The sequence below is a fragment of the Topomyia yanbarensis genome, chromosome 3, assembly GCF_030247195.1.
Source record: "Topomyia yanbarensis strain Yona2022 chromosome 3, ASM3024719v1, whole genome shotgun sequence".
Lineage (NCBI taxonomy): Eukaryota > Metazoa > Arthropoda > Insecta > Diptera > Culicidae > Topomyia > Topomyia yanbarensis.
The window spans coordinates 288,167,820-288,304,986 of NC_080672.1; the positions used below are offsets into that span (position 1 = coordinate 288,167,820).

At 38.0% G+C, this 137,167-nt stretch overlaps 5 protein-coding genes across 10 annotated transcripts; 3 read left to right on the forward strand and 2 right to left on the reverse strand.

The window, feature by feature from the left end:
* The first annotated feature begins 5,545 nt into the window (after window positions 1-5,545).
* Window positions 5,546-84,589, forward strand: LOC131693979 (proton-coupled zinc antiporter SLC30A1-like). Of its 4 annotated transcripts, none has more exons than XM_058982298.1 (11): window positions 5,550-5,680; window positions 6,507-6,550; window positions 31,079-31,399; window positions 31,469-31,593; window positions 31,870-31,967; window positions 32,036-32,163; window positions 34,949-35,080; window positions 35,145-35,532; window positions 35,604-35,731; window positions 80,259-80,337; window positions 80,420-84,589. In XM_058982298.1, the coding sequence occupies exons 3-11, from the start codon at window positions 31,223-31,225 to the stop codon at window positions 80,497-80,499; spliced, it is 1,335 nt and encodes a 444-aa protein (XP_058838281.1). In that variant the 5' UTR covers window positions 5,550-5,680; window positions 6,507-6,550; window positions 31,079-31,222; the 3' UTR covers window positions 80,500-84,589. The 4 variants fall into 4 exon arrangements, with proteins under 4 accessions (XP_058838280.1, XP_058838281.1, XP_058838278.1 ...); XM_058982296.1 differs by having other exon boundaries at window positions 5,553-5,680; window positions 6,126-6,550; XM_058982297.1 differs by lacking the exon at window positions 6,507-6,550 and having other exon boundaries at window positions 5,546-5,680.
* A 5,358-nt stretch (window positions 84,590-89,947) lies between these two features.
* On the reverse strand, window positions 89,948-90,948 carry LOC131693984 (phosphatidylinositol N-acetylglucosaminyltransferase subunit C-like). Its single transcript, XM_058982304.1, has one exon. The coding sequence runs from the start codon at window positions 90,834-90,836 to the stop codon at window positions 90,003-90,005; it is 834 nt and encodes a 277-aa protein (XP_058838287.1). The 5' UTR covers window positions 90,837-90,948; the 3' UTR covers window positions 89,948-90,002.
* Window positions 90,949-98,971: 8,023 nt separating this feature from the next.
* On the forward strand, window positions 98,972-101,266 carry LOC131690000 (DNA-directed RNA polymerase III subunit RPC5-like). The gene is made up of 4 exons (XM_058975433.1): window positions 98,972-99,143; window positions 99,200-99,328; window positions 99,403-100,093; window positions 100,647-101,266. The coding sequence occupies exons 1-4, from the start codon at window positions 99,111-99,113 to the stop codon at window positions 101,159-101,161; spliced, it is 1,368 nt and encodes a 455-aa protein (XP_058831416.1). The 5' UTR covers window positions 98,972-99,110; the 3' UTR covers window positions 101,162-101,266.
* LOC131690001 (histone chaperone asf1-like) lies at window positions 101,259-112,870 on the reverse strand. Of its 3 annotated transcripts, none has more exons than XM_058975436.1 (4): window positions 112,611-112,870; window positions 111,068-111,140; window positions 101,696-101,861; window positions 101,259-101,641 (listed from the first exon to the last, which is right to left on the reverse strand). In XM_058975436.1, exons 2-4 carry the CDS (start codon window positions 111,096-111,098, stop codon window positions 101,275-101,277), a joined length of 564 nt encoding a protein of 187 aa, XP_058831419.1. In that variant the 5' UTR covers window positions 111,099-111,140; window positions 112,611-112,870; the 3' UTR covers window positions 101,259-101,274. The 3 variants fall into 3 exon arrangements, with proteins under 3 accessions (XP_058831419.1, XP_058831418.1, XP_058831417.1); XM_058975435.1 differs by lacking the exon at window positions 112,611-112,870 and adding an exon at window positions 111,206-111,617; XM_058975434.1 differs by lacking the exons at window positions 101,259-101,641; window positions 101,696-101,861; window positions 111,068-111,140 and adding an exon at window positions 111,279-112,298.
* A 10,122-nt stretch (window positions 112,871-122,992) lies between these two features.
* On the forward strand, window positions 122,993-125,096 carry LOC131691340 (uncharacterized). Its single transcript, XM_058977654.1, has 3 exons — window positions 122,993-123,417; window positions 123,501-123,636; window positions 123,696-125,096. The coding sequence occupies exons 1-3, from the start codon at window positions 123,051-123,053 to the stop codon at window positions 125,026-125,028; spliced, it is 1,836 nt and encodes a 611-aa protein (XP_058833637.1). The 5' UTR covers window positions 122,993-123,050; the 3' UTR covers window positions 125,029-125,096.
* The last annotated feature ends 12,071 nt before the right edge of the window (window positions 125,097-137,167 follow it).

Genomic DNA, 137,167 nt, shown 5'->3' on the forward strand with positions numbered 1-137,167 from the left:
ACTTCCGGAATCGTCGATAGTTGACAATATATCCAAAGAATGTTTGTTTGGCAATCAGCGATCTAGACGTGCGAATCGAAGTAATTTGGTGACCATTTCAATAGTTTTTAGCCTCTGCGGTGTTACGATTGTACCGATTTATATGGGAAATTCCAGTGTAACCTTACTAATCAACCTGTAACTCCGGAACCAAGAATCAGAACCGAATGAAATTCAGCAGCAGTCAACGGCATTACTGTATCTTTTATTTGAAATCAAGTTTGTAAAAATTGGTAGTGAATTAGGTGGGTGGGTAATAGGTGTGATATTAGCTTAGGAACTTGGCGAGTTTCCCGGAGGCATCATGAACCGTCATAGGTGGCCAATGTGGTTAAAGCTCAAGGTCTGGTTAAGTGATCCAGACCTGCAAATCGAAATAATGTTGCACCCATTTTAATATGTATTACATAATTTAGACATCATGCCAATTTATATGGGAATTTGCTGTGTGACCGAACTCTCCAACCCGTAACTCTGGAACCGAAAGTCGGTTGAACTAATAATTCAATAGCAGCTTATGGGACCGCTATAGCTTTCATTTCAAACTAAGTTTGTGTAAATTGGTTCTGCCATTTCTGAGAAAATTGTGCAAGTTTAATGACACACATACATTTCCGGTATGCGGGATTAGTGAAGAGAATGCGAGTGTGAGGGTGGTCCAAAGGGAGGTGATGAAGAGGTGAGGTGTAATGGTAAGGGGGAGGGGTGGGGCAAACAAAGCCACACTAAACTGCATAATATACCTTCCATTCGAGACTTGGTGTGAGAAAATCGGTTCAGTCATCATCGATGTTACTTAAATTGTGGAATATGTCCGGATACCGGGACTTCCGGAATTGTCGATAGTGGACAATATATTCAAAGAATGTTTGATTTGCATTCAGTGATGTAGACCTGCGAATGGAATTAATTTGGTGACCATTCCAATAGATTTTTAGTCTCTGTTGCGAAAGTAACGATTTATATGGGAAATTCCAATGTAACCTTACTAACCAATCTGTAACTCCGGAACCAAGAGTCAGAACCGAATGAAATTCAGCTGCAGTCAATATCATTGCTGTATCTTTCATTTGAAATCAAGTTTGCAAAAATTGGTTGATAATTCGCTGGGGAATAGGTGTAATATTAGCTTAGGAACTAGGCGAGTTCCACGAAGGCATCATGAACCATCATAGGTGGCCAATGTGGCCAAAGCTGTTTTGATTAGTGATCCAGACCCGCCAACTAGAGTAATGTTCAACCCATTTTAATATGTTTTACGTACTTTGGACATCATGGTTGTACCAGTTTATATAGGAATTTGCTGTGTGGCCGCACTCTTCAACCAGATCAACTAAAAATTCAATAGCAGCTTATGGGAGCTTTATACCTTTCAGATGGAACTAAGTTTGTGAAAATCGGTTCAGCCATATCTGAGAAAATTGTGTGAGTTTAAATGACACACACATACATACACACAGACATTCGCCGATCTCGACGAACTGAATCGAATGGTATATGACACTCAGCCCTCGGCTGAAAAGTCGATTTTTTCAGTGATTGCATAGTCTTTCTTTATATGAGAAAGGGAAAATTGAAAATGATAACTTCAAGACAACGTTTATGATGATTCATTTGACGATAGTTTACTAAGGTAGTTAGTAAAGGCAAACGATAGAAGGGAAGGTTCTGCAAAAATATGTTTTCCGTAACAATTTTTATAAAATCTGCCAAACTCTGTACGCTATTTTGAAAAGCTATAGTAAATCTGTATTCTATGAGGTCTATATTTACGCTTATAAATATAAATAATGATAAATTTGTACCAATGGTAGCTCGCAATATAAACAACATGTACATCTCCCCATAGCCACCTGTTCTATCCATAATCGCAAGTCAGTCCCATGTTCTATTGGATCCGTTATCTATATGAGACTGACTTGCGATTACAGGCAGTGTTGTGCCGAAACAGAACAAGAGACACAAACAGCAGTGGATTGCAACGTTCAAGTTAAATCATGTTGTATAGGAATAGTGACGGATCACAGGTAGAACAGCAAAAAAATGAGCTGTTCGCAATTTCGCATATACAGCCAATGTATAGAGTTCTATGCAAATTATTTTACACACACTACCCGGGGGGTTTGTTTTGCTCCAGCTGTAAAACTGTCAACCAAATTAAACGTTTCAAAAAGCTCGTTTTAAGTATTCACAATGGTGTTAGAATACTCTACGTCGCTGAAAAACTTATTCCGAACGCGTACATTACCGATTGGTCAGGTTCCATCGTGAAAATAATCCGACCGAAAAGTTATTTCCGATTTGTTTTCCTCGGCCTGTTATCATTGAACCTACTAATACAGTTACAGATTATCAAGTACTCTATATTATACACTTAGAATAATGGAATGCGTATAAATTGAGACCATCAAATTTCTTCACCCTGGCATAATTTTAAGGTTGGAGAGAGAATCGGCAAAAATCGAAAACGAAAAAACTATTTTTTTCAAACCGAGCGTTAGATCTTCATAAAAATCAATAAGCTTATGTAAAATGGTGTTATAGCACTGCTGATTGATTTTTATGAAGATCTAACACTCGGTGTGGAAAAAACTGCTTTTTTCGTTTTTGAATTTTGCCGATTCTCTCTCCAACCTTAAAACCAGGTTTAACGCACCGGTATTGCGAATCTTTTCTAAAATCCACATCGAGACATTTCAGCCATGCGCCACCAAGCCGTGCGCTGAATTACGCGCTAGGGGCAGATCACTCTAAGAATGTATAACAAATTTGCATCAAATTAGAAAAAATGCATTTAATTTCCATTTTTGCATCAGCTTGGCACTCCCTCGCAGAAAAGTTTGTTTAACAAACGTCATACGCTGATCCACTTTGTTCGACGTTTTGTTAAATGTAGGGCTAGTTTTTCTGTAGGGTTTTGACGTCTTACACGCAACGCAAACCACATTGCAGGCAACGCAAAAACATTGCACGCAGCGCAAAATACATTATGAATTTCTATTTTGATGGAAATAATGTTCACTTCGCACTAGTTTATTTTTTTTTTCGTTCGCACTCAATTGTGTCACATATAGCAACAAATCAACGAAACGCTAGTTTATCTCGGGATAGGCAATACATCTGGTTTAAAAGTTGAATGAGGGTGAAGAAAGCGGTTTTTAGTTTGATTAGAATTCGTTGGAGCAGCGTTGCCAGAGAATATTTTAGTTACCGATGAGAAATGAAATTTTGTTATAAACTACAATTACAGACAACGCAATAAGACCCCTGCGGCGTTCGCTTTTTTCTTGCGCCACTAACACCCAAGCTATGATTATGTAATCTATCAGCGGACACGAATAACGATGCGTAAATAAGCGCTACCAACTTTGTGGCATGAACAGTTCTGGTATGCAAATAGATTTGACATTTTAACGAAGATGTCATGAAAACTACTCGACATAAACATAGGATTCGTCATCTGATCAGAATTTAGTTATTTCTCATCATTTTGGCAGTTTAAATGGCGCCCAGAAGAGGCTTGTGAAGCATTAACTTGTTTGGTAGGAGCCCCAGGCAAGTTCTACCAATACCTGGAGATTACACAGTGGTTCGCCAAAGAACAACTAAATTGGGTTAGTTCCAAAAATTCAAAAAATTGCAAAACATCTTCCAATGAGAAAAAAGGTGTTAAATGGTTGGATTTAATGGGCAACGATTGGTTCGAGGTTCAGAAATTTCTGAATGTTAGTCACAATACATTCAAACATGGAGGAGAGAATATTATGGTTAAGGGTTATTTCTCTTGGTCCGGATTAAAGCTATTATGGACCAATGGCTGGACACTCAAATTTGAGTTTTTATGAATGAGCGTGTACAAACGCTTTGACATTGTGCATTTATGTCATTTGACGGTATTTTATGAGTCAAAATTCGGTCATTCACATCAAGATGGCAAAGGTGACCACATTTTTATGTGTAAGTGCGGTTTGTGATTACGAACTCTACACACAGAATTTTATTTATGCATCGATAGTATACATTTCTATCTGTCTCTCGTTTCTTCAGCTGTAAATTTTATGCATTTGGCATATTCGGTCTATCCACTCATTGAATGCTTATTAGAAGTTTCTGCATGAAAATGCATAAAAATCACAACAGAAGAAAACAGACGGGAATATAAAGTATGCTAACTATGCATATTTTTGTTCCTCAGTGTACACGCAAACGAAAAACTACCTAAAATTGAGTACTTTCAACTCAAATTCGGGGTATCCTGCAGGAAGGTAAAATTAGGTAAACCGTGTTGAAGGTAGTTTCCATTTAACGACGGCAAAAATCATAACTCAACCTTGAGTTCAATTTACTTAAATTTAAGTTGAATTTACCCAATTTTGAGTATACGCCAAACAACTCAAAAGTACCTTTCTGCACGGAAGACCTCAACCGAGTCGAATCTCTCGTTTTGTTTTAGACAACACTAATAAGTGCGAAAGCGACGCACAACTCAAAAATACCTTAATTTATGTTAAACGAACTTATTCTGTAGGTTGTTTTATTTTTGCGTGTATACAGACTTGCGAAGAGAAAACAGTAAAAATAGTAACCATGAATACAAACTGGCATCACAGACACAGACTATCTCATAAGCTTAGCATTGGAAAGCGATTTTGACCGTCAAATGGGATAGAGCATTTTCCAATTATGATTGCAAGATCCGCTGCCCTGTAATACGAAAATAGTTTTACCAACGTATGTGTGCGATCAGAAATTCTAAAATTTGTCAGCTTTTTAATATATTACCTGGTTTGAAGGATTATTGTTCTCGAAGTTAAATAGTTTAGCTATCTATTTAAACATCAATTAATATAAAAAAATTGCAGCTTGAGGCTTTATCGAACTGCAATCTACTCCGGAATGGTATATGATTTTTTGCTGTTACTGAACTGTCAGACAGTAATCAATCAAGCAGGCTGACATAAATGTACGTTGGAAAGTAGTTCCCATCTTAAATTAATTAATCCCTTTTGTGAATTGAGAGCAATCCTGAGGAGTTATGAGTAACTCTGTGTAAAACGAGTACCTTAGATTAAAGCTGTCTTGCCCCTCTGTTCACGACTAGTGTCCTAAAAAGATTTTATCGTTTGGATTGTTTTCTGTGTAGATTAGTTCTGTCACAAAGTTTGTGACGGATTCTGATGAAATTTTATAACTAATTTAGTTATTTTCCTTTTTTTATTAATTAGTTTTTTCCTTTTTTATGTTGGACCGACATTTAATTTTGTTCTTTAATTTTCAATGTTATCGATTTGAATGTTTGGATCGATTTTCATACAAATTTTGTTCTAGCTTAAATGTCTGTTACCTGTGATAAAGCTAACACACTCAAACAAATGTCAACACCAGCATTTCTATTCATCTTGATTCACACGGCACCGATTAATATTTCTCATATTCTCATCCGATCCGACAGAGTGAGTCATTCAGAACAACAGCAATAACAATAAAAGAGCTCACTGTCGAGGATGAGAAATTACTACAATCCTGACAGTACTGTGTTCAACGTCGACCTTATCGAGTCGTCTTTTTATAATTTGTTGGTTCAACGCTGCACACGTCCTACCTGGTGCGATGACGGAGTGATTTTTCCTTCAGGATAAAGGTAGTTTTTCACATGTGATCTGGAAAAAGAAAATATCCCTAGGATATGGTTTTGTAATGTAGTGCTAATTTACATCTTATGAACATTACATTATGAATAAATAGAACATTCTTAAAGTGCACGGAGATTGGAAAAGATTGGATCTTAACACAAATAATTGTTTGTAGTGGGGTGTCAGAAGGAAGTTCCTGTATCAGAATTTGATCCATCCCAAGGACAAACGACGCAGTCGAAATATCGAGATGAGTGTTCGATAACAAGGGAACGATACTTTTTTTTCTTGTACCTATCTATGGAGCTTGAAATGGCTGGAGCTGGGTGATGAGTAATTTGATTAATAATTGGTACCATGATGTAAAATGGAAATGATCACGAAAAAAATAGTTTTCATGCAGATGAAATGCCTTGGCGAATCACACTTTTTTCACTGATATTTTTGTGCCAGATTTTAGTAGAAAACTTCGCCTTGAAATCAGCTGGATTGGTGTAGCTAGCAACGATAACCGCAATATTGATCAGAGAAAAATCCCGGAAATTGCAGAAGAAACAAAGTGAGTGTGCTGTTAATGATTGTGTGCCTGGGGAATTTTGCTCGTGATATTAAGTTCCATTGAATAGTTCAAAATTACGTCAGATAGCATAGAAGTATATCTGGTAAGCGGAGTATGTAAAAATACGTACTGGAATTAGTCGTATCTGGCCATTTGTATAGTTTATCTAGTGTGCTACGTTAGAAGTCATTCAATCGTTTAAATCATTGCCTGTGGAGGACAAAGGCAGTGATTTTGTGTGTCTTTATTATAAATGTTTTCAACACGTCTTCCAGAGAAATTATTCACGGACCAAACATGTTCATCATTGTGTTTTAAGGTAAGCATTGTTTATAGTGCTTTGTTCATGTTTCTTGATGGCATCCGACGGGAAGGTCATTATGTCTATACATCCCCAAAAAAGTGGAGTATGCCATTCGGCAAGAGCGAGAGCGGACACAAAGAGTAAATTAGGGCGAATGGGTGTATAAACGTGTGTCGAATAGTGAGACGATACGCAACGACATGTTAGGGGAGCTGCGCGTAAGATGGACATCTTAAGGTTAAACAGTTAATTCGACTCATCCAATGACGCATTGCTCGCAAATTGTGCGTAAACCGTTTGAGATCATATTCCATCAAAATAGTAACTTACAAGCATAAAATTTCTTACAAAAATATATATATAAAATGGATATGAAAAACAGGCACAAAATATGTAGTCATTCCAAAACTGGGATAGGAAAGCTGGACATCTGGCATTGATAAGATGGACATGTGGCATTGGTGAAGATGAACATTTGACAAGGGCAGAGCGCACGCCCAAGGGATTGCAATTTAACGACATTCTACTTTGCATTCGCATAGGAAATAATATTATAATAATTAATATATTATGTCCATTTTCCCCTACCATACTGTTAGACCACATTTAAACCATGTAACAATATTAGGAACGAATTTTTTTGTTTTTACAACAGTCAAGTACTGAATAACCAGTACGCTATAATGCTGAATCTAAATTGAGGTAAACCCCTGTATTTATGCATAGGTAACCTAACTCAAATTTAGTCATATTTTTTGTGCTTCGGATTCACTTCGTCAGTAGCTAACAGCGGACTGGGCCGCTAGCTAAACACTAGATCCAAAAAAAAATACACAACTTATGTAAACTGTAACTTATGTAGGGCAAACGACTGATCGCGACTGATGTCCCGGTTAGCACAGAAGTTTTTTTCTTACTAACGAGGACCAAATTGAACCGAAACTGTTTGCGGCTTACACGCTAATGTATAGTAGTTCGCATGGCAGGTTCTACTGAATACTATAAAACTGGACCAACAAGTCATAACATGGATTTATAGCAACTTGTGGAAAGTACATGAAACCATAAGGTAGGCATGGACGGTTTTAAATATTAGTTTTATTAAACTCTATAAAACTTCAATATAACCAAAATTGTTACTTGGGTTCTGTATCTATGTGAAGAGTGACAGGTTTTATGTTGGGATTAATCACTGCCTGTTGGTTTTGACTATTTTGACAGCGACTTTGGCCAAGATGGTAGAAGTTTTTTCTATGTAACGGTGCTGTTGTCAAATGGTAGAAGTTTTTTCTATGTAACGGTGCTGTTGTCAAATTTGAGCAGCAAAATAGAAAACAAGACGGAAAAAAAATCAAATATTTTATTTTTCTAAAGGATGATTTAATATATGTGAAATGTTCTAGTTATCATACAATGGATATACATTACCAGAACATTTAACACTTGTGGCAAACGCACAAAAACAACAATTGCATGCTAAATAATGCGATGCACTACTGAAACATTATTAGTAGACTATAAGATTAGAGCAAAAGTCAGCTATGTACTTTTAGATAATGTCAGAACACGATAAATTTGATGTAGCCAATCGAATAGAGTATCTCCTTCTGGGATTTCGTTTGGGAAGTATTGTGGTAACCGACTTTGAAAATATCCACATTTTCCTACAGTGCATCAAGGGACTGATAAAAACGGTTCTTCACTGTATTGTCCGCAGCGCGCAATTCCTAAGTTGTGTAAATGTTAGCTTACTGTTCAGATAACAGCACTCTCCTATCTGTTCTGTACATATATACACATACATGGGACTGAATGAACTAGTTGAAAATCACACGGCCAGTAAACCGAAGTTGCTCAGGTCATGAGCGTACAACTGGTAGGGATGAAATGGGGTTATTAGAAATATCCAGGGTACACGTGATTAACGATTTCAACCATTCGTGTAATCGGAGCTAAACAAAGTTTTCTTATTTTACTACTGTTGTTCATTGTGATGCACGAAACTTCGAAACATTGATATCCTCAGGTGAGCTTGAAAGAGGAACAATTTTCAATTCGTGTCCTGATGCGTTTAAAATCATCTTTTAGTTGTTTCCTTCAACATTGATTTGTTCAATGCAGCGCATTTATTCAATTATGTTCGGTTCACATTCAATTTTGATTGCAAGCTTTCCAGGCTTGCTCTGAGTAAGATTATCGAGCAAGCATTTTTGGTATCATAACATGTGATATTCATTGCGCAAATCTTCCTAAGTAACATTTGAAGTTTTATAGCACGCTACAAGTGCAGTCTAAGTTTTATTAGTGGCTATAAAACTACCATATAACCTCAATTTTAACTAGGGTTAAGTTAGAATGGCAAATAAAGAATTTTTCTGCGCAATACGAAATTTTTGAAAATATATAATGCACTTTATTGAATAAAAAACTATAAGCAATGTCCTAGAAACTTGTCTATCACATAAATACGAGCATTTTGTTACCATAGCATCATATTCATTGTGTAAATTTTACGTTACAATGAAAAATAAATAATCATTCTGTGTAGTACGTAATTTTGTGAAGTGCATTGAATTAAAAGCTAGAAATAATGTTCTAGGAACATGTCTATTATATTACATAAATACGAATATTTTTGTATCATAACATGCAATATTTATTAATCACATTTCTAGTTACAATGGGAAATAAAAAAAGTTCTTTAAGTTACGCAATTTGGTGAAGATATCGCAGGTCATTGAATGAAGCTATGAAATACGAAATATTTCCAAAAATTGCAGTTTTCTGTATTGTATTCATTTTTGTAAAGATATTGTAGTTCCTTCTATCGGAAATTATCAATAATGTGCTAGTAGTTGGTTGCTCACATCAATAAAAAGAATTTAACATAATAAAACACATAGATCATCGCGCTAGATTCCGATATTTTCACACATATTTTCAATTTCCCGTTTTTGTAGTACTCGCTCCAACTTTGTTAGTCGTAGAAAGTTCAATTTAGGTAGGTTCCAAAATCATTTACGCGTAAATAAAAACCGTGTAAATTTCAAAATCCGCGTAAATGAAAATTTATGTAAAAATGTCAAAATCCGCATAAAAAATTACCGCTAAAAAAAACCGTGTAAAAAAACCTGAGTGTACCGTACCGACTTTTTAAGGCATGGTTGTTCGTATACGTAAAACTGGCATGGTTTGGAGGAGTGTTAATGATCCAATATCATTGATGAATACAACAAATATCAGTAGTCATTATTATGCACTTGCTCAACAGCGAACAAATTTTCATCGGAAAATACAGTTGCGTTATCCAGTCCAGAGTTGCGGTTCGCTTTTAATTTTTTAATTATTTTCTTTTTTATAGTTTTAAATTTATTTTATTCAATAAATAAAAGCTGAAACATTGCACAACAAAACTCAAAGCATTTGCAGGCATAATCCATGAAACATGGTTTCTTGCATGTTTCCAAAATCATTTTAAAAATCTTACTTACCTTACCTTGCCATTCAGGCTAGAGCCTTGTTGTCTCTTGCTGTATGCAGAAGCCGTCTCCACTCCGCACGGTTCATTGCTGCTTGTCGCCAGCCTCGCAGTCTTCGAAGGGACCGCAGGTCGTCCTCTATCTGGTCGTTCCACCGTGCTCGCTGTGCGCCGCGTCTTCTTGTTCCTGTAGGGTCGCCCCCAAGAACCATCTTCACCGGGTCGTCGTCCGACATTGTTACGGCGTGTCCAGTCCACCGCGAACGTCCTATTTTTGCGGTATGCGCGATGGATGGTTCTTCCAGCAGCTGATGCAGCTCATGGTTCATTCACCTGCCGCACGTTCCGTCTTCCATCTGCACACCACCATAGATGGTACGCAACACCTTTAGTTCGAAAACTCCAAGGGCGGTCCTCCACGAGCATAGTCCAGGTCTCGCGACCGCAGAGGACCACCGGTCTAATCAGCGTCTTGTAGATAATCAACTTCGTGCGACGGCGAATTCTGTTCGACCGCCTGATCGACTCCTGAATCCAAAGTAGGCACGATTTCCCGTCTCTGAATTTCTCTGCTGGTATCCTTGTCGGCGGTTACCAGTGAGCCCAAATACACGAATTTGTCGAGCATCTCGATTTCGTCACCGTCAATCGGAACTCGGGATGAGAGGTTCACATTGTCGTCTCTAGAACCTCTTTCTTTCATGTATTTTATCTTCGAAACGTTGATGGCAAGTCCAATCCTGCTGGATTCAGCTTTCAGTCTGATGTACGTTTCCAACATCTCCTCAAAGTTCCTTGCCATTATGTCAATGTCGTCGGCGAAGCCAAAAAGCTGGACGGACTTCCGGAAGATCGTGCCACTCGTGTCTATCCCCGGTCTCCTTATTACATCTTCTAACGCAACGTTGAACAGCAGGCACGATAGACCTTGCCGTAACCCTCTTTGAGATTCAAAGAGACTCGAGAGTGTCCCTGATACTCGAACAACGCACATCACCCGATCCTTTGGTGATGCTTTGGTGATAATCGACGGCAGGAAATTTGGGAGAGGACCTTGTAGGCGGCGCTAAGTAGTGCAGCAATCCAATTTGTCACCTTTTTGTAGATTGGGTAAACGACACCCTCCATCCACTCCTCCGGAAGAATCTCCTCCTTCTTCGCCACCGTGGTTTAAAAACTCGCTGGTTAGTCGATCTACACCGGCAACTTTATTGTTTTTCAGCCTTGACTTATTAGAGATCAGGGGGGGGGGCGCCTATCGTCTTCTGCGCGTGCTCCAAGACCCGTTGCCATGCCGCCTTCGTCCTATGCCGCTTCACCGTTGAGGTGCTCGTCATACTACTGCTTCCACCTCTCAATCACCTCACACTCGTTCGTAAGAAAGTTGCCGTCTAAGTTCCAGCACATATCGGCATGCGGAATGTAGCCTTTGCGCGAACTGTTCAGCTTCTCGTATAACTTCCGTGTGTCGTTTAGGCGGTACAGTTGTTCCATCACTTCGCGATCTCGTTTCTCCTGTTGGCGCTTGGTTCTCCGGAGGACCGAGGTTTGCCTGTCCCGTGCTTGTTTGTATCGCTCCACATTCTGTCTCGTTCCGTGCTGCAGCGTCCTCGCCCGTACTGCATTCTTCTTCTCTATTAACTGTTTACATTCGTCATCGAACCAGGTGTTTCCTCGATTCGGAATCGCTGTACCTAGTGCCACTATAGCAGTACTTCCTACGGCAGAACGGATCTCGCTCCAGCGATCTTTAAGAGTTCATCCATGGGAAGTGCTACTTCCAGTCGCTGTGCGTAGCCTTGGGTAACCCCGGCGTCCCGAAGTTGCGACATGTTGAGCCTTTGCGTCCGACTGCGACGAGCATTGTACACCGTCGAGAGTTTTGAGCGCATGCATACTGCAACTAACTAATAGTCCGAATCTACATTCGCTCTGCGGTAGGTGCGAACGTTGGTCATATCAGAGAAGAATTGCCCGTCGATTAGATCGTGATCGATTTGATTTTCGGTGCGTTGGTCAGGTAATCTCCAGGTGGTTTGTGGATATCTTTGCGGGGGAAGAAGGTACTTCGGACTTCCATTCCATTTCATATCACCGATGATGATTTTCACGTCCCGTTACGGACCCGTCGTGCACCTCCTCCAGCTTCGTATAGAACGCTTCCTTCTCGTCGTCGGGTCTCACATCGTGTGGGCAGTGTACGCTGATGATGTAGTTGATGAAACGGCCTTTGATCCTCAACTTACACATCCTTGCGTTAATCGGAGTCCATCCAATCACGCGTTGACGCATCCTACTCAGCACTACAAAGCTAATTCTCAGTTCGTTGGTGGTGCCACAGCTCTGGTAGAAAGTAGCCGCCTGATGCCCGCTTTTCCATACCTTTTGTCCTGTCAGGCAAAGTTTCTGCAGTGCTACTACTTTAATGTTGCGTGGTTGTAGTTCGTCATAGATTACCCTGTCGAAAGCTAGCACGGCAAAAGAAAATGATTCGGCAATAGCATTTATCACTAACTTGCACGGAATCAACATATTATTCCGATGCGGCTTCTCAATGGGCGGCACACCTACCCTGCACGTGCGTTCTGCTCTGTGTCTGATACCCGTCTGGCTTTGAAAAAAGCTGTAGCACATATGAATGGCTGGCGTCCAAACCTACATCCACATCTAACTAACCTAACCTAGGCTAGTTAGATAAGAGGCTAACCCACATTTTTTTGACATTAAAAATGTCTTACTCCACTATCTGGGGCTAGGTGTCATTCTAAAATCTAAACTATCTCCCATGTAACGAAACTATGTAAGGTTTGCACGCTTATAACTCTGATATTACTAGATGGATTTTAATCATTCATACACCAACCGATTCAGAAGAATCTAACTTAAATATTGGTAATAATTTAATATCTCCCCAATAAAAGTAGACTTTTGGAAATTGGTAAAATTAAAAAGTTCACGAAAAACGGGAAAATTACCATTCATGAGGCAGATTTCTCAGACACAACCGTCAAGAGAGGGCAGCCTAGTTGCTCAATGAAACACGAAAAGTCATAAATAGAAGCAACGCATGTCCGTTTAAATCAGTTGTTGCTCTTATCCCATACGAGCAACATCGTCTCCGGGCGATGCAATAAGCGCTATCGATTTTCGGTAACGTTGGCATTTGCACACAATCGCATCTAAGTGACTAAACCATATACGGTTAGTTTATAAATAGAGGTGACGCGTACCCGTTTGAATCAGTTTTTGTTCTTATGTCGAACGGGTAAGATCATGGTTGCAGCGTCTGGGCACTACAATAAGCGGTAGACGCTATGCATTTTCGGCAGCGGTGGCCGTGTGCGGATTTTTCGGGTACCAGCACGGTGTCACAGAATGATTTGCAAAGTGGGTGGGCGGGGTGGTTTGGATTTAATTCAATACGGTGTGTGCTGCTTAAGAGTGTTGCGTTTGAAAAAAAATATATTTTTATGCATGCGTGTGCGTTGTAACTTGTTAATCCATGTTTACGGCGCTTTGTAGCTGCGTAGGGTAAAGAGCCTATTGGTTTTCATGTTTCATATTTCGGTTATATGTTTTTTATCAGTAAGGCATCTGACAACGTGCTTCTGTAGTTATTGCACTGTTCAGCAGCGTAGTATTTTATATAGGAGAGTACACTCAGGTTTTTTTACGCGGATTTTGAAATTTACGCGGTTTTCATTAACGCGTTTTTTTTTTTAATTTACGCGGTTTTCATTTACACGGCCTGTATCCCCTGCGTGAAAAATCTGAGTGTAATTGCATCGGAAACAATCACTATCCCAGCAGAACTTTTTGTTTTCTAATTTCAAACACTTTTTTTTTTCGTACTGCACACAACGGAAAATTTTAAAACAGAACTTACCGTCCCAGCATCAGTTTAATCGGGTGTTCTTCTTCGATTCAAATTCAAGCCATGTCTTAAGCTTTACTTAAGCGGACTGGACTGGAATTGTTTTCCAAGTTTATCCAGTCAGAATATCTGTCCTACCCTATGTATTTAAAACACAGTTCTAATTGCGTTTTAAAGTATACAACAAATAGAACGGTTGGGTATACTAATTTAAATTTTAAAATAAATCTTTTTTAAATTATGAAACAAACCGCTGTACTGAAGATATAATTATGTCAGTCCTATTACCACATAAAACACCTATATAACATAAAACGCTGCAGAATTGGTTTAATAATACAATGTTTGCACTACAGAGTTATAACACGTTTTAATAATTAGCAACAAGAAAAATGTCACTAAGATAGCATAAAAACCCGTTTTAACTGGTAGTGCGAACGTTGCATAACAATGTAATTTATCAAATAACTTCATTTTTTCCACCACTAATCGATCAAGAAATACTTAAACTTAAGATTGTTTACTTAAGTTCATTAGTACATTTCATGGAGAATCTGTATATTTCCGTTGGCGGGCGTGGGCTTCCTCATCACAGCTCTCAATATGGATCTTTTCTTTTGAATATATTTTCTGGACAGACCAGCCTATTTTTACTAGATGGATCAGCCAAATAATGCCAATCACCTAGTGAGATACTTGATTAATTGTAATAATAGATTACCTTTAAATGGCCTTAAATAAATTATGTCTTAATGGGGATAGCAAATTGATATAGCAAATTGTAACATATGAAAACAGGCGAGTGAACAAGAACGTGAGTCGATATGTGTGACAGATAAAATTCATTTGCACGCTCTTGAAAAAAGCTACATTTTTAATGTCACCGTGGTCGTGTCCTGTACACAACCCTTTAATTTTTTTCCGAAATCGACATTTTTGCATATTTTGATAGTAATCCAAGTGTACTGCCATTTAAGAATTTTGACAATAATTTTCAGATTTTTTGCTATTAGCAATCAACGTTGACCATGGAGGTAATCCCAGTACTAGCTCGTCGCTGTTGTGCTATCTTATGACAAGCGCCATTTTGCACATTTCGAGAAAAACGATTTTTAAAGTTTGAGATTGAATATCTTGAATCTTATAAATGGAATAAACAATTCAAAGAAGACAATTGATGCTTTTATCTATTCTGTATTAATATCTCAAATATTTCGAAGATCGGTTGACTATGTTGTGAGTTTTTACTATGAATGTAAACAAAAGTCGCACTCACACGTGTCATAGGTGTGTATTGATGACAAAATTTGTATGGCGTGTCATATTCGTGCATGGAAAATTTTTCATAGAAAAAAATCATCAATTATTAACATTTATTCAAATCTTTGGCTTAAGGTTGGACAGAGAATGCGCAAAATTCGCAAACTAAAATAGCAGTTTTTTCCACACCGTATGTCAGATCTTCATAAAAATCAATCAGCGTATGTAGAATGTTGTTACAGTACTGCTGATTGATTTTCATGAAGATCTGACATACGGTGTGGAAAAAACTGCTTTTTTCGTTTGCGAATTATACCCTTTCTCTGTCCAACCTTAATTTGGTCTATAAACAAACGGTGAGATGCATTTTGAAGGAAATGAGTCAGGGAATCTAGAAAAAATAATTAGTTTTGGTTATAGTGTTGCCAAATATGATATATTTCCAGTTTAAAACTAAAATTGCATTTTTCTCACAATTCGAGCATTTTGGTTTTGAAAATGATTATGCCATTGTGTTTCTCAGATAGTTTTACATATAAAAACATCTTATACGTCAAGATAATTTTAGCCAATCCTCAGACACAGTCATTTGAAGCAAAAAAATAAAAATTCCTCAGCACGTTTCTCGCTATATCACAGTAACCAAGCAGAATTTTTTAGAGATTTTTTAGACAAGTAATGTGGCATATCTAACTCAATTTACCCCAAAATGACGTTTGTCCTAAGATAGCATAACAGCGACGAGCTGGCGTCCAGAAGAGGGTAGCCCCACATTGAGTCTTATGGAAATTCAATCGTTTTCCGAGGTTTTAAGAAAAAGTAGTCAATCAGTAAATTTTGTGTTGTAGCTCGCATATCGGTGAACTCGATATAAAACTGTTTTTAGTAGGATTGCATTGTGCGTTGACGTTTCGGCCCAAACAGTCGTTCCTGAAGGTAAGGACCGCTCACTTGCACTTACAATGTATGGCTAGTTTCTATCTAATATCAACGGTTTTTTGTGAAAAGGGCGATACTTACAAATGTAAATCGTATGGTATCGCCTTTTTCACAAAAAAGCGATGATATATATTTCTTGCACAAATGTATATTATTGAGCATATTTAATCGAAAATTTCATTGAAAGTTCATCGAACAATAAGGGATTAAGAGAAAAACGATACATTGTGGTCGGAATGTTAAAAACCTGTTTTAATCCACCTGGTGGTGCAATTGTGCCTATCTCATCATTCAAACAATGATTTAATGCCTGTTTCCGTTCAATATACCATTGTGGAAATGTCTATTACTTTCTTATTACCTTTGATAAGCATATATATAAGTGCACGACTATCACAAACCTGATAAGCAACATGTCGACGCTGACACACTTGAAATAGACAAAAATGTAATATTTTATTAGCTTAATCAGCGTGAGTTCAATGTTGTGTTCATGTTAACATATTTTGAAATGCGGGGTGGTGGGGGTCCAACAACCAACTGCATTTTATACCTTCCATTGGAGATTAGGTTAGTTAAAATTGGTTCAGTCATCATCGAAGTGGCTTTAGTTCTAAAATATGCCCGGAACCCGGGACTTCCGAAATTATCGATAGTGGACAATGTATTCCAATAATCTTTGATTCGCCATCAGTGATCTAGGCCTGCAAATCGAAGTAATTTGATGTGCATTTCAATAGATTTTTAACCTATGAACCTATGAGGTATTACGATTGTACCGGTTTATATGAGAAATTCCTATGTGACCGCAATAACCAAACTGTAACTCCGGAGCCAGAAGTCCGAACCGAATGAAATTCAATAGCAGTCAATGGGAGTATTATACCTTTCATTTGAACTCAAGTTTGTAAAAATCGGTTATGAGTTTGCGGGAAAATATGTGTGACATTTGTTTAGGAACTTGGCGAGTTCCCCGGGGGCATCAAGAACCCTTATAGGTGGCCAGTGTGGTCAAAGCTACTTTGATTGGTCATTTATGGTCTAGAGCCGAAAATCCAAATTATGTTGAACGTATTTGAATACGTATAACATAATTTGGACATCATAGTGTTACCAGTTTATATGGGAAATTGCTGTGTGACCGTACTCTTCAACACGTAACTCCGGAATTGGAGCATTATACCCTTCATTTGAAACTAAGTTTGTGCAAATCGGCTCAGCCGTCTCTGAGAAAATTGAGTGACTTTATTTGACACACACATACATACGCACACACAGATATTTTGCGATCTCGACGAACTGAATCGAATGGTATATGACACTCGGTCCTCCGGGCCTCGGTTGAAAGATCGATTTTTGGAGTGGTTGCATAGCCTTACTTTATAAGAGAAAGGCAAAAACGTGGAATCAATTATTATCTTTCGTTATAGAGTTATGGTGTCTTAGGAATTCAAGTTTTGGTATCCCATCAACCCAAATCTCATTTCACTAAAATGCGAAAGGAAAAGGGAAATCCCTACAGTCAGAAAAAATCAACCAAAGGTTCTAAGTATTGATGCTCCCATCATGATTACCTAAGAATAAAAGTACTTTATAGGAGAACAATCATTATAGTGAGGGAAAAATCAAATTTTGACAAGATAACTGGAAGAATGATGCTTTGAAAGAAAACTGATCTTAGAATAGTAGCCTGCCTAACAATTCTAGAATAGTAGCCTAACTCAACCATCAAAAATTTTGCAAGTCGATGACCCGATCCATATAAAAGCATTCCGTCTCGTTGGAAAGGCCGTCCATGCACGACAACCTTCGCTTCAATAAACAATCGATTACATTAGCTAACAATTCACAGCCCGATATCAAACGTGATCGTTTTTCTGTTCGTGTCAGTTTGGCACATCGGATACTGCTTTACCATTGCCAAGTTGCACGAGGAAACACAGTAGGTACACGTCATACCCGCATCGCAGACAGAGACACAAATACCAAATATATTTGTGTTTGATTAGTTAGAATCGCAGTAGGAGTTTCAGTTAACTTCAGCTTATCATGAATGTACGTACCTACGTCCCCTACGAGTAGCCTTAACAACCACACTGTTGATCGGCTGCCGCACCGAGTTTATCGTTTGTTTGTGAGCCCCTCCACTCGGTAGTCAGACAACACGAGCGGAATATTAGTGGGGTACGTTTTGTTTTATTATTTATGACAAATTGCTCGCGAGATATTATCGGATTCTACCACGTGAAGCAAGTGGCGCTTGTGGTTCGGTTTCCATGACCGATTGTTATCTCGATAGTCAAACGATTCTTGCAACTGGACTGAGGTTGGTTTTGGATAGTGGAAGCATATTGGGACCCAACTTTGTTGAGGGATACGACAAAAACTAAAGGCTTTACGATACTTCATATTTATTTCCGTACTCAAATATCGGGTCAATTGTAAAATAGTCTAGTCTAGTCTACATATTACAAAAGTTTCACGAGCAATGTGCCAAGCGTATAGATTCTATAAAATAATTTAAACCTATTTTGAATTTCAACGATTCTTTACTAATACTTAAATCAAACAGATGATAAATGCTGTTGAAGAGCTAACAACCAACATGCAGTGGATTATTCTGGTCGTACTTTTTGAATATAATAATTGTCTTCCGAACATATATTTAAAATATCAAAACAAACAACTTTTCTAACGAAAATGTTTTTCTGGAACGCTAAAATCCTTTCATGAAAAGATAGAGAAGATTTAATTATCATTTTTCATTGAACCGGGGACTTGGCGGTGAACTCCACACTACAATTTTTTATGCTTGGAGATTTGTAGCTTGGACACCTTGGATTCTGGTCGTTCTTAGAATCTAGTAGCAACACGGCGCATGCTTCAGGTGGTGGATAGAAGCAAAGGGATACCTTTTACTGTCAATTCAACTGGATCCAGACCGATGCAGTATCCTATGGTTGTTGGTTCATTACATATAATCGAAATTAAATATTCAATTTTCTCAATGTTTTAAAACTTAAGTGAATTAGCCAAAGTATTGGGATTATACCAATTCAAACCCAAATCTAAAGTAAACATCATTCAATTGCACAATGTATTAAATTTAAGTGCGCTTTCCAAAGTATTGGGATCATATCATATCATAATTCAAATGTTCAAAATCTGCCTAGTAATCTTGAAGAACCACCTACGCGAACCAAACCATTTCGATTGTTTTTCTATTCTTTTAGTCGGCATGTTATTTTTCCTTTATTACTATATCCTAAGTTAGATTCATACTAACACTCACTAACACAATCAATTGTGTATTCTTTCATATACACTCACAATTTCTCATCTAACACGTACAAACGCCCCTATCCTTCGCGATAACATTAACCTGGTCACAAACGCGAACACGCAATTGCAATCATCCACACATTCCCGCGATCTCGCCAGCATTAGAACAGGCCTGTAGCCAGGATTTTGTTTCGGGAGGGGCTTGAAAATTATTGCATAAATGTATAAATTCTGATGACGAGATAGTCACAGTAAACTGAATGTAATTATGAAATGTTCTTAGTGAAAACAATTCCATAACTAAGACAATAGACACTAAAAAACCCTAAAAATATGATGTCTGTTACAAGAAAAGCTATAGTGCATCGACGAATTAAATTTGATTATTATTAGTTTATAAGTTAGAAATTTCTCTCAAGATTCTTCAAGAGATCAAAGTATTTAGGGCTGATTGAAAATGCTACGCATTCTAGACTACACGTTTACAAGGTGTAGAAGACGCTAAATTGGAATGAGTACTAAAATATCCAAAAACCCGCCTAACGAAACTTTACCCGCATTTGCTAAACAGGAGAACGAAACCAACGTCAAGGTTGTCTCCATGGATAGGAATATATCAGTGTGAAATCCAAGTTTATCGTTGCAAAGAATGTCCGAACAAAGTGAACTTCAACTCCTATTTTCATGATCAGGCTACTATTACTAGTTCTGTGACTTCATCCGAAGTATACGTTAACTCAACTTTATGAAATTTTCTGTTTAAATGATACTGAGCATGTCGTAATTATAACAATCCTGAGAAAAACACATGTTTTTTCATTTGACTCACGTGGAGAATGGGTTAAACATTATCTTCGACAATATTATCAGGCAACTGAGAATAACTATCTATTTATTTATTTAAGTAGATTCTTTTTAGATACTTTTATATCATTGGACTTTCGAATTAAAAATATCGTAGACTGATTTTCCTAGATCCCTGAAACTATAGTAAAAGTCAAAATGTAAAGTGAGTACAAAAAACTACTAATTCCACTACAATGCAAGAATAAGATCATTAGCTCATTGACACTCAGAATTTTGGAAAACCGTTGGAACTTGAGAAGATTACCTAGATTAAGTAAATATTATATTTGAACATTTGAAGGTATTATTTCGGATTTCATGGGTTTTCGGACAATGTAAAATATATATTTCTATGATTTAATCTACTAATGAAAACTACCCAGAATTTAATCTACTGAGCGAAACTGCTCAGAACTTGTTCACTAATCGAAAGAAAATTACTTAGCACTGATTAGTGAATGCTTCTAATTTACGTAAAATTAGGTAAATATATCATTGACACCACCAAAATAACATCGCACTTACATATAATTTTCAAAAGAGGATTACTTTTAGAGTTGTCTGTTTTCAAATCACAGCAAATTATCCGTTTCCTGTGAAACTTTTGCAAAACTTTATGTCAATTCGTCAATTTTGCCTTTATGTTTGCGAATATCTGATTTCTTCCTTGCTTCTCGCTCTCAATAATTATCCTTCCGAATGGATTCCATTTCTCCCAAATGTTACATTAATCTGCGAGTAAGCGATATCCGATCTTGTAGCGGAACATTGATGTTCTCATCGTCCATATATAGGAGGATCTTAATTATAGCATTGTCACACTCAACCATGTGTTTTAAGTTGTTCGAAATGAATGGTTTCGTCTGGGCCAATTTGTTGAGCGCTAAATGCCTGACATGGTAGAACTCGCTTCCGAAAGTCCAACCTCCATTTACACGTTCAGGAAATGTTCCACATTATCAATACTCGGTCCTAAGCGAATCATCAATAATTTTATAATCACCGTATTTAGCTGGAGCACCACTTCTTGCTTCTCGACAGATTACTACAGCAACAATTATAGTAACAGTTTCTTTTATTCTTTAGGCAAATTTTGTTAAAAGTCGGCGGTTTTTTAAATTCATTTTTAAAAAATTTCGGGAGGGGCTTTAGCCCCCTAGCCCCCCCTCTGGCTACGTGCCTGCATTAGAACACCCCGGTAATTAAATAAACGTTTTAGCATTTATAAATTGATAAACGCGGTCTCAAGCATCAACCCACCGCTCGCGCGTTCATGAATCGGTCACGTCCGGTATTCCCTGTCGTCGTTCTTAGCAGCCTAGATTCATGCCTTCAGTTAAACCAACCAATAAATGACGCTCATATATCTGAAACGCACACCAAAAATTAAGTACCATATTCACGGGCCGCGCGATTATTCTAGAACACACAAATATGATATTGACCACACGGTCGGCGTGTAAAAACACGCGAAATAACATTCGCGCTAGGACCCGTGACAAACACGTTACCATACGGATGACTGACAGATTGACATACAAGATGACGACACTACGATCGAATAACCTTTCAAATACTCCCCCGCCCACCCATCTTCCTTTCCAATGGAGTGCATGTAGTCCGCATGGACCTGCTCAGCTATTACCCAAACTATCCACCTGACCCGTACGAGGATTGACTTAACTGTTCCACCTGGTTTCGATGAAAAACAAAGTTTTAAAAATAAGGCTTAGTTTTATCCGAGATAATTTACCAAAAACTTAAAACCTGTAAGATTGCATAATGCATACCCATGTCACTAAAGGTTCAGCTCCTCAAAAGTAGCTTTATGTCGCACTCTGCGACGTGAACTGATTTATGATTCGTTACATCTGAATCACGATATGGTTTTTCATAGTTGTGAAATTAATAACACTCATATATTTGTTCGTGAACTATTTCACAAAATTCAGATTTCCGGTCATGGAGCAATTACCGCGTCGCGAACTGGGTCCAGATTCATAGTACAATGCTCACGATTCATTATTAAGAGCCGGTATTTCAAAAATAGGCATCCCTTTGCGCTATTAGTGTTATATTGGTGTGCTCCGATGTTGAAACATTCAGCCTTTTATGTTTATTTTTTTTAATTCGATTCCAGATGTAATTGACCTCTTTTTTCGCGTCAGAAAAATTTATTCAGAAAAGCCTCTAACCCTATGCGAGGGGTTAGAAATTGAATCCAGTTGGGCTGCGTACAAGGTAACCGAATTTCCAACTGCGTTACGCAGAGTTTTTTTTCCCAAAACCGTGAATTAAGTGCCACGAATTCTGGAACAATCACGTTTTTGCGTTCATAAACATAAACAAAAATTGTGTGTTTTATAATTAGGCTCAGCTTCCCTTCGGTAACGCCTGCGTAACGCTTTTATTTGTGGAGATATTTGTTTATATAGTTCACAAAATCATAACATTTTGAAGAATACGTCAACTAATTCACAAATCATGCCCGTGAAATAGTTCACAAAATCATGCAATGTTATTCATTTATTTGTTAACTGGTGCATGGTTCCTAGTATAATAGTTAAGACTGCCCATTCGTGCTCTGGATTACAAAATCATGAAATATTATTCATGGATTTTTGAACTGGTTTATTCCTTGTACATGATTCGTGTGCTTGTGATATTTCGAAGATATCCTTAATCATTTTCAATGTCATGGAACTCTGCATAGGGTCATGAAATTTTCACGTGAAATATTTCATTTTTTTTTCCTGAAATATCTTACAGTTGGCTGTTGAAGCTGCAAAACTTTAGTTTAACCAGGAGATATCATGTTTTATGACCGGATCAAACTGATGTTAAAACCGGACTGTCTGGTGTCTCACTGATTTAGTTGATTACCCATCGGACTTCGGATTTTTTTTTGAATTGGCCTAAAATGAAGCTGTCGAATTGCACAAAAAGTTTTTTGTGTGGCAAGCGCTCTGTAGATGTGTCAAAATAAGCCAGTTTTTTAACCCCATGGCACTCGCGCCGTTGTATTTTGTGCAACACCTTCAGAAACTCTGGCGAAATCTTCTTTCAGCACCAGCGGCTGCTCATTCGGGGAGCCATTCGCGCGTGTGCCGGAGGAATCTGAAACTGTCTACCGATAAATTTCCATTGATGAATACCTCCGAAAGTGACTTCTTGAGGTCTTATGAAGGCTTCACTTGTACTACTTTTGTTTTTCTAAACAGTGGTAAACATTTTAACACTCCAGAACTTCACCTTGTCAGAAAATGTAGGGCCATCGTAATAACATCGTAAAATCACAGTGCAGTACTCTGCCTCACTCTTTCGAGTTTGAACCGCTCATATGGTAGTAGGTATTTGCCATCCATCTTCTTCTGGGCCGCCGATGGGTCAAAAGGCGCCTTGTCGTTGTGTTTATTATATTTATTACGCATAATAAACGTGTCGTTTGCAATTTGTCATTTAACATTGATAGGGGAAGTGGAGATTCCAAGTTGTCATTAACATTTCGCAGAACTTCACATGCTTTTTGTGCGCTTGCTTTGGAAATGATCATTGAAGTGTTAAGTGTTATGAAGCAATACTCCCGATTGCCGGCTGTTCGGAGTTCAAATTACTCGTTTCGAATTATCGGATATTGATCGCGAGCGACTTTCTTACATATTGCTAAGATCATATTGTCTATAGATGAATACCTCTTATATATTCCACGCGTCTTTATCCTTTTATGTAACGCCCCGCGGAAGAATAATTATTAAAATGCCTATTCGAATGGCATTTATATTTCTACTGGAGGTTGCACACCTGAAAACTTTGATCTAAAATGAAAAGACGGAGCGCGTGAGTACTTAGCTAAATCACTATATCTAACAGGATATATCCTGATTCATTTCCCAATCCTATCCTGCGACACTTGTGGATGATGCAGAGAATTCCTCGGTCATAATAGTCACAGTAGTTGAACTAACATTCCTTCCCATCCCAAAATTGACCTACATGAGCGTGGCCATCTACGTTATCGTTTCACGTTGATGATATGATGTACTACTCCCAAGTATCATACAATAGATTCAATATGCAATTTCAACATGCTAAATAATCACAGGAAACTCACGGGCGGTCAAGGAAACTAAGCTAAGCTAAGCTTTTTGTGAGACAAGTAAGTTCATACGAGATGTCAGTCTCGTGGTGACTGATATCAGCCTTTGAGATAACCGCAGGAATTTCCAGATATTTTTGAGTCATGTTGCACGTTTCCTGCGATTACCATCTCTTGGCGCTACATATTGGAGCATAGAATGTGTGCAAGATGCACACGAACCACCAAACGCTGGTAATCATAAACGATTCGACCGATTAGCGTCAAATCAGACAACCAGCGATATGGGACTATCTCAGCTCACATGGATGATTACTTCATTGCCCAAGTTCTCATTTCTGATGGAGACGATAGGATCGTTGTTAGTCATTTACTGCTTGATTCCTTAGGCTTACGGTGTGTCCAAAACCGCTATGAAAATATTCCGTCGAGGAAATTACAAGAGGAATTGAAGATTTGAGTCGATATGTGGGGTCCAGATGGTGAAGTAATTTTTCCGGCGCACAGAGGAGTATTTGACCGAAAAGCTGGCTGAAATTCACCACTACTACTGTATCTACTAAAATTTGGCAACACCGTCAATGTATCAGTTTGATGTATCAGTATAAAACATCTTACTGCAGTCGACCTCTCAGAATTTGTTATGAAAATGTTAAGGGCGTATGTGGTTCGGTATTCCACGCATCTCATCTTTCATGGATATTTCGAAGAAAACGTGACATGTCTAAAATATGAGCACAATTGGTATTGCGTGAAGAACGGGTAATATTATACGGCACGTAGTCAAAGTAAAAGAATATAAAACGGGTTTGAAAATTGCGCTCGATGAGCCTTGTGAATAATGGTTAATTTGATTGAAAAGACCCTTTTTTTTAAATTGGGTTGGGGACACAGAGAAGAATAATACATTAATAAAATACTGAGAATTGAGTGAGTAGTAGTGAATTTCCGGAGACACCTCGAAAGAAAATGGTTTTACCGTGTACCTAACTCTTAATCTACTGGGTTAAAATTTTGAAATTTTGATCTGTATTTGCCCACATAATTCTTCAGGTAACGCTTTCTTCCATCTTTTAATTTTTAATGCCAAAAATTCGAATTGTAAGTTTCTGTATTGCCAAAAAAATAAATTGTTTTTTATTCACCGTGAAAACATTCCCTACCCCTACGCTCTTGAGTTTACTATATGGAGCAATCTTTGATAACAACGAGCAGCGCTACAGTGTTGCAATATCGCATCGAAAGAAGATTGAAATTGGATGCCTTCGGATGATTATTGTAAATTAAGCTTCAGCAAGGCAAGGTAACAGAGCAGTGAATACTCAAGCAGCAGATAAGCCACAAGCAATTGTAACCACAACGATTGTTATAAATGATAAAGTTCCAGTCCAATTTATGGTTTTTAACAGCCTTTCGTAAAAACTTAAGGAATCAGATGCACGTTCCTATATAATCTATAGTGACGATAACTGTAGGGTCTTATCTGTAGAAGCCACCTACCAGAATGGAATCAGGTAGATCTCTGTCAGAGTCGTGGTACCAATAGTACCGATACCGAAATTGCAGGGAATACCGACCCATTTTTGGTTTCGAAATACCAATATTGAATAAAAATAAGTACCTGTATTTTTGGTAGTATTCAAAACTTTTGATAAAGACTAAAATATAAAGTGTGTGTGGAACAAGAAAACAAATTTTAAACGATAGCAATCTCCCATCCTGAGCATACAAAAGCCCATAAATCTCCTATGTTAATGGTCCAATTTAACCCATATGCACAGTGATGCAAAACTGGCTAAAACCTTAATAATGAAATCCAATATTCCTCATCAAAAATATTTTTTCTTCGGTTCCAAATAGCTGATCTAATAGCCTACAAAAATTTTGGTGTTTGAAAATCTCTAAGTATTTTTTGGATGTTAAGATCTGATTAGGAATGAGGTATTTTCAGGATTCGATCTGTTTTAAAACGCCTAACTCATAATTGAATTTAGAACATGTTCATCCAAAGTTAATTTCAAATATTTTTATAATTCATGCACGTTAAACCATTATGAAACAAAAATAAACATTGGATCAAGGAAAAAAGCTAAAATGTTTGATAGAGAATTTTCTCCAACCATAATATTGCAATTTTTCCATGAAAGTTATGAAAATTACTCAACATTCTTCTAAAGAAGCATTCAATTACGCATCCAAAGAATGATCGGTGATCAAAATCGGTTCAAAAATGATTAATTTTTAACTTGCTTAACTTTAACTTTTAACTTTTTAAAATTTCAAGCTCAAAAATCACACGCATACTTTTGAGTGCATACGTAATCGAGCAAAAAAGAATCTATTTTTTTGAAAATTTTATATGAGACTGTCCCCTTAAAAGTTCATGCGAGCAAGTTTCTAATTTGGGAAAAAAATAATAACTGTGACATTGTGCAAATTCCCGAATGGGAAAATTTTGGTCTATTCCAATTTTTTTGTGCATAAGGACACAAGACCTTACATAAAGTATGGTTATTATTTTGGTGTTTCGGATTCTCCTCGTCAGTAACTAGCACTAACTGGGTGTCTAGTTAGACGATGTATCTAAACTAGTACCAAAATTAGCACTACCCGAATAGAAATGCACAACAGTATTACAGCATATTCTATTGTTACATTACAACGAAAAACTATGTTATTCTGAAAAATTTACAATGGAAATATAATATCATTTGTTGTTTCTACATCCAATTTCATTGTAAACCCGATTTTTACATCGAAAAAGGGGGGTCGTTAAGGGATGTAACAATGAAAAAATTTGTCTTCCAACACATTCTGAAATCAAAAACATCGATTTACATAGTTTTTCCGTTGTAGGCAGGGTTTTTCCGTTTTGGAGGCATGAAGGACTGCATCATAAGGGCATGTTCAGGAGCGTTTTATTTTATATAGGAGTTTCAAAGTAGAACTGGAACTGAAACATTCACATCCCCAGCAGAGCGTTTTGTTTTATTATTTCGACCAGTTTTGTTTCAAAATTTAAAACTGTTATACGACGCCGTTCTATTTGTTGCTGATTTTAAAACACGTTTAGAACTGTGTTTTAAATACATGCAAAGTTTTCAGCAGAGACACTTAGAACCGATAGGCTGGGGAAAAATAAATTTGAATGCAGTAACGCTGAAGCCATGGCTAGACATGAATTTTAAACTGAATAGAACACCCGCCAAAATTGCTGCTGGGGACAGAAAGTTCCAGTTTTAAAATTTTCCGTTTTATTTTATAGAACTGTCAAAATTATAAATCTAAAACTGAAATTCTCCTGAACATGCTCTAAGTACATTGATGTTACAAGAAAAGTTTTTGTTAACAAATAAAACTTGTAAATTTAACGTTTCTACGATCAATTTTGATATTACTTTCTGTTCGGGTAGTTAGACACTAAAATCCAAAAAGTCACACGTCTTGTGTGAACACTAAACAACTGGCTTATACCATACTTTATGTAAGGTCTTGTGTCCTTATGCACAAAAAATTTGGCATGGACCAAAATTTTCCCATTCGGGAATTTGCATAGTTCCAGGCGTTTGGTTCTTCAAACCAAAAGACAGTTTCGGTTCGTATTCCTCGTCGGCAAACAGAACTTCTGTGCTTACTATCGAGACATCACTCGGTATAAGCCAGTTGTTTAGTGTTCACGCAAGACGTGTGACTTTTTGGATTTTAGTGTCTAACTAGTGCTAATTTGGGTACTAGTTTAGATATATCGTCTAACTAGACACCCAGTTGGTGTTAGTTACTGACAAGGAGAATCCGAAACACTAAAATAAAAACCAAACTCAGACATTTTCCAACCGATTTTGATCATAAATAGGTCGTTGGATGTAGCATTACATGTTCTCCCTGATTCTCTATTTAAACATAGACGCTTTCTTATAAAAATGTAGGGTAATTTTCATATTTTTAATGAAAAAAAATCGCAAAATATTGGGTACTCGCACATTTTTGACTCAAAACCTCACAGTTCTTTTAATAAAAGTACATGACACTGCATACCGTTGGTCAAGTAATTTATTCTTCTTTCCAAAACACTTAGAGAATTTAAAATATAATGAAAAAGGACCGCGTAGAAAAAAATTTCGTGCTGAAAATCCTGAAAAATGGATTTTTTGCTATAAATCAAGATTTTGAGGGTATATTGAATTGATCAAACGTGGTTTTGTGTTGTATTTGAAGAGATCTACAACCTTTATCATACCACTTTAAAAGAACATTCATTTTTTTATTTTGTGCAACCGTGTTATTTGTGAAATGCTATGCTACTTTTTTCTCATATTTATTTTAGACGTGTACGCCAAAATCATTGATGTTAAACAATCAATAATATGTTGCTATGTTGACCATGGAAAACTCTAACAACGTTTGTCATAATACTGATAGTAGCCACAGGTTGTTACATTTTTGATATATACTAGAGTGAATTCCTGTTATATTTTTTGTTATGTTAACTCTTCAGAAGACCAGAGTTATTATTCAGCTTGTAATGAAAAATTTTTATAACAAAGTAACGCATTCTGTAATAATTTTGTTTTTACCTTCTGATCAGATCATTGTACTGAACGGAATTATAATTTTGCGTTAATCAGTAAATTATGTTTGATTTTTTTGTGTTTCGAATTAATATCGTCAGTCACTAGCACCCACCGGATACTATCCAAAATTTCCAAACGGGGAAATTTTGGGTAAGACCAATTTTTTTTCTGTGCATAAGGACAGAAGACCTAACATAAAGTATATTTTTTTTTTTAGTATTTCGAATTCTCTTCATCAGTAACTAACACCAACTTAATGCTAGTTAGATAAGTCTAAACCAGCACCAAATTGGCGCTAGTTAGACACTAAAATCCCAAAAGTCACACGTCTTGCGTGAACGCTAAACAGCTGGCTTATATCAAGTGATGTCTCGATAGCAAGCACAGAGGTTCTGTGCTGGGTGTCTAGTTAGACTGATTAGAACAATTTGTGTTTAACTAGGGTATGATTTGTAAATTTTAATAATGCCCAAGCAATATGAGTATCAAAACCCTTCAAATTGTCTCGGAAGTCTGTTTTTGATTGTTACGGGATCCTATGGAAATTTGAAAAATGGAATTGGAATGGAATGGCCACTCACGGCCCCACGGGAACCTGCTCCGGAATGTCCGTTCCGGGGTCAAATCACCAAATGGTTCCAAAACCACGCAATACAGCCTACTGATACAATTCCAAGAATTTTGATACCCATATTGCTAGTACTCCATTGAAGTTCGCAAATAGTACCCCAGCACTGGAACCTGCTTCCGGAAATCCGGATTCCCGGGAACCGAATGAAGTAACCCGACTTATTTTTACCATAAGTCCAAAAGTGGATGAGTTCTTGAATCCAAAACCCAAAAGTATCGAAATCGGTTGTATATTACCTTAGTAGTATATTACCTGCATTTGTTTTGCACATTGCCTGAATGATTGCAATAATCATGAATTAACAAACACTACGGTTAATACATGATCCTCTTCCCATGTCGAGATTATTCTGGGTGTCCTGAACGAATGCTGATACGGTGACAAATCACTTAGCTGCGCAAGCAAATTACGTATTAACAGTGAATAGCCAAATCATGAAAACAATAGGGATAGCCAGTATATCCTACTGGGAATGTAATATAATCCAATATATAATATAATGAAATTTTATATTAGACAAAAATTATTTATTGTTCATAATGAATTTCTCTTTTTGTTCCCCGTAGCCTTTCGTTTTCTATAAAAACTAATTAGGTGACGTTTATTCTTGTTTGGCATCTTCGTCCGATTAGACATGTAGGTTTGTGTGCGATCGCAACTTTTGAAAATGCTACCCAAACATAAACTTCATTAATGAATGCAACATACGTTAATGAGGTGTGAACATCCCTCCTATTTGTGTGCTAAAATACCTACCTGTTGTTTGGTCTAGATTACCATTAAATTTATCAATAATCGTATGGAACTGCCCCGAAATCTCGAAGCCGAGTGAAAACACAATCCATAATATTCCATGTCTCGTCTTCGCCCCATAACGTTATGCTGATACAATTTGTTGCATATAAGCTTGTGCATACGCTATGCCTATATGTATGCTAGAACGACTCATCTTTTTGCCTTTCTCATATTTTTCGTAAACAGCTACTGAAGTTCATTTCACTGATGGAACTACAAAAGATATCGCTTATTAGCATCGATATATGGATAACGAAGAGTTGCCGATTGTACACTAAATTAGACTAGCACAGTCATTACAAGCGCGATCAAAGTGCTCGAACTTACGTCGAAACGGTTGCGTGTCTTTAGTGCACTTATCCATTTTTATCACACTTTTGAGGAGTTTGAACACTTCTTAATAGTATATGATTTCCGTTTCACATATAGGAGATGATGTATGTATACTGTAATTTGAAACAACCTAACATACATGCAATCGGTTGTTACCTTTAGCTTTGGCATTCCCGCAACGCTCTGATCAAGCTATACTCATTGGAATATGACAAAAAAACTGCTAACACAGTCTTTTGAGTAAATTTGATTTTGCCTGTGATCAAGGTTGCATTGCAATGGTTTCGAAAAAAATGTGACGCTGATTTCAGTTTTTGGACCCGGATCACATACATTCCAAATATCTTTCTTTAGATGCTTTAACAATTATGCATTATCGTATACATATTATAACCAGTTTGCAAACTTTTCAAACATAGTTATTTCTTTTATTTGCAGAGTATCATCTTAGTAGCAACGGACAACAACCCCTAGCGTTACTTCAATATTGCTTCACACTTTTGAGGACAAGTATACCCACCAGGGTATAGACGTAGTTGCTAAGTAGACGAAATACAATAAGTAGTACACAAAGGCAATAAAATGGCCAAATTTAGCGGAAAAAAGTGCCGCCTGCTGACGGTGATGACTTTGACGGTGTTTTTCTTCTTCGTGGAGATAGTCGTCGGTTATCTGACCAATTCGATGGCCCTAGTGGCAGACAGTTTCCACATGCTGGGCGACATTGCTGCATTAGTAATCTCGTTTCTATCAATTAAGGTAATAAATTGGTTTTTGGCGGTTTTATGAGGTTGCTATAAGTACCATTTCTCTAATCTATTCGACCAGATGTCACCAAAGAAATGGTCCAAAAATACGTTCGGTTGGGCCCGAGCGGAAGTTCTTGGCGCGCTGGTGAATGCTGTGTTCTTGGTAGCGCTTTGCTTTAGCATAACGATAGAGGCCTGTAAAAGGTGAGTAAGAACGACGCGCGTTAACACGGAATCAAACGTTAGGATTCTTTATAGATTTTGATGCTACCTTTGAAAGCAAATCATCTTAGCTTAAATTTGCAGTGTTATTATTTTTATAATTTTCATAAATGTATACCGGATGATTCCGTAATAAATTCCGTCTGTTTCTTGTCTTATTGTAGAAGATAATTTCAAAGTTTGCGTTTGATCATAAAAGAGTGTCTAGATTCAAAATGATGCCTCTGAATAGCAATGATTTATATTTTCTTTCCGCAGATTTATTGAAGTGGAGCATATACACGAACCGGAATTGCTGATTTGGGTTGGTGTCATTGGACTTATAGTCAATTTGCTTGGAATGTGTCTCCTGCACAGTAAGTATTAATCGTATACTTCGTTGTTGTTATTCGGATAATTCCTACACTTTCTTTCCTGTTCACAGAACACGGAGGTGGTCATATGCATTCGCATGGGGGATTGACACACCAGCACGGACTTGGAGGATCTCACGGCAATCTCACGCATGTGACTAATTCAGACGACAATGAGAATAAATCGTTTATGTATCAGGTTTGTATAGTTGCCATCCAAAGGCAATGTTTACTATTATTTTGAACGTTGAGTTATAGGTATGAGCGACCGAAAATAAAGGTAGGAAGAAAAGAATGTGCTTTGTGAACCCTGCATTACATACATGTAATGGTCGGATATAAACTTCACGCGTAAGAATCTGGATTCTTCGGTTAAACGTAGAAAAAATATCCTTTTGACCTACGTTTAATCCTGGCATTAGTCATGGAATTTGCGTTTCGACCTTCTCATCAGAATCCGACAATAACTTAGTGACGGGACGAAGCTAGCGTCGGATTGACGCTAGCTCCAAAAAAACGAAAGAGTTCAGATTAAAATGATTAGATAATGAAATTGAAACTTGGTTTGGCTTAGCAAACCAATGCAATATGCTCTATTTCTTTTTGGTGGAGAAAAATTCAGATAGAAACTACTTGTTCTCCATTAAGGAGAAAATTGTTTAAAACAACTAAATTGATTGTGGAATTTTTGTTTCGACTTCGTCTCATCAGAATCCGGTACTTAGTGGCAGTATTTAGCTAGCGCTGGATTGACGCTAGTTCCAAAAACCCAATCCGGCGCTAGCTTAGTCCTGTTTACTAAGTTAGTGTCAGATTCTAATGAGACGAAGTCGAAACGCACATTCCATAACTAAATAAGGTTTTATGCTCTTCACGCGCAAAGCTTGCTTTAAATAATTTTCTCCTCAATGGAGAAAAAATAATTTTGACCTAAACCTTTCTCCACTAAGGAGCAATATCTTTTTCGGGTGAGAACTTTATAAAACAAATACTATGCAGAATGACTTTCGCCGATTTTTTTTTTGCTTGAAGTTTATATCCGACCATAGACTTTTCTACTGCTTATGTACGTACGCGTCACATGAAACAAATACTACTAGCTGGTGGAAATTGATGAACAAAGACGGCAAAAGCAAATAGGACCAAGAAACTGTATATCAATAGTTCGTTTTCGCTTTCTCAGCAAACTAGAGCCGTAGTGAATGCACATTAATTCATTAATTACTCGAATTACTTTCAATGGCTTATACATAACTGTTTAGGGAGGGCATCTGGTAGTGCTCAAACCGAAGATAATTTTATTTTGCGATTTTAAAGGCAAGGCAACAATGGACCTCTTGTGTAATGTTAAGGTTTATTTTTACATTCATTATACACGAGAAAAAATTTCAGTCGCGCAGAGCCATTCATTTGAGCGTTCCAAGCGTAGATGTCCAACCGTTTCCACGTCGAGGAGCGCCAATTTTATTGACAAAAATTCTATTAGACGTGTGCCCTACAGAAGACCCATGTAGCTTAATCTCAACGTTGACGAATCGCTATGTGAGAAGTATATGTGCTTTTCGGACAACAGAAAATCATTTCAATCGGGCGATACGAGTTGTGATCGGAGGCTGGGTTTCCTAGTTTTTGGATGGCGATTATACACACCTGTCATCAACCGTGTGAGGCCAAGAAAGTTATTAAATAAATTCAACAAGCGTCTTTCGCCAGAGTCTGGCAGATTCTACAACAAGTTGAATTTTATTCTGTTTGGTCATGGGGCTTTATTGTTTCATGATAAGGGAGCAAACGAGAACTCCATAATCGAAAAACATGTTTTGTTAGAGGTATCAGAAGGGGACGGAGAGCGGGAGGTTTTCTGTGTTGGGTCGGAATCTGGACAAACCTTGGCGAAATCGAATATCCAATGGTTTGAATATTCCACGCTCTCGTTAGTACTGTTTCGGTTACCCACGACTCACCATTCGTGCTCGTGAAATGGCCTGCGTTAAGCCGAACCCAATTAATCGCCATATTTTTTTTTATACCAAAATTCATTTTTCGATAATTAATCAATAAGTTAATGAACACTTATTTCCTTTCATTTGCTATTTCAGTTCACAAAATAAATAGATGGATGTTTCTAGTGCTTCATTAGATGCAATAATGTTTTAAAGCATGTATCACAAAATGGCGCTTGGTCCTCGTTGGCTTAAGGGGTTACATACCTTTTTGTGCGAAAAATGTCCAGAAAGTTTAAATTTACGTAAAGGCACAACGTAATGATTTCATTACATCAAACTTATGGTATTTTGGTAGTACATTTTTCAGTGAAATAAACAAGCATAAGTTTAAAAAAAAAAATTATAATTGGCGGAGTTATGGCTTTTTTCCCAGAAACAGTTTTTTTATTTAAAAGGCTTGCGGTTATCACGATTGTATGCCAACAGATCAACTAAAATCCCAAAACTCAAGAAATTCCATTAGTATTTGTATTCCTCGTACCTCGCACCTTAACGATTAGTTGAATAATTTTTCCTGTATTCGGGAACGTTTTTCCTAATAAATCGCTTTTTTAAACTTTAAAAATTGTATTAAAAAATTCTCATCTTCAAAACAAAAATTTATGCATGAAAAAGGAATCGTTAAGGTAGGAGCAAAATTATTTACGATCAAATTGAAAAAAAAATTGAAGAAAATCGGTTGAGTGATTTTTCGCCAACCGTAATCACGGCAAGACTAATTTTGGAAAAACGACATTTTGAGATAATCGAGTTTAAAATTTCAAGTTACCGCTGCTCTTGGTAGACGAAGCGCGCTTGGAAGCGCTGTAACATTTCATCTATTTGTCGGATCTCTATAAAAAATTGGGAAAATATTCTCTAGGAGTTGTACTTTCAGATAAAGCATTAAGTTCAAAAGAGTTGGAAGATTTGATTGAACCATTGGCAAAAAAATCGACTGCATCATGTATACAATTTACTGCTTTCGAACCTTTCTAGAATGGCAATTCCATAGAGAAAAGGACATCCCATCACGGACACTCTCACGATTCCCAGATGAACATGCATGGCGCGTTCCTACATGTGATGAGCGACGCTCTCGGCAGTGTGATTGTGATAATTAGTGCACTTGTAAGTACTGGTAAATGCGTGCAGTAAACACAGAATCTCACAACTTCTCCTTCCATCCAACCAGGTCGTCCGTTTTACCGATTGGGAGTACAAACTGTACATGGATCCAGCCCTGTCGATTCTTCTGGTCGTATTGATTTTGAATTCAGTGTGGCCTTTGCTACGTGATTCAGCGTTGATTTTACTGCAGACGGTTCCCACCCACATACAGGTTGATGCAATCCAGCGCCGTCTGCTGGAGAAGGTGGACGGTGTTTTAGCTGTGCACGAGTTTCACGTCTGGCAACTGGCTGGTGATCGGATCATCGCTTCGGCTCACATTCGCTGTAGGAATCTGTCCGAGTATATGAAGATTGCCGAAAAAGTGAAGGAGTTTTTCCACAATGAAGGCATCCACTCGACGACGATTCAACCGGAGTTTGTGGAAATTGAGACCATTAAAAGCTATTCGGGTGAGTGTTTGGGCGAACGTTTCATACTTCTTGATGTTCGATAATTTGAAATATGCATTTTATTTATGTAGGTTCTGACGGTTTTTCAAACAGCCTGAATGGCAGTGCCACGCAAGATTGTTGTGCGCTAGATTGCCCAACTACCGACGAAGCTAGCTGCATTAAAGCAACGTGTTGCCAAAATAATAATACGATTAAGGTAAGTACCAGTAATATTTGCAAAAATGTCCTTAATTTTACAAAAAAAGACTTCGGATGCTGTCTCTGTTAAATAACATTTAGCTGCCTTGTCGTAAAATGTGTCCATAGGGTCAATCGAATAACTTGCTTTTGTACAACTAAATCTAAAGCGAAAAGCAAAAAGTGTATTGTAATTGCCCGATGGAGAACTTCTCAATGAAAACGTTTTTATAACGATCTTTATACATGTTTTTTTTTTTAAATTTCATACTAATTGTCAGATAACACTGTAGTTTTATTACAGAATATAATTCTAAATGTCATTTCAAATCAAAATGCATTTAACAAAAAATCTTCCAAAATGCGATAGTGGTCGATATATTTGGAATTTTACTCCACAAAAAAAATAATTCGTGAAATTGTGCCCTATTTAAGGTTCAAGAAACCTTTTTTGGGCATTTTTTTATTGAATATGATTCTAAATTCCATTCCAAATCAAAATGTTCAAAAAATCAAAGTGCTTTTCGAAATCCATTTTTTCTTTTCTCTAGATTTTTGTTGACAAAATATAAAAAAATAAAAAAATGTTTTTTTCGGGTGCCCTACTGGACCTGTAGAGCTAGGTTCTCGGAAGGGCTCCTCGTCAGAATCACTCACTACAAGTGCAGACGGGGAAATGTCACCGACTAAAACACATAAGGCCAATTGCAGCGGGCCGTGATTCTGAATGTGAAATTCATTTTATTGTTCAGATATGTGCGGGTGTAGGGACTTTGTGATCGCGAAGGGCTGAGAGAATTTAATCCGGGGTAGTATTCGACCTCGGTTAGCGAAATGGTTATCGACTACTGATAACAATAATTTACTCGTTTAACAGAATTCTGACAGCGTATTCCTCATATATTATGAAGCAAGCCATAGGAAAAATTAGAATCGAAACGGTTCAATAAATTGACCCAGAGAAACCTAAAAAATCCCATTCTACAAAAAAATTTAATAACTTTCACACAATTTTCATCCGATTTAAATTAATAATAGTTTAATTTCATCGGTCATGAGCTGGCTTTCATTCGCCATAAAAATATAGTTGCTTTATCTTGCCCAAAATGTAGACTAAACGCTCATTTTTCTTAAAAAATAAGGAAAAATTAAGAAAAAGTTCAATAAACTCGTAAATTACGTCAAAACCAGTAGTAAACAAAATGTTCAAACGACCGAAAGTGCATTCAATTACCTTTAATTCAACATAATAGTATTTCATTTCGATGCACTACAACTGAAAATATTTGGATTTTACTAAACGTACTTTTTATTTTAAAGGTGAAATTCATTTTTTACTGTAATTCGAAAACTGTTTTTCGTAATTTTTAGACTTCATTTTCGGATTCATCACACGATTTTACATTGAAAATGACCACCAGCTTATTGAGTTCAGAAATGCTGTAAACTAGTGTTATTAACGTAACAAGCATTTCCTTGTGATACTGAATGTCTAATAATTCATCCCCCTAAAAGTGAGATATCTTTAGAGAACTATTCATTGAAACTTCAAAAATAATCATCAAAATGTTAAAGAAATATTCTAGACCCCCCATGAAACATTTCAAATTTGGTCTCAGATGAAAGAGGAGTATCTAAGCATGCGATTGTTGAGTATTTCAGCGATACTGATTTTTTTTGTTTAAATATTGTTCTACTAAAGACACCGTGTCGGGGTGTTATAAAGTTGGCGCGATCGTAAGCGTAGATGTGCGTGGATAAGCGTTCGTATGTAACGTTTCTGTCGCATGTGCTTGAGCGCATATGACTTCCCATGTATAAATTCGATGTTGTTACTGTGTGGCCGTTCACATAATCGCGTGTGGTCTTGGATGGTCACGCGGGCCGTCATTCTGATATTAAGTTTTCGGTTTACGGTTCAGATTCTGACAGGGAGTGAATTACCCTATATCGCTAGAGTTCCCGGTCAAGTCGCCATGGAATGTTTTGTCAGATGGATTTAAAAGCGCTATTTTTAATTGGTCCAATTGAAGGCATGGACCTAGACTTCTGGTACGGAGGATGGAGTTTGTAGGTTTACGCTTGAGACCAGGGTTGTTAACCCGATGGATTCAACGTTATCGTTTTAACGCGATATCGTTGAATCGATATTTTTTCCGTTAAATTCAATGGCGTTGATTTTTGCGTTGATTTCATCGATCATCGTCAACGTACATCGATGAATGTAACGTTAACGTTATCGGAAATTTTGCGTTGATTTCTCTTTTAATCCTCCGAAAGTCGCGAAAAAGGCTTCGGAACAAATTGTTTTTCTCCTATTTCGTTGAAAGTTGCAGCAACGCGCGATGGGTATTAGCTAGTATTCTATAAAACATGCAATATATACACTCCAAAAAGTTGTTACTACAAGCTCATAAAATAGTCAAGTAAAACAAGAGTTAGAGAAATTTAGAAATTGACGAATTTCGCGCCAACTCGACCAAATGTTGGAGGCACCCCCTCAGATTTGAATGAAACTTTCTGTACATGAGAACTTTGTCACAAAAAACCACTTTGCATACTTTGTTTTACCAAAAATGATCTAGATTGTCTTTTGGAAAGGGTCAAACTGTTTTTACCATTTTTCTTCAAATGGTTATGTCTAAAATTGACAAATCCTATGAAAAATGTTGTAGGAGTGATTTTCACAAAATTAGTCAAATTTTTGAATAAAAATATTGAAACAAATTCTTAATCGACTCCTACACTGAAAAAAATCGATTATAAAAATTTAAAGTCGATTAAAAAACCCGTCTTTGATTTGGATGAAAGTTTGTTCTCTACGTCAAAAATTCAAGTTGGGCACTTTGAAGAAAAAAAGGCATTTGAAAAAAGTTTTCCTTGTCCAAACTAATTTTTTGCAGTGTATTTTTATCTAAAACTAAACCAATGAAAGTCATAATCAGAACAGAATCCGATTTCCCAATTGCTAGTTGCCTGATACATGCAAAAGGTATCAGTAACGAATTTGGTATAAATTCATAACAAACTTGAATGAAGTCTGGAAGACTGAAATACTGGTAGACTGGAAGACTTTTCATCTCAAAAATGATAAATTTCATGAAACGATTGACAAACTTTTCTAAAATTTATGTTTTGTCTGATGGAGCAGCAGTACAATACAAAAATAAGAAAAACTTCGCAAGCTTGTGTAGATTCTAGTCAAGGTATGAATTAAGCGCAGAATGCAATTTTTGCAACATCTCATGGAAAAGGATCCTGTGGTGCCATTGGTGGCACTCTCAATCGAAAGTCAAAAAGAGCCAGTCTTGCTCGCGACTATGGAAATACCATAACTTCCCGAGAGTTATATAACTGGGCGGTGGAACAAACGGATAAAAATATCACAAAATTAAATTTCTGCTACATATCCACTGAACAGTACAACAAATGAAGTAATAATATAATATTTGTTTAATAACATGAACTATTTTCAATGGAATTCTTGAATAATAAAAATATATATTTTTATTAATCGAGAATCCCATTGAAAAGAGTTCATGTCATTAAACAAATATTCCATTATTACTTCTTAGTATATACTTAGCTGCTAAATTAGACAATATCTTCTCGCAAACTGAGTTTTATTGGATTCTGAGAAGATTATGACTTTCATTGGTTTAGTTTTCGATAAAAATACATGAGCATGACCATGAGCATGATGACCGCACAATTCGTAGTTGCTACTCCGTGATTGGCCCGAACAGGCTAAATTGCACAGTGAATCAACGAATGGAGCCTGGGAGTAGCTATCCATCCTCAATGTGCACGTTTCGAGAGTTCTATACTTTGAAATGCCAATAACAGCGCCGGCCACGTCCTTACAGTCATCGGGGAAGGAAAGGAATGTTAGTGTAACAAACGTTGTTATGGAGACCGTGTATACCTCTGCATCTCCACTTTTGTCACGGGAAGGAGTTTTTGTTAGTGGGATGGGGTAAAAAGTTGCATAAATTTGGATTCACCTTGATAAGTGATACAATCTATGCAACTCTCAGAAGTATTATCATGTGTTTATTGCTCTGGGCAGCCGGCTGCCGAGAATTTATAATAGATTTATCGTTTGTTGAATTAATTCAGAAATGCTTGGTTTGTTAGAAATGCAACTTCAACTCCGGACTGCCGGCCGTCGAGAGTGTTGCTTATGTTTATTTGAATAAAACGGTACGTGAACGATGTAATTATTGCTTGTTTCTTTACTCCCTCGAAACGCGTCATCCGAATAATACAATATAATACAAAGCGATTACTTTTATCATCTTGAGCCATTTGTTGATATCGAAAACATATGTAATTGATTATTGCGCACTATAAATATTATTTATAGCGTTAAAACTTTGGTTTTATTATATGCAACGAGACGATAACTATGTATTGTTTTCTTTCTCGACGAAGACGTCACGCAATAGCCATTGGCACGCGTTGTTATGCTAACTGGAGTGCATCATGAGCAAAATATAAGCATCGCCTAAGTACCAGAAACAACCGACTTTGCACGGCGAACATACAACCGACGACAATCGCGCGTAGTTTTTATGATAACTAATAGAAATAAAGCAAGAATGCAGACAAGAAGAACGATAAGAATAGCACTTATTTAATACAACAACGTGCAAATACTAGAAAATGCAAGTAGTGAAGTAAGTTTTCATCAAAACTATCTATCATTCTCAAATCAAACCCATTAATCTTTCCAATGATGTTCCAGTACATATTGAAAGTTTTATAATTTCGACTAGCATATTGTGCAAAGAGCTAAGCAGCAAACGCAAATGCGACCGTTTTATTAGCGGAAGAGAAAGTAAACAAAGAGAGGCTCTCATTCGCACATGGGACCCTTTCAATAAGTTTGAGTTAATGGGTACCCATGTAGTTACGCGCACTGGTTTTGTACTTCTTGTGCACTTTTGAGCAGAAGTGAATAACACTACAGTTTCCATTGGCAAACTACTCCGGTGCACAGCCATCGAAAATGACATTATAATATGCAAAGATAAGCAAAGCCTTGGTACTATCAGATGAGCTAAAAAAATTCAATTCGTTAGCTAGTCCACAATACCGCGCATTACTGACTTTATCGTCAACTCTAGACTGATGATAAAGAATAATCATCTTTTACGGAAGGAGGGTAAGATCAAAGTCCATAAGGAAGCGATAAACTAAAGAGAGCAAAATTAGAATCGTTCCTTCAACAATATAGGAAAAAATACACGCATGCTATGTTAACGATAGACACTGAATAGGTATAAGGTATTCTCTCCTTGCTTCAAGTGGAAAACGTTGCTTATCCTCTCCACGTGAGGATAAATGTAATGCCTGAATATAATCTAATATAATATAATACAATATAATACAATATAATATAATATAACATAATATAATATAATATAACATAATATAATATAATATAATATAATACAATATAACATAATATAATATAATATAATATAATATAATATAATATAATATAATATAATATAATATAATATAATATAATATAATATAATATAATATAATATAATATAATATAATATAATATAATATAATATAATATAATATAATATAATATAATATAATATAATATAATATAATATAATATAATATAATATAATATAATATAATATAATATAATATAATATAATATAATATAATATAATATAATATAATATAATATAATATAATATAATATAATATAATATAATATAATATAATATAATATAATATAATATAATATAATATAATATAATATAATATAATATAATATAATATAATATAATATAATATAATATAATATAATATAATATAATATAATATAATATAATATAATATAATATAATATAATATAATATAATATAATATAATATAATATACAGCTGAAACAGGTAAATCAGGGAGCTATAAAATAAATTACTCCATTACTCGCATTAAAAGAAGAAATGTAAAGGCAATGTCAGGGCAACAAGAAAAGACTTCTATCATCTAGCGAGTGGGAAAATATCGATCAGTGCCTACGAAAATGTTAAATAATAAAAATGATAATATTAGCTGTACACATTTCGAACATCGTGAAACAAGCGCCAATCGTAACAAACCCAGTTTGTGCTATGTAAGCTCACAATCATCAATGTACTATATTAAACACGTGTGGGCGAACGTCACATTTGAATGCACCAGTAACTGAAAAGTCGAAGAAAGTATATGGGAATTCGGAATTATTACGTCATAATTTTACACAAATCGAGCAAGAGAGCAAACAGCATTGCCACACCTGTATAGAATCTAATACATTGCCCTACACTAACTGTTAGTATGTATGGGTAAACCGAATTAAATAGTTCACACTCTTTACATTAGTTGGTGTAACAGTAGCTGGATTTTGTAAAACCACGAGCGAACGACACTAATATATATGTTTGTTCGGAGGAAAATCCACCAAAGTTATTGATACACTTGTCGATTGCAAAGCAAATTATAAAAGAATAATTAAAAACATTTACATGGTAGAATAATAAATCAATTAATAAAGTTATAATAAAGGAATGAAATCACCGTAATTCTCCAGTACGACGTAGCCTAGCCATTTTTCTTCTTTCCGACTCTGGTTTAGTTTTCGATAAAAATACACTGCAAAAAATCAGTTTGGACAAGGAAAAGTTTTTTTTCAAATAACTTTTTTTCCTTCAAAATCACTCCTGCAACATTTTTTTGTAGGATTTGTAATTTTTAGACTATAGCCATTCGAAAAAAAATTGGTAAAAAAAAGTTTGACCCTTTTCAAAAAAAAGAGTCTAGATCATTTATGGAAAAACTAAATATGCAAAGTGGCTTTTCGTGATAAAGTCTTCATGTACAGAGGTTTCATTAAAATCTGAGAGGGTGCTGCCAACTCTGTATACGATTTAGTGCGAAATTCGTCAAATGCTTCAGAAACTAACCTCAGAATTTTTATTTCAAATATAATTATATCTTTTTCTATAAACACTGCTGAATATAAAATTAAACTTCTTATGAATACACTATATAATATCTCTGACGAAAAAGGACGAAAACAGAAATCAACGCGAAAATTTACGATAACGCTAAAGTTGAATTCAACGCAGTGCGTTGACGATGACAATAAAATCAACGCCAAATTCAACGCCGATAATGGCGCTGAATTCATCTTTATCGGCGGTAAAGTTGAATTCAACGTTAACAACCCTGCTTGAGACCGAGTTTGAAAATTTATAATGGCCGAGACGATCATATGTTATCATATTTGCGAGATCGCGAGTGTAAGTTGCGTGGATGATCGCGAAAGGCTTAAGCATTTGTATGTGTTTGTCGCGTGTATGTGACTTCGCGTGTAAAAAATCGATTTTTGTTTAATGGATATGAGATTGCGATTATATGTGCTAGAACGTTCACTTAGTCACTGGGGTGTTAACCTGTACTCGAGATCGCCAGCGCCGGTGTCCGTGGCTTATTACGAAGGACTCGAACGTTTGTATATTAAAGTTTTTGTCGCATGTGCTAGCGTGTATTATAATTTTTTATAAACGTGTGGCCATTCGCGTATTATTAAATGATCGCGCGCGGACCGTGAGTCTGGTGCTTAATTTTAAATGTATGGTTCAAATGCTAGAAGAGCTAGAGATCTCCCATTTCATTAGAGTTTCCAGTCATGTCGCCATGGGACGTGTTGTCTAGGAATATGAGCGTCATTTTTTTATTGGTTCAACTGATGCCATGCGTCCAGGCTGCTAGGATCGAGGGTAGAGACTTCCGGACGTGACCGATTCATGAGATTGCGTTTGTAAATCTATAAGCGCTAAAACGTTCGCCTAATTACCGGGGTGTTTTAGTGTTGGCGAGATCGCGGGCGTAAGTATGTGTGAATGATTGCAATTGCATGTTTGCATTTGTGACCAGGTGTGTGTTATCGCGAAGCTCGAAATGAGAGAGAATAAGCAATTTCTTGTATTAGTATTAGTGCTGACCGGGAATTGATGATTCACGTGCGTCGGTAAATTAATCGTACCATAATTAATCCAATCCGATCTTACCGAATGAATAGAATAAAATGCACGAATTAAACATTGGTAAAAAGTGACCAACGAATCCTAGGAAGGGTTGCCCACTAATCTATTATAGACACCAGTTTTGCGTCCATTCCCTGACCCAGTTGTCACAAATACTCAGACGAACACATGCATATGTAGACATAAGACTAGCACATAACAATTGCATACTGATACTAAAACGTACAATAGGGATCTTTAATTTGGAAAAAATATGTCGGTTTTTTCATATGTATTGATAGTGGGTGTCCTTATGAATACACTCATATTATTTTTAAACCTTAATTATTCTTTTCTGTGCTTTAAATTTAAAAAAAGCAAATTAAATTCAGCCAACAATCTGACAGTTGTCCTACTAAATGACGTATCTGCAAATATCTCGTTCGCCTTATTGTTAGCCAGGACAGTACCCCACACAGCATGATCTAGCACTTTTGCAATCTGCTAGTGGCTTGCAATCTCAAGTTTCGTGTGTAAACTATGGTAGATCTGATAAGGGAACCTATAGAGTCGTGCGATTCGCATGGGTTTGGATGTGTTATTGTCCTAAAAGGAGACAATCTAAAACTGTTTTTTTAATCGTTTCGGTCTTAGAAATAAAAAAAAAAGAATTGAGATATAACTCACAGTACTAATCTACATTAGTAAATGCCATAACCCGCAGTCAACATTTAATCTAAACTGGCCTCTACAGAGCAGATGACATCATTGATTGGTGAATGAAAAAGCATCAATGATTTAATCAATAAAATGAAGATGCACGGTATAGCCATGAACATCCCGTCAACTTGAAAGTGAATGATTAGGGGAGGCTTTGAATTTGAGTCACGGTTGAAGTGAATTGAACTGAAAGTTGGCATTTGAAAATGAAAATTTGCATCACTGACCCGCACACCCCTAAAGATCCCTATTATTATAACACAACCGCTAATAGGCTTCTACTATTACATTTTTTTTAATTAGTCTGTGCACGGTGACCGTAAATCGACACACAAAGACTCTCATTGCGAGCTGTATCCTCAATTACTGCTATTAACCTATTAAACAATATCTGCAAACACAGCCCACAGAAAAAGGCAATACACGGTGATCCGTTAGGCAGCGAAGCCAGCGTGCACAGGTTAATGGTTGACCCGTGTAGTTTGGGCTGGCGCAGAGTATTAAGAAACACAAAACATAAAAAGGCCCATAACCGCTCTCGGTTTCCTTGATGCAGCACTATCAAGGTGCAATGCAATAACCATCTTAAAGCACTTGTCTGTCAGAGGTTCTTTAAAACTGCTGCATAAATATGCCTGATGATGTTTGCAATACCGTCAAACCCGTCAACCTAGGGGAGGGTAAAAAAATGTTTTGTTATGCAATTTATATTTTTAACATGCTTTTTTGTTTTTGTAGAATAAGATAAATATAACAAGTAAAAAAGTCTCGTAGACTGCGAAACGATCATTAGCTTGTAGAAAAAGTTTGTTCTTTCGCCTCGAAAAAAATAAAACATGAAGGCTTATCAAGAAAAAATACAAAAAAAGAGATTTGTAGTTTCGTTATTGATCTAAGACAAGCTCAAATTTCATAAAGAATCAATAGATTGTAATGCCTGTGAGTAACGAATCATCCTTCAATGTACAACTTTTGATGATCCCCAAATTATTTTGTGATCAACACCAGCGCCAGTCAGACACGACCATAGATCGCAGCAGGTTTCAGCTTCGTGGGATTCGGTAAATAAGAAATTTCCTGAGAAATCCCAGACATAAAAGAAAATAAAAGTGGATTTTTTTGCTTAGAAAACAAAAAAAAATAATCGAAAAGTTTCCAAACTCGATTGAGTGCATGATCCGTTCTAAAACATTTGTCAGAAGATATTCATTTGGTAAACAACACTTTATTGAACCATTTGATAACTCGTCACTAAGTTTAAATGACATCAACTTCTTCAAGATAATGTTTCAAAGATTTTCTTCCATTTAATTCCACTATGTGTTTATAGTTAGATGCACTTGCACTTCACTATTTAACAGATACCGGTATTTCGATTACTACTTGTAATCTTCTTCAGTGTTTGTATAGACTGATACAAACACTGAAGAAGATTACTAGTAGTAATCGAAATACCGGTATCTGTTAAATAGTGAAGTGCAAGTGCATCTAACTATAAAAACGTAGTGGAATTAAATGGAAGAAAATCTTTGAAACATTACATACATTCCACTAAGACCTCCGTTCGCGTATATATTGTTCTTCAAGATAATTTTGGTATATATATATATATATATATATATATATATATATATATATATATATATATATATATATATATATATATATATATATATATATATATATATATATATATATATATATATATATATATATATATATATATATATATATATATATATATATATATATATATATATATATATATATATATATATATATATATATATATATATATATATATATATATATATATATATATATATATATATATATATATATATATATATATATATATATATATATATATATATATATATATATATATATATATATATATATATATATATATATATATATATATATATATATATATATATATATATATATATATATATCTTGAATAAAATGATTCAATTGTTCCGGCATGCGAAATTGTATGCATAATTCATTACAAAATTGATATTACAGCTCCAGTACAATACATTAGATAAATATGGATTCGATGAACCAACCAAATATTTCCGAGGACGCTCTAGCAACTTTCCTTATTTTGAATAGCATTTAGATCAGGCACGATATCTCTACAAACCATCCAAATTTTTGAAACAAGAACTAATCGATTTTTTTAAGAAATCAACTCCATTTTTATAACTAAATTTTGTTTGCAAACCTTTCCCTCCCTAAGGTTTACGGGTTTGACGGTATTGCAAACATCATCAAGCATCAATTACTTTAAGATGGGTATTGCATTACGCCTCGACAGTGGTGCATCGAGGAGACCGAGAGGGCTTATGCGTCTTTTTTATGTTATATGTCTTTTCATACTCTGCACCAGCGCATTCCAACGCTAAACCACTGGTCTATGCGCGGTGGCGTGGCCGACTGGCGGATCGACGTAGATTGACTTTTGCTGTGTGCCATGTTTGCAAATATTGTTCTATTGGTGGTATTCGTGGACGGGGCTCACGGAGGGAGTCATTATGTGTCCATTTATCGGTCGACTTCGTCATCGTGCATATACTAATTAAACTAATTTAATAATTGAATTAAATTGAATTATTTTAATAATTAAATTAATTTAATAAAGTAGAATAAGTAGAAACCTATTAGTTGTAGCTTTGTGATAATCGCAGTTTTTCGTACTAGTGTACAACTGTTATGTGCTAGTCGTATGTGTATCTATGTATGTATTCGTCTGAGTATTTGTGACAGTTAGGTCAGGGAATGGATGCAGAACTGACGTATATGATAGAATAGTGGCTAATACTTCTTTTGATCAATCTGAGCATTTGGCTCTATTCATTGGGGAAAGTCGGACTGGATAAATTAGGGTAAAATAAATTTACCGACGCACGTGAGTCATTCATTCCCGGTCAGCATAGCATGATGAAAGTCTAACAGCATGCAATTGTCGTTAATGATAAATATACATACAACATTTGCTGCATTTAGACGAGTTTGATTGCATGTTACATGTGTTTTTCTATTCTACTTCATTGGCCTGTTTCTTTTGTGCATCTATTAGTTTGCTTTTTTCATTATTTATGTATACCAAAATAGTATTGTTCAATTTATACACTTCTAGTCAAGCTCTTTGCATCTTTTTTCTTTATTCGGCATGTCATGATTCCTTTTATTAGTATATCTTTACTATATGCTATCTGTACTCATATAGGTACAAACGCTCGTGGCCTACGCGATAACACAGGCCTGGCCACGGGTGCGACCATGCAGTTGCAGTAATCCACATATACGCCCGCGATTTCACCTACATGAAAACACCCCGTTAGTTAAGTAAACGTAGCATCTTTAAACTTCCAAACGCGGTCTCAAACATTAACCCACCACTCGCGCGATCATGAAACGGTCACGTCCGAAAGCTTTACCAGTCTGGACTAATGCCTTCAGTTGAACCAATCAAAAAAGTGACGCTCATATTCACTAAACACGTTCCATGGTGACATGGCCTGGAACTCAAGTTTCTCCATAGGGAAACAGACTACCATCTGTACCATACACTAAAAATTAAGCGTAAGATTCACGGTCCGCGCGCGATCAAACAAGAATACACGCTACATCATTATAAAATCAAAATTATACCACGTTACATGGCGACATGACCGAGGACTCTAGTGATATGGGGTAACTTACTCCCTGTCAGAACGTGAATTGTGCACCAAAAACTGTCAGAATGAAGGTCCGCGTGACCATCCAAGAACGCACGCGTACATAGGAAATGCCACACGGTTACAAAATCCAGTCTTGTACACGCGAAGTCACATGAACGCGAGCACACGTGACAAACACGTTAGCATACGAACACCTACGTTCGCGATCTCGCAAACTTGGTAACATCCCGGTAATAAGGAGAACGTATTAGCACTCACGAAGTTTCAAACGCCGTCTCAAACACGAACCTACAAACGTCCGTTTTCGCGCGCTCATGAATCTGTCACGTCCTGAAACCATTATTACCAATCAAAAAATAAAGCAAATATCCACTAGACAACGCGTTCCATGGCGACGTCACCGGGCACTCTAGTGATATGCAGGATCTCACACTCTTTTAGCATCTTAACAGTACACCAAAAAATAAAGTATTAGATTCACGGTCCGCGCGCGATTATCCAAGAACACACGCGAATATGCGAAAGGCACACGGTTATAGAATGGAATACATACACGCGAAGTTTGATACACGTTAGCACACGCGACATACAAACGCACACGCGATCGAACACGTTAACGTACAAATGCTCGAGCTCTTCGCGATTATACACGCGATCGCGAGTCCCTACGCCCGCACATACCTGAACCGTACAATGAATATCACATTCAGAATCACGGCTCGCTACAATTGGCCTAATGCAGTGTTTTAGTGGGCGACATTGCCTGTCTAGTCTGCAAATTGTAGTATGTGATTCTGACGGGGAGCCCTTCCGAGAATCTAGCTCTGCAGCTCCAGTAGGACAACTCTCGAAAAAAAAATTGTTTGCAAACCTTTCTATAGAAGATCTAGCTATAGTAATGAAAAAGTGCTGTTAAATGATCAGATCAAATGCTACTAAGGAAATGGGGCAACGGTCGGCGAAATCATCCATTTTGGCATGAAAACATGAACATTCGGTAATCCTGGGAAATCCGAAAATCCCAGGATTTCTTGGAAACAAATTCCTAGGATGGAAGCTCTATTTCCCACCGTATTTTTCCGTTCGTAACGATTTGAAGCCTAGCCTAGTAACAATTGAGGTTTTATGGTAGTATTATAGCTACTCATAAAACTTAGATTGCACTTGTAGCATGGTATAAAACTTCAATTGTTACGTGGGTTCTGCACTTTGTACGGTCCTTGGCTCTCTGAATAAAAAACTTGGACAGATTCATCTTTTTGGTCACATTTCTGATCGAAGCATTGGGATTTAGCTTAAACGCTTTCTTTACACACTTGTGATCCTGATCACTAATAGAACATCCATTCTGACCTCATTTTTTCCTTCCATGCGATGCTCAGAGTTTGGTAGTAACTTTTAAGCCTAATTTAAATGCTAGCATTCACACTTGTGCGGGACGGTGCCGTGCCGGACAAGTGCAAATGTTCGTATTGCATGAAAGAATATTGGTACTGAACCGGCACTGAAACGAACCGGATATGTGTAAGTAGTACTTTAATTACACGGCTCGCCGTTGACTGCACGATTCCGAGTTGTTTTCAGATGTCCCGATGAGAGAGTTGAGGATATTCCAGGTGCTTGCACAAAATCAATTCGCGACGTTGCTTTTCTAGTGACGCCCTTTTTCCAGTTTTCGAAAAACTGACAGCGATAAAAAATACACTCCAAACTACTTCTACCCAAATTTTCAAGAGAAAATACCTAATGGGTTATTTTCTATAAATGATGTGGGACACCCTTTATTGCATTCAGGTATCTGCAAAGTCGCCATGATTTCAAAGTCAGAACCTAATCTACAAAGGACAAAATCGCTTCCATGCGTCTGTTTTGTCATTTATCGGCATGTCGAAAACAACACACTTTTTTAAGTTGCTGTCCATTTTTTTCAATTTTATTATCAAATTTAACCCCTTTCCGTAAATATCTGATTGAGATAAGCTTGCTTTTCCCATTTTCCATACAAAACTTCGTCCCATAAGTGAGTGTGTATCGAGTTAACGGGACTATTAATAGATTTTGAATTGGAAATTAGTCATAAACGGGGAAACATTTATCACTTTTTGTGATATTACTCGACCGGTTTTGAAGTCTTTTTGTTGTAAATCTTCTTGTTAAATTTTGGGGGAATTATGATCAGTAATCTTTGATCCGGAAAGAGAATTATTGCGATTTCACAATTAAACTTTACGACATCCAGAAAGAAAGACGAGTGCATGAGTAAGATATATGCGACTTTTACCGATTTTTTGGGGAAAATAGTCGAAATTAACCATCAAATAAATCGACACTGATCTTTCATTAGGGCCTATGTCGCAATGTACTCAAATGGAAATGAGTTTCAATATTCGACGATGCATTTCTAAATGCAGCTTTTATTGTAGTTATAATTTACTTTATGACCATGTATTTTTTCATAAAGCATCTTTGGTTAAATCTTATAACAATATAACAAAGAATTTGATGGCTATGTGTTTTTAGTGGGTAGAAACTAAAAGAATGGTTACGCCCAATTTGCATTCCCGTCGTGATTTCGCCCTTCAGCAATCGCCATTTGCGAGAGGGCTAAACCGTGAACATGATTTTCAGAAGGGTGCGGTAAATGGGCTAAACTGACTCTCTTGCTGGGTAGGGCTGGGTAAATAGGCGAGCTTGACAGGATATTTTTTAATAGGGCTCAGCAAATAGGCGCATAGAAACCCAATGCAAATGAAAGCGCCCGCCTTTTTTTGTTTCAAATTTCATGAAAATATCGAAATTTTTTAATATTTATGTGCAAGAACCACGAAGTAGACAAGATCACAGTGGATATTAAGTATCGTTTATATAATATAACCACCGTTTACAGAATAATTTTGTGAATAATAAGCATTCGCCTCTGGTTTGTCAAAAATGTTAGATTAGCCTTTATATTCCATATGAGAAGAAGGGCCTTAATCGAAATCTCGAAGAAAATGTATGTTTCGCCGTTTTGTTTTCTTTAATTAAAAATAGATCTATAAACCATTTTTAATAGTTTTCACCTAAATCTTGTAGTATTTTAGTCGCATAATGCCATAATAGCGAAAACGCAGTTTGTTTACATTTGCGATTTAAGCCGTAATGAAAGATCTATGTCGAAATAATCTAGATTTTTGTGGCTTTATTGACCAAAATGTTTGCAGTTACCAAAAAAATTATTGATCAGTTTGATTAAAGAGAATTTTTATCATGTATATATGTACACGGGATTATTTAAAAAATAATAAATTATATTTTTAAATTTAGAAAAATTGTACCACATGAATGCCTAAGTAATAATTGAGGTTTTAAGGCGCCTCTTTGAGAGCTTCTTAAAACTCAGATTGCACTTGTAGCGTGCTATTAAACTTTATTTGCTACGTCGGTAAAGATTTATACCGAAAGCTAAACTAATATTATGATAGCCCGGGGCTAGTGAGTAGTAGGGGTGCGTTGGTGGTGTCCCCTTTTCTCCATTTTATTTGACAAATGCGCTGTGTCTTGTTTTTTATCTCATGTAGTGCGAAATACATGCTCGAATGTTGCATCACTTTTTGTAAACTAACAAGCACTTTGTAGAAGTTATAACGTGTTTTGGAACGTAATAAATGATTTTGTGTTATTTACGTTGTTATAATCTATTACAATCACGGTTATATTTTTGGAAAGTGCACGATAGTCAAAGAGATCAATAATGAGTACATTACCAACTAGCTTCGGGCTCTCCTACTATTCAGGGCCAAATCCATATCCACTTTTGAATAGGGCTAATAAGATTTATAAAATAAGTTTTGTTTTGCTGATTTCTCTAAATTTGTTATATTTTCTACCCAGAAAATATTTGAAATTGATTCTACTAAGGGTAAAGATGTTGATTCAAGTGTATTTTTCGTGAAATTCAACTCGGCAGCGTAATAATGAGCTAAATAAATTTGTTTACAAAAATCTCTTTAGCACATTTGAAGAATTAATATAAAAATACGGTTGAATTTCTTTGTTGAAAATCGGGTTTGGGCGGGTACGTACTACCTGGTGAAATTATGAACCCCTTTTTAGAATAACAATGTAACATTGTGTATCGCGTATGTTTCCACTTATTTGCCAATCTTGGATCTGGTTCACGTTAATCCGGCATTTCCACGTGTCTTTCTCGTCGCCTTATTGTAGTGCTGACAGTTATCTAGTCCTGCAATAGCGGATTAAAAAGGATATACTGTGTTCGAATAGCAGAGCGCGGAAATAACTACTAGACAGTATCCGTCGGCTCCCCAAAGAACATGCGCCGAATACCGGCTGTAACATGTGCGCATGCCTATACCAGAACCAGGAAAGAGGAAAGTTCGTTTTTTTGTTTACATTCTATTGTTGTTGTTGCAGTCTGAGATACATCAATACACAGACTTCTTTCCTGTAACATGGTACATGATTTTCTTTGGAAACTTCTGCTGGCTGCTGGCACTATGATACGGGACATTTAGCGTCCACCGAAGGCAGGTGGGTTTGATACCGACTCAGTCGAAGATTTTTTAGGATGGTAAAATTTCCTCTATTGAGATAGGTGGATATATCTTCATGGTCGCTGGTTGAATTAATGCGTGTAAAACTACGTTAAGATGACCATTGACCATTTGCTTATTTATTTAAAAAATTGAACAATGATCGAAAAGGTACAATATATTGTATTGAAAAGTATTTCCATAGGATTATTGAAACTGACATATGAATGGTAGGTAGCCAGCAATAAAAATTAACATGATATTATGTATTTATGTAGCTAGAACGAATATTGGATTTTATCGGAGCTACTTTCAACAATTGCTTCCACAAATGTTATGAGTTTGTTTCGTTGCTTCATAAGAGATGTATGTTGAAGTTGTTGTTAAAGTTTCAATTATATAATTATGTTACATTATGCTCACTGTTACGTCCACTGGGTGACGTTAAGAAAATTTACACAATGGCACTTGGTAAGGTGACTGTGGGAATAGGTCCCCAGAATAGGACTCTTCGAATAAGTTGAATAATCATCAATAGAACAAATGAGCTGAACTGTTCGTAATAATTGCAGATTACAAATTTGAAACGAATTGTATGACAGTGTTCGATTAATCGCTTTATGTCTACTCAGGTACAGCTTCTATACATCTTCTACCACATTGTTTATTTATTTGCTCGCAGTCAGGGAAGTCTGTTGATATTTATTTAAACATCGATCTATCTCTACAATAACTTGTTGGACACTCGAAAAAATAAGAATCGACATTTATTTTTTTTTGTCAAATATTTGATGAGCCTACTACCGGCTTTAGTACTGCAAGAGGGATGACTGTAATATATGTATGCACCACAAGGGTGGGTTTTTGGGAAGTTGCGCATGGGATGGTGGACGCAGCAAATTCCGGCACGGAAAAGCTTTCTTTTTCTACAGCTCGTCATTGTGTGCAATAGCTTCTCACTGCCTGCATCGTTCAGAAAAGAAAATTTTCATTTTCCCAGAGCTGATAGAGTTTTAAAGACTGGTTAAGCATAGGACAGAGGTTAATCGTTTGAGCAATATATTATAGAATTTAAGAATATAAGCGTGCAGTTCAGTGTTTTCAAAAGAAAGAGTGCCAGCAAAAACTTTGAAAAGTGGGGATCCATGGCTGTGAATTTAGTCTCGTCGCCGTCAGTTAGTGCGACTGCAGTGCAGACAGTGCAAAAAACAGGAAACCGTACCCGGGCCGGCAATGCAAATTTCCCACCTAGTCGGTTGGAGGAATGCGACGACCGTCTGCTAAAGGATTTTGTAGCGGTACTGGTATCCTCGAGTACGCAGCAGAAAACAAGCAATTCTAAATTATCACCAAGCGCCATTTGCAGCAGTCATAATTTGTTGGAAAAATGCGACCCAGACGGAATGCACCAGGCAGTTGCATCACTCAATACTGCAACGCAGGAGTTTTCCACTATGGCCGAAAAGCTGATTACGATAGCGCTAGCAGAGACTGGTCCGCAAAACGATGATCACACTAACAGCAATAACACTTTTGTTAACGAGAAAGAAAAGACTGAAAGCTGTATTTACAATGAAAACGATGATATAACATTAGATGATAGTAAAACGCCTAGTCCACTGCAGCAATCATCGTCTGCCCGGCATGATGGGGTTAGGGTGGAAGACGAAAACAGGGAGGTTTCTATTGACAACAACGATGTCGCCGTCACAGCAGTCTGTCTCCCTCTGACTGCTACTGTTAATGCTTCCAGGGAGGCGACCGCACAAAATGAGCCCGTAATGAAATTTTGCAACAATTCACGTGGTCCATTGTTGGAGGAAAAGTTAGACAAACTGTTGGATAGCGTAGTAAAGATTAAAGCCGACATGCATCAGAAGATTGATAGGCTGAGCAGGCGTGTCGATCAGATCCGGCTCGACGTGCAGCTGAACATCGACACGACGGACCGTGCAGTTTGCAACAATGTTTTGGAACTGGCGGGCGTTCCGTACCGAAAAGGTGAAAACCTGAAGATATATTTTCGCCAAATATGCTTGGTGTTAGGTTATGAAGAGGCCAATATTCCTCTGGTGGATGTACGTCGCAAACGAACCGACCGCACACATGATAAGACTGAATCAACGCACAACACTGTCACTAGCACCATCAGTAATAATAACAACAACAAGAACAGTAACGAAACAGGATCTAATAGTAAACGGCAGGAAGAGGCCGACAACGGCCAAGAGCATCCCATTATCATTATCGAATTTATCTTCAAGACTATAAGGGATACGTTCTATCGGGCATACCTGAAGAAGCGTACCATCCGCATGTCCGATCTAGGCCTACCAACGGATCGGCGAATCTACATCAACGAATCGCTGACCAAGTTGAACCAGAAGCTGAAAAGTGCAGCGTTGAAGAAAAAACGAGATGGCTTGCTGCACGCTGTTTACACAGTAGATGGAGCGGTTTACGTGCAACAGCATCCGGGCCAGAAAGGACGCCGTGTGAGTAGTGTTGCCGAACTAGAGTGACATCAGAAAGCGCCTACGAATACTAGCGAATCTGTATCATCCACTAGTAGACAGCTTCTACGTTGAGTTGTCCGAATCTTTATGAAGCAGTTGCCAGAAAAAAAAATCAAATGTAGACTATGTGGTTTGTGAATTATTTCGTTTTGCGTATTTAAGGCAATTTTGTGTAAAACACAGCCAGGTGACAATGAATCAGTTTCTGTTCGCAGTTAGGTTAGAGCTATGAAGGGAAAAAAAACTGCAGGCCTTTCGATATTTATTTATATTTGCGGGAGGTTTCAAATCTGAAATGTTTGCAAAATCGATTGTCTTGGGAGAAATAGTACATTTCAAGTCATGAAAATCAGATCGGATCCCATTCGTAATTGTTTTTCAACATAACATGTTCCAATTTAGACGTCTCGTTTTTTTTTTTGAACAACAAAATCTGAATTAGCACAATTGATCTCTGATGTGCAGTTTCCCGACTGAACCGTGGTAGCACAGATGCAGGCTGATAAAGTATGAAGCATATCAATAATCACCATGTTTTTAGCCGCAGCTTTATTCGAACAAAATCTGTATCTAAAACTTCAGGATAACGACATTCCCCTTTCATTTGTGTTCAAAAGTAATGCAATCGGTCGGGGGTCTGTTTTTAGTTAATTGGTTTTTGTATGAAATATTACTAAATGTGTGAATCTAGCAAACAATTTTGCTGTCTAAAACTTTGTCTAATGCTAGGAATTGATCGAAAATTATTCAGGGGAATTTATTAAAATTGTAGAAAGCAGTTTGCTTGTCATTCAAAAGGCAAATGCGTTGCAGTGCACTGATAAAAATGATACCAAGATCGGTTTTAACTTCAAACACTTGATCATATTGGTGTCAAAAGAGGGCAAACAGTGATGTTTGATTCTGCGTTTTACCGCTATTGCTCGGCCTAACCCAACAAATCAGTACAATGGATGAATTAAAAACTCTTCGTTAATATTACCAACAGAAACTGTTTTCTATCATGTATTCGTTTCTTTTTTTTCAATTTCTTCGACTTTTCTAGAGGATGGCGGATGTAATCTTGAATTACCTTCCTTCCTCGTCAGCTCGCACCTTGTTTAATTGAAATTAACTATTTCACCACTAGGCCCTACACGAAACTAAAAACATTCATGAAATCTTAATAACTTCTTCGCAAGATTTTAAATCGGATTGTAGTTTTTGAGAAAGTTTTAGACAATAAAATTGTCTCTCAAATTCTTATTTCAGTACTATTTGAAAATCTAAAATACTATATCAAGTGGAACATATGTGCACAAGTTTTCATTAAAAAACAACTTTTAAATAAAAAGTTGCTCTGAACCCCTCGACCAATTATTTTACTTTTTTTTCAGAATAAACTTTGAGCTTTTTATTGAATGACGTCTGTCTAAGAACATTCTCGCCAGATATTTTGGACTTTCTATATTTATTGCTTTCAAAATACGTCTACACCATCGGTGCATGTGATCACTAAGCCATGTTCTCGAGAGCAACAGACGATTTCCTTTAATAGTTTACATTCTTGAAACCAAATTTCCAAAAATTTAATCCTGGAAACAATGAATCAGTCGCTTTTTGCAGTTAGGTTTAAGCTCTGAAAATTTGCTAGTATCGTGAAAATTGAAAGGCTTCAGATAAAAGTCATTCAGAGCGTAGGAATGATGCATACAACGAGAGAAAGAGGTTTAGGGAACTAATAAATTAATTGTTCCGAGAATAATGTTTAAAATGACTGACTAACGCATGAAAAAGAAACACAGGTTTTGTATCTATTGTTAAACATAAGGATATAAACAAGTTGATCGAATGTTCCAAATCTCTGTTTTCAGTAAGGTCTTATTGGAATATATGAATTTTTGTTTTCAGTCTACGTTGCTGAACTCGACCTTCTATTTCGACAGACTCTGCTATCATTATATGGCGTACAGGATAATTACAGGCTTGCTTTGCTTTTTGGTAAAAACGTGGGGAATGATCACGTCCAAACAGAAAGTTTAAATATTCCACGAGCATGATACCAACGTTTCAAGCCTTTTCCCGCAGTGGCGTAGCCAGAAATTTGGTTTGGAGGGGGTTTTGATGAAAATCGCAAATTTTTTGAAAAAATGCTAAAATTTAATATGAGTTTGATAAATTATTGAAAACTCAAAAACATAAGTAGTCTAACAGATGTCATTCCAGTCTACAAACAAGAAGGATCAACATGGAACAGTTTTCAAACCTCTATACATTATTTTCTTGTATAATATGTCAATGAAGTCAAAAATTGCGATCTTTTAAAGTGGGATATATGATCTAAAAAATTTTCAACGTTCAAGATCACCTAATATAATAATCCTTGACTTTGAAGGTTTGACAACTTCGGGAAGTTATCAACATAAAACAGCGCCTGCTTTGATATAGAAATTTTAGTGATTAGCTCTCATAGAGGTAATTATGGTGAATTAATTTTTCAAAAATATTAAGAGACATGGGCCTTCAGCAAAGTTTTTGATAATGTCATTTCAAACAATTTTGTTGAAAATATGAAGGCTACATGAATTCAACATATAGGGATTTAAATGGACTGGGCCTGCTATATTTCTTCTTAGTTAAGAAAAATTTAGGTGAGAACTATTTTTTTCTGCGCTACGGATAAAATTGTTTGAAACAATCATTGCGAGTTGAGAACACAAAACCTATAACTAAATTATGGATGGATGGAACTGAAACTTGCGTTTCGACTTCATCTCATCAGAATCCGACACTAACTTGGTGGGCGGACTAAGCTAGCGCCGAAAATGGAATCACTCTTCGTGTTTTTGAGTCCTTTTAATATCTGGGAATTATTTGTTTTAAATCCAGTTCCCTTATTTTTTTGTAAGCTTCAAAGGCACCTTGAACGCAATGTGAATTTATTATTTAATTACCGCAGAAGAGATTTATCAAATACAGTAATTTCAGAATAGCTTGTTGTAAAGGTTTTCTACTACTATATTTCGATACTCTAAATATGTGGGATATTTATGTCTTTGACAATGTTGTTTGAAATAGCACTTTCGAAAACTTTGCTGGAGATATTAAGTCTCGACCCAAATTTGGTTGAAGAGTAATTCTTGTCTATAATTACTTCTAGGAGGATTAACCGTCAAAATTATTCTATCAGCAGATGAACAGTTTTACGTTTTGAAATTCTTCAATGTTACTTATGTTACAATGTATGAATGTGATCGTGACCGTTAAAAATTTATCGAGCATTAATTTTACTTTTCTTCATTAGTCAACCTCACAACTTGCAGTACTAGTACGTAGCACAGAAAATTTTAGTACGCCATTCATTGCATCCTGCTAAGAGGCTATTCATATAGTTGATAATACAACAAAAATCCAATGCTCACAAAACCGATCCTGACCTGCTAGAAACAAAATTACATCAGCTTTCAACTAGTTTCTGAAATGTTATTCTTGTTGTTAACCATATTGAATTGTTGTCCAAACTCTACACAATCTAAAAAAATATATTTTCAGCAAATGTTGAAATGTATGTAAGTTTTCGGTAAACAAGCTTATGTTTTATATGCAATCAACCTATTCAAATTTAGATTCCCATTTGAAAAATTGTCTCCAATCCATATTTTGAAGCATCTTTCCAAAAATGAGCTCATGATAATTCAGACAGTTATTTTATTTTACATTGAAGTAATTTGACAACTATGGGATTTTGGCTAAGAGATAAGTTACAAGATCCCCTTCCCACAATTTTCCAAAAGTTCTCATGATGCTTTAAACACAGTTCTCAATGTAGTGATCAGAGAATATTTTTCCAAAAATATTTTGTGGAATATTAAATTAAATTCGTCAGCATCAATTTTTTTTCAATCCAATTAATTTTGGTTTGGGGGGGGGGGGTTTAACCCCCAAAACCCCCCCTGGCTACGCCACTGTTTTCCAGTGATTTATTTCTACAATGTTGTAGATCACCTAATATTGTCATAAGCAATGGTTAAAGAGCATGCCTTTGCAATCAACTTGATTGAAGATGTTAAATCTATATATTCAATAATTTCGTAGTTGAATAACTCATTGTTCGTAGATGGTCTCAAAAACTATGTTTTAATGCCTATAGTTTGTTAAATTTCGTGCATACATGTAGAAAATGTGAAAAATTATTTGTAATAACAAGTACAACTTTTTGAAGGGGGAACATAACGCTTCATTGTCACTTGAACGGTCAACAAATGAACAGCCAGTTTTCGATGAAAATACAATTACGATTACGTTAGCCCATTCCATTTGTTAGACAATTGTTACCAGAAATACTAATATGAGGGATATTAATCACTAAACTAAAGTTTCATAACAAAGGGCTATGAAACGTCATTAAATGTACTAAAGATACTATTGACAACACTCTTTGGCTGTGACTAATTAATCACTGCTTTCAGCATTAAATCTAATTTGATAATGCGAATATATTTCCTGTATATACCAACTTCTAGGAATGACTTTTAAAAGGTTTTAGTTAAGAACAGACCTTAAAGCGATCCGCTACTAACCTCAAATTGTAACAGTAAAAGTATTGAAGCGGAGGGCTAGGCGTCTTCAGCAAAGTTGTTTTCAACAGTAATCTCCTAACCTTTGCCGCAAACACCATCGCATGCCATCAGCGGGTGAGGCACAACGGTTCTACTGACAATTCTTTGTTCTCGGGTCTCGATCGTACGACAGTTGGTGTCGTACCTCCTGTACCACTGGACTAGGGTCTTTAGGTGCACCTATTTCAAACAGGACATTCAATCAACTTGTTTATAGTAGCTAAACTGGTTTAACGGCAGTAAACTTAAGAGGATAGAAGCATGTAAAAGAAGAAGAGACAGGCCAGATGTGAGTACTGATTTAATCATAACCGCCAATAACGTAGTTTAAGAGTCCGTTGGTATGCTATGGTTTTAAATAGGAGTTTTTAGATTGCTATTTCAATTATATTATAATGCAATGACTAAACAATTAATTTGAAATAGCGGTATACTTATTCGTTATAACTTTATAGGAAACTCACAGTAACATACATAGCAAGATGGGTGGTTAAGTTGTTACGATTCAGTATTCTAATATTTTTTTAAAATATGAATTCTACCTACGGGTTTTATCTATCTATATTGTACCTATATTGTTAAGTTGAATCTAATGCATATTTTAACTGTTCCGAGCAATACATGATATATTTTGATCACTTTTTCTGTGATCTCTTCTTTCAATAATAATTATTATTGGTATCAAAAACATATAGTTTTCGAATAAAAATCGGAAAAATGTAATGCAACAGGAAAATCTTCGCACAGTAAACCCATTTTAGAGAGAAAAAAAACCCTTAAAAATTGAGAAAATAAGAGTGAGTAACTGTGAAATCATATCGATTAAAAATTTCGTTAGGTAATTGGATGTGGAATAATGATTGATGAAAACATCTAAAATAAATTTAAATTTATTTATTTTAAAATATATAGAAGCAGAAGATATATTTGGGGTAAAATTAACAGAATGAAACAATATAGAATGAAATAGATAACGTATATTGGTAACAGATTATAAACGACTAACATTATACAAGAGTTATACAGATATTTGAGAATTATACACTAGTAGAGTAAAATTCTAAAACTTTATTCCGGAAAACAGATTATGAAAAGATGAATTATCTGAGTACTGACAGATATCGGAACACTGTCAATAGTAATCGTAGATGAGTATATAGTCAAAGAAGAAAGAATAATCCTAAGAACTGAGAGAAAAAAAATACATTGAACAGAATAGCAAGTATTCTTAAAGAAGAATTAGCAACTATGTTTCCGCGGATGGTAGTGATACTAGTGTAGATTTAACCACACAAAAACATATAAATACCGAAACTAAGTCCTGTCGTGACCAAGATGTCGTCCTACTGATGTTTATTAAAATCTTGTTGATATCGAAGAATATGATAATTTATCAGATTGATGAACGTACATTGAATTTATTCCCGTCTAAACTCCCCAGTACTCCAAAAAGCGACTAAAACCAATATATAAATAGAAAATATTTTACGAATAGAGTCCTATATTGTACACATTTAGCTCAGATTTGATCTTTAAAAGAATAAAGAGAGTCATTGAACAAGAATGGGAGATGACGACATAAGTATAGATTATTTCGCTCAATTCCGCAAGGACAGCTAAAGTCAGTTGGACTACCAAGATACAGACTGAGACATAACTACATGCACAGACACATACACACATACTGAGTAGATGATTTTGTGCTCTATTACCACTATTTCGGGCATAGCAATCTTACAGAATCTTATTCCTATCCTTGAATTGTATGCATATAAAGGTATGATAGAAATAAACACTAACGTTCGTTCTCCCTCATTAACTTCGTTTGAATCGCTGAATCATCCCGAATAGAAATTTACAGTAGCTATCCCTCTACAAACTATTTCATTGTCCAACAACAATGATATAGTAACTTAACATTAAGTTTCAATGTTTCTGAGAAAAAAATTCATGGAAAATCGAAAGACTCCTTTTTACTGTCAAAGTCTATTTGATAATGAAATTTTCCATTTAGAAATTTGTTGTTTTGGTTTTGTAGCATAATATTAAATTTAACTGTAGATGATTGTAAACTTAACGATAACGGTGTGGTTTTGTTACAGTACATTTATAGTCGGGCTTGCAGCAAAAAAGAATATCACATTTTGGTTCATAAAATTGTAAATGTCAAGCGAAAGATCAAAATATGTTCTATATTTTGAAAACCTGCATTGTAATAAGTAAGGAGGTCTCAAATTGATCTGATATTCAATACATATGCAATACGCAGTAAGTGGTTGTTGCCTTTCCAAGATGGCCGCTTATTGAGGCGTTCTCAGTTGAACCTTAACACCGCAAATCATGTTTTTTTTCCAGATACGTTCATTAAAATTCTTCGTCATCGATATTTTCCATAGAAACATTACAAAATGTTATTGAAATGATACACTATAATGTAGAAAAGTTTTAATCAATTCGCTTCACGCTAAAAAAATTCGAAAAAACCTTTTTTCCACGCTGAAACCCTTACTCCCCTTCCCAACCTTATGGGGTTATATACAAAGTTGAAACTCAAAAAATCGGAAAATATATTGAATATTCTAAAAGTACATACTTTAGAAAGTATCTGTGCGAAATTTCATCCAGATCGGAGCATTAGATTTCAAATTACAGCCATTTGCAGCGAGCTGGTTCTTCCACGAATGAAGTTAACACAAAACTTTAAACGCAATTATCTCGGAATGAAATTTTTTGAAAAGTACCGTTGCGGTGAACGTGATATCTCAAAAATTATGCGTCCGATCTTCATAATTTTTTTTTGAATTGTTTGTATTTACATTCTCGTGTACTTGAAAATTTTTTTTCGATTCTTCGCAATTAATTTTTGTTTAAAATTTGGAACTCGAAAAAACTAAATTTTTTGGTCAACATGCTTCTTTTGCAAGAAAAAATTTTCTATTGAGAAACCGATCCGTTCAAGGTACACCACAATACATTTTTCTTTAATAATCTTTTTAGTTTTTGGATTTCAGTTGAGCTTGGAGAGCGTTCATCGCAAACCTCTGCCAAAAAACACTCTTCGAGAGATGGGCCATAACTCCGACAAGCTGGAGTATTTCTTTATATTCAAATTGGTTTTTCTATCTTCGGTAGTACTACCAACGAACTGTCGTTTGCTTTTTCAAATAAAATTTGAATAAAGCACTTTAAAAAAATCACGAACTTAGCTCACTTTTTCGCCACAACTTTGTATATAACCCCTTAATTCGAGTTTGGCAAGCAACAACTTCAATGCCTGATGTCGAGGGGAGGTTGATTCGATTGGAAGAATAGCACTCTTTGATTCCCAAAAGTAGTTCTCCGTTTGCGTCATCTCCGATCTATTTCTGAAGTAAGCCATGTTTCGCATAATGCAAATGCATCACATTTCAGTTTTAAAAAATCGATTTTCGGGATAATGCTTCCGCAATTCCACTGTAGAACAGTGATCAAATCCGCGAATTCGTTCGATGAATTAGCCATCGAAGGATACAATCGCTGAAAGGAGGGGCCATTTTGCAGTCAACTGCATCAAGAATGTTTTCACTGCGGGGAGAAAGCTTAGGCTACTTTTAAGATGGTTAGAAAAATTAAAAGTTGCTAAAATACGGTCCAATCAGATGATTTTATTAATCCAGCGTTGATTTCTTTCTCTGGCTGAGATATGAGAAAAAGCTTGGGATTTTTGATGTCCTAGGAAGTGCTGAAAACACATTTTCCAAGCTCAGATTTCTGAGAACAGGAGCTACTTGCTTCGGTTTTGCACCAGTACTTCCTCGAACAGCTATTTTAGGAGAGTCTTGAAGAGACACCTTCTAACTTTTACAACGACTCTGCAGACTCTGCCAAGGTACCCGATAGGAATCTGAGTTCTTGAGCGTTTTTTTTTTTTCAAAAAGACATATCTACAATGAGTGACTCTCTTTGTTTACTTTCTCTTTCGATTTTTACGGCGTCACTATAGCACTTTTTACTTATTTTACAGTACAGATCGAAAGACGATGATTTTGACTAGCATATTATGGGATAAATATTAAAGCGACCGAATTATTAACAGAAGAGAAAGTAAACAAAGAGAGTCACTCATTTTAGATATGAGGTTTTGAATAAAAGGTCTAGAGTTGACATATATCAGCTGCGACTGATACTGAATGCGTTTGAAACGTTTTCTGACTCCAGTATCTTCACTGCCTGAAGCATGGGGTCTTCAAAACAACCAACCCCGTGTGTCAGCAGATTCGCGCAATTCAAACTCGAATCGGAACCGATCCCACAGTTTTCCACCCGATTTGTTGGTACATATACTCTGTACTCTTTCGTACCCAGTAATATTATTTGCCTGCTTCAAACTATTTACCACCAACCGGAGCTTATCGGGGAGAATTTTCGATATTTCTGTCACGGTCGAATATCGTTCCTGGTCACCAATGAACTAGTGCTGAAGAATTATGAAGTTTGATACGTTGCATGGTGGGATTTGGTTTAGGTAGGTAAGTGGCCACTTTTCCCAGTGCATCTGATCCAAAACGTGGCCGGGTGAAGAAGGCAGGCTTGACCTGGTCAGTAATGAACTCGTGCTGAGGAATTGTGAGGTTTGATATGTCACATGACTGGGTTTTGCTCAGGTCGGTAAGTGGCCACCTTTTTCAGGGCTTTTGGTCCGGAACATATCCAGGTGGTTCCGAACGGGGAAGATGGTATTGGCATGGCCTCCAGTGGACTCGTGCTGGAGAGCCGTGAAGTTTGATACGTCACATTGTAGGGTTTGGTTCGGGTCGGTGGGTGGCCACCGTTTCCAGTGCACCTGGTCCGGAGCATGACCAGATGGTTCCAAGTAGGGAGGATGGTGTGGACGAGGCCATCAGTGGACTCGCGCTGAAGGGGCGTGAAGTTTGATGCGTCGCAGGGTAGGGTTTGGTTCGGATCGTGTAAGTAGGGGTTTGCCCACTACTCGGGTTCTGGTTTGCCCGGCGAACCCTTCTTTTCAGGGCGGCCTAGGTGCCTCTACAGAATTTCGGATTTTCGTCACAACAAAAAAAAGGTAAACAAAACAAATAAATTTAATTTTACCGTGTATTATTTCCACCTACTCTCCCTTCACTGTGCACTGCTGCTGCGGGCGGATAGGCGGGCGGTTTCCTCCGACCGGCCGGGACAGCAACGGCCGAGTTCTCCCTATTTACGTTGGCTGCTCCGGCAGCGGTCCTTAACAATTAGCCAGGGAGGTGAGCTTTGCTCCTTTGTCGGAACCTCCCTAGCGACGGTGGTGACGAATCACCGGATTCTTTGCTCCCCGCAAAGAATCCCGGAAGACACCGCAGTGTTCTTCCCAGGGGGAGCCGCTGTCCACCCTGCTTCGCTCTCCTTGGCTATTAGCTGGGAAGGAGAGCAAGGCTCGTTCGGCTTATCCTTCCCAGCGAGGGCGGAATGGTGCGTCTGGATCCTTTACGGTTAGCCGGGGAAGCGAAAGCTCCTTGATAGTTAGCTTCCCCCGACGGCGATCCAGCACCACACTTTCTTTAGCACCCGGACCACGGGCCGGCACTTTCGACGGGAATCTACCGTCGCACACGCGCACCTTAAGATTTTACAGTGGCGGGAAACTGTCCCGAAAAAAACACTACAATTTTCTGGACGTCTGATTGTCACCGTGGTCCGTCACTTTCTCCTCTTTTACGATGGCCGCCTTCCGCACTCGACCACAACAAACAAGCACCAAAAAAACGCACCGCCGCATAGCTGTCATCGCTATAGCACAGCATAGTCAGACCACTTTTGCAGCGAAAGGAGAGCGGTAACCTAACTAAACCCTATGCTATTTATTTACAAACGTAAAACAAAAATTATCTAACCTATCTGTACGAATAAAACCGTTCACAAACGCGAAAATGAACAAAAATTTACAACTAAATGTGAACGGTACCGAACAGCGGTGAGCATAATTTTACGTAAACAATACACTCTACGGAGTGTATACGCAAAAAAAGGGTATATTTCCACCCAGTGCAAAATTGTTACCCTGGCGGGTTACAATCTCGCCCACACCGGGTGGAAAAAAAATTGGAAACAATTTTTTTCTAACCTAACACCTAACACCGATACAATAATAATGAACGAAATGAATAAATAAATAAATAAACAAAGAAAAACTAACTACACCTAATTATTTCTTCCGCAATTTATAAATAATTCATCCAAAAAAATTAATCGACCGAGTGTCCTCATCGGTGAAATGTTTGCTCAAGTTTGGTCTGATAATACTGACAGCATACGCGAAGCGAGAGGCTATCAGCCATCGTCATTACTCGGTTATGGGTTGAACCCTAAATCCAATCCGAATACAAGATCGGTAACAACTCGAAAATCCCGAAATTCTGCAAGTGGCATTAACAATTTTCAATGTTTCAACTTGCAGGGGAACGGTTGTCGGCATTATATTGTTCTTTTTCATCGACTGTCCAGAAATGTCTTACGTGTCCTTACGATACCAGTACTACACGCTTGTGTTGGGGTTTCTATCCAAATACATTCATACAATCCCATTCATTCATCCTCAATCACTGGCCTGCTCGATCATTCACCTTCCGATAAGCACTTCGAATTAACCCCAAAACAATTTTATCTTATCATTCACACATGCATTCATTCACTGTGTTCGATTCCACACTCATACATTCACACATACAAGACCGCTTAACACGTCATCATTTCTCCCACTCGCAGACATTCCGGACAAAATGTTTGTATATTCGTCCCTTTTCGCCTCAAAACGCTTCGTACATGGCAAAAGAAACGTTTGAGAGGGACCAAAGAATGTCTTTCGCATAATTTAAACAGATCAAAATGATTCCCGCTGGAATCAAACGAACCATCCCAGGTTAAACCACAAACCCAAAATTATGCGAAAAAAAATTTTGTTATTCGATTCGAGATCGAAGATGCGTGGCGCGTTTTAACCCACATCTCTCCCTAACACCCATACCATCCTGATCCGAATCGGGCTACACCTGCATGATGCAGAGCATTGGTGCGAACATCGAGGAAAGTGTCAAATCGATGATCCATTCGATATGATGAATGAATCATCAAAATTGTAAATAAAAACAAAACAATTCGCGAAATTGGCGGTCGCAAATTGTTTTATTCGCGATTTTTATACCGTTTCCGCGCGATTTCGTGTTTTATTTCGGTCGGGAATTAGCCGCGCGTTTTTTTTTGTGTCCCTATGGTAAAAGGGAGTAGTGATTTTGTGCTCCAAACAAGGAGATTTTACATAATTTAGTGCACCCGTAGGTGCGAGTGTTCCCCACAGAAAGGGGTTTTTGAAAATTTTATGTTGCCGAACATGGCAGAGGAATGATGTGTATGCATCCGGCGGTGAAAAGACGGTATAGGTTCGTTTTGTTTCTTCCAAACACTGGTACTGGTTTGGTGAGAAAGTTTTCTTTACCGTAACCGTCTCGACCGCCGGAGCAAAGCAAATTAGTGGATAATTTGGTTACCTCACTGCGCGAGTGGGGCGCAAAAGAATTTTTAGTATTTGTTTGCCGAACACGGCAGGTAGTGTATTTAGATGCGTCCGATGCCCGGGAGAACGGCACGGTATAAGATTAGTGTTTTTTTAGTAGAGTATTCCACCATACCGTAGTCGTCACCGGGGCCAGAGCATATATTTCGTGCGAGTGTTTGTTTACCACACTGCGTGAGTGTGGCTCTGAAAAATTGCCAGAAGGTGTTGAAGAACCTTCTCGCAGCAGAGTTGGTCTTCCACAATAAAAATAGAGAAGACGGAGAAATGTTTATTGTTTTTTATTCGGACCAAAGTCCGTGTTGTTGCCGTCGGGAAATGACGGCTGCTTTTGGAAAACTCCCAAGTGAGTAATCCATATAAAAGCATACCGTCAGTCCACAAACGGCACGGAAAAGTTTTTTTATGCTGGTTTAAGGAGATTTGCTGGCCAAACTGCGAGATTTTTACCTGCTAAATCCTCCAGCTCGTAGGAGGATACACCCTTTTTTGAGACAATTTTTGCCGGTAAGTATTGTGGTCCAAGTTTAGCATTGTAGGACTCGAGTGCATTCGACAACTTCATGTTTCGACGGTCACCCTCACCGGAAATCCTGCTGAAGTCATCGGCAGATGCCATTTCACACCCGTGTATAATGAAATGAGGACTAAATCCAGTGGAGGAATGAACGATAGTATTTAGGATGCGCTCCACATCACTGATGTGGACATCCCAGTTGCGCTGCTCGGTTCGAGCATATGCCCGGATTGCGGTGTTTATCGAGCGATTTGTTCGCTCCACTGGGTTAGCCTGCGAATGATAGCGGGAGTTCAGCCAATGTTTGACGTTGGTTTCTTTTATGAATTGACTGAACTCCTTCGAGGTGAAAGTGGAGGCATTGTCGCTTAGCAGAATTTCCGGGCTACCATGGCGATTGAACCACTGTTCGCGCAGCATCGTACAGAGTGACGTACTAGCGATTTTGCGAACGGGGGTTAACATGACGTACTTGCTGAAGACGTCGAGGACGACAAGCAAGTGTTGATTGCCACGTTTGCTTTTTGGAAGAGGACCAATATAGTCCACAGAAACCATTCGCCATGGTGCATTAGTCGCACGCGACTTACCCATTTCGGGCTGGACTGGGACGAAAGGAGCTTTGATTTCCTTGCACGTCCCACATTCTCGAATAAACTTTCGTACTTCAGATCCCATACGAGGCCAGTAATATCGTAACTGTACTTCGTGGATCGTTTTATCGTATCCCACGTGAAGCAAATTTTCGTGGGTACGTTGAATCAAATCTTGACGGAACTCGGGTGCTGGGACGAGTTTCCAACTGAACCGCGAGTCGCACGGAACAACTTTCGAGTTTACATACTTGAAAAGTTGATCATTTTCTACTTTGAAGTCGGCATAGTCGTCAGGATTTTGGATAACTTTGGACTTCATGGAACAGTACCAGTCTGAGGTGGACAAAGCGGAAACGGCTGCTACGGCCCGGGATAACGCATCTGGAACGACATTGTCCTTGCCCTTCCGGTGCTCAATAGACATGTCGTAGAGTTGCAATTCTAAACTCCAACGACTCATACGTGAACTGGTTTTCCATTTAGTCTTCAGTATCCATGTAATCGCTGACGAATCAGTGACCAGTCGAAAATGATAACCTTCCAAGTAACCTCGAAAGTGTTCAACCGCCATTATCACCGCCAGACCTTCCTTTTCAGTTGCATGATAGTTCCTTTGGGGAGTGGTCAGTTTGTGCGAAAAGTAAGCAACTACTTTCTCACCCTCGGGATACTCCTGCACCAGAACAGCAGCGACTGCTACGTCACTAGCGTCTGTCTGAAGAATGAATTCTTTGGAGAAGTCTGGTGGGACTAAAACTGGAGGAGTGACTAGAAGTTCCTTAATTTTAAGGAACGCGAGTTCTGCCTCGGAGTTCCAAACTAAGCTCTTGGTTTTCGTTTTGAGCAGATCGGTCAAGGGAGCAGTGACCTCACTGAACCGATCAATGAAACGGCGGTAATAACCGCACATCCCGAGGAAACGACGAAGTTTCGTCACGGTAACCGGTCTCTCGTAGTCGAGAATCGGCTGAATTTTGTCAGGATTGACCTTGAGTCCGTCCCGATTCAACAAATAACCAAGAAACTTTAGTTCGGGGACTCCAAAACGGGATTTTTCCAAATTGATGGTTAGATTGGCTCTTGCTAGACAATCGGCCACTGCTTTGAGCAACTGTATGTGATGCTCGAACGTTTCGCTTACCACGATGATGTCATCTAGGTAGACGAAAACGTAAGGTTCCCATTTACCTCGTCCTAGAACCTGGTCCATCAGTCGCGCCAGAGTAGCGGGGCTGTTGACGAGACCAAATGGTAGACGGGTAAATTGGAACATACCCCTGCCGGGAACACTGAAAGCGGTATATTTGCGACTATCCTTAGCCAGGGGTACCTGGAGAAAGGCCTCCTTCAAGTCTATGGTAGACAGGTACTTCGCCTTGGGTAAGCCGCCCAATATTCGCCCAGGGTGGGGCAGAGGGTATGCATCCCGTACAGTACGCTCATTGAGAGGCCTAGCGTCTAGACAAAGGCGGATTGAGTCGTCTGGTTTCGTGACCGCCACAATATTAAGCGACCAATCCGAATCAGACTCCTCGATAATTCCCATAGACCGCCATCGGTCAACCTCTTCCCAGACCTTTGACAGTTTCTTTGGGCTCATGTGATAAGGATATCGGCAAACGGGTGCCGCACCTTGAAATTCATCTTTGATGACAATCCTGTGCTCTGTGAATGAGGTTGGGCTTAGCTTTCCGGGCTCTACTGCCTGGAAACACTTCTTTACTTCTTCTACGCGCGCTAACTGTTCCGAAGTGAGTATCGACTCACGCGGTACTTCATCTTCATCGTCTTCTGATTCCTGACCTGAGTTCAATAGAGCACAGTTTTGTATCTCAGGGGAAATCCCAAAGGCGCGCCAAAAGTCCATACCTAGAATGGAGTTGACGGTCAGATGCTCTACTACAAGAGTGCATAGGACCTTTGTCAAATTTTGAAAAGTATACGGGAGATACGCTTGTCCAATGATTGGTAAGGATTGACCATTTGCAGAACGTAGTTCGAATGGTCGTTCCAACCTTTTCAAGGGACTTTTCGAAAACTTTCGGTATAGCTTTTTAGTTATAATTGTGGCGTTACTACCACTGTCGAGCAAGGCTTTGAAGGATTTGCCGTACACTGCGACTATTGCAAATGGACGGTTATCGAACGGGTCGTCAAGGACGATGGTTTCGACAGACAACGAATTATCATAGTCCTCATCACGAGCCGGTCGAAAACTGTCGTAAATCTGGGGATGGATTGTTAGTTGTTCTTTGGAGCGCTGCTTTACTACCAACTGCGACTTCAGTTGGTTCTGATCCCGTTTTTTAGGCAGTAAGGGCAACGAGAAACATCAAATCCTTTAAAACCACACACGATGCAGAAGACCCGATTTGGTTTCCGGCATTCCTCAAATTCATGTCCTTTGTCTCCACAATTGTAGCAGACGCCGAGCACGGGAGGACGATGCTTTTCCACCAAATACTCCAGACACATTATAGGTTTCTGCGGCGGTTCGATCGGTTTTTGATTGTTTCCTTCGAGATTCTTGCCGTCCTGATTCCCTTGCTGTTTCTTTTTCTGGTTGTCAGGAGGCTTGCTTGAATCAAGACCTGCCGGTTTGGCATTCTTGTTCCAAAACGTTTTGGATTTTGCGTTGCCGTTATTCTGTCCACCTCCCTTTTGGTTTTGATTATTTTGTTTTTGTTTGTTTTGTGGTGGATTATCAGAATAAACAGCGACTTCCCGAGAAGAACCGAAAACTTTCTGATAAATCGGCGTCTTGGAGGCGTCGATCGATTTACCAAGACTCATCAATTCTGAAAGCGTGTTCACTGGCCTGAGGATTAGCATTTGTTTATAGTCGGCTTTCAGGTTCCGCTTGAGCACGTCGAGTTTTTCGCTCGGTGCCATTGGAACCGTCATAGCACGAAATATTTTCTCCATTTCCAGAAAATATTCCTGGAAAGATTCGTTACGCATCTGCCGGCGCTGGAGAGCCTTCATCTTGAGCGTAGCATCAAGTTCAGGATGAACAAAATTTACCTTGAGCTCGCAAACAAGATGGTTCCAGTTAAACAACCGGTTTTGCGCACGCATAGCCTGATACCAGGTCAAAGCATTGCCAGTGAACAAATGCATCGCAGAATTGAAAAGTTCGTCTTCGCACATTTGCTCACACGCAGCGTAACTCGCTACGGTGTCCAAGAATTCATTTAGTCCAGTTCCTTCATCAGTTCCAGCATACTTCCGAATTTTCCAATCAGCGACGCGTTGCGGGTTTCGCGAGTAATTCCTTGAAGCTGCCATCGATCCGTTTCCCGCGTTGGATGAAAAGTTCGGATAGGATGGTCCCGCCCGCTGTTCGGTCCATTCAGGAAAGTGAGGCTGGTTCTGAGTTTGGTACGGGGCTGTGAATCCGGTATTCTGTTTCGGTTTCTCGATTGGAAGTGATGGACATAGATTTTGTTGACCCGAGAATCCTCGCTTCAACACAAATTGATCGGGACTGGGCGCCAGTGTTGGGCGAGGAATCTCTGGTGTATCAAATGAATCGGGTACGTCCATCAAACGCAAATCTTCCAGATCGGTCTGCAGATCCTTCTCGGAAGCACTTTCCTTCTGATGTGCCCGAAGTTCACTGACGGATTCACGAAGTGAAACAACTTCTTGAACCGTCTTTCTCAAAACTGACGAAATTGTTGTCAGTGAAGCAATCCCGCCCATTAGCGTTTCGGTAGCTTTTGAAAAAGCATCAGACCCCTGAGACGCTAGGGCTTTATTATCGTCGGATTGCTGTCGCAATTGTCGAATCTCGTCCCTCATCTCGCACAAGACACGCAACAGGTCGTCTCCTACGAGCTGTTTGGAAAGAGATCCTTCGTTATCGGAAGGATTGGATCCCTGTGGAATCTCAGGTACGTCTGTACTCAGCAAATCTCCCAAAATCTCTCCATCCTCCCCTTCTTGGTTGTCGGGAGGAAGTGCTGCCTGTTCGTCACTGAAATGACTGGCATAAACTGCTAGAACTTCCTCCAGCAACCCCGAAATTTCCTGGTTGACCTCCCCTGCCGCATAATTTCGGATAACCTGGAGCCTAGACCCCAAATGAAGCAACCGTGTTCGGTAAATCTCCTTGTTTGGGCACCGGTACTGGAGATCTTCCTTGATTGTTAGTAATTTACCAAGGCAGATCTCCTTTTCTTCACCCACGTCACCCCGGAAATTGCGAACTAATTCCCTCCGAGACGACCGCTCATGCGACAAAATTCCCCGAAGACGCCGCTGCCGCTGTACACCCGAAATATCCGAATCAGGAGAGATAAAAATGCTTCGAGATAGCAACTCAAAATCCAGCTCATCGAAATGCAAATGATCGACGCGCATGAACACACACGCTTGGTTGAATTTCTCCAACGCCATCATAACTCGCGCTATATTGGAAGAAATCACCAAGACACAAAGCATGTAAGTACTGGTACGGTAAAATTTCTGATTTTTCGCCCACTATCGATTCCCTTAAAATTTCAGGAAATCAAATTGCACCAAAAATGTATCAAATCGAATTGAGAATTCAAGGCAATTAGCCACCACGACCAAATGAATGACGATAACTTTCAAACAACTCGTCCGGCAGACCATACACAAACAACTCAATCCACAAATTCGGACAAAAAGGAAAATACAAAAAATCAAATATACCAAAAAATGTGAATAAAAAAATATTACGACCGCGGAACAATATTGCGGAAGAAACCTCACCACTGTTCTACGAAAATCCTCGATTTTAGTAGAAGCACCCCACACTCCGGAAGAAAAAAATATTTTCCAAAATAGGAAAATATTTTTTTCAGTGTGTTTTGCGCTGTGCGCCAAATGTAAGTAGGGGTTTGCCCACTACTCGGGTTCTGGTTTGCCCGGCGAACCCTTCTTTTCAGGGCGGCCTAGGTGCCTCTACAGAATTTCGGATTTTCGTCACAACAAAAAAAAGGTAAACAAAACAAATAAATTTAATTTTACCGTGTATTATTTCCACCTACTCTCCCTTCACTGTGCACTGCTGCTGCGGGCGGATAGGCGGGCGGTTTCCTCCGACCGGCCGGGACAGCAACGGCCGAGTTCTCCCTATTTACGTTGGCTGCTCCGGCAGCGGTCCTTAACAATTAGCCAGGGAGGTGAGCTTTGCTCCTTTGTCGGAACCTCCCTAGCGACGGTGGTGACGAATCACCGGATTCTTTGCTCCCCGCAAAGAATCCCGGAAGACACCGCAGTGTTCTTCCCAGGGGGAGCCGCTGTCCACCCTGCTTCGCTCTCCTTGGCTATTAGCTGGGAAGGAGAGCAAGGCTCGTTCGGCTTATCCTTCCCAGCGAGGGCGGAATGGTGCGTCTGGATCCTTTACGGTTAGCCGGGGAAGCGAAAGCTCCTTGATAGTTAGCTTCCCCCGACGGCGATCCAGCACCACACTTTCTTTAGCACCCGGACCACGGGCCGGCACTTTCGACGGGAATCTACCGTCGCACACGCGCACCTTAAGATTTTACAGTGGCGGGAAACTGTCCCGAAAAAAACACTACAATTTTCTGGACGTCTGATTGTCACCGTGGTCCGTCACTTTCTCCTCTTTTACGATGGCCGCCTTCCGCACTCGACCACAACAAACAAGCACCAAAAAAACGCACCGCCGCATAGCTGTCATCGCTATAGCACAGCATAGTCAGACCACTTTTGCAGCGAAAGGAGAGCGGTAACCTAACTAAACCCTATGCTATTTATTTACAAACGTAAAACAAAAATTATCTAACCTATCTGTACGAATAAAACCGTTCACAAACGCGAAAATGAACAAAAATTTACAACTAAATGTGAACGGTACCGAACAGCGGTGAGCATAATTTTACGTAAACAATACACTCTACGGAGTGTATACGCAAAAAAAGGGTATATTTCCACCCAGTGCAAAATTGTTACCCTGGCGGGTTACAATCGGTAGGTGGCCGTCTTTTCCGGGGTACTTGGTACGGAACGTGGCCAGGTGATTCCGGACAGGAAGGATAGTATTGACATGGCCATCAATGAGCTCGTTCTGAGGAGCCATGAAGTTTGATACGTCGCGTGGTAGGGTTTGCTTCGGGTCGGTGGGTGACCACATTGTTCGGGAGCTTTGTCAGATACTGTCCAGGTGGGCCTTGGGATTTTGAGTCACCAAGTTGTTCACAATAGTTGTTTCGCTTGGTCCCAGAATAGTCTATTACCCCAACGGAATCCGGAGTGGTTCCGGATGTGGTAAAACTGTCCGGACTGCATTTTGGCCACTAAAACTACATTGGATTTTCGATCCAGCGAGACCTGGTATATCGTTGGGGTTTGGTCGAGTTAGAGCCGATTAGGGAACGGGGATTAGGGGATTTTTCGTCACTAGTTGTGTGATTCGTGTTCATAATTTCAGGATTTTGGTTACAATTTTCGTATTTTCTGTTCATGTTGTCATGATATTTTATTTTAGAGCTTACTTTCAAAGAGTAATGTAGCTAATGATCATGATATCAGCAGTTTTATCATGGTATTCGTAAATTTTCTTCGCATTATCGTAATCTATTATTTTTTGCTTACCAACTCGGAATAACGTGACAATATGAACTGGATAATTGAAAAAAGATTCATTCGCGATATCTGGTTCTATGAACTATATCACGCACACTATTTGGGGTTCCCAGTGCAGTTTTCGTTTTCCGTCCGGACATCACAATAAACCTTATCAAATGAATAACGATGTTCGAGGTCCTTATAGTTTTTTATATCTACTGCTCGTACCTATTAATGGTCGCTAGTAGCTGGGTATTACAAGAAAAAGTGCATGGAACAAAAATGATTCTACGAATAATGCTTCAAATTTTGTGAAAGAGTTCACGTAAAAATTTCATTACCATGTTGCATGAAGTTGTAAATGTCTTCTAAATAATACAAGGACGCAAAAGATACTAGATAGATCGTAAATCACTAGGAACCATGAACCAGGTCACGAATATATGAATAATATTTTATGATTTCGTGAACTTTTTCACGAGCACGGATATTGGATCGTAACTATTATTATTATATTAGGAATCAGGAACCAGTTCACGAAAACATGAATAATATTTCATGATTTCGTGAACTATTTCACGAGTACGGATATTGGATCGTGACTAATATGTTAGAAATCATGAACTAGTTCACGAATACATGAATAATATGTAATGATTTCGTGAACTATTTGACGAAAACGAATGGTAAGTTGTGACTATTATACTAGGTATCATGAACTGGTTCACGAATACATGAATAAAATTTCATGATTTCGTGAACTATTTCACGAGCACGGATACTGGATCGTAGCTAAAATATTAGGAATCATGAACCAGTTCAAGAATTCATGAATATTTGATGATTTTGTGAACAATTTCACAAGCATGGATATTGGATCGTGACTAATATATTAGGGATCATTAATTAGTTGACAAGGATTGAATGAATTCATGAATTAAATTCCGAATCTCGTGAAATAGTTCACGAGAAAATAGCCAGAATATTTTGATTTTGTGAACTAATGTTTCTAAAACCATGAAAAAAATCATGAGTCAACCTTTGGATTTGTGAATAATGTTCATAAAGTTGTGATTCAGTTCGCGTACTGAGAATCGAATTAGAAATAACTTGGCGGAAGCCGTGACTGAAGTTCACAAAATAAAAACAAATATTTCGACTAATGAAAGCGTTATGCGGGCGTTACGGAAGAGAAATCGAACATAATTATAAAAGCCATGATTTTTGTTCATGGTCCTGTTTTCGTAACGTAAAAACGTGATTGTTCCAGAATTCATGGCACTTTATTCACGATTTTGGGAACAATTTTTCCTCCTTGAAAGATGCATTCCAGCTTTCGAGATGCTTTGCTAACTGTATAGGAGAGGTGCTTGCTGTTTTAACACAAGGTGGAATTTGATATTATTCCTAGATCCTTCACGTGACCTACGCGTTTAATTTCTGCATCTAGTAGAAAGTGGTTAAAACAAACCGAGTGTTTTAGTGGGAATAATATTCTCGAGCCCTTTTTCGGACACACATGCGGTTCTTGTTATACCAATCAGCGAAGTGTTCAATTTGTAGTTGGAGCAATCTGAAATCAATCAGTTGAGTGGATGAGATAAAATATATTTCGATCGTCTGCAAAGGACAAGCGTTGACTCTTCAGAATTTCATTGAAGTAAAGTAAAAACATCAACGGTTCTAAGTGACTTCACTGGGATATCTCTCCATTTTAGCGATTATATGGTTTACTTTATCAAAAGCGGCACACATATTGCTGCAAGTAATAACGCTTTGAGCGAGATGTTTCATACTCTATGCTCTATAGTATCTTAGGCACAGCAGGTTATTCGATATCGAACGTCCAGACGTGGAGCCACGTTGATCGTCGCTTAGATACTGTTTGCAGAGACACTGAAAATGTTCCTTGAACACCAACTTGAACAATTTCGAGACAGTACTTAATTAAGAAATTCCACGACATTTCGTTTATATCCCTTTTATGGACTGGAAACATGTTCGCAGATTTCTAGCAAGACGAATAAATGTCATTAACGGTAGCTGCTCGCAAGATGTGAAGAAGCGGAGTCAGGCCCGTGCGCAGAAAATTATCAAGGGGGGCGGGGGTCGGTGGTTTTGATTTGTTTTCGTTTCTTATAAAAGAAAGCAATAAAACCCTCAAACTTTGAAGATTTTTTCCGAGCCCTGGAGGGCCAACTCTTGTGTACAAATCAACTCAGCTCAACAAATTGGATACATTTCTGTGATAGAGAAGGATTCTTCAACTCAGACCGCTGCTTGCTGACTCGTGGTAGTATTGGATTGGCTTATAGTAGTTAAACCTACCGACTAAACCAAAACCTCTTGTATCTCGCAATCCTCATCCATCCAGGGCAACCGTTATGTATTACTTAAGTAGGGACTGTGCCCTTGCTCTTTATATTTTATGTTAATTGTTCATGTTTTATTCCATTGCTACTTTTTTGCTTACTGTCCAACCTTCACGGTATATCTGACTTGCTGTAAATATTGCCACCTGTTGAGAAACGAGCGACCCGAACGTGTCGACCATAATGATTTACACATCTTTACAACCACCTTCGCAGGGTTTCTTATTCTTCTTGTTACTACTCGCTCATTTATCTGCTAGCTGAGGTTGAGAATTTCTCGATGGCGGTATTTCTCTCGATTGCTTACCTTACCGTTCAGGTTATGCCTTGTTGTCTCTTGCAGTATGCAGAAGCCGTCTCCACTCCACTCGGTCCATTGCTGCTTGTTGCCAGCCTCGCAGTCTTCGAAGGGTCCGCAGGTCGTTCTCTATCTGGTCGGTCTACCGCGCTCGCTGTGCTCAAGAATCATCTTTACCGGGTCGTCGTTTTTCTCCCGATATATATGCCCATTCCCACAAACCATTCGGCTTTCAGCCACTCCGACGGAGAGATCATCGGCGGTGAAATTTCTCCAGACAACGATATCCCGATTTTCTCCGACTTTTTTCTCTTCAGCTCCCGTTGCTAGCCCACTGACCGATCTTTACTGTGTAACTGGTCTACTCACAACCAAGTATGGAAAAAATCGCATTACGAACCGTTCATTCGCCATTCAAAAGAAAGCTTTCTTCAGTTGGTATGCATTCTGTTTGCTTAGAAAATAATGCATAGAAACCCGGTGCTGCGAAAACACGCGAGCCAAAGCTAAAGCAGCCAATACAGAAGCACATCGCATGTTTATTCTATCCTTTCCTGACGACGAAACTATTCTCGAGCGACTAGAGGCTTGCATAAGATTTTCATTAATCAGTTTTATTTCATTTCCATATTTGCAGAATATAACAAATACTTAGAAAATTTACCGTTTGCTGAATAGCTGAAAACCAAAGATTTTCGAAATTTGTGACAATGCGCAGCTAACAAATGAATCGCCAAGGAGACTAGTCAATCAAATTCCCTTTAGGGTTTTCCCAAAAATACCCGCAACGCGCTCTGTCACTAAGAAATTCAGTGGTAAAATAGGTAGTATGTTTTATTTGTTCACCAAGTAACCTACGAGGCACGTCCAGAATGCAAAAGCACTGGTTCACTCATAGCTGTAGTGAATACTTTTTCGACATGTTGGCAAAACTGCGTCGTAGCCTGACCCATCCCCTTCAAAACGAGACCAAATTGAAAACTCTTGACACAGTAGCATCTCTCGCGAAAAAATATCGATCGTATCTCCCGCCAAGTACGATATTCGCGCCGTCACTCGCAAGTTTTTGGAAAGCTATGAACTCGAAGGCTGATTTTCTCTACTCTGTTGTTACTGTAGACGAAACTTGGGTTGTCCACTACACGCCTGAAACTGATAGGCAGTCTCAATAATGGCGTCAGACCTTGTAACCCTCCACCAAGAAACTCAAAACCACAATTTCAGCCAAAAAAATCATGGCATTCGCGTTTTGGGACCATAAGGCAATAGGCATATCTGCCTCATGAGGAGACTATCAACGCGGTAAGATACTGTGATACGCTAAAAAAAATTTAAAGGGAGATTCAGAATAAAAGGAAGGGCATGCTGACGAAGGAAGTCTGCCTCTTGCACGAGAATGTCGGATCCCACACAGCCAACGCCACGAAGCTGCTTCTGGACTCTTTTGGATGGGAAGTTTTGAACCACCCATCGTATTCCCATGACCTGACTCCTTCAGATTTCCCTCTCTTTCCCTCCCTTAAGTTGCACATGGCTGGGAACAATTTTTCATCGAACAAGGAGGTGAAAGGGAAGGTGGAACAAGTAAGCGAAAAATCTGGCGGGAGACTTCCTTGAGGCAGGCATCAAAAAATTGATCCCGCGGCTCACCACTTGCATCGAGAGGGATGGTGACTATGTCGAAAAATAGCTTACTCGTGGTCGGTGTTAAGTCAGACCGGACTAAGTCGCAAAACATCAAAAAATGAGATAATGATAACACTGGATAAAGAATTTCTTCAGCTACATTCGACTTTTGCCAGACTTGAAATATGTAATCATAAAAAAGAATTATCGCAACAAATAGTTTTCAATTATGACGTAGAGGATGCTGCGATTCAAACTTTAAGCCCCCCCCCCCTTTAAACCCGATCTGACTTAACTCCGACCATATGTACAAGTGTAACCAAAGGTTTGTGTTCAAATTAAAAAATTTTGAGCCCTACATAAATTGAGTACACTTACTTTCTGGATGTACCTCGTATGTGAGCTTCGTGTGACTATACGACAAACAATCAAAAGTGAAGATTTTTAAGCTGCTATTAGCTGTCACTAACATGCCTCCTCCAGTATGTTTTCGGGTATTGATAGGGTTCTAGTATCGAACACATTGGAAAGCGTGTCATCGTTCAACCTGCTCACAGATGCATTATATTTGCCTCCAATAGATTTGCGGAAGAACTGCACCTTCGAGTATAGTATCAAATATAATTTTTAGTTGTGTTACCATTTTGTATAAATCCGATCATCATGTCTTCGTTTTAAATTTGGTCCAAATTTCATTGTTCGAATTGCATCTGCGGTAATAAAAGGAATTTAAGATCTTTGAAGCATTTTTGATCGTACCTACCCCCTAAACTAACACACAAATCCCCGACTATGTACGGGGAACGTGCCATTTGAGCCAATATATTCTGATTCCTGATTCCACAGAAAACATCGTCGTATCATGGTGATAATACTGTGCCAACCTTTCAAGTAGAATAAACTCGGTTCTCGTTCTTGTTGTCTTTTCAGAACCAACCATCGTCACCAACGCCGTCCCCATATTTATGTCGCCAAAGAAACTCCAGAGTTGGGAATGATGTAGAAACAGGTAGGACTATTATCTAGAAAAAAAACAACACCTCAAATCTAAAGGCGTTGAGTATCTCAAACGGTTACTTTTCTTCTTCCAGGATCTCTTTTGGACCAAGCCAATCTGACATCAGCCACAGCGGACACGGACGGTAGTGGCTTGCCAAATATAACCGTCTGACAGCTGACGTTGGGCAGTAGCAGTATCAAGCCGCACGTTTCCCTGCAGCATCAGATTTGTACTTCTTCCTCTTCCTTGCACCATTCGACACGTCACCCGTCGTCTTCGTCGTTATCTTTTATCAAGAAAACCAACCGTAGCGGTAGTATAAACTCGTGTGAACAACAATTTTCCCCACTGGCAGGCTGTGATGGTCGTCGTATAATATTTAATGTAAGTAATGGTAACCGTGACCTGCAAGGACAGATCGGTCATGGTTGCTATGTTTCTAATAGCCGTACCGTTGAAAGTAATGGCGATAAGCAGCGAAAACCGCTACACGATTTCTCCCAGTTGGGAAGGACCTCCTCGCTGACGTCCTCCCTGGCGTCGATCTGTTCGCTTACGACGGGTAACGGCGACGGCGGTAATGTGATGGATATCTCGTCTAACAAGATGAACAATCGCGTGGGCCAGGTACGGCATTATGGTCTACAGGCGGCGTCCAGTAGCTTGTTAGAAAGCTATGTCAATGGTTCTGATTCGCCTTTGCGAAACCTGTACTGCCAGTGCAAGCATCACGTTGCTGTCGAGTGAGTGGGTTACGCGTTAAAGAGTGATTGGAAGTATTTGTGCGAAGTTGAATGAGTGGGTATGCGAACGGAAGATCAACGGGAGACGATTATTATGTAGAGATGTAGTTAGCTGAATAGTTTGACTTTTGATTGATTGATTGTGTTATTTTTACTTGAGGGGAAGCGACTAGGACGAGTTTGTTGATAGATATCAATGAAGATTTTATATACGACAGATAAACACGAAGTATTTTATTTCTTAGAATAATTAAAATGCTATTCCTGATGCGATTTATGTTCGCTTTCAATCGTTCGTGGTGCTATTTGATGTAGGGGAGAGTGGGGTTTGATGAATCACGAGCATAGAAAAACCACTAAGGATATAATGTCACGTTCTAGCGATTTTTGTGCATACCTTATATGTGTAGTTAATCAGTAACCTAATTTCACACGCGTTTGCGATAGCTTCAAAGTTTTTGGGAATAGGTGAAACACCATGGATATTTTTCACCTTGGATTTTATACTACAACATATAAATTAAATATATTGCACAGACAAACAAATGACAAAATAATGAACAATAATTTTCATATGGTTCTATGTGTTTCTACGAGTCAGAAAAATAGTTCAACCACATATAACAGACGTTTAGGCTCATATTGAAAACGTGCGTAAGCGCCTACAGCTGTGAGCAAAGCAATTAAACAGGTCTAGCAAACACTTCTAGGTAGTGTAGCAGTTGATGTTATACAACCAGAATACAATTGTCAAACAACGTGTAGCCAGAGTAAAAAATAATCGAAACTGTTTTTTGATGGCTAAGAATGAACCTGTTGTGACTCGTGGCGAATAGAAAAAAAATCATTCAAAAACCAGTGTTATTCATTCAATGGAATATCGTACAATAATATTCATCATCGCTTACACTGTGCTAGAGCCTACTTTGATGCGGTTGATTCGTTGTCGCACATTATCTTCCTGCAATAATCGGTGACAAGTGGAAACCTGTATTGAATGAAATCGCAGTTGGTTCGTTTGATATTTTTAGCAGCGTCACTGAATATTGAAGGTGAGTGCGGATGAATATGATCAATTTTCATTCTACGAATTTGTAACCTTAAACATATTTTAATCTAGTATAAAAGTCTGTTATCTGTGGTTACACTTTTCCCGTGAAGTGCTTTAAATATCCCCACTAGAGTGGCTCGACATATGACATTTAACATAAATGCAAAATAAGTAATTTTCCCATATAAAATCCAATACAAACTTTGAACGCAATGCGCAAACCAGGGAAGCAACCATCCACTAACAAATTTTGCACAGGCATTTGAGACCACAAAAGGAACTCAAAAAGTGGTGTGCCCGCTAGTTTAAATCATTTTGAAGTTTTACCATACAACCGCGAGCCACTCTAATCCCCACCGCATGGATACTTGAACCATTTGGAATGCATATAAAAATGCTAATAATTATGATGAAATGTTACTTTTCATTTTAAAGGTAAAGTATCGTTGGTTCTTTGATATTCTTGCATAGAAAAAAAACAGAGAAATATTATAATTTAAAAAATGGTTCATCTATCACCACTCTCCACTACCATTTGAAGTTACGATTTGGTTGGACCAAATTTATAAAATATTTAATACAGCCCAAAGTGCATCAGTACTGCTCTGCAGACAACTGAATTCTGTTAAATATATTACTGGTAATTACTCTAACTTAGTGCTAGAGAATCTAATAACGTGACGAAATGTTGACAAAGTTTATTACTTCTCTGTCGAAGGTAGTATTAGGCATTTTCGTTTAGCATATTAATCTGCCAAGCTGTCAATCAACCGATTACCACTACTGTTGATCTGATCAGCAGGCTTTCTGAGTTTCTGATAAACATATATATTATTTCCACTACTTTCCGAGCATGGTTCTAAGTATGTTAACAAATAACTGGGTAGATTATGTTGTATTATCAGTTATGGCGTTCTATCTAAACTAATTATCTTTTGAAGTTTTTTTGGAAAATTTACACACTATCTTTAGTGAAGTCATTGTTCAATTTACACATCAAATTTCTATGTTTTTCAAGTAGTATTTATTGGCACATTTTTATGACATTTCTGCTAAAACGTTTCAATTCAACAACTATGGCATATTAAAGGACAAAGTATACCGAACTAGGCAAACGAACTAAGACATTGGACATATTAACATAATTAATGTTTACTTAGATAGCCCACCACGCGGCTGAATTAACGTTATTATTCTGCTCCTAGTCCTACTAATTATGTACATTGGCATGGGTTTGAACGTGTGTCAATAGAGATGGAGACGGTCGTACTTCATGTTTTGTTTTCGTTTTGCTCATGTATTAAACAACAGGCTTGTTTCACAACACATCACGAACGATTGTGTGCCCTCATATTTTTTACAACTTTCAAAAATATAAACAAGATTGGGCTGCAGATTGTGCAGAAGCATACATGATCCGGAAAACGGTCGGTGTTCATTCGGTAATCCACCGCAACATTTGAAAGCAGACCAAAGTCAAACGGTAGAAGTGTAAAATGTATAATGTAACGTTGTAGATTGTAAAACACAAAACAGTTCTCGTGGAAATAAACAAACAGGCGTCGATTGCTCTGGCTTGGTTCAAATTATGATACGCACTAGATAGATTTTGATATGCATACAAGTTTATTTCCTATTAAATGGTAAAACTAAAGAATTTATTAATACAATTTCAGCAGAAACGAATGATATGAAGCAACAGTCAACAAATATTGAACCGTATACTTAATCCCGCAAAGTAGATTGGACAATGTGTTGCTGCTACTAACATACCTAAAGAGCATTTGAAAAGCCCACAAAGCGTGTTTGTCGACAATAGATGTCTATTGTATTGCTACAATTCTGTAATATGTAACAGCAACTACGCGAAAGCAAAGCATATGATAGATTTGATCGTCTTTGTGTCCATCGATTTATGAACAAAACTTAGACAAAATGTTGTTTTAGCATGTTTTAATAGGATTACCAATTACCAATCCTGCTCGTCCCAATAACAAGAAAAACGAAAAAATAAACCACTACGTTGCTCAAAAACAGAACGTTTGAATTTAGCTGAAGACAATTAACAATCATTCGCATTTGTACCGGATTTTAGATGAGAACAAACTAACATAATACAAGCCAAACAAATCACTAAATTATACTGGTAAAATAGCTAATGTAAAACAGTTGGTGAGACAATTCTCTGCCGTGCTCCATTGGGTCCTTTTTCATGCACAGACATTTAAATAGAAATTATTATGGTATGTGAGTTGTTCAGATTGTAGTGCGGTACGAAAGATACCAAAAATGATGATGGCAAAGTGTTCGATGTTTTTAAACGAGAAGTGAGTGGACAAATTGGGTATTGTACGATTTGATTACTATCAAATCGATCATTAGTTCAGTGTCACCAGTAATGGAACAACTTTTTTGGTATTGATCTTTAGCTGTATAAGCAGTCAATAAAATATACATATTGGAAAAATCAGAGGATATTTAATTGTTCCGAAACTTAGTTTCCCTATTATCTTTTACCACCTTAGTTAGTTAAAATCATTATTAAATGTAAATGTATTTGCTGACCAGAACGAAATACTTCGTCTTTGACGCAACTGCAGAAGTCCAAGTGAATTCTTGTTGCGATTATTAACGGGTATTCCAGACAGAAAAAAACCGACAGGTTTCTTTCCCGCTGTCTATAGGTTATTTTTGGTGCACGACTAAAATACTAAAAGAGAGTGAGATCTTCCATATAACTAGAGTTCCTGGTGATGTCGCTATGGAACGTGTTGTCCAGTGGATATGAGCTTTATTTTTCGATTGGTCATACTGAATGTATAGACCTAAGTTATTAAGACAGAGAGTAATGATTTCCGGACGTGACCGATTCATGAGCGCGCGAAAACGGACGTTTGTAGGTTCGCGTTTGAGACAACGTTTGAAACTTCGTAAGTGCTAAAACGTTCTCCTTATTACCGGGGTGTTATTAAGTTTGCGCGATCGCAAACGTAAGTGTGCGTTGTTAATCACGAAGGGCTTAAGCGTTCGTATGTTAACGTGTTTGTCACGTGTGCTTGCGTTCATGTGACTTCGCGTGTACAAGACTGGATTTTGTAACCCGTGTGGCCATTCCTATATACGCGTACGTTCTTCGCGGACCTTCATTCTGATAGTTAGTATTCGGTGTACAATTTACATTCTGACAGGGACTTATGACAGGGTTACCCCATATCACTAGAGTCCTCGGTCATGTCGCCATGTAACGTGGTGTCCACTGGATATGAGAGCTTTCTTTTTTTAATTGATCCAATTGAAGGCATGGACCTAGTCTGCTGATATCAAGGATAGAAACATCCGGAAGTGACCGATGTTCGAGCGACCGCGGGAGTTTTTAGGTTCACGTTTGAGACCGCGTTTGAAAATTTATAGGAGCTGAGACATTCACTTTATCACCGGGATGTTATCATGTTTACGAGATGTAGGCGCCGCGGATGGTCGCGAAGGGCTCAAGCATCTGTATATTAACGTGTTTGTCACGTGTATGTGACTTCGCGTGTATAATTTCGATTTTATAATGTGTATTCTTGTTTGATCGCACGCGAACCGTAAGTCTGGTGCTTAATTTTTAGTGTATGGTACAGATGGTAGAAGAGAGTCCGTTTCCCCATATCACTAGAGTTCCACGTCATGTCACCATTGTACGTGTTGTTTAGTGAATATGAGCGTCACTTTTTTGATTGGTACAACTGAAGACATTAGTCCAGACCAAGGATGCAAAATGCCTACCTTTTCTGCGGCTGTAAATTTTCTGCCTACATTCTCATTTCTTTTTCGACGCTGCTGTCGTTCGCTAGTGCAGGACGCCCAGCGCTGACGGCAGTCTGTAAGCAAAGCAGTAACATGACAAAAAAAATACTGGCCCCAGTACAGCCACCAGACGCGAGCGGTACAGCTTCTCTTTCCTTATTTTACACTTTTTAATATTTTTAATCTATTCAAAATTTTTAATCACAAACGATGACAATGAATGCGGTTCGTTTACGCCACGACCGGCATCAACGCCAGGGATGCCACATTGAAATCTGTGTTTCGGTCAAAAAATCTTTTTACCATCTGTGATGACTAAAACAGGAAAAATCTGTGATAAATTTCCAAAAAATCTGTGAATAATCACAATATTTCCAAAAATCTGTGAATTTTTTATCAAAATGTCAAAAATCTGTCATCTGTGAAATCTGTGATAAAAAATTGTGAAAAAAAATCTGTGACATTACAGAAAAATCTGTGAATATGGTAACGATGATCAACGCTTTCGCGTGCGGGCCTCTCCCTTTGACTATGCAGAGCAAAGTGTACAAAGCGGGCGAACAAACTTTACTACGCCACACTCTCACCCGAGCAGTCGCAGTACAGCAGCAAAATAAAAATGTATTCTACTGTTGACCGGGAAAATGTACTCGATTTGGCTACCGTTCTGGCAAGAGCTGTAGTAATGCGTCGCTGTAGCGGGCTGTACGGCTTATGCAAATGTAAATATACCAAAAAAATGTAGTTTATCGGTACCGTTGGCATCCCTGGTCCAGACTGCTAGGACCGAGGTAAGACTTCCGGATGTGACCGTTTCATGATCGCGCGAATGGTGGGTTAGTGTTTGAGACCGCGTTTGGAAGTTTAAAGATGCTACGTTTACTTAACTACCGGGGTTTTTCATGTAGGCGAAATCGCGGGCGTAAGTATGTGTGGAATATTGCAATTGCATGGTCGCTTTTGTGGCCAGGTTTGTGTTATCGCGAAGGCCCTGAGCGTTTGTACCTATATGAGTATAGATAGCGTATAGTAGAGAATTACTAATAAAAGGAATCATAACATGCCGAATAAAAAAAAAGATGCAAAGAGCTTGATTAGAAGTGTATAAATTGACCGATACTATTTTGACTAGCGAAGTAGAATAGAAAAACACATGTAACTTGCAATCAAACTCGTCTAAATGCAGCAAATGTTGTATATTTACCATTAACGACAATTGCATGCTGTTAGACTTTCATCATGCTATGCTGGCTAGGAATGGATGACTCACGTGCATCGGTAAATTCATTGTACCCTAATTTATCCAATCCGACTTTCCCAAATGAATAGAACCAAATGCACAAATTTATCACCTGAAGTATTAGTCACTGTTCTATCATATACGCCAGTTCTGCATCCATTCCCTGACCCAACTGCCACAAATACTCAGACGAACACATACATAGATAGACATACGACTAGCATATAACAATTGTACACTAGTACGAAAAACAACGATCATTACAAAGCGACAACTAATAGGTTTCTATTTATGTATTTATTAAATTAATCTAATTAGTATATGCACGATGACGAATTCGACCGATAAATGGACAAACAATGACTCTCACTGTGAGCCCCGTCCACGAATACCGCCATCAAATTGTGGAACAATATTTGCCATCACGGCACACAGCAAAAGTCAATGCACGACGACCCGTTAGTCATCCACATCACCGCGCCCAGATCAGTGGTTGAGCGTTTGTATGCGCTGGTGCAGAGTATGAAGTAACATAGAACATAAAAAAGGCGCATAAGCCCTCTCGGTCTCCTCGATGCACCACTATCGAGGCGTAATGCAATAACCATCTTAAAGCAGTTATTCTTTAGCGCTGATGCATGCAATATAGTGACACAATCTCATAATCGTACACCTCTAGTGTATATGTTTAATATTGTTTCAAAAATGTTAGCGCTATTTAATATAGGTATTGTTTTGTAAAAGTGGTGGTAGAATCATCATCTGTCATTTTCTTATCATATGTAATCTAAAGTGTGCAAGTTTCCGTACACTACACATAAAAAATCATAACTTTGTGTGAAAATGGCACAATTTCATATTCGTACACTTTTGAAAAGTCAATTAATTTGTAAGTTAAGACCTGTTATTTCTTTGTTTTTTTTGTTTTGAAATTCCCTCAAATTAACGTAATGGTTAAAAAAAAGTTAACTAACTGCCATCAGTGGTGCAAATTTTCATTTTCAAATGCCAACTTTCAGTTCAATCAAACCCAACCATGATTCAAATTCAAAGCCTCCCTCAATCATTCACTTTCAAGTTGGCGGGATTTTCATAACTGAATCGTACGTCTTCATTTCAAATTGATGCTTTTTCATTCACCAACCAAAGCTGTCATCTGCTCTGTAGAGGCCAGTTTAGGTTAAATGTCGTCATGTTTTGCGTTTTCAAGCTTACATGGACAGTAAGAACTATGTTCAGAGTAGTTTTGCTTGAAAAACCTAGTCAATTCCCCAGTAAAGAGATATTCACAGGGTCAATTAAATTGAAAATGAATGGAAAATGATTGAGCAGGTCGGCTGTTTGAATGAATAATGGAAACGAACAACTGCGAATTGAACATAGTAGGGCATGATTTGAGAATTTTTCCTTCTTCAAGTTCAAAACAAACTGTTGAAAATTTGCAGCTCTGACTGCCATTATGGGACGAAAACTAATTATTATTCCCAAAATTAAGCTACATCACTTCATGAAATCTTTGAAATTGTTCAAAGATTGCGTCCAACTATTTAAAATGTCGTTAAAAACTTGTGGCGAAAAGTAGAACAGATATTGCGAAAAACTTGAACTGTAAACAATTTACGATGAGAAATAAACGATTTTTAATTAGAAAAATGTGGGAAAATCGAGTAATTAATGTTAAATACATGGTAAATAAATTGAATCATATCATTTAAGTATAAGTCTGCTCTGGTACGGTTCGTAATGTATGGAGAACAGACAATTACAGTGCCTGTGTTCTGAGCAAGAAGCTGTTCATCAATGAAAAGAACAAAGAATTATTTTTTTTTTTACTAAACAACATTGAAACATTCTATCGGAATATTGGAAAGATTGTAGACTTTGTCTACGAGTCCAAATTCAACATCTCGAGTTTCGAGTGGAGAAAAGCGAACTCAGACTTATAACAGCAGCCAAGCGCAGGGACAGTGGAGTTATTGTATGGGGTATTATATGTCCACTAGAAGTGCTAGAAATTTGGTCTTTATTGATCGAATGATGGATCAGAATGAGTATTTTAATATGAATATCTTAAAATAAATTTTAAAGCAAAGTTTCCTTAAAATGGTACTTTTACTAAGAAATGGTGGATATTAGAAATTCGATCAGGAAAAAAACCTAAAGCATAAGGCTTGCATAAAACGTTTCGAGTAAATTTATAATTGTTTGAATGCTATGGATTCTCTACAGCGGACCCCGCTTATTAACTGATTAGAAAAATAAATGGGAGTATTTGGATAAAAAGTTCGAAACTATCCGGATTATAATGAGAATGATCTTAAAAACTACTATTTAGAAAAATGGAATAAAAATTAAGTTGAATACACACAAAAACTAGTGGTCAGCATTCCAATACGATTGAAAACTTTAATTACAAACAAAAGCTACCACATTGAATATTTATTATAGAAATTTCATTTGTTTTTAAAAAAATGTGTGCTGTACGAATATGAGATTGCGTGTACATTTGACTATCTTTAGAATCATTATTTTTGAAAAAATGAGCTTTTATAGTACAGATAATTATTGTATCTTCCCTATGCTGTCTAGTAAACTATTTCTACATAAATAAAATGTCTAGTAAACTTATTTTTTACTTGTGCGGTGTACGAAAATGTGATTGTGTCACCGTCAAACCCCTCAATCTTGGGGAGGGAAGTTTTCTGGTAATTGATATTATCTGGGCAGATAACACAACTGTTGGGAAATTCTTTTACTGTAATAATAATCCCTTTACTGTAATAAGGTTTTGATGCATATTTTTATTATAAAACAACGTCGAACTCAGACAAATGCTACATAAACTGGACCTTTAGGTACCACAAAAATCATTCACAATTGCCTCATCCCACGGCCCATTAATATTGTTTTTATGCCTCTGCAATCGCACAAACAGAAACGGACAGAATAGATTGACAAAAACAAGTACACAGCTGTATGTCCAGAAAATGGTCAATGAAATTTTCAGTAACAGATAGAAACAGACTGCGATTGTTGCTAGCAGCAGTGGAAAACTAAAAATTCGGGCCACCAAGATTGGTCCTAGCGCAAAATATACCGCTGCAACCTCGAGTAGCACAAACGCGTGAAACGAAGAGGACAATCGAGAGGCTAAGCAAATTGAACCAAAGATTGCCGCATTCAATGAAATTGCTTTCGATACTATCGCAGCCGATACTCCATAATCGAAAAATATAAGATGTAGGGCCAGCATAAGGAAGGTCGTTGAGAAGATCGTATCGGTACTGACGCTGTCTGTGAGGGTGTGTAGTAACGGGGAAAAGATATATCCGAACACCAGTACAGCGATGGCGGTTTTCGAGTCCTCAATTATGCTGCTTAGTCGAAGGTTCCGGCCGGTGTATATGAAATAGCCAATTATGGTTCCGACACTCGCTTTGCCCAGAATGTTTTGTGGACTGACACCCTCGGTATAGAGATAGTAGAACACGATCAGAAATGTAGTGACATTTGCAATCTGTTGGCTTAGGCGTGAAGCACCAAGAAATGCTTCGTAGAATGTGTAGGTCCGAAGATTTTGGTTTGTTTTCAACTCCTGCAGGAAGCTCGGATCGGTATAGTTGTCTTCATAGTCGGAGTTTTCATATAGATTTTTCTTCCATGGCTTTCGTTGGTTGCGATCCATTGATTATTATTAATAGTTAAAAATTTCAATACCAACTATGATTATGAAAATAGTGTTATGTATCTTTTGGATTAATGTTCGGACGACACTAGGACCACTAGGACACGATATGTTTTTATTGTTGCTTTTTGACGTTTCTGAAATATACCCACTACCCAGTATAGATACTATATTCATAGTTAGGCGGACTCAAATACCGGAAAACTGGCAGCTCTTATTTCAGAAAGAAAACACTGGCATCCCATGCAAATGTTTAAGCACTACCCTCTAAGAACGGTTGGTTTCAAAATAGTCCAATGAAGGACGTTCGTTAGACCAATTTGGACGACGTCCAAATAACCGTTCAACAAACGTCCAATGTTGGATCCTTGTTGAACGATTTTGAAACAATTTTTTGGACGTCTCAGTGGGTAGCTTAACAGTTTTATTGTTGACGTCATTAGTAAGAACTTTGCATGTACGAATTGCAATACAAATTTGAAGATGTGATGTGGTTTCACATATTTGCGATTATCTCCTGGTGATACACAAAAAATATTGTTTATTTATGTTTATCTGCGCTCGATAAAACAAGGAAAGAGTAAAACAATCCTCACCATAATCACAATACCTTTTCCATATACATCCGAAAAGAACATGTTATGTGACGTCATGCTCGATTGGCTCCGGCATTTGACATGTTCGATTGGCTCCGCGCAGTGTCTCCGCCTAACTATGAATATAGTAACTATACTACCTAGTCAAGGAAATACATTCGCGCCCAGTAAAGTTTAGCCGGAAATGAACCGGAGTTCTGGCTCCGGCACTAATTCGTATTCCGGCTCCATACCCACAACCGGTTCTAACTATAGAATCGGTTGTGTCACTTGAGCCGAAGTACGAATTAGAACCAGCCAACCTTTCGGCTGATTTTCCGGCTGAGCTTATCTGGGATTACGGAACTGAGTTTGACAGTTTGTGAATTCATGCTGATAAAATGAATTACCCATTTTCAATAAAAGTGAAATAACCCTCTTAATGGGCAAAGAGCTTGCACGCATTAATGAATACAGACCTTTTACGTCGACCTGGGTGTTGTATAACGGTATCTTTCTATCCCACTTAGGGAATAAAAAGAATAACAGTGTAATGTTCGAAATCGAGCATTATTAACTTATACATAGGATAATAAATACTTAGTGTGTATTGATCGATTAATCGATCAATACTAGAGATAAAACTAAAAATATATCGAGGCTGGTCCTCTTTTAACGCTGACAGTGAACAAGTGTAGTTCGTCATCCGAAATCCTGTGCCTAGTGAAGTGTTAGTAGGGAATTCGTCCGCTCCGGTTTAGTTGGGTATATAAAAAGTGGCGACGAGGTGTTCAACGGACCGAAGTGTGGATCTCCAGCGGGAAGGAAGTTTCGCTTGACGGACCGGTACGACGGACATTTTCTCTGGTGAAATTCGGCAGTTCAACCTTCCAGGACTGGATTGAAGTAGGTGACGGAACCCTTGGACTTGCAGCGTTAGATTCGGAGGATTTAACGGTGCTGGCAGATCGGTATCTAGAAAACTGTAAGTTTAATAGAAAACCACGTGCTTTTCAAGGCTATTGTGTGAGTGAAATTGCCTTTTACTCCAGCTTTTCCTTTTGTGTGATTTTTTTTCTTTCAATTGTAAAGCAGTTGTACAAAAGCTCTTTTATTTTCATTGTTTTTCAGGTGAAAAAAGCTTTGTTTTAATCAATTACTAATACAATTTATGATTTTCTTTTCATGCTTACCGGTTGGAGATTCGCTCATCCATTGCTAGCTGGTGCTGAGACTAGAGTAAGGAAAATCAAAATCGGATTGAACGGATAAAAATTGAGGGTAACAACACGATCTGGATTTGATCGGATGAGTTTTTTTTTTCATTTTTCTTCTGTTATTCGATTGGGCTAACGTGATTTCTCCGTTATTTTCAATTTTTTGCCCACATTGTGAAAAAAACGAAAAATTGTCCGAAAAAGTGAAGTGTTTTTTAATCATATATTTATATCGAAGAAATTTTGCGATCCAGTGCAGCCAGATATTTTGCTTATTTTTTTACAAATTTATTTGAGGTTGGTAATTTATTTATTGTTGGTGATATTTGTCTAAATATTTTTTTTTTCGAATTTTCCTTTTTCCTGGTTTTTGTGCATTTGATTTATTGGTGATTTTTTTTATTGTTATTTTGATTTGACATTTATTAGTAAGATGGCTCAATCTTTCTCGACCACAATGGAGCCTTTTAGGAAAGGAACTTCTTTTACCCATTGGGTAGAGCGATTAGAATTTTTATTTATTGCCAATAAGATCCCAGAAAACGATCGAAAGGCACATTTTATCACACTGGTTGGACCGTATGTCTATTCAGAGCTGAAATTGCTTTTTCCAACAGGTGATTTAACCGACGTATCGTTAACTGCCATGGTTGAAAAGCTCAAAATGCGGTTGGACAAGACTGCCTCAGGGGTTTGCCAGAGAATATCCTTCAACCAGCGCACTCAAAACGCTGACGAGTCGGCTGAAGATTTTTTGCTAGCGCTCAAGCTGCAGGCTGAACTCTGTAATTACGGAGCCTTTAAGGAAACAGCCATCCGGGATCGGTTGCTGGCTGGTTTAAGGGATATGATGCTTAAACAGCGTATTCTGAGCGAGGCTGAGCAGACCCTTGAGGCAGCTGAAAAAGTTATTCAAACCTGGGAGGCGGCGAAGAGCCATGCGCAGGGTTTAGCTGCTGAGCCATATTCTATTCATAAGCTAGTTTCGTTGTCCAACGGGCAGCCGATGGGGAGGGCAATGAGTAAGCTAGCAGCTGTATACAATGCAAATAAAGCAATATCCCCTAGGAAAGATGGTAGGATTCCATTAAGGGATAGGCTGGGTGGACAAAAGGCTTTCAGATTCAATAAGTTTCACCAACACCGTCGGTGGAAACAGCACAGCAATTTTAAACCTGCAGATTTTCGAGAAGCTTTTGAGAATAGACATTGCGATTTTTGCGGAGTTAAAGGTCATCTCAAAAAGAAATGCTTTAAACTGAAAAATTTAAAAAAAGACGCAGTTAAATTAGTTGAACAAATGAAGCCAGGGACATCAGGAAGCAATCAGGCAGACATAGCGGAGCTGATGCACAGGATACGCACTGAGGACTCCGATACCGATGATATGGACGAAGGTAACTTAGGATTACAATGCATGAATGTTACTTCTATTAACAAATTAAATGAACCATGTTTGGTGAAGGTACGAGTTGAAGATAAAAGTTTGGAAATGGAGGTTGTCTGTGGTTCCTCCGTTTCTGTAATTAGTAAAACACAGTATTTTGCGCAATTTGATATTCCTTTACATAAATCCTCCAAGCAATTGATAGTTGTCAATGGTTCTAAACTTGTTATAGTCGGAGAGGTTAAAGTCAGGGTTGACTTTAGGGGAAAGCAGAATATTTTGAAGCTTTTAGTGCTAAATTGCACAAATAATTTTATTCCTCTTTTTGGCAGACCATGGTTGGATGCTTTCATCCCAAACTGGAGAACATTTTTCTCAGATTTTTTATCGGTAAACAGTCTGACTGATAACAACAGTGATAATATTGTCGCTGAAATTAAACAAAAATATGGTCATTTATTTAAAAAAGATTTCTCTATGCCAATTTTGGGATATGAAGCAGACTTGGATCTGAAATCTGAGAGGCCGATTTTTAAAAAAGCGTATGACGTTCCCTATAGGTTAAGGGATAAAGTTTTAGAATATTTAGATAAACTGGAGAGGGAAAAAGTATTTACCCCAATCCAAACTAGTGAGTGGGCGTCTCCAGTAATTGTAGTTGCTAAAAAGAACAATGAAATCAGACTTGTGATAGATTGCAAGGTTTCTGTAAATAAAGTTATCGTCCCAAATACCTATCCATTACCCACAGCTCAAGATTTATTTGCTGGTTTGGCAGGTTGTAAGGTTTTTTGTGCCTTAGATTTGGAAGGTGCATATACCCAACTGTCTCTTTCGAAAAGATCAAGAAAATTCATAGTTATAAATACAGTTAAGGGTTTATTTACTTACAACAGGTTGCCACAGGGGGCATCATCTAGTGCGTCCATTTTCCAGCAGGTAATGGACCAGGTTTTGAAAGGTTTAGATTATGTATATTGCTATTTGGACGATGTGCTAATTGCGGGTAAAAATGTGGAAGATTGTAAACAGAAGCTTTTTGAAGTTTTAAAAAGACTTGCTGAGGCAAATATTAAAATAAATTTTGACAAATGTAAATTTTTTGTTACAGAGCTTCCATATCTAGGGCATATCATTAGTAAAGACTGGTTACTGCCTTGTTCTGACAAAATTGCTACAATTCCATGCGCTAAAATTCCAAAAAATGTGACTGAGCTGAAATCATTTCTGGGACTTATAAATTATTATAACAAATTTATTCCTCATCTATCTTCGAAGTTGTATTTCTTATACAATCTTCTGAAGAATAATGTAAAGTTTATTTGGGATGAAAATTGCAGCAAAGCTTTTGAGGAAAGCAAACAATCTTTATTGAAGGCAAACATTTTAGAGTTTTATGACCCTACAAAGCCTATAGTGATAGTTTCTGATGCTTCCGGATATGGTTTGGGTGGAGTAATTGCTCATATTATTAACGAGGTTGAAAAACCAATTTGTTTTGCTTCGTTTTCTCTTAATGCAGCCCAAAAGAATTACCCAATTTTACATTTAAAAGCTCTAGCTTTGGTGTCCACGATTAAAAAGTTTCACAAGTTCCTTTATGGAAATTTTTTTTATGTATACACAGATCATAAACCCCTAGTAGGAATATTTGGGAGAGAGGGCAAACATTCAATTTATGTAACCAGATTACAACGATACATATTAGAACTCTCCATTTATAATTTTGAAATAAAATATAGACCATCTACTCAAATGGGAAACGCGGATTTCTGTTCGAGGTTCCCATTGGAGCAGATGGTTCCGAAAGAATACGATAAAGAATATATTAAAAGTATCAATTTTGGGCAAGAGTTACCAATTGATTACCGCAGGATTGCTTCAGCGACAAAGAATGATGAATTTCTGCAACAGATTATAGCCTATATGAAACAAGGTTGGCCTAAGCGTATTGACAAGCGCTTTTCCAGCATATTTTCCAATCAGCATGATTTGGAGTTATGTGACGAGTGCTTACTTTATCAGGACAGGGTAGTAGTGCCGCCCTGTTTACAAAGCGAGCTATTAAAACTTTTACATGCCAACCATGGGGGCATAGTCAAAATGAAGCAACTTGCGAGGCGATTTGTATATTGGTTTGGTATAAATGGAGATATTGAAAAGTTTGTCGCAAGATGTGATGCATGCAATGGTATGGCGATAGTACCAAAACAAAACATTAAATCCAAATGGATTCCTACTACAAGGCCTTTCAGTCGAGTGCATATAGATTTCTTTCATTTCCAGCACCACACTTTCCTCCTAATGGTGGATAGTTTCTCGAAGTGGGTGGAAATAGAGTGGATGAAAAAGGGTACAGATACAGGTAGAGTTCTTAAAAGGTTAGTAGCATATTTTGCTCGCTTTGGGTTGCCTGATGTTTTAGTTTCAGACGGTGGTCCTCCTTTCAACTCATATACTTTTATTAATTTTCTGGAGAAGCAAGGTATTAAAGTTCTCAAAAGTCCGCCGTATAATCCTGCTAGTAATGGCCAGGCGGAGAGACTAGTAAGGACAGTTAAAGAGGTTTTAAAAAGGTTCTTACTTGAACCAGAAGTTTGTGAGCTGGATTTGGAAGACCAAATAAACTTGTTTTTGTTTAATTTTCGTAATTGCTCGACAAGTGATGGACAATTTCCATCAGAGAAGATTTTCTCTTTTACACCTAAAACACTATTTGACCTAATTAATCCAAAAAAGACTTATAAACACTACTTAACACAATTAACACAGCATGTACCACAGGAACTACCAAATGATGTGGTTATTACAAAGGACAAATCTGCGGCTAAGGTAGCAGATCCTTTGGATAATCTGATGGCAGGAGATGAGGTGTGGTACAAAAACCACAATCCTCATAACTTTGCTCGATGGATAAAAGCGACGTTTCTAAGACAGATTTCTAAAAATATTTTACAGGTGGAAATTGGAAACGTGCAGGTCAACGCCCATCGAAGTCAACTTAGGGCGACTAATGCTGACTTACTGGTCCGGTCGAACATCCATTTTCCTGCTCGAACGACAGGAACAGCATATGCTAGCGACGATGAAGACGAAGGTTTTCGAGGATTCCCCGAAAATGAAGATAAAAGAGGGGAGAAAAGGAAAAGTGAAAATGAATTACCGCCAGTTAGGCGATCGAAGAGAATTAGAAAAAGTAAAATAGATCAGAATTTTGTATACAAATAATTTGAATTTTTTGATAGTTGAATAGATTAATGTCAATTCATTTATGTAGAATGGATTAATGTCTGTTCGTTCAAGTAGAATTGATTATTATCAATTCAATCGTGTTTCGTTTAGATTAAATATTTAACTGAAGGGGGAAGAGCTGTTGTATAACGGTATCTTTCTATCCCACTTAGGGAATAAAAAGAATAACAGTGTAATGTTCGAAATCGAGCATTATTAACTTATACATAGGATAATAAATACTTAGTGTGTATTGATCGATTAATCGATCAATACTAGAGATAAAACTAAAAATATATCGAGGCTGGTCCTCTTTTAACGCTGACAGTGAACAAGTGTAGTTCGTCATCCGAAATCCTGTGCCTAGTGAAGTGTTAGTAGGGAATTCGTCCGCTCCGGTTTAGTTAGGTATATAAAACTGGGTACGTTTTACCGCATTCTAGCTAGAATCGGTTGTGTCACTGGAGCTGGAATACGAACTGGAATCAGCCGGAATTCCAGTTCATTTCTAGCAGATCTTAATTGGGCGGTTGTCACTGATGCCCCCTAAGAACATTTAGTTTCAAATTCGCCCAATGAAGGACGTTCGTTGGACCAACGTTGAATGACGTCCAAATAATCATTCAACAGAGTCCATCGTTGAACCAGTGTTAAACGACTTTTAAATGAATCAATTTATTCCGGCTTCTCAGTGGGTGCACAAAGAACACATCCATGACCGAACAAAAATATTTAAAAAACGTGTGTAAACATTTGAATTAATATACGATAAACACTAGCGCCGCCAAACCAGCTTATCCCAACTATCCGTCAAATCCATTCCGGAAAAGGTTCGAAATTCTGAATGGATTCAGTATGGAATCTTGCTCAAAGAAAACAATCGTTTCTAACTTTATCGGTTCATGAATTTGAGCTAGGATTCATACTGGAAGTCCGAACCGGTTCCGGACTAGTTTGACTGGGTAGAGGAATAACAAAAGAGATTATAACTACTAGAGGGAGCAAAGCGCTGCTGTCTCCATGCATTCACGGACTGAAACATGGGGTCTCGCTCTAGCATATTGTATCCCATTACTTTGACGGGTGTATACCCGGGACAATATGTGCACATTGACATGTCAAACTAATGGGCCTAGCATATGTAAGAGCGAGATGATAAATTTTCAGTGTTAACAGCGACATGCGACCTCTAGTAGTTATAATCTCTTTTGGAATAACCGCTGTCAATTCGAATTAAGCCACAAAAAACATGACGACAGTAGCGCACCTGGTTTGGATATCCCAACTACCTTCGAAACCGTTAGAGATTTTTACGCGAGTTGAATGCTGAAGATGGACGTCTGTTCTCTGTGGTGGGTGGGTGGAGCCATAATTCTAACCAGAACCAGCCAGAATTCAGGCTCATTTCACAACTGAATTTTGCTGGGAATCCACACCTGCCTCAATAAAGCTAAGTCGTAAATGAGGTAGAATTCTGGCTGGTTCTAATTTGAATTTAGGCTCTAGCTAACACACCGATTCTAGCTAGAATCGGTTGTATCACTGGAGCCGGAATACGAATTAGAACCGCAGGCAGAATTCCGGTTCATTTCCTGTTGAACTTTACTGGGTTCCTATCGAGTCTTCGCGCATCTCTATATATAATCATCTCTGATTTTTAGATCTCATTCGTAACTGTCACACGTTTGTCTGTCAGTTCTGAAGTCAACATTTCCATTCTGTGTTCATGCTGTGTTTCTTTACGTGCCCTGCCGGACTTGGCTCACGTTTTTTCGTAATTTCCGCAAATGTGAAGGTGGTCAAGGAATATTTCCTAAGAATATTTACAGTCTGCTATTAAACTTTAAACTTGTTCAGTGGAGATATGGATGATGAAGACGATCCCGTTGTAGAAGAGGTTTGTTTCTAAGTTTTTTAATGAGAGGTTTTAATAGATTTTCATTCTTGAATTAGGTTCCAGTCTACTTGTCGAAAAACCTTTCCGAGAACTTGTATCTGTTGCAGTATCCGGTGAAAGCTTCCTCTTCTACATTCGACGATGGCCAGGTCGTGAACAGTTGCGTGAAGCCGATCAATCAGCAGGTAAGATTCAGTTGGCTTGAGCCACATGGGATTTATTTACATCATAACTGACATGTATACGTCTATTACAACAGATAAAGGTAGATTATGCTTTGAACACGGCATCCAAAAACTACGATTCATTTAAAGGGGAACAGTTTGCGATCGCGGCTGATGGCAAGGATAAGCAACAAAAACCAACGTTTCGAAGTGGAACAATGGACAAACAGTCCTTTCTCAGCTCAAAACCTATCGAGGACGTTAATCGATATATGATCTGTGTGCTGCAGGATCGGGAGATTCATGCCACACCACTCAGCGGTATTGTTTCAATGCGTCAAATGTTCTCTTATTTTGATAAGCAGGACAAGCGAACAAAGGCCGAGCAAAAAGCCGAACAGGATGCAGATGCTGACGAAGAAGAAGCCAAGCAGGTTACAGTCAAGTTTGCTCGACAAGAAAATGAAAAGGTGCGAAAAGCAAGGGAAAAATCGTTTAACTATATCTCGAAGATGGAATCGGAGGAGCCGTGGTGCGAAACGTTCTGGCATGCAAAAAACTCAACTGCTGCCGAACTGGAAAGGCAGAAATTATATTGTAGCACCTCCTTGCGGGATGGAGCGGACAGTTCCCTCAACGTCGGATCTAAGGAGTATTTGGACATGTTGATTAGCAAGGAGAAAATGGATAGGAATATTGATTCTATGCTGCCAAGCCGAGTTGTCTGTATGCACAAGCTAAAGCAAATGACGCTCGTCGATCAGATTAAGGTTATTCTTAGAGATGGTGGGTATAGATTTATGGTAAGGGCACTGAAACTAAAAGCAAGTTGGCTGTACAAAATCATTTGGCATAACGAGCTTTTAGCGTATCTCAATCACTTAATTTAACTTTTTTCAATTGCCGAAAACAGTCTAATTTGCAAATTGTAATTAACAAAATATTGCTGCCATTTTTTTTATTCAACGTACAGTTTGTAATTAACGTTTCGTTTTTCGTGAAAATTAAAACTAGGTGATTCGGGCAAACGAGAGATTAACCGATTTGCTTGCGAGGAATTACCGCTTCGGTAAAAATAAGCAAATCGAGTTTTATGTCGATTAACTATTATGCCAAACCGTTGTATGCTAAATAACCAACCGTAGTAAATATTACGATAATATAGTATATGAGCGAGAGAGCTATGTTTCTAGATTGTTTACATAGCACATGCATATCATCTTGTTTTAAAATCACAGTCAAAATATACTGAGCTGTTTATTAAAACATTACTACTAAATTTAATCAGAGCTAATCCAGAATGCACTACTAATTGCGTGTATTTAATTTTCTTTTGCAGCAAAGGTACTCACGTTCCAACAAATAATGGACCTTCTTCCGGACCGGAGCCTTGTGGTGGACAAAGTTCTCCGCACCCTTCCGATGGCTGGTGTATTGATTCGTGGCAACTGGGTTGTTCAATCGGAGAGCATCTATCCGGAAGGAAGCGTGTCCAGTACCAACGGCGTTCCGGCGGAACAAATGTGCAAAGCACGCGACTATATTCTGTACAGGTTCACCCAGTGTGACAAGCTGGAACGGCATCAGCTGGCGCTTATTACACAGCTGCCGACGGAGGAGATTCGGGAGATACTTTGTTCAGTTGCAAAACTGAACAGTGACCGTAGCTGGAGCCTGCTGTTACCACCGAATGAGGAGTTTTCGGTGAACGAGCAGGAAATTAGTGATAGACAGACCGCTTTTTGGACTGCTCGAGCGGATAAGTTCAACGAGATGGAAAAGAGCACTAAAAGAGTACGGAAGCGATCGTCAAGGTCTGACAGTAAATACGACATGAAAATGAATAATGGATAGCAAGGTTAGTGCTTGTATAAGAATTTATATTATGTTTCTAAACCAGTAAGCATAACTATTTATATAATTGCCGGAAAATATATTTAAGAAAACCAAGTCAAACAACGAACTTGTTACAGTTTCTTATCTATCATCCGAAAGGTTGTTTCCAGTATATTCTGATAAATTTGATTGCGATTGGTCACCGTCACATGAAACAGCGTATGTTTAATATTCTTTAAATTATCTACGATACTGGACGTAGTTTTCATTGGGATTGTTGCTACAAAAAATAGTTCACCTTTGTTAATACTGCATGAAAGCTGAGTCAACCGTTTTTCGAAAGCTTTTGATTTCAATTCCATTTTACCGATTTCATCCAACAGAAGAATATTAGCCGAACAAATGTCGAGCACTGGCAGGGCAACTGATTCAAATTCAGGAACAGTAACTGTATACTTACCGACTCGGTTTTGGGCTGTAGTATTTTTAACTATCGTGCTAGAATTTCCTAGGTCTAGTTACAAATGTAAATAACTGAGTTTGGTCGGTTACCTTGCTCGTGAAAGCGTAGCACGTTTTCCCTCAAATGTAACAATGTCGAAACCGCACCTTTCGCCGTGCGCATTCCTCAGTTCCTCGGTGTAAAATCCACTGAATTTAATGGAGTGTTTCGTTAATTCTAACCCAAGGTTGCGTATAATCGTAGTCTTCCCGACGCCTGTAAGAGTGAATAGTTATTCTAGAGGAAAATGTATATTTTTGAAAGTTGTTTGAAAATTCTTTTCCTTTACTAAATTGCCAAGAATTGCACAGAATTTGATACACAGAAAATTAAGGAGATGGAAATATTCAAAATTGTATATGCGGATTATCCGAAATTGAATGCAGTGAAGACCCAATTTTGTCAGCCCATCGAATTTGAGGTAATTTGGTGTACCTAAAATCACAGACTAACAGACATAACACTCGAAAACGATGCTTCGCCTGCTTTAACGGTCATTTTAAATATATTTGTAGTTGGGACTGTGGCCACATTTGAAATTATGGCGCCACTGACATATGAACATGCATATGGGGGATAGACTACTAGTGCAAAATTGTTCCCAAACCTGAGGGGTAACCCATCAGCAAATGAGTGCTTGGGACTGTGAATAAAAGGTGGAGCTAGTGTTCTGGGAAAATTGCCGGATCGATGTTTTTTGTGGGAATTCCCTCATAGTGTTATGTCTGTTAGTCTGTGCTAAAATATTCAAAGGATTTATTGAAATGGCCATGTACTGCCTATAATCGCAAACCATTCTCATGTAGATGGGTAACCCCATATAAAATAAGACTGATTTACGATTATGGGCAGTATACTGACACTTGCATTCCGAAGGTTTGTTTGGGGTTTTATATGGTTCATCCGGATCTATCACATTCACCCGAATGACGTTCGCCCGAAAGCTTTTTACCAAAATGGTATTAACCGGAATGGACCATTTACCCGAATAGACCACTTGCCCAATACCATTAACCCGAATACCATTAACCCGAATACCGCATTCACTCAAACATAATATGAAATTAAATCCACGCTGCTTATAAGATCACTTACCTATTGTTTCGATTCCAACAAAAGGAAAAGAAAATAACAATACTAGTGTCCAACAAGCAAGCATGCTTCTGTAGCCATTCTCTCAGCTTTTGTTGTCAGTTCATAAAATGTCGGATAGAAAGAATTGCGTATCGCACCGTGTTGCTCATGTCAATGTCATTAAAAATCAAACATTCCATGCGTCCATCTCCATCATGCTCTATATCAACACCGTCATTGCGAGTTCGGAAACCACGTGGGATCAGAAAACTATTACCGACATCATCATCATCTCCATCGTTTAAATCACCACCAGCTAAATCTCAAAAGGAGTTTGATGCTCAGAAAAGTTTTGAGCATACCTTCGTCATAATCAATTATGCATTCCGCATCATTACAATCACCGACTCTGGGTATTGATTAGGATTGCTCTGATTTCCCGGTTGCTGTCAACGGAGAGCAAAAGTTCACATCACTGGAAACATCATTCGTTAGCCGCTAAATAACATCAATAGCCGCTTGCCAGAAAAAAAGAGTTGATTCCTTCTTTATAACATAAGCAGTTTTTTGAAATTGTATACCAAATACCCATCGCAATCAAACTGGTAATCCACTTGTTTGCCCGGTTTACCCAAACTTAGGAGCTGATTCCTTCTTTCAAACATAAGCAGTTTTTTGAACCTGTATACCAAATAGCTTTTGCAAGTAAATATGTAATCCACTCGTTCGCCTGGTTTACTCAAAATTAGCGTTTGATTCCTTCTTTCAAACATGAGCAGCTCTTTGAATCTGTATGCTAAATAAGTTCACAAGCAAACCATAGATCCGCTCGTTTCCCCGGTTTACTCATATTTAGGGGTTGATTGCTTCTTTCAAACATGAACGGTTCTTTGGAGCTGCATGCCAAATAAGTTTGCAAGGAAACTGTTGATCCACTCGTTTACCCGGTTTACTCAAACATAAGGGTTGATTAATTCTTTCAAGCAAGAGCAATTCTTTGAATCTGTATACTAAATAGTTCTCGTAAGCAGTTTGTTGATCCTGGTTTGTCCGGCTTACTCTAACTTGTGGGTTGATTCCTTCTTTCAAACATGAATCTGTACTGAAATCGAAATGAAAGCATATTGTCACAATTTTCTTTTTTTCGTACCATAGACCCATTGACCCTTATTACAAACGACCGTTAAGCCAAATGTCTTTTAAAGCTCAATGATCTTATTCCAAATAGCCAACAACCATACAATTTCATTTATCGATGAACGTTACGCGTAAAGCATTGGACGGAGAACCTTTTTGCCTTTTCAATAGACAGGTACAGCAATTGCTCTAAAAATAGACATTTTAACTGAGGGCCGAGTGTCATACACAGAGCCGTAGCGTGGTCTTCTGGCACCCTTGGCGGAGTCTCAGTTTTGCACCCCGCTTTCTTTTTCAGTTCAGTTTGCGCTGTACATGGAAATGACACACATACTTCGTACTTAATTGACGTTTAACTTTCGTTCATTTCACGTAAATTGCAGCCACAAATCTTTTACTGTATATTTATAAAATCATTTGACGCTAGGTGTTTGAAGACGACGAAGGGAGCATCTATTTAGAAGTCTGAATATTAGGTCGTCAATGACATGTATGGGAAACAGGTGACCATCAAATTTAATAACTGGACGTACCTCAACAGCACTTAGAAAAAAGTCCATTTGCAAAATTTTAGCCCAATCGGACACGAATTAGGGGTTGTGCAAAACGGTGCAAAGGCAAAGTGAAAAAAAATTCACCCGCAAAAAAAATTCAAAAGACCTCTTAGAATATTCAGAAATTGTATTCGAATTTTTGATGCTAAATGGCTTAGGATGTAATGAAACGTCCAGGTCTATTGCCACCCAGAATTTTTTAAAGATAGCCTTTATGGAACTTGGAAAATTTTGGATTTGAGCTGATACTGGGGTTTGAAAAGGCTTCTTTTATATTATTTTCTATGCCAAATGTCTTAGAAATGCATGAAACAACGGATCTTGTATCTTCTCGCAAAAAAATGTTTTGACAAAAGTTGCCTTTCCGGTATTAATTTTTAAACTGAGATTTTCAAAAAAATTCAAAAAAATGTTTTTTTTAGAATTTACACCAGATTTAATGGATTTATATAATATTTGGCATTCAAAAAAATGAAAGCTGCATTTCCAACAAGTTCCATCTCAATTCAAAAATATCCCTTGACCATAAATATTGGCACTCTACCGTGTATCAAGTATACTGGGGAGACAATTTAGGAACTTTGAGCTGATTAATGGATTGTTCATTACGGTGCATATCATTTGATTCGAATTACCAGTCCAAGGGCCGCCATGGCATTCCGGTTATATTCCAGATGGTACCCACCCATATTTTTGCACAAGCAAGTGAAACAAAGATGCTTTTATGATCCATTGCTGATTGTGTTTTCACACATTCTTTGTTCCAGTTTCCAATAAAATAGGATACATCCCTACAGTGTGTCCCACATTTATATGTTCACCCCATTTTTTCAGGATAACCTTTTTTTTCTTTCGAGCAAACTGCACAAAATTTTCAGCATTTGTTTTAAAACTTAATCAACGATGTTTCTCGAAATTTGGAAGCTGTGGTGTGTTTCGTTCGTTTGTTATGGTAGATTAAGTGAAAAAAGTGATGTCCCACATTTATAAGTTCACCCTACTATTTTTTGGATAACTTTTCTTTCTATTCATGCAAACTGTTCCAGATTTTTAGCGTTTATTTTAAAACTTAATCAACTAGTTTTCTCGATGTTTGTAAACCCTGGTACATCTTGTTCGTTTGTTATGGCAATTTAAGTGAAAAATGTGTCCTTTATTTACCCGTTAACCCTATTTTCTCAGAATAACCTTTTTTTTTATTGAAACGTGCTGCACCAAATTTTTGAATTTTTTTTTAAAGTCTAATTTACAATGTTTCTCAAAATTTCGCAGCTTTGGTGCATTTCGTTCGTTTGTTATAGCAGTTTAAGCGAAAAATGTTGTTACTCCATTTATACGTTCACTAAGAAAAAATATAGTTTTTCCCAAAAAATGTTTTACTTAAGTAATTATCCAGTAATAATTAACACTTCATGTAGTAGTCAATCGACTTCCCATCGTATAAATATGGGACACTACTTTTTAACTTAAACTACCATAACAAACGAACGAAACGCACCAGAGCTTCCAAATTTTGAGAAACATCGTAAATTAGACTTTAATTGAGATCGAAGTAAGCTACGGTAGTAGGAGCAAGGAAAAATATTCGATGCGTAATTTTTGTGTCAATCTTCCTTCTTCCTTGTGTTAGAAACGATTGAATTTGCCCGCAATATAATTCAAAAGGGTCCGATCTTACAGTGTTATGTGCTGTCCTGATAAATACTGGTTTCTTTGAACAATTTATGGCAAGTGTTTTCGGTGAAGTTTTCCTGCCTCAACTGGAGTTACTGGAAGAGATTTTCTCCATGAAGCATCAAACTGTGTTACGTGGGAATGGTCGAGCAACTATTGCAGACAGCTCCAAGGAGTCGAAGATGGACCTGATTGATAAGGGAGTATTTCAATTTTTTCTTTTTGACCATTGTTATTAGTTGTAGGGTAATTTCGGGAGAGATGCCGAGTAGGGGTAAGATGCCGCACACTCTGTATCTCGTATGTAAGGTCACTTTCGTGCGGTAATGAGATATTGTGAGTTTGTCTTTCGAGGAGTTACAGCACTGGATATGCAAAATAATCCTTAACATTGGCTCACGAAGGTTTTATTATTTATGTGACCAGTTGCTGATGTTTTAGAGCGAATCATGACAATGGCACTAGACTTAGATATAAATCTGCTGTCAGGAGTCTAAGGTTACATCCGAGTTTCATTTTAAGCTCATAACTTCTATAACGTATAATCATCTTTTTGTTTCACTTGTTTCCTTTCTGTTAACTGAACGAAAATAACCATTCTACCACGCTCCAATCTATTTATACTAAAACTAGGAAATAATAACATATATTTTTTTCTCGAAATAATCTCCCAATGGTAACGTTTAAAGTTTAAAGCACAGGTGCATGCTAATGCTGATTTAATTTTCGGATCGCGGTCGCTCTAGGTTCGCTCTGAACTGTCATTTTAATATGGCTTTTGTAAATATTAGAGCGAACCTAGAGCGACTCGGATCTAAAACCGAAGTCAGCATTAGTTTGGAGGGGAGCGAGTAAAGGCGCTTTAACCTAGGCTTAATGAGCCAGGGCAAGGTGTAAATACCTCTGTCCCATCCCAAAGGACCAAAGGAGTGACATTAACCTTCTTAGCAAAGTCACTCCCAACGTTTTATCCTAACCCCTTATAAACTGAAACGGTCGGTACGGTTGTCCTCGTTTCTTCCTCACTCAACTTTCAAAACGATTCGTTGATTGAATTGTTCATTAAATGAATAATTCAATTGTCGTATAATATTGAAACATCTTCAAACCCAACTCTGCGCAGTAGGCCTGGCCGTTTTAATATTTGCGACATATTGTAATATGCTTCAAATATTAATGTTGACAAGAAAAACACTAAAGAATATCTGCAGTGTTTTCCAGGATGCTTTTCAATACTGGCTGTGTAAGGGTTAGAATAGAATAGAATAGAATAGAACATCGTAAATTGGACTTTAAAAAAAAATCAAAAATTTGGTGCAGTTTGCTGGAAAGAAAAAAAGTTATCCTGAAAAAATGGGGTGAACGAATAAATGTGGGACGTGTGAAGATAGATGACCACATTATTCCTTTACTATCAAAGTAAGACTTTTCTTTCAAATTACGTTCACCATGATTTCGACCTCTTTATTAATATTCCTTAGTTTTCATTTTGCGTCTAACTCTAGGCCCGAGCATAAATCAACGCTCCAGAAATTACCCAAATGGTCCTTAAAAAGAAGTCAAATAAAATTCGTCATCAAAGACTGCAATTTTCCATTTAAAATAAAATACATTAAACTTGAACCGCCCATATCCCATCTTCTTTCGGATCAAAGTTAGTTCGCTCAGCATTCTAATAATCCGCAAGATGCAGAGATATTCAGCTGTACCAGATATCTCGAAAGTTCGCCTTGATATGCTCAGAATTGCGATATTTTGTCTATAGTAAACAAATGACGTTACTGGCGACAACACTTTTAAGAAGAACTGACGCGTTTGCATACCCGCTCACAAAGCTGAGATCGATGGTGTAGTAGTCGATTCGAACTTGGCATGTGGGGATCTACTGAAGGACGGGAGTGGATGTTTCAAGGACGCTCTGCGAGAGCGAAGATTTTGAATAACAATCGCACAGGACGGGACAAAATGGTGTGTCCCTTCAAACTAGGAGTTTCAACGTTTCCAAAAACACTAAAAATCTCATTTGACATTTCAACCAGCGATTTAGCTTAGTGCAGGATTGGTTGGACCTGGGTTAGGAACTAGCAATTTTGTGATATTGCGAAACTCCTCCCCGCATCGAAGAGACTTCAATTTTTATGGTACGGCATGGAGTTATCTTCTCAATGATAATTGATCTAGCTTACTTTACGATCTTTGCTAAAGCTTTAAAAAGGTGACCTGCTTAACTGCCCATGACCACATTTCCGTTCCCCTTGTTTTTATGAAACTGATAAAACGAGGGAAAAAAGTTTGCGATAATTTTCGCTATTTTTGTTGAAGTTTGAAGTCTTTGTCTTGTTCGTTGTTTATTCTGGACTAACAGGACCGTAGCGTAGTCTTCTGGCGCCTTTGGTAGATTCTCAATTATGCGTCTCATTATGGTCTACTTTGGCTTTGTTTTCCAGTTCGACTTTCAAACACAAAATTCATGTGTACCTGGGAATGATCTCTGCACTAAAAGCACGTAATTCTTATGGATTGAATTAAACAGAAATTCTCGACATCACTTGCTTCAACATGTTAAAACTTCATTTTTCATTCGAATATCGTTAAAATTCAAAATAATTTTATTCAAACTGAGAGAAAAATGGGGTTTTGTCACTCGTCGTGTCACTGTGCATCAAAATCACTCGCTACAATTGCAGACGAGACGGAAAGTGTCACCAACTAACACACTGTTTAAGGCCAATTTTAGCGGGCCATGAATCTGAATGTGATATTCATTGTACGGTTCTGACATGTGCGAGCATAGGTACTTCACGATCACGATGTATCAACGTGAGCGTCTGTGCGTTCGATCGCGTGGGCATCTGCATGTTTCGTCTATGTAGCTTCGCTCCTATAACCTGTAAATCTGTACGGAGAGTAAGATGATGATAAATGCTGAGGAATGAGTATCATTCATGCATGCTTGAGGTTGTGGAGGTGGTGGCTACTAAATATCACCATCAGGAAAATTCCAAAACAACTGTCTGTCATGTAACAAAAATGTGCAGAATATTCCAACTTTTTCTATTGCATAAGATTTAAAGTAAATTGGACAAGCAAAAAATATCCGACACTACTATCGTTTGATGGTGGAAACGAATTCACAAAAATATTCTCGTCAGGATCACTATCGCACAGATTATTACGTCAAGAGCAGACATACACTTATTAAACAAAGAAATGTGTTGTTTGATTTTTACAGTCTTTACGAATCGTTGCATAAATTTGACAATTCGCAAAATAAAAAATGTCACAGGAAAACATAGTTTACTGAAAATTCAAGTTTATACCGCAAAAACAGCTCACTTTCAGGCCTCGATCGTAGAAGACCCCCTCAAAAATCTCCTACAATTTATCAGAATTAAGGGGTTATATACAAAGTTGTGGCGAAAAGTGAGCTAAGTTAGTGATTTTTCTAAAGTGTTTTATGCAAATTTTATTTGAAAAAGCAAAAGACAGTTCGTCAGTAGTGCTATCGAAGTTCGAAAAAAAAACAGATTAAATTAAAAAAATAGTCAAGGTTGGTGAGCCTATCCCCCAAAACGTGTTTCGGTAGAGGTTTGCGGTGAACGCTCTTCAAGCCGAACCGCTCAACAGAAACCAAAAAAGTAAAAAGATTATTGAAGAAAAATGGATTGTGGTGTACTTGAACGGATCGGTTTCCCAATAAAAAAAAATTTCCGATGAAAGAAAACATGTAGACCAAAAAATTGAGTGCTTTGGTGTTTAAAATTTAAAACAAAAATTCATTGCGAAGAATCGAAAATTATTGGATGAAAAAGAAACCGTTCAAGTACACGAGAATATTAATACAAACAATTCAAAAAAATATGAAGATCGGATGAATAGTTTTTGAGATATCACGTTCACCGCAACGGTACTTTTCAAAAAATATAGTTCCGAGACAATTGAGTTTAAAGTTTTTTGTGAACTTCACTCGTGGAAACACCAGCGCGCTGCGGATGGCTGTAGTTTGAAATCTGGTGCTCCGATCTGGATGAAATTTCGCACAAATATTTTCAAAAGTATGCACTTTCAGAATATTCAATAAATTTTTTTTTCGGTTTTTTGAGATTCAACTTTGTATATATCCCCTTAAATTAGGTTATGCCTAGTATTTGTATGACAACGAATAAACAATGAGTTTCTAATGCTACGCCAAAAGACAGAATAAGTCCACAAAGGGTTAATGCGATGGTTTATGATATAAGCTTAAGACGAAAGACTGAATTTCATTGCACAGTATGGTATGATTCAACTATCCATATTCGCGTGTTTGTATGATCCTCAAAAATGGTTTATAATTGTAAATCAGCTCCCCGCAGAAATGAATCTTAAAAAACATGGGAGAATAACGCGTTTATGGGATGTTGAAAATTAAAAAGTTCACAATATTCAATTCAATTTCTCATTTTCATTCTACATAAGTCGTAGATTGTCGTTGAAATTATATCCTGAGTCTGGTGGCACCTTAATTGATATTGATTTTTCTACAATTGCTGAAACTAAATTTAGTGAATTTGTTTTAAAATAAAACCACAGTTATGCAGCTAACCGATCATGGAGCCCTACTCTATCGCACCGACCCGTTTGTTTCTGGCAACAAATTTAATAGAAATTACAGCGGTTGGTATCTTCGCGATAGAGATGTGTGGAAGCGACGACAATGTCTGCCATAAGTAGTGGCGTTTGGAGGCATTCAGAAACTCTAACGCAGTTCCTCTGCTATTCGGCCGACGAAGGAATTCGGAGTTAATCTTCGGTGACTTTCGGAAGCCACCCCCTTTCCATGTGGTGACTTTTGCCCCAGTTGGAAGTAGCTTGTAAGGACTATGGACGGACGAGACGAATTAATGTGACGATTAATGACGATAAATGTATAACAATAATTTATAATAATCGTAAAAGCAGTATCTTCGCTGTATGTAGGTAATGCCTTAGTTATATACTTACCTGGAACACCCGTGATGAGAATTAGATGCATTCCGTTTGCTTCAGATGCTTGATATTGCGCAGATTGTAACGCCTGAAAATTATGAAAAGAAATGGCTATTCAAATCCAAGCAAATGATTTATGAGGCACCTTCGTACTTGATTTTGCATGTTTTACGTGAGACTTTTACTATTACATTGGCGGTGATACAAAACACACCTGAAACATACATTTTTCCATAGCGTATTTGCTTTTTATTACTAATCTGACATTGTTATTTATCTTATTATTTACAGAGTCTGACTATACTAATACAATGAGTTCACGTATTATTACAAAGAATAGTTTAGAAGCTACTTTTAAGAAGAAAATTATCCTCCTATTGATCACCGCTTACTGAAAATGCGAAAAATAATAAGGGCTGACTTCATATGAATGGCAGCCAGCTGTCTATTTACTATTTATCAATGAATAATCGACAAAGATCAAAACACGCTGAAAGGAAAACTCATCAAAGCACGTACGAAAAAACTTATAGAAAATCAAGACAACCCAATGCACAGCTTTCAGCATTCCATTGCCAGTGAGTTGGAGTTTTCATTGAATTCCCTCGGTAAAGCCATACTGTTCTCATCCTGAGTCACTTCGGACATCATGCCAATATTACTTGGACCAGCATCCATCTGGGCATCTTCGGGTCCATTATTCTCGATGGCCATTCCACCGTCTTCCTCAATTCCATTGGCTCCACCTGTTCCGTTTGCCGGGGTATCGTCCCAGTTGATTTTGAACCGTGTTACTCGTGGTTTTGAGGCAAGAATATTACGGGTCATTTGCTGGAATAACGGTTTTGCTGGAGGATTCTCGCGTAACTCAGGCGTTGAATATTCATTGTTGATGAAATATCCTACGCGAACAAATTCCTGACCCCGGTAGGAGCACGTCAATAAAACTACCGTTACTCCTACAGCGTCTTGCTCGGGAATCCTACCAACGTTTGGGGGATCCGCCTGGAAGACGAAAATGTGACGTCCTTCAGGCACTGGTCCGACGTAGATTGTGTCCAGAACCTGATCGAATTCCTCCGACTCGGCTGACCCGACGTAGATCATCTTCCATTCGAGGTCTTCCTTTAGCTCTTCAATGCACTCGAACGTTAACTCGAACTGGAATGGGTTCAAGAAACTGCTTGGATTGTCTAGCACGACGACGTTCGTGATGTGCACCTTGGCCATAGTGATCGTTGTTCGCCTAAATGATGAATCAAGCAAATGATAGGACAAACAGTATTCAGTGCTTTTTGCTCTTCATTCGGATATACGTACTTCAATAAAATTAGGACTAAAGCTTCTGGTCATAATTGAATATGAATTCCGTCAAATTAACAGAATTCGCTTTTAACACTGCATTAATTAGCAAATAACGAAATTTGGAATCAAATGACACATAACAAAACGTTATCATAGAGGCTTTCGAGCGAATCGGAAAGATTGTTTTTAAAGAGAATATAACGGAAACGCTGAAAACTTATTAGCGGTGAGCGCTGCCACAGCGGAAGCTTACCTCTAATCAGAAAATTTTCTGCAATGTTGTTCTGCCAAATCTGGTGCGTCCCACCTTCACTTTCTCCGACAACCGGCACTTGATACGATATTTTTGTGATGCGCGCTGGATTCACTAAGAATGTCTCGAGATTTGCACAAAATTTTGTTCAATTATTACACAAGCAAACCCACAGAATACAATTTCTAGAAAGCAATCGTCAGCAACAAATTCTCGCAGGTCCCATGAAAACAAACCTGAGAAATGCTTGCATTTCCCGCTTCGATCCTGTCCAGATGGCAGCTGTGAAATTAGAGCAGTTTCAGTTTGTGGATCACGTTTGTGGGAAATAAATCCAACTTAGAGAACTTTTTCAAAAAGTCCTATGCGCTCATTAAAAATAAAAGAATAACCAGCCACTCAATTTCATAAAAAGTGCACATAGCCAAAATATTAATTTTTGTCGTTTACTCAGTTTTGAGTTTGGAATGAAGATGTCAAATTTGAGTATTTTTCCCTCAAAGGCCAAATACGGGAAATAACGATTCCATATATCTAATAATACTAACAAACAAATTCATCAGTATTCAAAGCTTCACAAACCTGAATCGTTATGGCTATGCCTGAAAATCTATTTCGAGATCTTTCTCTAGCTTTATTCGATGTGAACTGGATCTAGCATTAACGGTAGTAGCCGCAAAGAAAATGAAAGAATGTTATTTCAAAACATCTAAACTTGTAGAAACTTATCAGAGTCTCTGAACTAAAGACGCTGAATCCCTCTGGATAAAGACTCGACACGTCAATTGTTTGTTTACCATTTATCTGTCAGTGTCATTCCAATCGAGCACGAGACCTGGCAATGGCCCTCGTTCCAGAAGGATTCGAAGCGATTTTCTTTGGATTGAGGGATTTTGACAGGTCTCGTGCTCGATTGGAATGACACTTACTGATAAATAATAAGAATAAGATAGAGTTTATCCAGAGGGATTCAGCGTCTTTATCTGAACTTACCTTTCAGTTTCTGAATGTTTTTTATCGATTCTTGTAGATCATTTGTTTTCAATTTTTTGGTTAGAGTTCCGTCCTATGCACCAGTTTTTTTTTCAATCAAAACCTTGAAAATTTAATGACTTAAGATTTGTGTTAGTTCTACTCTAAGACAAGACGTGATGATAGGGGGGGGGGGGTTTGTTCCAATTTTACGTCAAAATGGTCCAGCTCCTGATTGATTGATTTTAACTTTTTGTGCCGTACGCAATGTTACTGCAGGGATAGAGAAATGATGTTTGGCAGTGTTTCATTACCTTTGACAAATAAAAATTAAGGTTAAAAAGTAAAAATGACTAAATTGAGCTGAAATTGTGCGGCAAAGTGAAAGAAGTATTTATCATGCACGTGGTTGATGAACTTTAACAAAAATAAGACAGAAACCACAACATAATCTAATTTTTTTTTAGAAAATGCCTTGATTAAACCTAGAGTCTGTAGTATTATAGAGTCCCGTACAGAGGAATGCGCAACACTGCCTAAAATGATGTCCTCTTCATTGTTCCTGACACCCACAGTTTTTGCTGTAACTTTGAGTGACTTGAACCGAGTTACACAGTGGAGTGAATTGAAAACCTACTGTTTCGTGGCTTATAGCACTTTATTCTTAATACTATTCCATGTAATTTATTTTACATTGTTACAAAAAGTGTAATAAACTGAACACAGTGCTAGGGGCAGATCACTCTAGAAATGTACAACAAATTTGCATCAAATTAGAAAAAATGCATTTAATTTCCATTTTTTCATCAACTTTGCACTCCTTCGTAGAAAAGTTTGTTTAACAAACGTCCTACGCTGATTCATTTTGTTCGACGTTTTGTTGAATGTAGGGCTAATTTTTTGTAGGGTTTTGACGTCTTACACGCAACGCAAAATACATTGCACGCAACTCAAAATACATTACGAATTTCTATTTTGATGGAAAGAAATGCATTTAATTTAGCTGATTTTTAAAAATGCATCACAAGGGATCTGCCCCTAGATTCAGTGTCTTGTTTGGGCGATTGAAATATTTTGCTATGATATTATTTTTCTCGACACTAATACTTTTCTTGCATGTTCTCCGAAGAAAGAATGTTTGTTTACTTTGCAGGATAGGTACCCGAATAGAAATGCACAGCAGTATTACAGCATTTTTTATTGCTACATTACAACGAAAAACAATGTTATTCTGGAAAATTTACAATGGAAATATCACATTTGTTGTTACTACATCCAATTTCATTGTAAACCTGATTTTTACATCGAAAAAGGGGGTCGTTAAGGGATGTAACAATGAAAAAATTGATCTTTTCCCATACATTCTGAAATCAAAAAAAAATCGATTTACATTGTTTTTCCTTTGTAGATATTCAAGGCATGAAGGACTGCATCATAAGTACATGATTTAGCATCAAAAGGCTGAAAATCAAAAGGCCGAAAAATATAAGGCGAAATTAAAAAGGCGAAAATTCGAAAGGCCTAATGCTAAAAAGGTTGAAAAATCAAATGGCCGAAAACTTAAAAGGCGAAAACTCAAAAAGCCGAAAACCCAAAAGGCTGAATCTCATAAGGCAAACTTTTTTTTATTATTCGATTATTTCACATTGTGTTGTTCCTGATTGATTAATCACCTCATGTTTGAGTAAATCGGGCGGATCGCACGTTTACGTAGTTATTTGGTATACAGATTCCAAGAACTGCTCATATTTGAAAGAAGGAATTAATCCCTATGTTCGAGTAAACCGGGAATACGAACAGTTATGCAGTTGTAAGCAGCTGGCAGGTAGCTCAAATGTTTGAGCATAACTGCAACTACCTAAACATTTAAATAACTTTAAATGAATTTGTTTACCAATAGTACTAAGATTGTACTTGAACCAAAATTAGATTATTCTTCTTTACCAATTAATAAGAACATTTACGCCTAATGTGGCTACGCCACATGGCTTTAAGTCGCGTGCAATCCGACATCGCTGTCGCTCCGTCGGACCTAAACTAATTTATAGCCCCCATGGTTGAGTAATCCGGGCAAACGAGTGGATCACAGGTTTGTTTGCGAGGGGCCGCCGCTTCCGACGGCGGGTCGGCAGCCACTTCGCCCGGCGGATCCTCAGCGGCTTTGCGTCGCTTCGGATCCTTGGTCTCGGTTATGCGGCAAAACCGCATTACACTGGCTTCGTCCCAAGTGCTAGAGCAGTGTAACAACCGATGGTTGAAAATATGTAAGTTCATTCCATAAATAATCGTTTGAAAAACTTAGCGAAATTCACAAATGATGAAGTATATAATTAGAAAGAACAGCTCATGATATAAAGAAAGATAATAAGGATAATTTTAATTATTGAAACGCTGTATGGAAAACCAAAACCCACTGGCGATCATAATAATAATGGTCAAAACAAAACATACGTCTGGTGGATCGCAGTTTTACATTATACTATACTAAAACGTAAGTCATAGCCAAGGATTCATAATTGCAACATTAAACAAGCATAAAAATTTCAAAAATGAAACTAAAAAGAACTGCTCATATTTAAAAGAAGGCAAAATCAATTATAAAATGTATTCACTCGAAATATAATCAATATCAGGTAATGGATAATAGCACATTATTATCATTGCTTTGTTTGTTTTCTTTCGTCCTTTAAAATGGTTTGCCTTTCAAAATTCTGCCTTCTGAAAAGTTTGCCTTTTGAAATTCCGCCTTCCAGAAAGTTTGCCTTTTGAAAGTCCGCCTTTTGATTTTTCAGCCTTTTGAATTCGGCCTTATGTAATTTCGGCCTTATGATTTTCAGCCTTACGGCCTCGACCCCCCATACATTCTGAAATCAAAAAAAATCGATTTACATTGTTTTTCCTTTGTAGATATTCAAGGCATGAAGGACTGCATCATAAGTACATTGATGTTACAAGAAAAGTTGTTGTTAATAAATAAAACTGTTGTAAATTCAACGTTTCTACGATCAATTTCGATATTACTTTCTGTTTGGGTAGCCATCTGACTTTCGATAGGTAGATTTGGCTTCACTCTGTGCGAGGCTTTATAACATAAACAACGCCTTTGATCAAACCATACTAAACACCCATGACATGGAATCAATATAGTGGATTCAAGATAAAAAATATTGCCGCCATAAAATAAATTAACAAGGCTCCATTTTCATTTATAAAAATAGCAACACTGTTCGGAAGATTTCAGCAGGGTGAATATGTGCGAAAAGAAGAATGTCGATGGAAAAATAAGAAGCTGATTGTCACGACTTCCCACTGAGACGTCCAAAAAATTGTTTCAAAATCGTTCAACACGGGTCCAACGATGGACGTTTGTTGAACGGTTATTTGGACGTTGTCCAAATTCGTCCAACGAACGTCCTTTATTGGACAATTTTGAAACCAACCGTTCTTAGAGGGATTGTTTTAGATTCTACACGCCACCGAAAAACTACCTAAAATTCAGTACTTTTGACTCAATCTCGTGGTATTGTACAGGAAGGTCAAATTAGGTAAACCCCAGTTAAGCTCAGCCGGAAATGAACCGGAATTCTGGCTGGTTCCAGTTCGTATTCCGGCTCCAGTGACACAACCGATTCTAGTTAGAATCGGTTGTTGCACTGGAGCCGGAATACGAACTGGAACCAGCCAGAATTCCAGTTCATTTCATTTTCATTTCCATTGAGTTTAAGTTACTTAAATTTAAGTTGAATTTATCTAATTTATAAAACAACTTAAAAGTACCTTACTGCACGGAAGACCTCGACTGAGTCGAATCTCTCGTTTTGTTTTTGACAACACTAATAAGTGCGAAAGCGACGCACAGCTCAAAAGTACCTAAATTTAAGTTAAAAGAACTTATTCTGTAGGTTATTTTACGGTTGCGTGTACCGAAGACTGCATATCAATAACATTGGAAACTCTGTCCAGAATCTGGAGACACACACTGAGACGTCCAAAAAATTGTTTCAAAATCGTTCAACACGGGTCCAACGATGGACGTTCGTTGAACGGTTATTTGGACATTGTCCAAATTGGTCCAACGAACGTCCTTCATTGGACGATTTTGAAACCAACCGTTCTTAGAGGGCAGTAACAGCAACGCCACTTGGTACTTCCCATAGTGATGCACACACATATACATTAAGCTTCCTACCTTCCTCCAATAGAGGCGCTGTAACCTCTGTCGCTTCTCGTTTGTATGAGGAAAGGAAAGAGATATCAGTCTTCTTAATAGTCTTCGGTTCTACTCAAATCAAAACTCATTTTTGACAGATCTCTTTTGTTTCTGAAATCGAGTATTTGTGACTGAAATTTTGAATTCAGCCGGAATGCTGGCTGGTTCTAATTCATATTCCGGCTCCAGTGACACAACCGATTCTAACCGGTTCATTTCCAGTTGAACTTTACTGGATAGAAGCTCAGTAAATTTTAGCCGGAGAATGAGTAGGAATTCTGGCAGGTTCTAATCAATAAACTGGCTCCAGTGAAAAAACCGATCCAATTAGAATCGTTTGTGTTACTGGAACCGCAATACCACCATCTAAGAACGGTTGGTTTCAAAATCGTCCAACGAAGGACGCTCATTCCCAGTTAAACCCTCTAAGAACGGTTGGTTTCAAAATCGTCCAATGAAGGACATTCGTTGGACCAATTTGGACAACGTCCAAATAACCGTTCAACAAACGCCCATCCTTGGACCCGTGTTGAACGATTTTGAAACATTTTTTTGGACGTCTCAGTGGGAACTCATTCCGGAACCGGTTCGAATTTCTGAATGGAGTGATTATGGATTCCAAATCAAATGCAACAACCGATTCCGACTCAGAATCGGTTGTTGCATTTGAATTGGAATCCATACTGCCCAGTTAAGCTCAGCCGGAAATGAACTAGAATTCAGGCTGGTTCTAGTTCGTATTCCGGCGCCAGTGACACAACCGATTCTAGTTAGAAATGGTTGTGTCACTAGAGCCGGAATACGAACTGGAACCAGCCAGAGTTCCAGTTCAGTTCCGGCTGAACTTTACTGGGTGACTCCATTCAGGACAACAGAGGTCCATCGTTGGACCCGTGCTGAATTTTGGGCATCTCGATGGGTACCTGCAGAGATTATTGTATCCCGGATAGAATTTCACAAGATCATTTACCCTACAAACAATCATAAAACAATAAATCTTATAGTTATTACTGTTTCAAAATTGTTCTCGCAGTAGATTTACAATAAATTTCCATGTAACAATTAATTTTACTGTTCTGCAAAAAACTGATACAGTAATTTCACATTAAATTTTACTGCTTTCGAGAAAAAAAATGCATGGACAAAAATCGATTTTTTCAATGTTAAGATACAATAGGCGTATTTCTTGTTTATGTTATCAACAGTCGTATTGACTGTGACAGCACAAATATCGAGAGTTGTGATGTGGGATATAAGACATGCGTCAATATCACAGGCATTGTACGTGGATTTGTCATGCTATTTTTGTTGAAAGCTACGAAGACGGGGTTAAGTAGCTTTCCAACTAGGGTTGCCACCTCTGGAGAGGCTTTGACCCGGAGATTTTCACTGACCTGGGGGGTGGTGGATTTTGAGTGGAACTAGACGGAAATTAGAATCAAAGCGATTGCTCGGCATTTTAGAGCACTTTAATCTCTTTTTATTACTACGTTATAGTAAAGCTGTAAATTTTTCACATTTATGAACGATTTTGTTGGTTTAATCTGGTGCAATATTTCACTTCCCCGACTAAGTGCCAAGAATACAAAAGCACCAACTCTCGCTGTGGAGGATAAGTCGAACGAACATTGCAATCCTCCATAACTAACACTAAGCACTATGTGGTGTAGGTTATTCATCACCAGAGGTTACAACAAAAGGGCAAAACTCACCTCCCTAGCCAACAGTTAAGGGTTTCTACAGGAGTAGCAGCAACACGAGAAGAACTCGTTTGATGTTGACCTAGTCAGTTGGATAAATCTGCCATACCTTGGTGCAGCGGGTGATAAGCACCACTAACAGTGATGTGATTTGGTAAAATTGCATCAAAATGACTTTTTACATCATTTTGAGCGACTTAGTAGGATGCTACATTTCAATTGTAGCATATAGCGAAATATTACTTTCCTTAATTTGTAGTAAATTTGATTTATTTTCATATTCATTGCTTTGTGAAAGAAATTAGCAATATTTGGTGAACTCATCTTCGCCACTTTGAAACGAAGGTTAGTCGAAAAAAAAACTGAACCAGAGTAATAGTTAACTTAGACTTTTTAAATATTTTGTAAAGAATCAATTAATTCCAAAAAAATAAAAATATTCTTCCCACCAAACCCGGAGAAATTGATGTGAAACCCGGAGTCCCGGAGATCGCTCCCGAAAACCGGAGTCTCCGGGTCAAACCCGGAGGGGTGGCAACCCTAATTGTTTATGTTCAGAATATATTGCCTTGTCCTTAACACCACCCCATAGAAAATTCCCCTAATTTTTTCATCCACTAAATCGGTTTTCGTTGGAACAATCGGCCGACCATGCCACCAATTAATCGGTCGTTCGTTGCACCGACTCGTAAAGGAGTTTAACATGGGCGTCTACCGACGCGAAAACCGATTAAATGTGACCGTCGAAATTGGTCTATTTCAACCAATTAAATCGGTCGATTAAAGTTTAAATCTGGGACAAGATTTACACAGAATAAACCTGGAGTAATACGTTAACGAAAAGTGTTCCCCGACGAAACCCAACTTAGTCGGTTAATTAATCGGTCGACCTCGAAGTACCCGAGTTCGTCGGTCGACTGGGAAAATTATCAAGACAATGATATTAAGCGGACCCTACACGAGACAGAAATATTGTCAATAAATATATCGACAAGAATGCTTCAATCCCTTTAAATTCGACAGAATTTAAAGTACATGATTTGCTGTCATAAAAAAAATTGATAGTTGATAAATTTCCCAGTTGACCGACGAAATCTGGTACTTTGACGTCGATCGATTAATTAATCGACTGTGTGTTTCTTCGGTTAACAATTTTAGTTAAGATATTAATCTCCAGATTTAATTTGTGTAAATCTTGTTCCAGTTTTAAACTACCAACTAATCGACCGATTTAATTGGTTGAAAAAGACCGATTTCAGCAGATTTCGTTGGTCACATTTAATCGGTTGTCGCATCGGTAGACGCCCATGTTAAACTCCCATAACGGCCAATTTCTTCACTGAATGAAAACCGGTTTTCGATGAAAACCAGTTTTCTTGTTGCTGGTGACCAATTAGCCGAAAACCGGTTTTCAACGAAAACCAGTTTTCACCCAAGTGAAGAAATTGGCCGTAAGAGTTGGCGCAAGAATCGACCGATTAATTGATGGCACGGTCGGCCGATTGTGCCGACGCAAACCGATTTAGTTGGTGGGAAAATAGGGAGAACTTTCTTGCGGTAGGCATGTATCATTATTCGCGAGGTGAAAAACGCCCTTTACGAAAAAGTGCCAAAATATTTCCGTTCTATCAAAACGATGAAAACAGTGAGGCGAAAACTTTTGAAACAGGCATTGACGTCGGTAAGGCAGTGCGATCTTTGCTGAAAATCAGGGATACCAGGTATATTTATTTCATTTTATTAAAAATAATCTTCAGTTGCAAATTTTGTCTTCAACATCCAGGATTGTAAACCGGTTATTAATTTTGAGCCCGAAATCAGTCCGACGTCAGAAAAAATGACATCAAAATGAAAAACAACATTTCAGATGTCCTTAAAATGAAAACATGTCTTCAGATCTGGCATAGCTGCTCAAAATAAAACTTTATGTCAAACGTGTCGGTCACTAATAAACTAGCCGGACGTTTAACAACGTTCAAAGAAATTTGCTTCAGGAATCTGGTTGGCACACAGAGTGGTCCGACCACGCATCCGTCACCGGAACGTCAAGATCAGTAACATGCAGATCTGGGACGGGACCTGCGGAAAGAAAAAAAACGCGTGTCAAATTGATCCGGCACGCAAATGTCAGATTGAACCGGCTGTCCTCAGAGTGATTAATACGGGAGTATTGTATTTGAAATTGAGAAAATGTTACCTTTTTTTTAAATATATCAATAAATGAATCATCAGATCAATAATAATAGTTGAGATGATAGTAACAAAATTTGAGCGACTTAGTAGGATGCTACATTTCAATTGTAGCATATAGCGAAATATTACTTTCCTTAATTTGTAGTAAATTTGATTTATTTTCATATTCATTGCTTTGTGAAAGAAATTAGCAATATTTGGTGAACTCATCTTCGCCACTTTGAAACGAAGGTTAGTCGAAAAAAAACTGAACCAGAGTAATAGTTAACTTAGACTTTTTAAATATTTTGTAAAGAATCAATTAATTCCAAAAAAATAAAAATATTCTTCCCACCAAACCCGGAGAAATTGATGTGAAACCCGGAGTCCCGGAGATCGCTCCCGAAAACCGGAGTCTCCGGGTCAAACCCGGAGGGGTGGCAACCCTATTTCCAACATAGAAGTTTCCTTTACGGAAATACGGTTCTTGAACCAAAGCTATAGAAGCTTTTCCTTCCTGCACAAAGCGGGATAGATTCATAGTTGCTGTATGTTTATGCTGAAGTGTGCTTTGTGCTACCCTAACCATACTCAATCACAGCACTACACATTTCATCATCAGCATTTGTTGTACTGCAGATACCAAACACGTTGGCTTATAATCGCCTACACCGAACCCCGAAATGGGTATTAGGAACATGACCATCATTTGAACCCAATGAAAGAAACAAACGCCCACTGTGTCAAAGATTCGCTTAACCCAGTAGGGGTAAGACCCACGACACTCCGCGCGCGACTGGCATATTATAGTCCTGCCATTCACTCATCGGCACGGAGAAACCCCTTGACTTGAGGACTCTTGTTTTAAGTCACCTCTTACGACATGGAGCAGGAACCCAGTGGATCAATTCTTGGTTGAGAAACTTCAGCTCGCCGGATGTCACACGGCCTCTAGGCTGGTTTTGTCCGGAGAAAGATAAATGGCTGTTACCAACCTTCTAGTGAACCCCAGCCGAAAATTGTCATTGTATTCGTGTTTAGCGACGCAAAATTGATTTAGAAAATACATTTTTAAGGATAATGCTGTTACTCCAAAATTTGTATACTAGTGCATTACATTTTAATAATCCACAAGTCCATTTATGAAACTGATTATATCACAGACATTACTCACCCATCCATTTTCTTGTGAAATATTAAGCGCAGCCCTGGGCGCAGCCGTAACTTCACTAGAAAAAATAAAAATATGAATTATTGAGAAAAGAATGAAGAAATCTCAGCAGGCCTATTGTGAAGTAGAAATCAATCAATCATTTTTAGGAAAAAAATATTAATATTGTCCAAATTGAGCTATTAAGTTTTAAAAACTTTAATACAAGATTCGTTATGTCTATTGATAACCTGGAAACTACTAGTCAGATGAATTATCCGGATTCTGAAGAAAAGCAACCAAGCTCTGAAAAGTTAGAAATACCGACTTCGCCAACATTGGCAGTTCCAAATACTAATTCGACTGTATCTGAATCAAAACCGTCGGAAATTGAAGCAGAGCCTCCACAATCAAAATCTCAGCAGGTCACCGTGATAAACGATCAACTCTTTGAAGCTCGACCTACGTTTGACGAAATTTGTAGCATGCCACCAGAAATAGACCAAACTGATTTGGGTATCGAAGAAGGGGAAGGAAATATGCCGATTATTGTTTCTGAACCTCCCTTTAAGAAAAATAGACGAATTCAGGTACCATCAAAAGGTGAGATTAATTCGCATAATACTGCAGATATAGATTATGTTCCGATATTTATGGAAATTTATCTCTTTTTTGGTATGGAAAAGATATCACTAGAGGGATATCGAGCATTGAGCCATCTCCCAAGAAGCTCCCAAAAAAGAAATTACATGATCCTACGCCTCAAAAGATTGGTGTTCTAGTAGGAATTCCGTGCCAGCGAAAACTTTCGAGAGATTTGCGGTAAAATCGAAGATATTACCTCGTTAACCTTACATACTCACTCTAATATTCTCTAACAGTGAAGACAACAAACAGTTGGACATGATGAAGCACCTCTCTTTGGTGTTCCTGTTTTCCCGCCTTAAAAATCCATTAAAGTGGAATGCAACAACTTTTGAGGAAATCCGTTCTATAGGGGATAATATCCATTCTAGCTTGGTTATGACTAAATTTTCTGTGAACTACAATTCAAAAACATACTATATGGCGCTGACGAGTACGGTGGTCAAAGGACGTATCAATTCGTCCGATGCTCCACCGCCAAACTTCAAGAACGCTTTGATCGAACAGATCTCTGGATTTAGCGGTCTCGTGTTGAAGTGCGAGTCGAAATATTTGATTACATGGAAAGTCGCTGAGGGATACTATTTGTACGATCCGTGTTTGGACGACACCTCGAAGATGATGTTTTTCAACAGTCTCAAAATGATGAAGCAGTTTATAATCGAAACGAAGCAGCTAACCGACCTGTCAAAGTTCTACATGTCCAAAGTTTCGCTGAGCTCTGTTGATGACGGGCATATCGTTACACTGAAACGAAAGTCGCGGAAAGCAAAGAAATTTGAGGTCTTGAATAAGCAAGAAGCTCTGCTAATGGGAAATAAGTATCTGAAAGAAATCAGCTATAAATTAGAATCTTTTAGAATATCACTAAATGCAGTTGATTTGGCACAGCAGCTGGAGACTAGATCATGGGATGCGGATGTTTTGAGTAAACTATTTGAAGGAGAATTAACAGATAAGGCTATAAACAAACTTGGAGTTTTTCTCTGCGAAGAAGGTACTGAAAAAAGTTTTCTTCTGGATAAATCAAGATTGATTCGGTTGGAGACGGCTTTCCGCTATACGGAGCGAGAAGAGTTCGAACGGTTGATCAACCGTTATTTGGCAATTCGTGTTGCTTTAATTTTGAAAGTCGAGGAAGCTTTTGTCGCCATTTGGAGCAGCCAAAATATAGTTTACTGGTTCTGTCCTTTTCGCTACGACGCCCTGGAGTTAGATCCCGCCGACCTTGAAGATAAAGCATGTTTTCTATACGCGTTCAGCTCTTTGACTCGCCTGTCTCGCGTCATGTTTGACTACTTCATTGAATTAGGACTTTTACCACGTCATTCGATCCGCTTATTCACCGTTGATAGTGAACCATTTGGAAAAAGTCCTCGAATACCGATGGTGGACAGTAGCGATTCGTTGAACCGAAGTGAGTTTGACATTCGGATTGCTGAAAATGTGCGAAGAAGAGTTTTTGTTTCTGATGAAAACTTACCTGTAATGACCCTTTCGGAGGCGAAACTGTGTCGCATTATGATGCGGGAGATTCTACAGGAGGCAGAGAAACGTTCTGACGAGTAATCTTCAGTTGACCATGTTGTTATTTACGAACTGAAATAAATTTACTCAGCTGTCTTGAAAATTTCAAATCGGCGGGTTACGCATCGATCGATATCGATAACAGAAAACGTAAACGTTTCCTATTCCGAAATACCTTAGACTAGAGTGACCATACGTGCCAGATTAAGCGGGACAGTACCGGATTTGAAGGTGTTGTCCTGCGTTGTAAAATATCACGGAAATTGTTACGCATATATCAAAATGCTGATTTTCATTCAAAATACCCATACTGTACATTAATATTAAAAAGTTTTTGAGCCGCGCTGCCTGACCTCCGAATTATGTGAGGAACGTGCAAATTGAGCCAATTTATTCTGACTGCCACAGTGCCCTTTTCAACTTCTTATGTGAGCCAGGTCATGAATTCTTACGAAAAGTTTCACAGTCTTGCACAAGTTATGTAAATATTTGGAAAACGTACATCTTTAATAGGTTTCTTCAGCGTGTCCCGCATTCGTCTTGAAAACATCCGCCAACTTTACTTTAGATGTACCCGACCAGGAGAATACCTGGACATACCACATTCCAATATCATACCAAAACTTGTAATTAATATTGTTCCTTTAATATGTTTCTCCAATACGTACTTAATATCTGTAAGTGTTAATAGCTTAACTGACCCTTCTTATTTCCTATCATTCTCAGAAAAGCTCTCTTCCACCTGTACCCACGAAGATTTGATGCGACTCCAAGGCGACACAAAAGATCTCTGTCGAATGAGCCAACAAACACGGGACCTACAGTACGAACATCACACGCGCAACTCGACGCGTTGCCAATCCACATCTGAGCCGTACTACGAAATCGAAACCTCTGCCGTCTTGAGGAGGACCATCCAGCGTCTCAGTACATGATTCTTCCTGATGAAGGCCACCCGAGTTTGTAATCTATGCCGTTGATCTCACGATTCCTGAAACTGAAAGTTTATAATTTTCTCCCCCCTGTCATCTTTGTCCACCCTACCTCCACTGACTCTTTAAGATAGTTGTGGAGTTGCCCCCTTAGTTAAAAATTATTTGCTCCAATAATCTCCCTGCTTAAAATGTCAAACCATATTGCCTTAAAAACTAAATGACCCCCTAATCTTACGAAAATTAAATTACCCACTTGTGAATAGTATAAGATAGCTATAAAATTTCCTTAGTTTCATAAAAAAATCAATATGTAATCGCCTAGTTTTAAGTAATTTAAAATGTAAAACAAATCAAAATTGACACCTTTAAGCTAACGCAAACGTTCCTTATCAAATAAACGAATTAAATAAAAAAGTGTTAATAGTTTTGTTACTATTATTATGTATTCCAAAATTTTAACAAATATCAAATCAATATTTTACTATGTTAAGTTCATTGGCATAAATAAATAAATAAATAAATACCTGAACGAACTATTTTATTAGTAGGGGAGAGTGAGGACACTTGATCCTTCGGGATATTCCCTGGCCATAACTCATAATCTATACGAATAAAGTTATCACAAAATAAAAAGAAAATGAAGTATTTGCTCGTTTATGATGTTTAAAAAACAAATCTGATGTATTACATTTGGTTTGGAAAAGTTGTGATATATTTTAGAAAATATGTGTTTAAATCCATCTCGAAGATCTTTTTACAATTTTTTTGAGCGGTTGTATGAGATAGTCGAACTAATTATTTATGAATATTTTCATTTACGATTACGTTCTAAGGGCTTTTATCTAGAAAAACACGTTTTCACACGATCTAAAATATTTTTTTCCGTGAACAAATCATGATATAAGTTATTGAAAGTTGGAAAAGCCAGTTAAACAGCACTGATTTACTGTAAATACTTGTCTTGACTTTCTACTGTGGTTAAAGTATGTCGTGCATCTAAAAAGGTAGTATCATTAGCTGGTTGAATTTAATTTGGTTGTTTTTTAATTTAAAAATCAGAAAAGAATAATTAAGGTTTAAGAATGATATGAGTGCACTCGTAAGGACACCTGCTATCAATAAATACGAAAAACTGGCACAATTTTTCCAAATTAAAGATCCCTATTGCACTCAAAGTCCATCGAAGATGGAATTTACTATCCATCATACTCGTTTCGCGTAACCTTCGCCGGATCTGCACTTCCGAGCTACGTTGAAGAGGGAGGAGCTCGTCTACCTGTGCATCTGTTTGTACCGCGGGTCATAAATTGTTCCAATTGTAAGCAGCTAGATCACACGACCACCTACTGTAGCAATAAGAAACGGTGCGGTAAATGTGGGGAACGCGATGATACTTGCAGTAGGCCCGCTGAGAAGTGTGTTTACTGTGGGGAGAATCCGCATGCACTTTTGACATGCCCAACGTACAAACTTCGCGCGGATAAACTGAAGCGATCCGCCAAAGATCGCTCCAGACGCTCTTACGCAGAAATGCTTAAAAGAGCTGTTCCACTTATCTCCGAAAACCCACTCGTTCTCTTGCCAACTGACGATGAAGCCTCTAACGTCCCTTGCGAGGGGCATTCTTTGGCTCTGCTTGGAAACTCTAGGAAAAGACCTAATCAAAACTCACCTGAACTTCCTCGTAAGGGTCCTAGGTTGTCCCAAACAAGGGTACAAAATAAAAATAATTCATCAACTGGAAGTGCTGCCACAAATCCGAAGATAATACCTCCTGATTTTGGGAAATTGAGATACAACCCGGAGTTCCCAGCACTCCCCGGGGCACCAAAAATCCCAAGTGCTCCCATTTTAAAGTCAGAAACTCAACCTAAAACGGGATTCCTTAAATTCTCTGACATTGTGGATTGGATATTCACAGCTTTCAACATTACCGACCCTCTGAAAAGCTTGCTGGTTGCTATTCTACCAACAGTAAGAACATTTTTAAAACAGATGACTAAACAATGGCCTCTCCTTGCAGCGATCCTATCCTTCGATGGCTAACTTATTAAACGGAATCACGGATCTGATCACTGTTTTACAGTGGAACTGCAGAAGTATTATCCCCAAAATTGATTCATTAAAACACTTGCTAGATTACAATAATTGTGATGCCTTTTCCCTATGTGAAACATGGCTTACTTCTAATATAAACCTCAACTTCCACGATTTTAACATTATCCGTTTGGATCGAGAAGACTCATATAGAGGGATACTTTTAGGGATCAAAAAGTGCTACTCCTTCAATCGAATCAATCTCCCTTCGACGCCAGGCATTGAAGTTGTCGCTTGTCAAACAACAATCAAAGGCAAAGATCTTTGCATTGCTTCTACTTACATTCCTTCTAGGACCATGATGGGATATCGAAAATTCTCCAACGTGATTGAACACCTTCCCTCGCCCGCCTGCTTCTTGGAGACTTTAACTGTCACGGTACAGGGTGGGGCTGTCTATACGACGATAATCGATCCTCGACAATTGAAGACTTTTGTGACAACTTCAACATGACAATTCTGAACACAGGGAAAATGACTCGGATTCCTAGACCATCAGCGCGAACAAGTGCACTGGACATATCACTATGCTCGACATCACTACGGTTAGATTGCAAGTGGAAGGTAATAATTGATCCCCAAGGTAGTGATCACCTGCCGATTGTAATTGCAATCACCACGCGTTCAAGACCTTCGGAACCAATCAATGTTCTCTACGACCTCACACGAAACATTGATTGGAAGAGTTACTCTGCTGCGATATCCAAAACTATCGATTCGACACAGGTACTTCCCCCGGAGGAAGAGTATAATATTGTGTCCAACTCGATTCTCAATACCGCGATTCAAGTTCAGACGAAACGAGTACCCGGCGTGAATACTCAAAAACGTTCTCCCAACCCGTGGTGGGACAATGAGTGTTCTGACGTATACGCGGAGAAGGCTGCCGCGTATAAACCTTTCCGGAACAACGGGTTAGTTGCTACCTATCGACTGTATACGATATTAAAAAAGCAAATGAAAAATTTAATGAAAGCCAAGAAACGCAGTCACTGGCGCCGATTTGTCGACGGGTTAACAAAAGAAACATCGATAAGTACTCTTTGGGACACGGCCCAATGTATGCGAAACCGAAACAGTACTAACGAGAGCGTGGAATATTCAAACCGTTGGATATTCGATTTCGCCAAGAAGGTTTGTCCGGATTCCGCCCCGGCACAGAAAATCTACCGCGCCGCGTCGTCTCATAATACCGCGAACGAAACACCGTTTTCGATGATGGAGTTCTCACTTGCTCTCTTATCATGTAACAATAAAGCTCCACGGCTAGACAGAGTCAAATTCAATTTATTGAAGAACCTGCTAGACTCTACTAAGAGACGCTTGTTGAATTTATTTAATAACCCTGGTAACCAACAAGCATTAGTGTATGCAGTAAAGTAGCGGAAAATTTGCATTCCGGATGCTTCTTGCAGTATGCTGGCATTCGTTATGCATAACTGTTGTTAATCAGTATTTGAAAAACTGTTTAAAAACTTCTTGCTAGTAAGCAGCATTCTGAATGCACAACTGTAGTAAAAAAGCATTTTCATAGCACAGCAGTAATGTAGCCGTATATTTTGCCAAAAGCGACTTTTAAACAGCATTTAAAATGACTTAAGTGCTTATCAAGTAGCCGTTAAGACGCATTCAGCATGCTTATTGGTGATGTCATCTGCTCTTTGTTAGCATATGCCATTTGATTTTCTGTTGAGAGCAACGCAAGGCAATCGTTCGTCCCTTTGCCTTTTGCGGAAGCCAAATTGTGTATCTGACAGTAAGCTATTTGCTTCGACCCAATTGTCGAGGCGAAACAAGATCATTTTCTCGAATAACTTTCGGATACAAGACAGCATTACAATCGGTCGATACGAGTTGTGGTCGGAGGCTGGTTTTTCTGGTTTTTGGATGGCGATGACACTCACTTGTCTCCAATCGTGTGGGACAATGTTACTCTCAATAAACCTCTCATATCGATTGCTCAAGCGATGCGATATTTTGAACCCATTGGTGATTGAAAATTGCGAAAGGCTTGCCGAGTTTAATTCTTAGACCCGATTCATGTCCTTGTACTTCGATTAAATGGCACAGAACATCAATTCATCTTCGTATAACGTCACTCGTGCTCATCTCTAAGATACTTCTGATCCAACTGTATTTTTCGACACATCGATGAAGGAAGAGATTTGTGGAATCCCGGATAACATTCGCCCCCAAGTGGTCCCAAATATTTTATAATATAAATACCATCAAGTCGACTGCGGTAAAATGTTGTACACTGACTGATAAATTCTCGACGGGTCCACAGGCTTCGGTAGCTTCAACGAAAATCTTGCTGCCTCATTCAAACTCAATGATCCTGCTTCAATTTACATCTCAGAATTAGCTGCCATTCAGTATACTTTCGGGATCATTGACACCATGCCCGCAGACTATTACTTCATCGTTTTGGACAGTCTCAGCTCCATTGAGGCCATCCGTGCGGCGAAGCCTGGAAAGCACTCACCGTATTTCCTGGAGAAAATACGGGAATATCTGAGTGTTTTATCTGAAAAATCTTACCAGATTACCTTGGTTTGGGTCCCGTCACATGAGAAGGCGGACTCTTTAGCCAAGGATGGCGCATTAGAAGGCGACACTTACGAAAGACCAATATGCTTCAATGAATTTTTCAGTATCGCTCGTCAAAGGACGCTCGATAGTTGGCAAACTTCATGGAGCAATGGGCATCTGGGACAGTAGCTACATTCCTTTATCCCGAAGGTATCAACGAATGCTTGGTTTAAGGGCTTGGATGTGAACCGGGACTTTATTCGTACGATGTCAAGGCTCATGTCGAACCATTACACATTTGATGCGCATCTCCGTCGTATAGGGCTTGCTGAAAGTAATCATTGTGTTTGTGAGAACGGTTATCACGACATCGAGCATGTTGTTTGGCTGTGCGCTGGGTACTGTGTTGCCAGTGCCCAACTAATACATGCCCTTCGGGCCTGAGGTAGATCACCCTATGTGCCAGTCCGGGACGTCCTGGCAAACCGTGACCACCCTATATTTTTCTTATCTATATCTTTTTGAAAACTAAAACTAGTACATTTTTTCTTCTCTCATTCACAGTAGAACCTCACCAACCTATCTCTGAATCTACAATATGGCATTGCTTCACGAGTCTTCGATGCATACCCTTCTTGATAACCGTCTATCCAGAAAATCATGACATACCTCACGTGCAGATGATATAGAGAACATCACGACAGCATCGGAGTGCCAATAATTATCCGAAATGTCGACCCTCCCCTCGCCCCTGCGATTACAGGCTGGAAACCACTACAACAAAGTGTGCATATCCGCCACAATGATCAACCAGCAAATGATAATGTCAATACACAATATGCATCCCACTTCCTACCTTTTTCCTTTACTTACATAAGAGGGGAGCAAGCCGCCCCTAAATACGGTTTTCCCTTCCTAGTGAGGCCATGTAATTAAAAAAAAATGAATTATCGGCCTCGTTAAGCTACCGCATTTGGGCCTAAATAAACGTATTTAAGATAAAAAAAACTTCATTCTATGATAATTGCGTTTAAAGTTTTATGTTAACTTCTTTATTTTATTTTATTTGTTCGATCTTCGGTAGATACCGTACATTATAAAAAATAGAACATACTTTCTAAATTAATTAGAAATTCCTAATAGCTAACTTATAACTAGATTTGGTAACATTAAAATTGAACAGATGTGAAGTTTCGTTGAATTTGTAGCAACATCTATCCACAGGATTGTTTTGACCATAAACAGTACGATGTCTAGGAATCCACAAAAGAGGACGGTTCCTTAGAGCACGAGGAGGTACAAACACATTAATCCATGCAAGAATATCTGGGCAGTCAATGTTATTACACAACATATCAAATATAAACATTCTTTGCAAGAATGTGCGGCGGAACGCGTCGGTAACTCAAACAGCATGCATCTATCGTTGTAAGGTGGTAGATGGGCAGGGTCGTTCCACGGCAAATTTCTTGGAGCATATCGCACGAAACATCTTTGTACGCGTTCTAATCGGTTTATTTGGATGTTGTGATGGGGAACCCACACTTGTGCAGCATACTCCAAAAGCAGCAAGTACTCATAATGAGATAGAGTGGATGATCGCCTGAAACTTATTATTTTACATTTGTCAACGTTTATGTGCATACCATTCAACAGGCACCATTGTTGAATATTAAGTACATCAACTTGAAGTGCAGTAGAGTCAAGTCCAGAAGCAATGGAACGAAAAATCTTCATATCGTCGGCGAAGAATAGCTTTCCAGATTTGATACGAGCGCAAATGTCGTTTATAACTAAAATAAAAATTAGCGGCCCTAGGTGACTTCCTTGAGGGACTCCGGTTGGCATGTCGAGCAAGCTAGAACGTGTTGAACCTATTTCAACTAAAGCACTCCGACTAGACAGATACGATTGCAACCATCCAGTTAACCACGCAGGGAATCCTAGTCTTTGCAGTTTCAGAAGAGCAATGTTGTGAGGCACTTTATCGTATGTTTTCGAGAAGTCCAAAATATATTGCATCGGTTTGTTGACGCTTCTCAACAGAGGGGACCAAGATGCTAGTGTACATCATCAAATTTGAAGTTGTAGAACGTTGCTTCACAAATCCATGCTGACATTCGTCGATGATGTGAGAAGCAGCAGCGTACATCTCATTGTAAACAAATTTTTCAAGAACTTTAGCAAAACAGTTCAAAAGTGAGATTCCTCTGTAATTTTCAACATTATGAATGTCTCCAGCCTTGTCAATCGGAAATATAGCTGCTTATTTCCATGCACTCGGGAAGACGCTTTCAGTGATTGAGCGGTTAAAAATAATGCTGACCGGCAATGACAATGATCGTGCACATCCTTTTATGAATATCGGAGGCAAACAATCCGGGCCTGGTCCTTTCGATGGGTCGACACTAGATAGAGCTTTCAACACGTCTGCTTCAGTCATATTCAAGCTAGGGAGACTGATGTTGTATGATGGTAATGTGTCTATATACTCTTGTGACGTAGAGATAGCTGGGTTGGTGAATACCCCACGAAAATGTTCTGCAAAAAGGTCTACGGATTCGGTTGTGGATTGCTTTGGACGTGACTTACATACTCGCCGAATGCACTATTCCGGGCTGTTTCGTATTGAAGTTCGGTTCGGCGAAGAACAGCTTTGTTTTCGTTGGTCTTGTGAAGTAACGCTTGCGATATTTTCGGGGAATGTTACGTAGACGACGAAGCTCGGAATCACACCACGGATACTTGTAGTCCGTCTTTCTGTTGACACGTTTCTTAGGAACTATGCGGCGTAGCAGGGTTGTTAACGTTGAATTCAACTTTACCGCCGATAACGATGAATTTAGCGCCATTATCGGCGATCATTTTTACGTTAATTTTATCGTCATCGTCAACGCACTTCGTTGAATTCAACGTTAACGTTATCGGAAATTTTCGCGTTGAATTCTTTTTAAAGTATTTTTTTCGTCAGAGAAATTGCATAATTTATTCACACGTATTTCAAAATTATATGTAGATATATTTCTGTTAGAAGGTATATTTTTAATTTTATTTAATCTATTGATTTTGAGGTTAGTTGTTGGGGCATTCATAACGTAGGCATAGAACCAATGAAAAAATTCAAATCGCGCGATCTCGGTGACCAGTGGATGTTTTCTTTGTGCAAGTCCACGTGCAATGGCAATGGATCATGCAACCTTCGTGCCCCATGTTCATCAGATGAATAGCAGGTTGCGTCATACTATTGAAAATATACATCGGCCAGAGCAGTGTTATTTGTTTATTTGTTGTACCGTCACCAACAGACCCCTTGGCCCCAATGGTGGTTGCTTAACCTATTTACATTTTAGAATAGACATTGTTTTGGCTTTTATCAAATTCCAGGTTGAAGTCAAAAGCCCAAAGATCACACCACGTACTAAAGCTCTCCAATTCTCTCTGATGAAGCTTGCCATCGGGTTTTTCTCGTATTTGTCGAAAAATTTTCATGTCGTCGGCGAAAGAAAGGCGGGGTCCTTATAACTTGATGTTGACGTCTTTAAAGTAGAGGAGTGTTAAAACTACTCGGCGCTTCTGGGCACTACTGAAAAGGTGTGAAACTGCTCAATTCATTCAATTATGCAAATAATGATTCTTTGTTGTATTGTGCCCTTTTGTACGAATTGTTATTGTTACATATTTCGAATGACGTTCAATGCAGTCAAGGAAGATGTATAAAGCGAACTGAGCAGTATGATAGAGAACCGAATATAAAATACTGTGGCCCATAATTTGCCTTAACGATTGTCGTTTATCCGTAAATTGAGGTTATGAATTCAATATGGGTGAATTGAATGCTATTTCAAATTCATTACTTCGCAACATAAAAACGTTTTTCATGGTAAATTTCCCATAATTCAAAAATTCTCACGAAGAGCCTATTTTCGGAAGAGATGTCAATATAAAGCATTATTTGAAATCCAAAGTTTCGTTCATTTCTCATATAGTTAATTATTAAATTTATAAAATATTTGCCGGTATCAAAATTCTCAACAATCTGTTTAGATACGACGAAGCTACTGCTTCAGGAGTGTACTCAAGCTAGATTGATTGCTGTTAAAATGTTGATTGCAAAACCTTTGTTTCGTTCCGAGACTGTGGCAGACCACATTTGTAATGCATTTTCTTTCCAATTTTAAAATAAAAACAGAAGGAACGCTCTGCTGCTGATATTTTCAGGCAACAATACGAAAGACTTAAAGGAGTTTAGGTCTATTTGATAGAATTATTTCGTTTTGCAAGCCTCACCCGTATTCATTTCAGTGGTGATATGGTCTCTTTAATTAGATTTCTTTAGAAATATTTTAGTTGCACTCGTGTTTGGATCCTTTTGGTAGTCTGGTAGACCAAGGAAAATCAAGTTGTAGCCTTGTTTTTCATATCTAACATAATTACGGCCCGGTATGTCCATACATTAAGGCGGTTCAGCATTTCGACTTTAATGGAAGTAGAGAAATTTTCAAATTAAAAATAGGTTTAAGGCCCCCGTCGGGCAATCCGCCATTTTTCGTGTTTTTTTGCGGTTTTTTATTTTATTTTCAAAGAAAATGACAAAATATGGAAAAAAGAAAAAAATCACGACCTAGATAATTGTTTTTACTATGAATTGGCCGAAATGGAAAATTCAAAATTTTCCAACTCGGAAAACTGTGTGCTTTTTCCGGTTGAAAAAACACACAGTTTTTGCAATCATTTGTTTAAAATTTTGATTTTTCCAATACACATAGCTAAACAATTTTTCTAGGACGTGATTTTCTCCGATTTTCCATATTTTCCGCTTTTCATTGAAAAATTTCCATTTTACTAGAAGCAGTTTTTCCACCCGCACAGACACAACTAAAGTAAAATTTGTATGTATAGGTGCGCAAAAGTGGAGCAATATTTTTAACCTGCTGTTTCTTCGATATTTCCTACAAAACTACCCAAGTGTTGTATATGTACGGATTCGTTAGAAATCAAGGAATCTGATGGTACAAAGAAAAAATCGTTTTGGAAAACTTCATAACAGCGTTTTTCAATTTTTCTCGCGATACGCAATGTACCGTCGCACGCGAAACAGCGTGGAAAGATACGAAAAGAAAAACAAGTGTACTAAAAGTTATCCTTGGGTTGATGCAGATGGCGTGCTACGAAAGCTCAAAATATCGAAAGCTTTTAGCACAACTGTTTTTGAGTAATTCTGAATGTAGAAATAGTTGAAAATGATTTCAAATAAATTTCTTCATTGCAACTTGATGATTTTCTATTTCTTGGGAGATCTATGATATTTTATTATTTTACGAGACTGAAACAAACCGCGATGCTATTTTATCTGTATACGCCAAATAACGGAAAAAACATTTTCTATGTCGAATTTGCATGTTGATATTTGATGATTTTGAGACTGATGATCGTTTGAAACCAACGGTTTTGTGTTGAATTGATAACACATATTTAAAAACATCTTTGGCTTTATTCCAAACAATAATGGAGGCTTGCCAAATTGAAAATTATTTGGAAGTTCCATCAATTATCACATGTCACAATTTTTTGTAAGATTGGTTTTATTTTTCAGAAACCGATTTCCACACAGCATTGATGAAAACCTGATGAAATTTATAACAGTTGAAGCAAATATTTTCGACATTCCACAAATACCAACGAACGAATTTTTGGGATCCCTATAATTAATTTTTATACTGGATTTGACTGCTTTGAAACATTTTTGAACACAGATGTTGTTTCGTGTTTTCAGAAATGCAAGAAATCTTAGCAAAGTTTCCTCAGATTCTCGTGGAATAATTATCATACTGAAACTTGGATTTAAAAAAAAAATTAAAAAGCCATAATATTATATTTGTTTTGATAATATCTCTTTTTCTTTTGTTTTATTGAGATTCGAGAGTAGGTATCACGAAAATCACGCTGAAAGCAACAACTTTTTGTTTGTTTCCATAGCGTTATTACGCCATGAAAATTTGAGTTTTTCAGGAAGTATATTTTATAACGGCTGTATCGTATTTCATTTATGAATCAATCAATAGTCCCGACCAGGACGATTGAAAATGAATCACTTGATAATATCTTATCGCTTTATTGAATGATAAAGTTCATTGAAATAAGGAAATAATAATTAGATCAATTTCATTTTTTCCGTTGAATTTTTGAAAAACTTTAATTTGGCTCTGTCTAATCAATTTACTTAGTACACTTCCATTGACTTATAACGATTTATAGAAAAGATACGACTAATCGTGTATTGTAAATGATATGCGTAGTTTGAACTACCATAAAACCATTCTCGCTGATTACGTCTAAAGGATTGACTGAATGGATTTGTTTGAATATTCCAACGTTGGAATACACAAATCTGTCACGTAGTTTTAAAAATACCCACATGGCTTCCTGCAGATCACTTGACAAAGGATCTGAAATCCAAATCGATCACTTTCAAATCAACAGAAAATGCTTTAGTAGTTATATTGGTCAGGAAGATTGTGCTACCAGGACTACGTCCAGCAACTGGCGGTAGCACTGTTGACAGTAAAACATGTACTTACTTGGTTAATTTTGAGCTCTTCATGGAATAATATTTTTTC

What these genes read in the sequence shown, in the direction of transcription:
- LOC131691340 (XM_058977654.1), top strand. Translation starts at nt 123,051, where the DNA reads ATGTCTATTGATAACCTGGAAACTACTAGTCAGATGAATTATCCGGAT. An exon ending in AATTCAGGTACCATCAAAAG is followed by an intron (nt 123,418 to 123,500) that starts GTGAGATTAATT and finishes GGTATGGAAAAG; the next exon opens with ATATCACTAGAGGGATATCG. An exon ending in AAACTTTCGAGAGATTTGCG is followed by an intron (nt 123,637 to 123,695) that starts GTAAAATCGAAG and finishes ATTCTCTAACAG; the next exon opens with TGAAGACAACAAACAGTTGG.
- LOC131693984 (XM_058982304.1), bottom strand. Translation starts at nt 90,836, where the DNA reads ATGGATCGCAACCAACGAAAGCCATGGAAGAAAAATCTATATGAAAAC.
- LOC131693979 (XM_058982297.1), top strand. Translation starts at nt 31,223, where the DNA reads ATGGCCAAATTTAGCGGAAAAAAGTGCCGCCTGCTGACGGTGATGACT. An exon ending in TCTCGTTTCTATCAATTAAG is followed by an intron (nt 31,400 to 31,468) that starts GTAATAAATTGG and finishes CTATTCGACCAG; the next exon opens with ATGTCACCAAAGAAATGGTC. An exon ending in TGGGAATGATGTAGAAACAG is followed by an intron (nt 80,338 to 80,419) that starts GTAGGACTATTA and finishes TTCTTCTTCCAG; the next exon opens with GATCTCTTTTGGACCAAGCC.
- LOC131690000 (XM_058975433.1), top strand. Translation starts at nt 99,111, where the DNA reads ATGGATGATGAAGACGATCCCGTTGTAGAAGAG. An exon ending in TGAAGCCGATCAATCAGCAG is followed by an intron (nt 99,329 to 99,402) that starts GTAAGATTCAGT and finishes CTATTACAACAG; the next exon opens with ATAAAGGTAGATTATGCTTT. An exon ending in TAAGGTTATTCTTAGAGATG is followed by an intron (nt 100,094 to 100,646) that starts GTGGGTATAGAT and finishes TTTCTTTTGCAG; the next exon opens with CAAAGGTACTCACGTTCCAA.
- LOC131690001 (XM_058975434.1), bottom strand. Translation starts at nt 112,282, where the DNA reads ATGGCCAAGGTGCACATCACGAACGTCGTCGTGCTAGACAATCCAAGC.